The sequence below is a fragment of the Ranitomeya imitator genome, chromosome 1 (genome assembly GCF_032444005.1).
Source record: "Ranitomeya imitator isolate aRanImi1 chromosome 1, aRanImi1.pri, whole genome shotgun sequence".
Classification (NCBI taxonomy): Eukaryota; Metazoa; Chordata; class Amphibia; order Anura; family Dendrobatidae; genus Ranitomeya; species Ranitomeya imitator.
Window position 1 is genome coordinate 16,038,688 of NC_091282.1, and position 144,179 is coordinate 16,182,866.

The 144,179-nt window shown below is 47.1% G+C and overlaps 1 protein-coding gene and 1 long non-coding RNA gene across 2 annotated transcripts; one reads left to right on the forward strand and one right to left on the reverse strand.

Moving 5' to 3' along the window:
• Positions 1–4,671: 4,671 nt before the first annotated feature.
• LOC138657477 (uncharacterized) lies at positions 4,672–9,121 on the reverse strand. Its single transcript, XR_011317050.1, has 2 exons — positions 9,083–9,121; positions 4,672–5,849 (listed from the first exon to the last, which is right to left on the reverse strand). It is a non-coding gene; the product is annotated as an uncharacterized lncRNA (long non-coding RNA).
• An 8,734-nt stretch (positions 9,122–17,855) lies between these two features.
• Positions 17,856–106,305, forward strand: LOC138657425 (zinc finger protein 665-like). Its single transcript, XM_069745207.1, has 7 exons — positions 17,856–17,990; positions 37,203–37,352; positions 37,482–37,661; positions 37,744–37,867; positions 37,947–38,044; positions 38,244–38,334; positions 101,774–106,305. The coding sequence occupies exons 2-7, from the start codon at positions 37,275–37,277 to the stop codon at positions 103,465–103,467; spliced, it is 2,265 nt and encodes a 754-aa protein (XP_069601308.1). The 5' UTR covers positions 17,856–17,990; positions 37,203–37,274; the 3' UTR covers positions 103,468–106,305.
• Positions 106,306–144,179: the final 37,874 nt, after the last annotated feature.

A 144,179-nucleotide genomic window follows, 5' to 3' on the forward strand; every position in this document is an offset into this window, starting at 1 on the left:
ATTCCAGAGTTATTACTACATAAAGTGACACTGGTCAGATTTAAAAAAAATTGGCCCCGTCACTGAGGGGTTAAATGCTTGTACAAGTGAACATTGTTTCAAAAGTGGTTTACCTGTCTAAGACTGGTTTCACACCAGCGTTCGGCAGCCTTCTTCCTCCGTTAAGCCCCACCCACTGCTATACCTCTTCTTTCAGCTCCGCCTACGTCTGCATGCATCCCCTATCTTTAACATTGGGTACACAGGCACGTGTTGTTTTGACGATACGCTGAACTGCGTCGAACGCAACATGTTGCATTTTGTTGCGGTCGGTGCAGCGTTAAAACAACGCATGCAGAGGCATCCGCTTGGCCTGCGTACCCAATGTTAAAGATAGGGTTTGCAGGACGCATGCAGATGCAGGACGCATGCAGACGTAGGTGGAACTGAAGGAAGAGGTGCGGCATTGGGCGGGGCTTAACGGAGGAAGAAGGCTGCCATCCGCAGCCCTGCCGAATGCTGGTGTGAAACCAGCCCAAGGCTGTTATTATAGCACCTTACGTCTTACGCTAGGTTCACATTGCGTTAGTGCAATCCGTTAAGCGCATAGTGCTAACGCAATGTTTCTAGAGGGTCGGCGTTCACCCTCCCCGCTAGCGCAGATCCCCGATCTGCGGTAGCGAGGAACGGGCCTCGGACGCACCTAGGACGCTGCTTGCAGCGTCCGAGGTCCGTCACAAAAGAACGGCACATGCGCTTCAGCTAAAAGTAACATTGCTGTCAATGGGTGCGCTAACGGACCCGTTGCACGGCATTAATTTCGACATTTTCGCCGTGCAACGCAGTCCGTTAGCGTTAACCCATTAACGCAATGTGAACCTAGCTTTACACAGATACATCATGGGCTTGTCCTGCCCTACGCATGAAATGAAAGACAAATACAACGTGGAGACTTAACCCCTTAGCGACCGCCGATACGCCTTTTAACGGCGGCCGCTAAGGGTACTTAAACCACAGCGCCGTTAATTAACGGCGCTGTGGAAAAAGTCAATAGCGCCCCCCAGAGGCCGTTTATCTCCGGGGTCTCGGCTGCCGAGGGTAGCCGAGACCCCAGAGAACATGATTCGGGGGGGTTTTAACCCACCCCGCATTTGCGATCGCCGGTAATTAACCGTTTACCGGCGATCGCAAAAAAAAAAAAAGCGATCTCTTTTTAATTTCTCTGTCCTCCGATGTGATCGCACATCGGAGGACAGAGAAAAGGGGTCCCAGGTGGCCCCCCAATACTCACCTAGCTCCCCCGATGCTCCTCGTGTCTCCCGGTGGGCGCCGCCATCTTCAAAATGGCGGGTGCATGCGCAGTGCACCCGCCGGCCGGCACCGGGAGAATCTTTGGGGTCTCGGCTGCCGGGGGTAGCCGAGACCCCAAAGAGCATGATCGGGGTCGGTTTTACCGACCCCTGTTTTGCGATCGCCGGTAATTAACTGTTTACCGGCGACCGCAAAAAAAAAAAAAAAAAAGTAAAGTGTAATTCTCTGTCCTCTGATGTGATCGCACATCAGAGGACAGAGAAATAGGGGGATTCGGGGACCCTACAATACTCACCTTTGTCCCTGGATCCTCTTGCTGCTCCTCCTGGCCGCCGGCAGAAGAACATGGCGGACGCATGCCCAGTGCGCCCGCCATCTGTCTCCATCTGCCGGCCGGCAGGAGAACAGCAGTTGGGGCTAAAATTAGGGTTAGGGTTAAGGGTAGGGTTAGGGGTAGGGTTAGGTTAGGGGTAGGGGTAGGGTTAGGGATAGGTTAGGGGTAGGGTTAGGTTAGGGGTAGGGTTAGGGTTAAATTTAGGGTTAGGGTTGGGGCTAAATTTAGGGTTAGGCTTCTTTCACACTTACGTCGGTACGGGGCCGTCGCAATGCGTCGGCCCGACATACCGACGCACGTTGTGAAAATTGTGCACAACGTGGGCAGCAGCTGTAGTTTTTCAACGCATCCGCTGCCCAATCTATGTCCTGGGGGGGAGGGGGCGGAGTTACGGCCACGCATGCGCGGTCAGAAATGGCGGATGCGACGTACAAAAAAACGTTTCATTGAACGTTTTTTTGTGCCGACGGTCTGCCAAAACACAACTGATCCAGTGCACGACGGACGCGACGTGTGGCCATCCGTCACGATCCGTCGGCAATACAAGTCTATGGGCAAAAAACGCATCCTGCGGGCACATTTGCAGGATCCGTTTCTTGTCCAAAACTACGGATTGCGACGGAATGCCAAACGACGCAAGTGTGAAAGTAGCCTTAGGGCTAGGGTTAGGGCTAAAGTTAGGGCTAGGGTTGGGGCTAAAGTTAGGGTTAGAGCTGGGATTAGGGTTAGGGTTTGGATTAGGGTTGGTATTAGGGTTAGGGTTGGCATTAGGGTTACGCTTGGGATTAGGGTTAGGTTTGGGATTAGGGTTAAGGTTAGTGTTGTAATTAGGGGTGTATTGGGATTAGGGTTAGGTTTGAGGTTAGGGTTGAGATTAGGATATGGGGTGTGTTGGATTTAGGGTTTTGATTAGGGTTATGGTTAGGGTTGAGATTAGGGTTGTTTTGGGGTTAGGGTTGTGATTATGGTTAGGGTTAGTGATTAGGATTATGGATCAGGTTGGGATTAGGGTTAGGGGTGTGTTGGGGTTAGGGTTGGAGCTAGAATTGGGGGGTTTCCACTGTTTAGGTACATCAGGGGGTCTCCAAACACGACAGCCAATTTTGCGCTCAAAAAGTTAAATGGTGCTCCCTCCCTTCTGAGCTCTGCCGTGCGCCCAAACAGTGGGTTACCCCCACATATGGGGCATCAGCGTACTCGGGATAAATTGGACAACAACTTCTGGGGTCCAATTTCTCTTGTTACCCTTGTGAAAATAAAAACTTGGGGGCTACAATATCTTTTTTGTGAAAAAAAAATATTTTTTATTTTCACGACTCTGCATTCTAAACTTCTGTGAAGCACTTGGGCATTCAAAGTTCTCACCACACATCTAGATAAGTTCCTTGGGGGGTCTAGTTTCCAAAATGGGGTCACTTGTGGGGGGTTACTACAGTTTAGGTACATCAGGGGCTCTGCAATCGCAACATAATGCCCACAGACCATTCTATCAAAGTCTGCATTCCAAAAAGGCGCTCCTTCCCTTCCGAGCTCTGCCGTGCGCCCAAACAGTGGTTTACCCCTACATATGGGGTACCAGCATACTCAGGACAAATTGGACAACAACTTTTGGGGTCCAATTTCTCTTGTTACCCTTGTGAAAATAAAAACTTGGGGGCTAAAAAATCTTTTTTGTGGAAAAAAAAATATTTTTTATTTTCACGGCTCTACGTTATAAACTTCTGTGAAGCACATGGGGGTTCAAAGTGCTCGCCACACATCTAGATAAGTTCCTTAAGGGGTCTAGTTTCCAAAATGGTGTCACTTGTGGGGGGTTTCCACTGTTTAGGCACATCAGGGGCTCTCCAAACGCGACATGGCGTCCGATCTCAATTCCAGCCAATTCTACATTGAAAAAGTAAAACGGCGCTCCTTCACTTCTAAGTTCTGCGGTGCGCCCTAACAGTGGTTTACCCCTACATATTGGGTATCAGCGTACTCAGGAGAAATTGCACAACAACTTTTGTGGTCTAATTTCTCCTGTTACCCTTGTGAAAATAAAAATTTGTGGGCGAAAAGATCATTTTTGTGTAAACAAAAGCGATTTTTTATTTTTGTGGCTCTACGTTATAAACTTCTGTGAAGCACTTGGGGGTACAAAGTGCTCTCCACACATCTAGATAAGTTCCTTAAGGGGTCTAGTTTCCAAAATGGTGTCACTTGTGGGGGGTTTCTACTGTTTAGGCACATCAGGGGCTCTCTAAACGTGACATGGCGTCCGATCTCAATTCCAGCCAATTCTGCATTGAAAAAGTCAAACGGCGCTCCTTCACTTCTAAGTTCTGCGATGCGCCCAAACAGTGGTTTACCCCCACATATGGGGTATTGGCGTATTCAGGAGAAATTGCATAACAAAATTTATGGTTACATTTCTGTTTTTACACTTGTGAAAATAAAAAAAATGGTTCTGAATTAAGATGTTTGCAAAAAAAAGTTAAATGTTCATTTTTTCCTTCCACATTGTTTCAGTTCCTCTGAAGCACGTAAAGGGTTAATAAACTTCTTGAATGTGGTTTTGAGAACCTTGAGGGGTGTCGTTTTTAGAATGGTGTCACACTTGGGTATTTTCTATCATATAGACCCCTCAAAATGACTTCAAATGTGATGTGGTCCCTAAAAAAAAAATGGTGTTGTAAAAATGAGAAATTGCTGGTCAACTTTTAACCCTTATAACTCCCTAACAAAAAAAAATTTTGTTTCCAAAATCGTGCTGATGTAAAGTAGACATGTGGAAAATGTTATTTATTAACTATTTTTCATGACATATCTCTCTGATTTAAGGGCATAAAAATACAAAGTTTGAAAATTGCAAAATTTTAAAAATTTTCGCCATATTTCCGTTTTTTTCATAAATAATCGCAAGTAATATCGAAGAAATGTTACCACTAACATGAAGTACAATATGTCACGAAAAAACAATCTCAGAATCAGCGGGATCCGTTGAAGCGTTCCAGAGTTATAACCTCATGAAGTGACAGTGGTCAGAATTGCAAAAATTGGCTCGGCCATTAAGTACCAAATTGGCTCTGTCACTAAGGGGTTAATCAGAGCAATGTTTTATTTACATTCAGAACTGGTTTAAGAGGTAAACAATTACCATTTCTCACAGAAATCTCAGACCTTTACTTATAGAAATACTGGATAAATATCATTTTAACATTAGATATAGAAATATTTCTAATTTTATAAAACTGCCTTTTTTTGCATTGAAAAACTTTATGCCTTTCCTTGTTTCATTTTATGCATTTCTAAAGTATTGTAAAAATGTAATATGCTGTTGGTGCATGCGGGCAGGACTGTCGGTAGGGTATGCGGCTCTGAAGCCCCCCCCCCCCCCCAGGCCTGCCTCCGGTGTCTGAGGTTTCGGTGTCCCGGACCAGAGATCATAATACCGGCCTTGAATTGTGAAGGACACCGCAGCCGACCCTGAGAAACATCCAAGGTGGGAACGCCCCATCATGTCGAAGAGAGTCTGCTAGATCCAGGCCTAGCAGACCAGTGCTGGTGGGTTCATGGATGCCAGGAGGGAGCTGGCCTAAAGGAAGGTCTCGTCTTTTCCTGGCGGGTCAGAGAGTTGTCCCGTTTTTTTTTTTGGACAGAACATTTCCAAAACAACCAAATTTGAACAGATCTCTTGGGAGGCAGACTTTAGTCCTCTGTTGCAGAAGCGAAGTACTCTTAAACTGATAGGCGCAGAGTAGGACGCACTAGAAAGTTGGCGTGCATGATTGTTCAGGGCGCTGGCGGTGTGGACCGGCCACCAAAGAAGGCCTAGACCAAAGCCTGGATAGAGCAGAGTCACAGGAGCCTCTGGAAAACGTGGAGGCTGCATGAATAGAAAGGTTTCCTCAGGAGACGTCCACATTGCTCAGGGGAAAACTAGGACATATTTGTCCTGTTTTTTTTTTTTTTTTTAAAAGTAGCCCCCTTACTGCCTCGTAGGATATACCAGTCCTTATGATCACAAATCCTTTTTCGCAGAGCGATGATGAAGATGGGCATGGAATAACCTGGACGCAGAGAGGCAAGAGGGTAGGGCGATTCGTGGCATGAACGGTCCTCCGGGGAACCCCAAACACTCTTGATGTGTTAGGGCCTTGCCTCGTAGACCACAGATGATTTGGTAGTGACAATTCTAGGTGGGAGATTAGAGTGACAATTCCACTGTCGCCCTCAAAAGCCATATCTGGGAAGAAAAAAAAAAAATTAAAAAGAAAAATCGTTAATAAAAAAACCTCCCAAAACCTAAGGCCTAAACTGGGCTGGGCGGTCCAGACCCATGTCTTCCTCCTACTGACATTAAGTTAAAACGGATTAGCTTCGTGCTATTTGGTGGTGTACCATCCTCTACAGGAAATACCTAAAAAAATTTTTTGCATAGCATAAGCAGCATACACCCATTTTTTTGTGTGTACCCCAATGAAGCATTAGCTCCCCCACATCAACCAGAAGGCCACACAGCATAACCTCGCTCCCCCAGTCAGAAACCTCCACCTCACATTAACCAGCGGACCCCACAGGATAAACCCAAAGCCCACCAGACATTCCCTCCCACAAGCGTAAATCCCCATATGACGCCCCCTGCCCCCAACCATAAATCCCATCAGACCCCCCCCCTCCCATCTGATGCCACCCCAGCTTAACCCCCCAGCATAAACCCCCATCGGACGTCCACCCCTCCTCCAAGCATTACTCCCATTGTACACCACGCCCACCCAATAATAAACCCCCACCGGACGGCCAAACCCCCACAGGACGTGGACCCCCCATCCAGCACACACCCCCATCAGACGCGGACACCCCACCCAGCACAAACCCCCCATCGGACGTCCACCCCCGACCCAGCCTAAACTCTTATCGGACGTCCACTCCACCCAGCCTAAGCCCTCATCAGCCCCCCCAAACCCAACCGATAAGCAGGTCGCCCCCCAATAAAGGGGATCCCTCCGTAAGCAGCAGGTCGCCTCCCCACGTCCCACCACAGGCAGGTCGCCTCCCCACGTCCCACCACAGGCAGGTCGCCTCCACACGTCCCACCACAGGCAGGTCGCCTCCACACGTCCCACCACAGGTAGGTCGCCTCCACACGTCCCACCACAGGCAGGTCGCCTCCACACGTCCCACCACAGGCAGGTCGCCTCCACACGTCCCACCACAGGCAGGTCGCCTCCACACGTCCCACCACAGGCAGGTCGCCTCCACACGTCCCACCACAGGCAGGTCGCCTCCACACGTCCCACCACAGGCAGGTCGCCTCAACACGTCCCACCACAGGCAGGTCGCCTCAACACGTCCCACCACAGGCAGGTCGCCTCAACACGTCCCACCACAGGCAGGTCGCCTCAACACGTCCCACCACAGGCAGGTCGCCTCCCCACATCCCACCACAGGCAGGTCGCCTCCCCACGTCCCACCACAGGCAGGTCACCACCACATCCCACCACAAGGGTCCCCCAATAGCCTGCAGCAGGTCTCCCCCCCACATCCCACAAGCAGATAGCCCTCAAATCCCACCACAGGGGTCCCCCCCAATAGACAGGTCACGCCCCCCCAAACCAAACCACAAGCATGTCACCCTCAAACCCCACCACAGGTCTCCCCCACTAAAAGGGGTCCACCCCGTAAGCAGCAGGTCACCTCCAAACCCCACCACAGGGGTCCCCCCCAACAGCCAGCAGGTGCCCCCCAAAATCCAACCACAGGGGTCCCCCACAATAGTCAGCAGCAGGTGCCCCCCAAAATCCCACCACAGGGGTCCCACCACAATAGCAAGCAGCAGCAGGTGCCCCCCACAACAGCCCACCACGGGGGTCACCCACAGCAGCAGCAGCGGTGCCCCCCCCACAAAGCCCACCACGGGGGTCCCCCACAGCAGCAGCGGTGCCCCCCCACAAAGCCCACAACGGGGGTCCCCCACAGCAGCAGCGGTGCCCCCCCCACAAAGCCCACCACGGGGGTCCCCCACAGCAGCAGCGGTGCCCCCCCCCAAAGCCCACCACGGGGGTCCCCCACAGCAGCAGCGGTGCCCCCCCACAAAGCCCACCACAGGGGTCCACCACAGCAGCAGCGGTGCCCCCCCACAAAGCCCACCACGGGGGGCCCCCACAACAGCCGGCAGCAGCGGTGCCCCCCCCACAAAGCCCACCACAGGGGTCCCCCACAGCAGCAGCGGTGCCCCCCCACAAAGCCCACCATGGGGGTCCCCCACAGCTGCAGCGGTGCCCCCCCACAAAGCCCACCACGGGGGTCCCCCACAGCAGCGGTGCCCCCCCACTAAGCCCACCACGGGGATCCCCAACAGCCGGCAGCAGCGGTGCCCCCCCACAAAGCCCACCACAGGGGTCCCCCACTGCAGCAGCGGTGCCCCCCCAAAAAAAGCCCACCACAGGGGTCCCTCACAGCAGCAGCAGTGCCCCCCCACAAAGCCCACCACGGGGGTCCCCCACAACAGCCAGCAGCAGCGGTGCCCCCCCACAAAGCCCACCACGGGGGTCCCCCACAGGAGCAGCAGTGCCCCCCCCACAAAGCCCACCACGGGGGTCCCCCACTGCAGCAGCGGTGCCCCCCCAGAAAGCCCACCAAAGGGGTCCCCCACAGCAGCAGCGGTGCCCCCCCACAAAGCCCACCACGGGGGTCCACCACAGCAGCAGCGGTGCCCCCCCCACAAAGCCCACAACGGGGGTCCCCCACAGCCGCAGCGGTGCCCCCCCCACAAAGCCCACCACAGGGGTCCCCCACAGCAGCAGCGGTGCCCCCCCCACAAAGCCCACCACGGGGGTCCCCCACAGCAGCAGCGGTGCTCCCCCCACAAAGCCCACCACAGGGGTCCCCCACAGCAGCAGCAGTGCCCCCCCACAAAGCCCACCACGGGGGTCCCCCACAGCAGCAGCGGCACCCCCCCCACAAAGCCCACCACGGGGGTCCCCCACAGCAGCAGCGGTACCCCCCCACAAAGCCCACCACGGGGGTCCCTCACAGCAGCAGCAGTGCCCCCCCACAAAGCCCACTACAGGGGTCCCCCACAGCCGCAGCAGTGCCCCCCTCCAAAAAGCCCACCACAGGGGTCCCCCACAGCCGCAGCAGTGCCCCCCTCACAAAGCCCACCACGGGGGTCCCCCACAGCCGCAGCGGTGCCCCCCCCCCAAAGCTCACCACGGGGGTCCCCCACAGCCGCAGCAGTACCCCCCCCACAAAGCCCACCACGGGGGTCCCTCACAGCAGCAGCGGTGCCCCCACCACACAAAGCCCACCACAGGGGTCCCCCACAGCAGCAGCGGTGCCCCCACCACACAAAGCCCACCACGGGGGTCCCCCACAGCAGCAGCGGTGCCCCCCCACACAGACAAGCAGGTCGCCCACCACAGAGCCTCCCCCAATAGCGAGCAGCAAGTAGCATTTTTTCACCCTGAAACCACCAACCTCCATGTGCCATGGCGTCCACAAGCTATAATCATACAAGGCATTGTGGGCAGTATTATATGATAATTGCGCATGCGCCACATGCACGCGCGGCACTCGCGTCCGCACGGCCACGCGCACCTGGCGCTTGCGCAGTAGCTAGGGCTACTGCGCGCCGCACGAGGCTGCACGGCCGCGTGCACCTAGCCCATGCGCAGTGGCTGCGCGCCGCCCGAGGCTGTAATAGCAATGCCTTGTGGTGGGCGGGTGGTCTCCTGGTCGGGTTCTCTCCCAGCGAAACACGCCCCAACCCCCTTCTCCCACAGCGGACAGTGACACTGCTACCGGTATTAACCCTTTAGGGGGGTGCCAACACTTCTACCGGTATTAACCCTTTAGGGGGGTGCCAACACTTCTACCGGTATTAACCCTTTAGGGGGGTGCCAACACTGCTACCGGTATTAACCCTTTGGGGCTGAGAGGGTGCGGGGGGGCTCAGAGAGGGGGGGGAGGGCCCGGGGGGGGAGCACGGATAGATAGGGGGGTCCGTTATGGCGGGGGTCAGTGTATGGATGGATAGGGGGTCCCTTACTGGGGGGGGGGAGGGTGAGTACGGATAGATAGGGGGTCCCTTACTGGGGTGGGGGGGTGAGTATGGATAGATAAGGGGGTCTGTTATGGCGGGAGTCAGTGTATGGATGGATAGGGGGTTCCTTACTGGGGGGGAGTACGGATAGATAGGGGGTCCCTTACTGGGGTGGGGGGGGGGTGAGTATGGATAGATAAGGGGGTCCGTTATGGCGGGGGTCAGTGTATGGATGGATAGGGGGTCCCTTATGACGGGGCCCGTGTATGGATAGATAGGGGGTCCCTTACTGCGGGGGGGGGATGAGTACGGATAGATAGGGGGTCCCTTACTGGGGGGAGGGATGAGTACGGATAGATAAGGGGGTCCGTTATGGTGGGGGCCTGTGTATGGATGGATAGGGGGTCTCTTAAGGCGGGGGCCTGTGTATGGATGGATAGGGAGTCCCTTACTGGGGGGGTGAGTACGGATAGATAGGGGGGTCCGTTATGGCGGGGATCGGATCACTGAGCGCATCGGATCACTGAGCGCACTGGATCACTGAGAGCATTGAATCGCTGAGCGCACTGGATCACTGAGTGCAGCAGATCAATGAGCGCACTGGACCACTGAGCGCACTGGACCACTGAGCGCACTGCATCACTGAGCGCAGCAGATCACTGAGCGCACTGGATCACTGAGCGCAGCAGATCACTGAGCGCACTGGATCACTGAGTGCAGCGGATCACTGAGCGCAGCAGATCACTGAGCGCACTGGATCACTGAATGCACTGGATCACTGAGCGCACTGGATCACTGAGCGCAGCAGATCACTGAGCGCACTGGATCACTGAGCGCAGCAGATCACTGAGCAGTGCGGATCACTGAGCGCACTGGATCACTGAGTGCAGCGGATCACTGAGAGCATCGGATCACTGAGCGCACTGGATCACTGAGCGCATCGCTGAGCGCAGCAGATCACTGAGTGCACTGGATCACTGAGTGCAGCGGATCACTGAGCGCAGCAGATCACTGAGCGCACTGGATCACTGAGCGCAGCAGATCACTGAGCGCACTGGATCACTGAGTGCACTGGATCACTGAGCGCACTGGACCACTGAGCGCACTGGACCACTGCATCACTGAGCGCACCGGATCACTGAGCGCACTGGACCACTGAGCGCACTGGACCACTGCATCACTGAGCGCACCGGATCACTGAGCACCTGCGGATTTACCTGCGTGATCAGAACGCCGCGTCGAAGACGCTATTATTCCTGATCGTTGAGAACGTGGCCAATATGGTTATATTTTCTTTTTGTTTTCTTACAGGAGATGAGGGCTTCGGTGGAATTAGGTGTTAGGTGAGTAATACTGTGTTTAGTCTGATTTCTAATAAAGGACTTTATTCTGTCTGTGTCTTTATTTACCATATAACTATAGGATTAGTAATGGAGAGGTGTCTTATAGACGCTTCTCCATTACTAACCAGTGGGCTTGATGTCACTGGACAATACAGAGGTGACATCAACCCCACAAATACGAACCCCACGTGCCACCGCTACAGGGCAACTGAGAAGAGTCGGGCAAAGCGCCAGAATTGGAGCATCTAATAAATGTGCCTTTTCTGGGTAGCTGAGGGCTGCTATTTGTAGGCTGGAGGGGGTCAACCAGCCCCCAGCTGTCTGCTTTAGCGATCATGGTTGTCAAAAAAGGGGGTGACTCCTCTATTCTTGATAACCAGCCATGATAGACCTGAGGGTTGCTGCCCCAGTTTTGCCTGGTTGGTTATCAAAAATACAGGGGAACCCATGGCATTTTTTAACATTTATTTATAGTGCAGGAGCCGGCTGATGAATACTGTTAGGAGCGGCAGCAGGCATAGGCTGATGGGAGTAGTAGTCCCATCAGCCTACTCCTGTAACCAGAGGTAACATTTCAACTTCGAACAGGGGAGGGATATATATGAACATATATTCCTGCCCACAATGCCTTGTACTTCATATACTCTGGACACAGGAAACCATAACGCCATGCAAATAGACGTATGAGCATGCGCGCCACTGACTGGCGGTCTCTGATCACGTGACAGTACGTCAAGACTTGCCATTCGGTGTAGACTATCTTAGCAACGTTACGCCACGCTGTGGTTTACCTGGTGAAGGGGACAGCAGACAAGGCATTGTGGGCAGGAATATATGTTCATTGCGCATGCGCCACATGCACGCGCGGCACTCGCGTCTGCACGGCCGCGCGCACCTGGCGCATGCGCAGTAGCTAGGGCTACTGCGCGCCGCCCGAGGCTGCACGGCCGCACGCACCTGGCGCATGCGCAGTAGCTGCGCGCCGCCCGAGGCTGTAATAGCAGGTGGGCGGGTGTTCTCCCAGCGAAACACGCCCAACCCCCTTCTCCCGCCTTCTCGTTTTGGCGGCATGCCAAAACAGCGGACAGCCGGACACTGTTACCGGTATTAACCCCCGGGGGGGGAGAGGGTGGGGGTATTAACCCTTTAGGGGGGGGTGCCAACACTGCTACCTGTATTAACCCTTTGGGGGGGGAGAGGGCGCAGGGGGCGAGTACTGATAGATAGGGTGTGTATGGATGGATAGGGGGTCTCTTATGGCGGGGGCCTGTGTATGGATGGATAGGGGGTCCCTTACTGGGGGGGGTGAGTACGGATAGATAAGGGGGTCCGTTATGGCGGCAACCATCTTCTGTAATGGTGGCATTTTGGAGGCTGCAATTTCATCGGCCATGGCTGGAAACACTAATGTGACCCCACCCCACCGATCGCCCCCCCCCAGCCCTCCGATCTGTCCAGTACACTGCTCCGGCTCACCTCCGTCCTGTGCTCCGCTCCCCCCGTGCTCTTGTCTGCTCCCCCCGTGCTCCAATCACCCCCCCCCCCCGTGCTCTGATCCAACTCCCCTGCACTCCCATCCACCCCCCGTGCTCCGTTCCACCCCCCCGCGCTCCGTTCCACCCCCCCGTGCTCCGATCCACCCCTCCATGCTCCCCCCCCACCCCATCATACTTACCGATCCTGCCGGGGTCCGTCCGTCTTCTCCCTGGGCGCCGCCATCTTCCAAAATGGCGGGCGCATGCGCAGTGCGCCCGCCGAATCTGCCGGCCGGCAGATTCGTTCCAAAGTGCATTTTGATCACTGAGATATAATCTATCACAGTGATCAAAATAAAAAAAATAATAAATGACCCCCCCCCCCTTTGTCACCCCCATAGGTAGGGACGATAAAAAAATAAAGAATTTTTTTTTCCACTAATGTTAGAATAGGGTTAGGGCTAGGGGTAGGGGTAGAGTTTCGGTATGTGCACACGTATTCTGGTCCTCTGCAGATTTTTCCGCTGCGGATTTACCGCGTTTTTTCTGCACATTTCACTGCGGTTTTACAACTGCGATTTTCTATTGGAGCAGTTGTAAAACCGCTGCGGAATCCGCACAAAGAAGTGACATGCTGCAGAATGTAAACCGCTGCATTTCCGTGCAGTTTTTCTGCAGCATGTGTACAGCGATTTTTGTTTCCCATAGGTTTACATTGAACTGTAAACTCATGGGAAACTGCTGCGGATCCGCAGCGTTTTCCGCAGCGTGTGCACATACCTTTAGAATTAGGGTATGTGCACACGGTGTGGATTTGGCTGCGGATCCGCAGCCGATTGGCCGCTGCGGATTTGCAGCAGTGTTCCAGCAGGTTTACAGTACCATGTAGTTAAGTAAATAGGGCAGCACACTGCAGCGCCAAAACATGCAAACTTGAAAACACGAAATTTGAACTGCATTACTGCACTAGAAATATGAAAAATGAGAGCTTTTAGCGCATAAAAATGGCCAATTTTATGTGTACCTCGTAGCCACTTTACGGCATCTCTCTTATACGAGGTCCTACGCTTGACCTACCTCGCTGAGAATAAACGTCTCCATCTGAATGGGTACATGTGAAACCTCTTCTTGGACTCAAATTCTCTCTCTATGTGGAGGGGTATTGGACCTGCTGTAATTAAAACACCTGAAACTAGGAGGCGGGGAGTGCACGATCAGAAGGCTAGAGAATACATTTCAAAAACCTGACCTGCACATCCAAACATAGACTGAGTGTGAACAGGTGCTGAACCCAGAGTCGCCAACTCGTATATAGTTTCACATGTACCCATTCATACGAGTTGGCGACTCTGGGTTCAGCACCTGTTCACACTCAGTCTATGTTTGGATGTGCAGGTCAGGTTTTTGAAATGTACAGTACCATGTAAACCTATGGAAAACCAAATCCGCTGTGCCCATGGTGCGGAAAATACAGCGCGGAAACGCTGCGTTGTATTTTCCGCAGCATGTCAATTCTTTGTGCGGATTCCGCAGCGTTTTACACCTGTTCCTCAATAGGAATCCACTGGTGAAATCCGCACAAAAAACACTGGAAATCCGCGGAAAATCCGCAGGTAAAATGCAATGCCTTTTACCCGCGGATTTTTCAAAAATGATGCTGAAAAATCTCACACGAATCCGCAACGTGGGCACATAGCCTTAGGGTTAGAATTAGGGTTGTGATTAGGGTTATGGCTACAGTTGGGATTAGAGTTAGGGGTGTGTTGGGGTTAGTGTTGGAGGTAGAATTGAGGGGTTTCCACTGTTTAGGCACATCAGGGGTCTCCAAACGCAACATGGCGCCACCATTGATTCCAGCCAATCTTGTATTCAAAAAGTCAAATGGTGCTCCCTCACTTCCGAGCCCCGACGTGTGCCCAAACAGTGGTTTACCCCCACATATGGGGTACCAGCATACTCAGGACAAACTGCGCAACAATTACTGGGGTCCAATTTCTCCTGTTACCCTTGTGAAAATAAAGAAATGCTTGCTAAAACATTTTTGAGGAAAGAAAAATTATTTTTTATTTTCACAGCTCTGTGTTGTAAACGTCTGTGAAGCACTTGGGGGTTCAAAGTGCTCACCACATATCTAGATAAGTTCCTTTCGGGGTCTAGTTTCCAAAATGGGGTCACTTGTGGGGGGTTTCTACTGTTTAGCCACATCAGGGGCTCTGCAAACACAGCGTGACGCCCGCAGAGCATTCCATAAAAGTCTGCATTTCAAAACGTCACTACTTCCCTTCTGAGCCCCGACGTGTGCCCAAACAGTGGTTTACCCCCACACATGGGGTATCAGCATACTCAGGAGAAACTGGACAACAACTTTTGGGGTCCAATTTCTCCTGTAACCCTTGTGAAAAAAAAAATTCTGGGCTAAATAATTATTTTTGAGGAAAGAAAACGTATTTATTATTTTCACGGCTCTGCATTATAAACTTCTATGAAGCACTTGGGGGTTCAAAGTGCTCACCACATATCTAGAAAAGTTCCTTTCGGGGTCTAGTTTCCAAAATGGGGTCACTTGTGGGGGGGTTTCTACTGTTTAGCCACATCAGGGGCTCTGCAAACGCAACGTGACGCCCGCAGAGCATTCCATAAAAGTCTGCTTTTCAAAACGTCACTACTTCAATTCCGAGCCCCGGCATGTACCCAAACAGTAGTTTACCCCCACATATGGGGTATCAGCGTACTCAGGAGAAACTGGACAACAAATATTGGGGTCACATTTCTCCTGTTACCCTTGGGAAAATAAAAAATTGCAGGCTAAAAGATCATTTTTGAGAAAATATATATATTTTTTTATTTTCATGGCTCTGCGTTATAAAATTCTGTGAAGCACTTGGGGGTTCAAAGTCCTCACCACACATCTAGATTAGTTCCTTTGGGGGTCTTACTAATCCTATAGTTATATGGTAAATAAAGACACAGACAGAATAAAGTCCTTTATTAGAAATCAGACTAAACACAGTATTACTCACCTAACACCTAATTCCACCGAAGCCCTCATCTCCTGTAAGAAAACAAAAAGAAAATATAACCATATTGGCCACGTTCTCAACGATCAGGAATAATAGCGTCTTCGACGCGGCGTTCTGATCACGCAGGTAAATCCGCAGGTGCTCAGTGATCCGGTGCGCTCAGTGATGCAGTGCGCTCAGTGAACTGCTGCACTCAGTGATCCAGTGCGCTCAGTGATCTGCTGCGCTCAGTGATCCGCTGCACTCAGTGGTCCAGTGCGCTCAGTGGTCCAGTGCGCTCAGTGAACTGCTGCGCTCAGTGATCCAGTGCGCTCAGTGATCTGCTGCGCTCAGTGATCCGCTGCACTCAGTGATCCGCTGCACTCAGTGATCCAGTGCGCTCAGTGATCTGCTGCGCTCAGTGATGCAGTGCGCTCAGTGGTCCAGTGCGCTCAGCGATCCAGTGCGCTCAGTGATCCAGTGCACTCAGTGATGCAGTGCGCTCAGTGGTCCAGTGCGCTCAGTGATCCAGTGCATTCAGTGATCCAGTGCGCTCAGTGATGCAGTGCGCTCAGTGGTCCAGTGCGCTCAGTGATCCAGTGCGCTCAGTGATCTGCTGCGCTCAGTGATGCAGTGCGCTCAGTGGTCCAGTGCATTCAGTGATCCAGTGTGCTCAGTGATCTGCTGCGCTCAGTGATCCAGTGCGCTCAGTGATCTGCTGCGCTCAGTGATGCGCTCAGTGATCCGCTGCACTCAGTGATCCAGTGCGCTCAGTGGTCCAGTGCGCTCAGTGCGCTCATTGATCCGCTGTACTCAGTGATCCAGTGCGCTCAGCGATTCAATGCTCTCAGTGATCCGATGCTCTCAGTGATCCGCTGCACTCAGTGGTCCAGTGCGCTCAGTGATCCAGTGCACTCAGTGATCTGCTGCGCTCAGTGATCCGCTGCAGTGATCCAGTGCGCTCAGTGATCTGCTGCGCTCAGTGATCCAGTGCACTCAGTGATCTGCTGCGCTGTGATGCGCTCAGTGGTCCAGTGCGCTCAGTGATCCAGTGCATTCAGTGCGCTCAGTGATCCGATGCTCTCAGTGATCCGCTGCACTCAGTGATCCAGTGCGCTCAGTGATCTGCTGCGCTCAGTGATGCAGTGCGCTCAGTGATCCGATGCGCTCAGTGATCCGCTGCACTCAGTGATCCAGTGCGCTCAGCGATTCAATGCTCTCAGTGATCCGATGCTCTCAGTGATCCAGTGCGCTCAGTGATCCGATGCGCTTAGTGATCCGATCCCCGCCATAACGGACCCCCCTATCTATCCGTACTCACCTCCCCAGTAAGGCTACGTTCACACTAGCGTTCGACTAGTGTGCGTCGTGCTAGCGTCGGGCGACGCAGCGGCGACGCACGCGTCATGCGCCCCTATGTTTAACATGGGGGACGCATGCGTTTTTGCTTGTTGCGTTTTCAGACACGTGCGTCTTTTTTTACGCTAGCGTCGGACCAAGAAAACGCAACAAGTTGCATTTTTCTTGCGTCCGATTTTCGTAAAAAAACGCGTTTTTGCGTGCGTTTTTCTGTGCGTCGCCGACGCAGCGGCGCACAACGCTAGTGTGAACGTAGCCTTAGGGACTCCCTATCCATCCATACACAGGCCCCCGCCTTAAGAGACCCCCTATCCATCCATACACAGGCCCCCACCATAACGGACCCCCTTATCTATCTGTACTCACCCCCCCAGGAAGGGACCCCCTATCTATCCATACACGGGCCCCAGTCATAAGGGACCCCCTATCCATCCATACACTGATCCCCGCCATAACGGACCCCCTATCTATCCGTACTCCCCCCTCAGTAAGGGACCCCCTATCCATCCATACACGGGCCCCCGCCATAACGGACCCCCCTATCTATCCGTGCTCACCCCCCCGCGCCCTCTCTGAGCCCCCCCCCCGCACCCTCTCACCCCCAAAGGGTTAATAACGGTAGCAGTGTTGGCACCCCCCTAAAGGGTTAATACCGGTAGAAGTGTTGGCACCCCCCTAAAGGGTTAATACCGGTAGCAGTGTCACTGTCCGCTGTCTGGCATGCCGCCAAAACGAGAAGGCGGGAGAAGGGGGTTGGGGCGTGTTTCGCTGGGAGAGAACCCGACCAGGAGACCACCCGCCCACCACAAGGCATTGCTATTACAGCCTCGGGCGGCGCGCAGTAGCCCTAGCTACTGCTCAAGCGCCAGGTGCGCGCGGCCGTGCGGACGCGAGTGCCGCGCGTGCATGTGGCGCATGCGCAATTATCATATAATACTGCCCACAATGCCTTGTATAATCATGCTGCTTTGCTTTGCCGCCTTCATGAAGTTCATGATGTGAATGAAAACACGCCCCCTCCCGATAGGACACGCCCCCGGAAATGACGTCACACCTGGAAGGAGCCCATACACTCTAGCATTTACCCTTCTGGTGGCGGAGCAGCGGCCATGCCCCCGGTAAAGAGACCCGAGATGGAGCACGAACGTCTCCTGCAGGCCTTCTAGAGTGAGTGCGGCCGCGTGTGCGAGAGCGGCTCGTGTGTGACCAGCGCCCAAGAGCCGCAGCGAGAGATCTGTGTTTATAACGCGCGTGTACCTCATATTACCGCTCATATTGCCTCGCCGGCACCTCATATTACCGCATGTACCTCATATTACCGCATGTACCTCATATTACCGCATGTACCTCATTACCTCATATTACCGCTCATATTACCACCTCATATTACCGCATGTACCTCATTACCTCATATTACCGCCCATACTGCCTCGCCGGCACCTCATATTACCGCGTGTACCTCATTACCTCATATTACCGCTCATATTACCACCTCATATTACCGCGTGTACCTCATTACCTCATATTACCGCTCATACTGCCTCGCCGCCACCTCATATTACCACATGTACCATATTACCGCTCATACTGCCTCGCCGGCACCTCGTATTACCACGTGTACCTCATATTACCGATCATACTGCCTCGCCGGCACCTCATATTACCGCGTGTACCTCATATTACCGCTCATACTGCCTCGCTGACACCTCATATTACCGCGTGTACCTCATTACCTCATATTACCGCTCATACTGCCTCGCCGCCACCTCATATTACCGCGTGTACCTCATTACCTCATATTACCGCTCATACTGCCTCGCTGACACCTCATATTACCGCGTGTACCTCATTACCTCATATTACCGCTCATACTGCCTCGCCGCCACCTCATATTACCGCGTGTACCTCATTACCTCATATTACCGCTCATACTGTCTCGCCTGCAGCTCATATTAACGCGTGTACGTCATTACCTCATATTAGCCTCCATACTGCCTCGCTGACACCTCATATTACCGCGTGTACCTCATTACCTCATATTACCGCTCATACTGCCTCGCCGGCACCTCATATTACCGCATGTACCTCATATTACCGATCATACTGCCTCGCCGGCACCTCATATTACCGCTCATTACCTCATATTACCGCTCATACTGCCTCGCCGTCACCTCATATTACCGCATGTACCTCATTACCTCATATTACCGATCATACTGCCTCGCCGGGACCTCATATTACCGCATGTACCTCATATTACCGCTCATACTGCCTCGCCGGGACCTCATATTACCGCATGTACCTCATTACCTCTTATTACCGCTCATACTGCCTCGCCGGCACCTCATATTATCGCATGTACCTCATTACCTCATATTACCGCTCATACTGCCTCGCCGGCACCTCATATTACCGCATGTACCTCATTACCTCATATTACCGCTCATACTGCCTCGCCGGCACCTCATATTACCGCATGTACTTCATTGCCTCTTATTACCGATCATACTGCCTCGCCGGCACCTCATATTACCGCATGTACCTCATATTACCGCTCATACTGCCTCGCCGGCACCTCATATTACCGCATGTACCTCATTACCTCATATTACCGATCATACTGCCTCGCCGGCACCTCATATTACCGCGTGTACCTCATTACATCATATTACCGATCATACTGTCTCGCCGACACCTCATATTACCGCATGTACCTCATTACCTCATATTACCGCTCATACTGCCTCGCCGGCACCTCATATTACCGCGTGTACCTCATATTACCGATCATACTGCCTCGCCGGCACCTCATATTACCGCATGTACCTCATTACCTCATATTACCGCTCATACTGCCTCGCCCGTACCTCATATTACCGATCATACTGCCTCGCTGGCACCTCATATTACTGCGTGTACCTCATTACCTCATATTACCGCTCATACTGCCTCGCCGGCACCTCATATTACCGCATGTACCTCATTACCTCATATTACCGCTCATACTGCCTCGCCGACACCTCATATTACCGCATGTACCTCATTACCTCATATTACCGCTCATACTGCCTCGCCGGCACCTCATATTACCGCATGTACCTCATTACCTCATATTACCGCTCATACTGCCTCGCCGGCACCTCATATTACCGCGTGTACCTCATATTACCGATCATACTGCCTCGCCGGCACCTCATATTACCGCATGTACTTCATTGCCTCTTATTACCGATCATACTGCCTCGCTGGCACCTCATATTACTGCGTGTACCTCATTACCTCATATTACCGATCATACTGCCTCGCCGGCACCTCATATTACCGCGTGTACCTCATTACCGATCATACTGCCTCGCCGGCACCTCATATTACCGCATGTACCTCATTACCTCATATTACCGCTCATACTGCCTCGCCGGCACCTCATATTACCGCGTGTACCTCATATTACCGATCATACTGCCTCGCCGGCACCTCATATTACCGCTTGTACCTCATTACCGATCCTCCTTTGGCATCAAAGACCTCGCCCTATCCTGGATCGCCTCGTACCTTTCCAACCGCACATTCAGCGTTTCCCACTCCCATACTACCTCCTCATCCCACCCTCTCTCTGTTGGAGTCCCCCAAGGCTCTGTTCTAGGACCCCTACTCTTCTCAATCTATACACTTGGCTTGGGACAACTCATAAAGTCCCATGGCTTCCAGTACCACCTCTATGCTGACGACACTCAGATCTACCTCTCTGGCCCAGACGTCACCGCTCTGCTGTCCAGAATCCCAGAGTGCCTATCAGCCATATCCTCCTTCTTCTCCTCTCGCTTCCTCAAACTCAATGTGGACAAATCTGAACTTATCATCTTTCCTCCATCCCACAAATCTTCCTTACTTGACCTATCTATCGCAGTCAATGACATCATGCTTTCCCCTGTACCCGTAGTCCGCTGCCTCGGAGTAACCTTCGACTCTGCCCTGTCCTTCAAACCACACATCCAAGCTCTTTCCACCTCCTGTCGCCTCCAGCTCAAAAATATCTCCAGGATCCGTCCTTTCCTCAACCCCCAATCTACTAAAATGCTTGTGCACGCCCTCATCATTTCCCGCCTTGACTACTGCAACATCCTTTTCTGTGGCCTCCCTGATAACACCCTTGCACCTCTCCAGTCCATCCTTAACTCTGCTGCGCGACTAATTCCTCTCTCTCCTCGCTACTCCTCCGCTTCCCCCCTCTGCAAATCTCTTCACTGGCTCCCATTCCCTCAGCGTATCCAGTTCAAATTGCTAATACTGACCTACAAAGCCATCCACAACCTGTCTCCTCCATATATCTCTGAACTAATCTCTTGATATCTTCCCTCACGTGACCTCCGGTCCTCCCAAGACCTCCTTCTCTCCTCCACACTTATTCGCTCCTCATCCAATCGCCTCCAAGACTTCTCCCGAATATCCCCCATCCTCTGGAACTCTCTGCCCCAACACGTCCGACTATCAACCACAGTCGGATCCTTCAGACGGAACCTGAAAACTCATCTCTTCAGGAGAGCCTACAGCCTGCACTGACACCGCTGCTGCCTCATCACCAACGAAGCTACCGCCTCACCAACACCGGAGCTCCTGCAACCCTCAACCTACTGTCTCCTTCCCCATAATCCTGTAGAATGTAAGCCCGCAAGGGCAGGGTCCTCGCCCCTCTGTATCAGTCTGTCATTGTTTGTTTACTGTAAGTGATATCTGTAACTTGTATGTAACCCCTTCTCATGTACAGCACCATGGAATCAATGGTGTTATATAAATAAATAATAATAATACTGCCTCGCCGGCACTTCATATTACCGCATGTACCTCATTACCTCATATTACCGATCATACTGCCTCGCCGGCACCTCATATTACCGCATGTACCTCATTACCTCATATTACCGCTCATACTGCCTCGCCGACACCTCATATTACCGCATGTACCTCATTACCTCATATTACCGCTCATACTGCCTCGCCGGCACCTCATATTACCGCATGTACCTCATTACCTCATATTACCGCTCATACTGCCTCGCCGGCACCTCATATTACCGCGTGTACCTCATATTACCGATCATACTGCCTCGCCGGCACCTCATATTACCGCATGTACTTCATTGCCTCTTATTACCGATCATACTGCCTCGCTGGCACCTCATATTACTGCGTGTACCTCATTACCTCATTACCGATCATACTGCCTCGCCGGCACCTCATATTACCGCGTGTACCTCATTACCGATCATACTGCCTCGCCGGCACCTCATATTACCGCATGTACCTCATTACCTCATATTACCGCTCATACTGCCTCGCCGGCACCTCATATTACCGCGTGTACCTCATATTACCGATCATACTGCCTCGCCGGCACCTCATATTACCGCTTGTACCTCATTACCGATCCTCCTTTGGCATCAAAGACCTCGCCCTATCCTGGATCGCCTCGTACCTTTCCAACCGCACATTCAGCGTTTCCCACTCCCATACTACCTCCTCATCCCACCCTCTCTCTGTTGGAGTCCCCCAAGGCTCTGTTCTAGGACCCCTACTCTTCTCAATCTATACACTTGGCTTGGGACAACTCATAAAGTCCCATGGCTTCCAGTACCACCTCTATGCTGACGACACTCAGATCTACCTCTCTGGCCCAGACGTCACCGCTCTGCTGTCCAGAATCCCAGAGTGCCTATCAGCCATATCCTCCTTCTTCTCCTCTCGCTTCCTCAAACTCAATGTGGACAAATCTGAACTTATCATCTTTCCTCCATCCCACAAATCTTCCTTACTTGACCTATCTATCGCAGTCAATGACATCATGCTTTCCCCTGTACCCGTAGTCCGCTGCCTCGGAGTAACCTTCGACTCTGCCCTGTCCTTCAAACCACACATCCAAGCTCTTTCCACCTCCTGTCGCCTCCAGCTCAAAAATATCTCCAGGATCCGTCCTTTCCTCAACCCCCAATCTACTAAAATGCTTGTGCACGCCCTCATCATTTCCCGCCTTGACTACTGCAACATCCTTTTCTGTGGCCTCCCTGATAACACCCTTGCACCTCTCCAGTCCATCCTTAACTCTGCTGCGCGACTAATTCCTCTCTCTCCTCGCTACTCCTCCGCTTCCCCCCTCTGCAAATCTCTTCACTGGCTCCCATTCCCTCAGCGTATCCAGTTCAAATTGCTAATACTGACCTACAAAGCCATCCACAACCTGTCTCCTCCATATATCTCTGAACTAATCTCTTGATATCTTCCCTCACGTGACCTCCGGTCCTCCCAAGACCTCCTTCTCTCCTCCACACTTATTCGCTCCTCATCCAATCGCCTCCAAGACTTCTCCCGAATATCCCCCATCCTCTGGAACTCTCTGCCCCAACACGTCCGACTATCAACCACAGTCGGATCCTTCAGACGGAACCTGAAAACTCATCTCTTCAGGAGAGCCTACAGCCTGCACTGACACCGCTGCTGCCTCATCACCAACGAAGCTACCGCCTCACCAACACCGGAGCTCCTGCAACCCTCAACCTACTGTCTCCTTCCCCATAATCCTGTAGAATGTAAGCCCGCAAGGGCAGGGTCCTCGCCCCTCTGTATCAGTCTGTCATTGTTTGTTTACTGTAAGTGATATCTGTAACTTGTATGTAACCCCTTCTCATGTACAGCACCATGGAATCAATGGTGTTATATAAATAAATAATAATAATACTGCCTCGCCGGCACTTCATATTACCGCATGTACCTCATTACCTCATATTACCGATCATACTGCCTCGCCGGCACCTCATATTACCGCATGTACCTCATTACCTCTTATTACCGCTCATACGGCCTCGCTGGCACCTCATATTACCGCGTGTACCTCATTACCTCATATTACCGATCATACTGCCTCGCCGGCACCTCATATTACCGCGTGTACCTCATTACCGATCATACTGCCTCGCCGGCACCTCATATTACCGCATGTACCTCATTACCTCATATTACCGATCATACTGCCTCTCCTGGACCTCATATTACCGATCATACTGCCTCGCCGGCACCTCATATTACCGCATGTACCTCATTACCTCATATTACTGCTCATACTGCCTCGCCGGCACCTCATATTACTGCATGTACCTCATTGCCTCATATTACCGATCATACTGCCTCGCCGGCACCTCCTATTACCACGTGTACCTCATTACCTCATATTACCGATCATACTGCCTCGCCTGTACCTCATTATCTCTTATTACCGATCATACTGCCTCGCCAGCACCTCATATTACCACATGTACCTCATTACCTCATATTAGCGCTCATACTGCCTCGCCAGCACCTCATATTACCACATGTACCTCATTACCTCATATTAGCGCTCATACTGCCTCGCCCGCACCTCATATTACCGCATGTACCTCATTACCTCATATTACCGATCATACTGCCTCGCCAGCACCTCATATTACCGCATGTACCTCATTACCTCATATTACCGCTCATACTGCCTCGCCGGCACCTCATATTACCGCATGTACCTCATTACCTCATGTTACCGATCATACTGCCGATCATACTGTCTCGCCTGCACCTCATATTACCGCATGTACCACATTACCGATCATACTGCCTCGCCGGCACCTCATATTACCGCATGTACCTCATTACCGATCATACTGCCTCGCCTGCACTTCATATTACCGCATGTACCTCATTCCCTCATGTTACCGATCATACTGCCTCGCCTGCACCTCATATTACCGCATGTACCACATTACCGATCATACTGCCTCGCCAGCACCTCATATTACCGCATGTACCTCATTACCTCATATTACCGATCATACTGCCTCGCCTGCACCTCATGTTACCGCATGTACCTCATACTACCGATCATACTGCCTCGCTGGCACCTCATATTACCGCATGTACCTCATTACCGATCACACTGCCTCGCCTGCACCTCATATTACCGCATGTACCTCATATTACCGATCATACTGCCTCGCCGGCACCTCATATTACCGCGTGTACCTCATTACCTCATATTACCGATCATACTGCCTCGCCGACACCTCATATTACCGCGTGTACCTCATATTACCGATCATACTGCTTCGCCTGCACCTCATATTACCGCATGTACCTCATTACCTCTTATTACCGATCATACTGCCTCGCCGGCACCTCATATTACCGCGTGTACCTCATATTACCGATCATACTGCCTCGCCGACACCTCATATTACCGCGTGTACCTCATATTACCGATCATACTGCCTCGCCTGCACCTCATATTACCGCATGTACCTCATTACCTCTTATTACCGATCATACTGCCTCGCCGGCACCTCATATTACCGCGTGTACCTCATATTACCGATCATACTGCCTCGCCGGGACCTCATATTACCGATCATACTGCCTCGCCGGCACCTCATATTACCGCATGTACCTCATTGCCTCATATTACCGCTCATACTGTCTCGCCGCCACCTCATATTACCGTGTGTACCTCATTACTAGTGATCAGCGAGTATACTCGTTGCTCGGTTTTCCCAAGCATGCTTGGATGGTCTCAGAGTACGGTATTTGTGACTGCTCGGACATTTAGTTTTCGTCGCCTCAGTTGCATGATTTGCGGGTGCTAGACAGGCTGACTACATGAGAATTACCTGTTAGAGAATTCCGTCGTGTATTCAGCCTGTCTAGCAGCCACAAATCATGCAGCTGAGGCGACGAAAACTAAATGTCCGAGCACTAACAGATACTCGGAGATCACCCGATATTGCTCGAGAAACCCCAGTAATGAGTATACTCGCTCATCACTACTCATTGCCGCCTCACCGGTGCCTCAATGCCGCCTCACGGGCATACCTCCCAACCGTCCTGGAACCAGCGGGACAGTCCCAATTTTGAGCTTTTTACTTTTCCCGCACTGTCAGGGCCACCATCGGCATTACTGCCCTGATTGTCGTATGGGGCCCGATGACGAGAGGGCCCACATCGGGCCCCGTCTCTTCTGGTCATATGGCCCCAGTGGCAGGATCTTGACTGTTCGGTACCTGAACCTGTATCTGAGATTCCGGTTTGGTTAAGCTCTAATTCTGTGCGGGCCCGGACCGCCATGGCAATAATTAAAAGAAATCCAGCCATATAATCTCATAGTACCGCCATACCCCCACACACAGTATAATTAATGTTCCTACAATACCGCCATACCCCCACACAGTATAATCTTCTCATAGTACCGCCATACCCCCACACACAGTATAATCTTCTCATAGTACCGCCATACCCCCACACACAGTATAATCTTCTCATAGTACCGCCATACCCCCACACACAGTATAATCTTCTCATAGTACCGCCATACCCCCACACACAGTATAATCTTCTCATAGTACCGCCATACCCCCACACACAGTATAATCTTCTCATAGTACCGCCATACCCCCACACACAGTATAATCTTCTCATAGTACCGCCATACCCCCACACACAGCATAAAGCTCCCTCAGTACCATCATCCCACCAAACTTAGTATTTTGTTCCCACAATAGTGGCTAACCACAGGGCAGCAGGATACTCTGCACCGGGTCCAGTCGCTGTTAAAGGGGATGTCATGGTGGATGCGACCCGGTCCGTTGCCCTGGGACTCGCTGTAAAAGGGGAACCTGCTTTAAAGAGGAATTGTGATAGTCTGTCGTGACACCACCTGTGGTTTTCGGTCAGGGGGACCGACGCTGCTTTAAAGGGGTCTTCTGGTGGATGTTGTTGCAGCAATGATGGTGACACTTCCCACAGGTGAAGCGGGGTCCACAGGGCTCCCAAGGTGTGTGGCAAAGATGGTGTATGCCAACGAATAAGTAGAGGACACAAGTTGTAAAATCTTTACCTGGTTTACTGTTATTAGCAGGCCACAGTCCAGGATAGCAGGCACGGGTGATGATGTGGTCCGGCCGGCTTGGAGGCAAAGGTGATCCCTCTCCCAGGGGAGGTCCGTAAGCCTTTCCTACTTGTGCTTAGTTGGCGAGGACCCTGCTGCTTGTAGCTTGCTGGCAAGGAATCCTCTCTCTCCCGTGCTGGAACAGATGCCTGAACGGTAGGCAGTTTGAGCCTTTTTATAGGGTCTCTACCACGATTCCGGCTCTTAGAGTACTGCTGTACCTCATGCTTGGTTGGTGTAGGCAGTTAACGTGTAGTCTAGTGCCCTCCTGTTCTGCTTTGTGTCTTAAAGTCCAATAAAAGCCTCGGGCTCCCGGTACCCGTTTTCTGTGCTTTGGCTCTGAGAGTGCCCGGTCTAGTTCCCCTCTGAGCCCTGTTCCACTCCTGTGCTCCTTTCCTCAATGCTCCACTGCATGCAACAACCTTTCAGGTTCTCTCTTCCCTGGAGCCGCAGCACAATCCTGGCTGCCAGCTCCAATGTCTGCTGTCTCAGACTTCCTTCTCCTTTTGTGTCTCTTTCAGACTGCCTAACTCCTCCTCCAGACCAGGATATATATATCGATATATGAGGGAAGCTCCCCTGAATCCGGGTCCTGAGCTCCCTCTCCTGGCCTGGATTCAGAATGTGTTGAATGCGTGTGCTTATCTGGTAAAGAGAATCCTCCTTGCCTCCACGCATGACATCGCCCACCCCAAAAGGAAGGCAACATCACTGCAACAACCTGTTACCTGGGGTGTTGCATTTCCACAGGACTGGCATCCCCCTCACACACAGTGTGTCCCCACAGTACTGCCATCCCCCACTTTCTAATGTCCCCACAGTACTGCCCCCTACATGCACAATATGGTACCATCCACCTCACTGACTACCTCCGACCACCGACAATTAATAAATACTCACTTAGCCTCATTCTTGGTGCAGATACTAATGAACCCAGGATCTATGAGATATTTACCATACAATAGTTGGATAGGCAGGAGTGTATCATCCATAAAGGTAGCCCACTCTGTTGCTATGATGCCTATGAATTGACAGGGCTCGGTGGGGTGCGGTATTGGTCACCCTCTCCTTCCCATCATCACAATGTCAGCGATATCCACATTCCCATGACGGTGATACCGCTGAATAGATTAGTGGATCAGGGAGTGGAAAGCTCCTGATCCACCATTCAGCCTTCACTTCTGAGTCTGAGACTCCGTGCACTGCAGGCCCAATGACGTCACTACATCACACCTGTAGTACGGAGCCTCAGTACTCACACCGCACAGACCAGAGCAGCGCTCCACAGGAACCGGGTTGGGTGAGTAGTGTGTGTTTATATCAAACTAGCTATTGAACCCGTTCTACGCCCGGGTGGCGAGCATTTATATTGGTATATGGTCTCCATCCTGGTATGTGCTGCTCCATCCTGCGTCCCCATCCTGTCATGTGCTGCTCCATCCTGCGTCCCCATTCTGTCATGTGCTGCTCCCATCCTGCGCCCCCGTTCTGTCATGTGCTGCTCCCATCCTGCGCCCCCGTTCTGTCATGTGCTGCTCCCATCCTGCGCCCCCGTTCTGTCATGTGCTGCTCCCATCCTGCGCCCCCGTTCTGTCATGTGCTGCTCCCATCCTGCGCCCCCGTTCTGTCATGTGCTGCTCCCATCCTGCGCCCCCGTTCTGTCATGTGCTGCTCCCATCCTGCGCCCCCGTTCTGTCATGTGCTGCTCCCATCCTGCGCCCCCGTTCTGTCATGTGCTGCTCCCATCCTGCGCCCCCGTTCTGTCATGTGCTGCTCCCATCCTGCGCCCGTTCTGTCATGTGCTGCTGCCATCCTGCGCCCGTTCTGTCATGTGCTGCTGCCATCCTGCGCCCATTCTGTCATGTGCTGCTGCCATCCTGTGCCCGTTCTGTCATGTACTGCTGCCATCCTGCGCCTGTTCTGTCATGTGCTGCTCCCATCCTGTGCCACCATTGTATTATATGCCCCCCATAAGACGCTCCAGTGTGTATGCCCCCGTATGCTGCTGCCATATAAAAAAAATATATATACCATACTCGCCTATCGTCCGGCTCCACTGCAGGTGTGTCTTCAAGAAAATGGCGCCGGAAAGCGCGGACTGCGCAGGCGCCGATTCCGGCAGCAGGAATCGGCGCCTGCGCATTCCGCGCTTTCCGGCGCCATTTTCTTGAAGACACACTCCGGCTCCTCTGCCTGTGACTGGTAAGTCAGAGGGCGGCGCCGGCGCGCATTAAGCGCGTCATCGCGCCCTCTGAACTGTCACAGCAGAGGAGCCGGGAGACGGAGCCGCACGCAGCGCTGGAACGGGGAAAGGTGAATATACTTACCCTCCTGGCGGTCCCTGACTTTCCGGTGGAGATCGCGGTATGCGTTCAGTGCTTACGCATACCGCAATCTCCTGGGAGCGTCACTCTGTGGGGGCCAGACTGCGCCGGCGCTTGCGCCTGCGCAGTCTATAAAGGCTTCGGACAGAGTGACGCTCCCAGCGTTATATTATAGATATCAGGAATTGTGGGGGCATCATATTAAGAGAAGAGCTATTGGGACTCTCATACTGACTGTGTGGCTGGTAGGGGCCATTATACTGGGGTTGTGGTGGACTGTAAATGCCTCCATACTGAGTGGGGTTTTATTTTGTGTAGCACCTTGTGGTGGCCATAATTAGAGATGAGCGAATATGTTCGATAAATGATCGCCAAACATAAATCGGGCACGAATATGGTACATTCGGATTCATTCTCGGTAAGACGAGCATTTTCCTTAAGATCTGAAAAAGTCCGTAACATTAGGTAAAAGACATAATAGAGGCCGGTAATACATGTGCCGTGTTTAGTAAAATCACAGCCACCAATGTGGGAGACTGGGGTTCAAATCCTGGCTCTGCCCTGTTGGACATAATATACCAGTAGTGGTCCATAACACTATTATTATTTATTTATATAGCACCATTAATTCCATGGTGCTGTACATGAGAAAGGGGTTACATATAGTTATAGATATCGTTTACAGTAAACAGGTTTACAATGACAGACTGGTGCAGAGGGGAGAGGACCCTGTCCTTGTGGACTTACATTCTATGGGATAATGGAGAAGAGACAGAAGGTAGGGGCGAGGCGGCAGAATGGTTATTGCAGGCTGTAGGCTTTCTTGAAAAGATGGGTTTTCTGGTTCCGTCTGAGGGTGGTGGATAGTTGGATGTGTTGAGGCGTGGAATTCAAGAGGATGGGGGATATTCGGGAGAAATCTTGGAGGCGGTTGTGTGAAGAACGAGTAAGTGTGGAGGAGAGTAGGAGGTCTTGGGAGGATCGGAGATTACGTGAGGGAAGATATTGGGTGCCTACCTCAGTAAACATGATGTCACAAGCAAAGAGAGTCATGCCGGCTCAGACGTCGCCTGGATTAACAAGGTCCGCGTCAGATGTCGCGGAACCAGGACAATCTGATGATAAATGGTCTACTGGACCAAAACCATACATGGACAAGGCAAGAGGGAATGGGAGCCAGTGAAGAGATTTGTAGAGGGGAGAAGCAGAGGAGTAGCAAGGAGAGAGAGGAATTAGTCGGGCAGCGGAGTTAAGGATGGACTGGAGAGGTGCAAGGGTTTTAGCAGGGAGGCCACAGAAAAGGATGTTGAAGTAGTCGAAGCAGGAGATCATCACACATCCTGAATCCCATAGTCCAGTACCCATATGCATATCATACATTTTCCTATCGCCACGACAGCACCCACAACGAGAGAGGGGATCCGCCCACCTTCCGGACAGGAACCTACAGGTTAAAAAGGGGCGGTCCCCCTCGCCCTCCAGTTTGGGTTCCTGTCCGGAGCCTACAGGTCGTTTTCTCTTACCCGGGTCCGCCAAGCCTCTGTGCGGTGTCCGGGGAGAACGGCAGAGTCGGGGGCCCGGAAGCAGCGTCGGGGGAAGTCCTGTGTCCAGCTTCCCCCCTCGTCTGGCAAGGAGCGGTGACGTTCCCGGGGGAAGGCACGCCGCCCTGGGTCGTCCACACGCGCGCGATGCTGCAGGAGCAGGTCGGCGCTTATGACCCGGAAGTAGAGTGAACGACTTCCGGAGGAGACCGGGAGGAGGAGCGCGGGACTTTTGAAAAGGAGCAGCGCTCAGGTGAGATGTGTGTGCGGCAACATGTCTTCGGCAGGAGACGCCGAACACCGACAGGCAGGAGAGCACAGGTCTCATAGCGGCGAACGTGGGCAGCAGGACCCTGGCAAGCCAGCGTCATGTCGCACCTCACCCCCTCAAAAACCGGTACTCTACATTTTCCAGCAATGGTGAGTGTAATATGTAAACCATTGCCTGATACAGCTGTTTTTCTACACTATGCTTTATTATAGGGGAAAAAGGTCTCCAAATCTAAGCATAAGCAGTGTGCTGTATGCACAGAGCCTCTACCTGACGCCTATGTAAAGAGATTATGCCAATCATGCATATGTCGTATGTTAGAAGAAGAGGCCCCTCTCCGGGTATCGGATTTGAGGGAGGTAATTAGGGAAGAAATAAAATCATCCCTTAAAACCAGACGGCATGAAAAAAGCAGTGTGGAGTTGGTGTCCGATTCCAGCCCTTCGGTACAAGAGGGCGAATGTTCTGAAAGTTCTTCGGCATCCTCTTCAGATGAAGAGGGAAGACCTTGCTTTTCCACGGATGGTATGGAAACCTTAATTAAGGCAGTCCGGACAACTATGGGGGTTGCAGAGAGTACAGAACCAAAAACAACCCAGGAGATCATGTTCGCAGGGCTGAGCCAGAGAAGTCGGAAAGCTTTCCCAGTGGTGGATTCCGTTAAAGATCTGGTCAAACGGGAGTGGGACAAGCTGGATAAAGGGTTTTTACCTTCAGCTGCTAAAAGAAGGTACCCCTTTGAAGATGAGACTTTATCCCAGTGGATGAAGGTTCCGAAAATAGATGCGGCAGTAGCCTCGACTTCGAAAACAGCCTCACTTCCGTTAGAAGATGTAGGGCTCCTCAAGGATCCTTCAGACAGAAAGGCTGACATGCTCCTTAAAAAAACTATGGGAGTCATCATCTGGGGCCTTTAAGCCTGCTATCGCAGGCACCTGTACGGCCAGATCAATCATGGTCTGGGTGACTCAGTTAGAGGAGCAGCTTAAAGCGAAGGTACCCAGGGATAAGTTGTTGAATTCCCTGTCTCAGGTCAGAGAAGGAGCAGCTTATCTAGCGGATGCCTCAATTGATTCTCTGAAATTGGCCGCAAGATCGGCAGGTCTTTCGAATGCAGCCAGACGGGCACTATGGCTTAAGACCTGGAAGGGGGATGCTCAGGCTAAAGCTAAACTCTGCTCCATTCCATGTAGGGGTGAGTACCTATTCGGCCCGGTGCTGGATGACATCCTTGCAAAGGCAGAAGATAGGAAGAAGGGATTTCCTAAAACCTTTAATCCCACTTTTAGGAACGCCTTCCGAAGACACATGCCCTTCAGGAGATTCCAGGCAGACCAGCAGGGATATAATCGCGACTGGGAAACATCAGATCAAAAGAAGAAAGGTGGATACTATAAGAACCCTTCATCTTTCTCAAGGCGTAGGCGTAATTACAGATAAAACAGATCTACCAGTAGGGGGGAAGACTAAAGTTCTTCTCAGATAAATGGAGAAAGATTACTTCTAGTGCCTGTATAATGGGGGTGGTTGAGTCCGGATTAAAATTAGAATTTTTGAGAACTCCCCCGGATCAGTTTGTGATAACATCACTGGACACTCCGGCCCAACAACAGGCCTTAGAATTAGAGATTCAACAATTGCTTACAAAGCGAGTTATTGAAGAAGTACCAAAACATCAGGAGAAGACGGGTTTTTATTCTCCGCTATTCTTAATCGCTAAACCTGATGGGTCCTTTAGGACTATCATAAATTTACGTAAATTGAATAAATATCTTCAGTACCACGCTTTTAAGATGGAATCCATTAAATCAACAACTAAGCTTTTGTTTCCTAGGTGCTACATGTCGGTCTTGGATCTAAAAGATGCATACTACCATCTTCCAGTTCACAGAAATCACCAGCAATTCCTCAGGATGGCAGTATGGGTAAACCATCAGATTAATCATTTTCAATTTTTGGCAATGCCCTGTGGCCTGTCCATGGCACCTAGAGTTTTTACTAAGGTTGTTTCGGAAGTAATGGCCCATATCAGAGAGAGAGATACCCTTGTGGTGCCCTATCTAGATGATTTTTTGATAGTAGGAAATTCAATTGATCAGTGTGCGTCTAGGGTAAATGCCATAATATCATCCCTACAGGAGCTCGGATGGATTATCAACTGGGAAAAATCAAAACTGGAACCCACAAGACGTCAAATGTTCCTAGGAGTTCTTTTAGACTCAGAAGATCAGTCATCCTTCCTACCACAAGAGAAGAAGCGGAAGATCATTCAAAGGATCACGACTGTAAGGAAAGCTCCAAACTTAAGTCTAAGGGACGCAATGTCTCTACTAGGATCTTTGACTGCGTGTATATCGGCGGTAAGATGGGCTCAAGCTCATACCCGAATGCTTCAATACGAATTTCTTCAAGCAGAAAAAGATCTTCACGGTGCTCTGAGCAGAAGGTTCGAATTATCACCCGCCACTCTTCACGATCTGAGATGGTGGCTCAATCCAGCACATTTGTCAGAAGGAGTTCTCTGGACCATCACTCCGGACAACATAATTACAACAGACGCCAGTCCGTTTGGTTGGGGAGCCCATATGGGAGACATTCTAACCCAGGGGCGATGGTCGATTCAAGAGTCCCAGAATTCCTCAAATCTAAGAGAGCTTACGGCAGTCAGTCAGGCTCTTCTTTCCTTACTACCATCGCTGAGGAATATGCATGTACAGATACAAACAGACAATATGACTGTGGTAGCCTACATCAATCATCAGGGGGGGACAAGGTCTCGATCCCTGATGACCACTACAGCACAAATATTGTCTCTGGCCGAGAAACACTTACAATCCCTGTCGGCAGTTCATATAAAAGGGGAACTCAATATAGAGGCGGACTACCTCAGTCGCCATTCCCTTCGTCAGGGAGAGTGGTCCCTAAACCAACAGATATTCGATCAGATAATCAATCTGTGGGGGTTGCCGACAATAGATCTGTTTGCTACGAGGAAGAACAGGAAGGTCAGAAGGTTCGCGTCTTTACAGATAGCAGACCAACCATTTATAGTGGATTCCCTTCGTGTCCGTTGGGACTTCCAGCTAGCATATGCCTTTCCCCCTATGTGTCTGATTCCGATAGTTCTCAGAAAGATCAGGGAGGAAAAAGCCAGAGTGATCTTAATCGCCCCCTTCTGGCCCAGGAGGCCTTGGTTCTCTCTCCTCAGGACAATGTCTGTGACGGATCCCTGGGTGTTGCCAGTGGTTCCGGAACTCCTCTCTCAAGGACCATTTCGTCATCCAAATTTGGAGACTCTTCACTTAACGGCTTGGAACTTGAGAGGGAGCTTCTGAAGGAGAGGGGGTTCTCTAATGCTTTAATAGATACCTTATTGAAGAGTAGAAAGGAGGTCACTACAAAGATCTACACAAAAATTTGGAAAAAATTCCTTTTGTTTTATCAGCAACCATTAGGAGATAAGTAGCAGTCAACACTCTAAGAGTTCATGTTTCAGCCTTGGGAGCTCTATATAACAGTGATATAGCTGGTAATAGATGGGTTGCTAGGTTTATTAAGGCATGTCAGCGTTCTAACCCAATCCATATTGTAAGAATACCCCCTTGGGATCTAAATTTGGTGCTTGAGGCGTTGACTGAACCTCCGTTCGAGCCATTAGACTCTATTTCAATAAAAAATTTAACCTTAAAAACAGTTCTACTCTTAGCATTAACATCTGCCAGGAGGGTCAGTGATATACATGCGTTGTCAGTAGATCCTCCCTATCTGATAATTCTCCAGGATAAGATTGTCTTAAAACCTGATCCCGCATACTTACCGAAAGTAGCAACTAAATTTCATAGAAGTCAGGAGATTTATTTACCATCTTTCTATGAAAATCCAGGTTCAGAAGAGGAGAAAAAATATCATACCCTAGATGTAAAGAGGGCGATATTAGAATACCTGGATAGGACACAGAGCTGGAGACAGAGTAGGGCTCTGTTTGTTTCTTTCCAGAATCGGAAAAAGGGTTCTGGTGTCACGAAGAACTCTATCGCTAGATGGATTAGAGAAGCGATATGTCTTGCCTATTCTGCCAGGGGAGTAACACCACCAGAAGGCATCAGAGCGCACTCCACTCGGGCCATGGCATCATCCTGGGCGGAGAAGGCAGATGTCCCCATTGAAATGATATGTAAGGCGGCAACTTGGTCATCACCTTCCACCTTTTATAAGCACTATCGCCTTGATCTATCTGCTAATTCCAGCTTACAGTTTGGCCGTTCAGTACTTAGTGCTGTGGTCCCTCCCAGTTAAATAGTCTTTGAAAGTCTCTCGTTGTGGGTGCTGTCGTGGCGATAGGAAAACCGGTTTTTACGTACCGGTAATAGGATTTTACAGAGTCCACGACAGCACCCATACATTCCCCCCCGTATTTAGTTACTTATTCCTGCACTCTGTTGGAAGGTGTGCCTTAGAGATAGTGGTGGTATTTAGTAGTGTTTAACATAATATTGTCATGTACTGATTCATTGGCGGTATCCCTTGTACTCTGGAACACAAACTGGAGGGCGAGGGGGACCGCCCCTTTTTAACCTGTAGGTTCCTGTCTGGAAGGTGGGCGGATCCCCTCTCTCGTTGTGGGTGCTGTCGTGGACTCTGTAAAATCCTATTACCGGTACGTAAAAACCGGTATCCTCCATCCCATAGCCCAGTGCCCATATACCCATCACACATCCTCCATCCCACAGTCCAGTTCCCATATACCCATCACACATCCTCCATCCCATAGTCCAGTGCCCATATACCCATCACACATCCTCCATCTCATAGTCCCGTGCCCATATACCCATCACACATCCTCCATCCCATAGTCCCGTGCCCATATACCCAACATACATCCTCCATCCCATAGTCCCGTGCCATGTACCCATCACACATCCTCCATCCCATAGTCCAGGGCCCATTTACCCATCACACATCCTCCATCCTATAATCCCGTGTCCATATACCCATCACACATCCTCCATCCTATAGTCCAGTGCCCATATACCCATCATGCATATCCTCCATCCTATAGTCCAGTGCCCATATACCCATCACACATCCTCTATCCCATAGTCTAGTGCCCGTATACCATCACACATATCCTCCATCCCATAGCCCAGTGCCCATATACCGAACATACATCCATCCCATAGTCCCGAGCTGGGAGGCCCCCAAATACATTATATAGTCGCCCAAACCCCCGAAATCAGTGATTTCCTGTAACTTTAGTCTAATGTGTATGGGGGCGGTAAAAGGTAACTTATTGGACGCCGCCTCTGGCCTAATAGACCTTCATACATTGCAGCCCAGACCCCATTATTAGGCATGAAAGTATCGTAATAACTAGGCCGCCCCATACTATCCAGTACTTGGGGGCATTCAGCCAAACTCTGTCACCTTCTTAGACGCCATGTTTGCTTTTCACAGCAGCAAGTGGTTAAACTGCCAGGGTTTTTGTTGAAGCCTCATCTGTGCCGTCCCTGCGGCGCACATTTATGTTCTGGGGCACAAAAAGATTAATTTCTTTTTAATAAATGTTTAACATGTTAAAAATTATAAAATGTGTCTTGTGATTTTTCCATGTTTTTTTTTGTTTTTACATGAATTGTTGGAGCCAATTTTCTTTAGAAACATTTTAATATCGTTTTTTTTTTGTAATATAGGAAAGCCTAAGGCCAGAAATAATACCCATAAATCTCTGTACATGGAGACTTTGGGATCAGATCATTTCTGTCCGCGTTGATTGTGGAAACAAAAAATCTTTTGTAAAAGCCTCAAACTTGTGTGTGTGAATCAGAGCTGAGATCTAACGTGATAGAAGATTCCAGTGCGGGGAAGACGGGAAACCTTCATATAGAGGCCGGTGGTGATGGAGTCAGTGACCGACTCTGGCCAAATCTGTCTCTAGAGCCGTAGTAGAAGATGATGTCGTCCTCACCATAAAGTAGTTATTTCTCATGTCGCGGGTAATGAATATCTCCTGCAGTATTGCTAATGCCGATTCCAGGGTCGGTAAATGAGACGAGAATTAGCGTTATGGAAGATGAGTCTATGAGGAACGTATTCAGCTGCCGACTCCGAGGAGGAAACTGCTTGTTGTCTGTGGCCTAAATATATAGGATTTATTAGTGGATGTAAAGAAGGAAACTAAATACTGTAAAATAATAAATCTCCTCATATGTTTCCCTTATTATCTCCAGTAATTGTATTATTACACAGGATTCTTATGATGTTACATCGGCTCATCTTCTCATTCAGGTCTCTAAAATATCGTATCCTCTCAGTGAAGATCTTCCACAAAAGAGAATTTTCCTGATTTACCCATCAAAGATGGATATGGACAGAGACAAGATGGCGGAGAGGATATTACACCTCACCCTAGAGATCCTCTTCCGGCTTACTGGAGAGGTGAGAGATTCTGATGACGTCACATTACATCATTCTTATCTATGGGAATAACAGATGGACAGAACTGGAGAGGTGAGGACTCTGGAAATGTCTGTAGTGAGATTTATTAATGTGTCTCTCCATTACCAGGATTACACAGTGGTGAAGAAGACGTCTAGTGATCACTGTCAGGACCCTGTGTCTGAGGGATGGGGAAGACCCCTGAGCCCAATCGCGGGGCCTCCACCTCACCCCCTGATCCATGAGGACATCAATGACCAGAAGATCCTAGAACTCGCCTACAAGATGATTGAGCTGCTGACTGGAGAGGTGACACTGCTGGGAATGCTGGGACATTATACAGTAACACTATGAAGGGATCGGGGGATGACGGTGTCATTGTATGTGTCAGGTTCCTATAAGGTGTCAGGATGTCGCCGTCTATTTCTCCATGGAGGAGTGGGAGTATTTAGAAGGACACAGAGATCTGTACAAGGACGTCATAATGGAGGTTCCCCAGCCCCTCACATCTCCAGGTAATAGGACTAAATACACACGGCCTATAATTATCTGTATGTAAAGAATGAATTCACTCCCTGTATGTGTTTCCTCCAGATCTATCCAGTAAGAGGACAACACCAGAGAGATGTCCCCGTCCTCTTCTTCCACAGGACTGTAAACAAGAAGATCCCAATGCTCCTCAGGATTATCAGGTAGATGGAGAGAAGGTGTCAGGAGATCTCCCCTATGATGTATAGACGCCGGTGAAGGTCTTGTGCTCAGTCTTGTTTTATCCACCAGTATTATATGTTTTATACTTGTGTAATGAGAACGTTTGGAGATGGCATGATTAGAGCTGATCATAGATGTGACTTCTCCATCTGTCGGTGACTTTTAAAATATTTGTTTCAGGGTGAAGATCTGACCCATATTAATACTACAGAGACCTATGTGAGGGGGGATGAGTGGTGTAAAGAGGAGATTCCTACATATGACTACCCAGGTGAGTAGTAACCACTAAATGCAGATAAGTCACAGATTCTTCTCAGTCACCGGCTGTGGCTGGTTTATCGGTGGTGTAGTCCGGCCGTATTACCATGATTGCCATTTTGCCTCTAGACCACAACATTCTCCTTCTATACACTGACCTGAGAGGCTTCCTGATCATCACTGCGCATGAGAGGAAGCCTCTCAGGTCTGGAGACCCGGATGTCGTCATGACTACATGGGGTCTCCATGGCAGTGATCGAGACCACTCATCATGCCACAGGGTCTAGGATCCAAAGGCAGAGGGGCTGTCGGCCCATGTAGTGAGGGACCAGCGACCTGTCATAAGCCAATACAGATGCATATACACCACATAAAGCCCTGCCCACAGCCCCATCTCAAGACTATCAAGGGATTCTAGAGAGAAATGTGCTGCCCAGTGTCAGAAAGTTTGGTCTCAGTCACAGGTCATGGGTCTTGCAACAGAATAATGACCCAAAACACACAGCTAAAAGCACCCAAGAATGGCTAAGAGGAAAACATTGTACTATTCTGAAGTGGCCTTCTATGAGCCCTGACCTAAATCCTATTGAGCATCTTTGGAAAGAGCTGATACATGCCGTCTGGAAAAGGCAACCTTCAAACACGAGACAGCTGGAGCAGTTTACTCTTGAGCAGTGGCCAAAATACCCGTCTAGAGGTGCAGAAGTCTCACTGACAGTTACAGGAATCGTTTGATTGCAGTGATTGCCTCAAAAGATTGTGCAGCAAGAGGGAGCGTGGCCAGCAGCCAAAGGAGCAGGACGTGCCTCTCTGAGCTCCCTAAGCTGCGGGGACAATCCGCCGGTTTTTCGGCACTTTAGAGGCCCATCCAAGCTGCAAAAAGCAGCAGCATATAGCCCCTAGGCCACAGAAGTAAAACCGGGCCGCGGTGGTGAGGCAGACTGGAGTTGCGGCGCCGGTTTGGGGCCTACTGTCAGGCCTGAAGCCTGAGAGACGCTGGCGCAGCCCATCTCTGGCTGGGAGGCTTTTGGCCGCCGTCTTGGAGCAGCCCATACTGTGCCTCCCCGGGAAGCCTGTACCAGCCGCCCCGGAGCGGAGGGAACCGGAGGCCGCCGCACAGTAAGTCACGGCAGCGCCGCGAGACCGCGCCCTGCTCCGCCTCCTCCCGCTCCTTGGGGGTGACGTCGCGGACCCCGGCTCGCGCCGCTGGAGCATCGACGGTGCTTACCTGCCGGCGGCGGTCCCGGAACCTCTGCTGGACTGTACCGCCCGCTCCCCCACGCGCTCTCCTCTGAAGTGCGGGCCCTGCGGAGATCGCTGCTGCCGCTGGGAGGCGGGTAGCCCACGCTGGAAGCCGACTGCCCAGGAGACACACAGCCACTAGCTACGGACTGGCAGGCGCAGCACACCGAATCCCTGGGGCTGCTGCCCTGACAGCTCTGCCATAGGAGACCCAGCACCCCCCGGTGGACGGCAGGCCTATCAGCACCCAATAGCAAAGGTGAGAGACTTTTGCTACACCCCCCCCCCCCCCCTGCTTGAACTACCTGTGAGGAGAGTGGGATCTACAGGGGACTATTCTCTAATGCAACACCTGCCAAGTAAGACCCAGCCTACAAAATACCCCGAAATCGCTGCAATGCCCTAACCTCATACACCTGCTAGGGGATACAGCGCAATATGCCATATCCTAGACTTCATTCTCTTTAACCCCTTCATGACCTTGGGATTTTTCGTTTTTCCGTGTTCGTTTTTCACTCCCCTCCTTCCCAGAGCCATAACTTTTTTTATTTTTCCGTCAATTTGGCCATGTGAGGGCTTATTTTTTGCGGGACGAGTTGTACTTTTGAACGACATCATTGGTTTTTAGCATGTCGTGTACTAGAAAAGGGAAAAAACTTCCAAGTGCGGTGAAATTGCAAAAAAAGTGCAATCCCACACTTGTTTTTTGTTTGGCTTTTTTGCTAGGTTCACTAAATGCTAAAACTGACCTGCCATTATGATTCTCCAGGTCAGTACGAGTTCATAGACACTTAACATGACTAGGTTATTTTTTACCTAAGTGGTGAAAAAATAGTAGTGTCTCCATTTTTCATGATCTGGGGTCGGTTGAGGGCTTATCTTTTGCGTGCCGAGATGACATTTTTAATGATGGCATTTTGGTGCAGATACGTTCTTTTGATCGCCCGTTATTGCATTTTAATGCAATGTCGCGGCGACCAAAAAACCGTAATTCTGGCGTTTCGCATTTTTTTCTCGCTACCCCGTTTAGTGATCAGGTTAATGCTTTTTTTTAATTGATAGATCGGGCGATTCGGAGTGCGGCGATACCAAATATGTGTAGATTTGATTTTTTTTTTTATTCATTTATTTTGATTGGGGCGAAAGGGGGGTGATTTAAACTTTTATATTTTTTTTTTCCTACCGCCACGACAGCACCCCTACGAGAGACGGGATCCGCCCACCTTCCGGACAGGAACCTACAGGATTTAAAGGGGCGGTCCCCCTCACCACTCCAGTTTTGGGTTCCTGTCCGGACGGCGGGAGCCTGCAGACAGCAGCTTACCCGGGCCTCCATGCCTCTGCGCGGTATCTTCTAAGAACGGCAGAATCGGGGGCTCGGAAGCAGCGTCGGGGGTGTCCTGCGTGCAGACCCCCCCTCGTCTAGCCATGTGGAGCGCGTCCCAGGAGTCGGGCAGTGCCGTCCTGGTCCGCGGTGGAGCGCGGTGTGCAGCGTCCACACCGGCGCTGGTGAACCCGGAAGTAGTTGGTACACTTCCGGGGTAAGCCGGGGGAGGAGCGCTGCAGTGCTGTAAAAGAGCAGCGCCTATGGAATGATGCGCGCAGCCATGTCCTCAGTAGGGGACGCCGAGCACCCTCATGGAGAGGGAACGGAACAGCGCAGTAAGAGCGGTAGCGGCCGCTCAAGGAGAAGCAGCAGCAGCGTGGTACGGGGGCAGCAGCGTGCGAGCGCGACCCAGCGTCACATTTGGATCCTACTCCTCCAGAACCGGTATTCACAGAATCAGCCTTACGGTGAGTGTTAAATCAGACACCTGGTGCTGATATGGTCTGTTATTTGTGCTTTGTTGTAGGGGAAAAAAAACGCTAAATCTAAACATAAGCAATGTGCTCTATGCATGACTCCAATGCCTGACAGTTATACCAAAAGGCTGAGTCAGGCTTGCATCTCTCAGACCTTAGAAGAGGAAGCTCCCTTTCGGTCATCAGACCTTAGAGCGGTCATCAGGGAGGAAATTAGCTATTCCCTTAGAAGCAGCCGCCAGGAAAGGTCGGGCAGGGACATATCGCCAGGATCCAGCCTATCCCTGCAAAAAGGTGAATGTTCCCGCTCCTCATCTCCATCCTCCTCAGATGAAGAGGGAAGGCCTTGTTTCTCGGTGGATAACATGGACATGTTAAAGGAGTCCGGGCTACTATGGGTGTTGCAGAGAGCAAGGAACCAAGGTCCGCACAGGACATAATGTTTGCGGGCTTGTGCCAGAGGAGTCGTAAGGCGTTCCCGGTTGTGGATACGGTTAAGACTCTTATAAAGAGAGAATGGGATAAACAGGATAAAGGCTTCCTCCCGTCATCAGCCAAAAGAAGGTATCCCTTTGAAGACAATGATCTGGCAGAGTGGATGAAAGTCCCGAAAGTGGATGCAGCGGTGGCTTCTACGTCTAAAGCCGGTACTTTGCCGCTGGAGGACGTGGGCCTTCTGAAAGATCCGTCAGATAGGAAGGCGGACATGTTTTTGAGAAAAGTATGGGAGTCCACTGCAGGGGCGTTCAAGCCTGCAATCTCTAGCACGTGTACGGCTAGATCCGTCATGGTGTGGATATCCCAGCTGGAGGAACAGCTGAAGTCCAAGGTGCCCAGAGACAAGATGCTGAACTCCCTTTCGCAAATACGTGAAGGGGTAGCGTATTTAGCGGATGCATCAGTGGATTCTTTAAAATTGGCGGCAAGATCAGCAGGTCTCTCAAACGCTGCTCGTCGTGCCTTATGGCTTAAGACCTGGAAAGGGGATGCCCAGGCGAAAGCTAAACTGTGTACAATACCGTGTAGGGGTGAGTACCTGTTTGGCCCGGTATTGGATGACATCCTAGCTAAGGCTGAGGATAGGGAGAAAGGTTTTTCTAAAGCTTTCAATCCTACCTTTAGGAATACCTTCAGGAGACGCTTCCAATACAGAAGACCTTACCACAACCGAGACTGGGAACCATCAGACCCGAAAAAGAAAGGTTCGGACTTTAATGCTTCAACATCTTCCTCAAGAAGAAGAAGGAATTATCGTTAATAAAGATCTTCCAGTAGGGGGCAGGTTAAAATACTTCTATGCTCAGTGGGCCAAAATAACTTTGAGCAATTGGGTTCTGGGTATAATTAATTCAGGGTTAACATTAGAGTTCCGGGAAAGACCTTCTGAATTTTATATCTTGACTGCCCCTGATTCCTTAGACCAACAAAAGGCCCTTGAAAAAGAGGTCCAAATGTTAAGACGGAAGAAAGTCATAGTGGAGGTTCCAAAACATCAGCGGGGGAAAGGGTTTTATTCCCCTTTATTTTTAATCTCCAAGCCAGATGGATCCTTTCGAACCATCATAAACTTACGGAGATTGAACAAACATCTAGAGTATCATGCCTTTAAGATGGAATCTATTAAAACGGCGACTAAACTTCTTTTTCCCAGATGTTATATGACAGTCCTGGATTTAAAAGATGCGTATTACCATCTGCCCATTCACCAGGATCATCAACAATTCCTCAGAATGGCGGTGCGCTTAAACGACCAGGTCAGACATTTTCAGTTTGCTGCAATGCCCTTTGGTCTATCTATGGCACCGAGGGTGTTTACTAAAGTCATGGCAGAAGTAATGGCCTATGTCAGAGAACAGGATACGTTAATTATACCCTACTTAGATGATTTCCTGGTAGTGGGGAATTCCTTTTGCCAGTGTAGTACTCGCCTAAATCATGTAATATCTTCCTTACAGGACTTGGGTTGGATAGTCAATATGGAGAAGTCAAGACTCGAACCATCAACAACTCAGACTTTCCTAGGTATTCTGCTAGATTTGGAAGAGCAACAATGTTTCCTTCCGGAAGAAAAAAAGCAGAGGATTGTACACAAAGTCAGTACGGTAACAAGGAAGCCAGATCTGACTTTAAGAGACGCTATGTCCCTTCTGGGATCCCTAACGTATTGCATACCAGCCGTCCAGTGGGCTCAATTCCACACTCGAGTGTTGCAGGCCCAAGTCTTGGATACAGAGAGGAGTCTTCAAAGGCAATTAGGCGGAAGACTCAGGCTGTCTACCGCCACTCTACACAGTCTGAGATGGTGGTTAAACAGGAGACATTTAGAAAAAGGAGTACGCTGGAGTGTAGTGCCAGACAACACGGTCACAACCGATGCCAGTCCAATAGGTTGGGGAGCTCATATAGGAGATGTTTGGACTCAAGGGCAATGGTCTCTCTTAGAGGCTCAAGAGTCCTCAAATTGGAAAGAGCTCACGGCAGTAAAGAAGGCCTTACTCAGGTTGCTTCCATCTCTGCAGGATTCACATGTAAGAGTCCAGACAGACAACACAACAGTAGTGGCGTATCTCAACCATCAAGGGGGTACAAGGTCAAGATCCCTAATGAACACTGCCACAGACATACTCAATGTAGCCGAAGCCCACTTTCGCTCTCTATCAGCTGTTCACATTCGGGGAGAGCTCAACACGGAGGCAGATTACCTCAGCCGTCATTCTCTACGTCAGGGAGAATGGGTTCTAAATCGACGGGTGTTCAGACAGATAGTAGACCTGTGGGGATTGCCCGTTATCGATCTATTTGCAACAAGAGAGAGCAGGCAGACCAGGAAGTTCGCTTCTCTTCGGGTGGCGGACAAGCCCTGTATAATAGACTCCCTTCAAATACACTGGGATTTCCCTCTGGCTTATGCGTTTCCCCCAATGTGTCTGATCCCTATAGTACTCGGGAAGATCAGGGAAGAGGGGGCGACAGTGATCCTGATTGCCCCCTTCTGGCCCAGGAGGGCATGGTTCTCGCTACTCAGGGCAATATCTGTGTCCGACCCCTGGGTACTGCCGACCAACCCGGAGCTTCTTTCTCAGGGTCCGTTCAGCCACCCCAATGTGGAATCCCTGCATCTGATGGCGTGGAATTTGAGAGGGAGTTATTGAGGAGAATACCAGGGATTCAAGCTTCAGGAGGCTAATTTGCATATTCCAGGTGCCTTCTGGGAGAAGCGAAGTCTCCCTAAGCTAGAAGATCGTTGGATACAGCCGGGACCAGCTGCTTCGAAAGCATCACCAAACCGCGCGCCGTAATTTTGCCTGTAGGACATTATTGCAAGAGAGCTTGGCTGAGTAGATTACACAAGAAGGAAAACACACAGCAAGTCAGCAGGATCTAGGAGCAACATGGCAGATGTGACAACCTACATGGTGAGCTGCAGCATGTGCTACATGTTCACAGATCGACCAGAAGAAGAATCCAATTTCACCTGTCAGAAGTGTAGACTAGTGGCCCTTTTAGAAGAAAAGGTGCGGGGTCTGGAAGAAAGAATAGCAACTTTGAAACTCATCAAAGAGAATGAAGACTTTCTAGACAGAACAGAAGCATCTCTACTGGTCACAGAAGGTGCAAAAAGTGTCAGAGAACCTCCAAAAGCAGATGAGTGGAAGCATGTGACCAAAAGAAGCAAGAAGACCATGGAGAAATCACCAACCACACAACTAAAGAACCGATATCAAATCTTTGTAGAGGATGAAGATGGCACACCTAAGGATGAAGCAATACCAGCAAGCAAAAAAGAAAAGGGCACACAGCAACAAGTGACAGCAAAAAGTACAGCCAAGAAGCAACGAAGAGTGGTGGTGGTGGGAGACTCACTACTGAGAGGCACCGAAGCAGCCATCTGCAGACCGGACATAACTGCAAGAGAAGTATGCTGCCTTCCAGGTGCGATGATCAAGGATGTGACCGATAGGATACCAAAGCTCTTCAGCTCCAAGGACGTCCACCCATTTCTTCTGATACATGTTGGCACCAATGACACGGCAAGGAAGGACCTACCGACAATCTGCAAGGACTTTGAAGAGTTGGGGAAGAAAGTAAAGGAACTGGATGCACAGGTAGTTTTTTCTTCTATCCTTCCAGTAGACGGGCATGACACCAGGAGATGGAACAGGATCCTTGATGCAAACAACTGGCTAAGACGATGGTGCAGACAACAAGGATTTGGATTCCTGGACCACGGTGTGAATTACTGGTATGATGGACTCCTCGCCAGAGACGGACTACACCTCAACAAACCTGGGAAACACACATTCGCCAGAAGACTCGCTACACTCATCAGGAGGGCGTTAAACTAGAAGAAGAGGGGACGGGAAGAAAAACATTAGACTCGAACAAAGACGACCCAGGAAAACATACTCAGAAGGGAGGTAAGAACATTTCTAAAACAATCCACAGTGAGGAGATTGGAACAAAACAAAATCCTCTAAACTGCATGCTCGCAAACGCCAGAAGCCTGACAAACAAGATGGAAGAACTAGAAGCAGAAATATCTACAGGTAACTTTGACATAGTGGGAATAACCGAGACATGGTTAGATGAAAGCTATGACTGGGCAGTTAACTTACAGGGTTACAGTCTGTTTAGAAAGGATCGTAAAAATCGGAGAGGAGGAGGGGTTTGTCTCTATGTAAAGTCTTGTCTAAAGTCCACTTTAAGGGAGGATATTAGCGAAGGGAATGAGGATGTCGAGTCCATATGGGTTGAAATTCATGGAGGGAAAAATGGTAACAAAATTCTCATTGGGGTCTGTTACAAACCCCCAAATATAACAGAAAGCATGGAAAGTCTACTTCTAAAGCAGATAGATGAAGCTGCAACCCATAATGAGGTCCTGGTTATGGGGGACTTTAACTACCCGGATATTAACTGGGAAACAGAAACCTGTGAAACCCATAAAGGCAACAGGTTTCTGCTAATAACCAAGAAAAATTATCTTTCACAATTGGTGCAGAATCCAACCAGAGGAGCAGCACTTTTAGACCTAATACTATCTAATAGACCTGACAGAATAACAAATCTGCAGGTGGTTGGGCATTTAGGAAATAGCGACCACAATATTGTGCAGTTTCACCTGTCTTTCACTAGGGGGACTTGTCAGGGAGTCACAAAAACATTGAACTTTAGGAAGGCAAAGTTTGAACAGCTTAGAGATGCCCTTAATCTGGTAGACTGGGACAATATCCTCAGAAATGAGAATACAGATAATAAATGGGAAATGTTTAAGAACATCCTAAATAGGCAGTGTAAGCGGTTTATACCTTGTGGGAATAAAAGGACTAGAAATAGGAAAAACCCAATGTGGCTAAACAAAGAAGTAAGACAGGCAATTAACAGTAAAAAGAAAGCATTTGCACTACTAAAGCAGGATGGCACCATTGAAGCTCTAAAAAACTATAGGGAGAAAAATACTTTATCTAAAAAACTAATTAAAGCTGCCAAAAAGGAAACAGAGAAGCACATTGCTAAGGAGAGTAAAACTAATCCCAAACTGTTCTTCAACTATATCAATAGTAAAAGAATAAAAACTGAAAATGTAGGCCCCTTAAAAAATAGTGAGGAAAGAATGGTTGTAGATGACGAGGAAAAAGCTAACATATTAAACACCTTCTTCTCCACGGTATTCACGGTGGAAAATGAAATGCTAGGTGAAATCCCAAGAAACAATGAAAACCCTATATTAAGGGTCACCAATCTAACCCAAGAAGAGGTGCGAAACCGGCTAAATAAGATTAAAATAGATAAATCTCCGGGTCCGGATGGCATACACCCACGAGTACTAAGGGAACTAAGTAATGTAATAGATAAACCATTATTTCTTATTTTTAGGGACTCTATAGCGACAGGGTCTGTTCCGCAGGACTGGCGCATAGCAAATGTGGTGCCAATATTCAAAAAGGGCTCTAAAAGTGAACCTGGAAATTATAGGCCAGTAAGTCTAACCTCTATTGTTGGTAAAATATTTGAAGGGTTTCTGAGGGATGTTATTCTGGATTATCTCAATGAGAATAACTGTTTAACTCCATATCAGCATGGGTTTATGAGAAATCGCTCCTGTCAAACCAATCTAATCAGTTTTTATGAAGAGGTAAGCTATAGACTGGACCACGGTGAGTCATTGGACGTGGTATATCTCGATTTTTCCAAAGCGTTTGATACCGTGCCGCACAAGAGGTTGGTACACAAAATGAGAATGCTTGGTCTGGGGGAAAATGTGTGTAAATGGGTTAGTAACTGGCTTAGTGATAGAAAGCAGAGGGTGGTTATAAATGGTATAGTCTCTAACTGGGTCGCTGTGACCAGTGGGGTACCGCAGGGGTCAGTATTGGGACCTGTTCTCTTCAACATATTCATTAATGATCTGGTAGAAGGTTTACACAGTAAAATATCGATATTTGCAGATGATACAAAACTATGTAAAGCAGTTAATACAAGAGAAGATAGTATTCTGCTACAGATGGATCTGGATAAGTTGGAAACTTGGGCTGAAAGGTGGCAGATGAGGTTTAACAATGATAAATGTAAGGTTATACACATGGGAAGAGGGAATCAATATCACCATTACACACTGAACGGGAAACCACTGGGTAAATCTGACAGGGAGAAGGACTTGGGGATCCTAGTTAATGATAAACTTACCTGGAGCAGCCAGTGCCAGGCAGCAGCTGCCAAGGCAAACAGGATCATGGGGTGCATTAAAAGAGGTCTGGATACACATGATGAGAGCATTATACTGCCTCTGTACAAATCCCTAGTTAGACCGCACATGGAGTACTGTGTCCAGTTTTGGGCACCGGTGCTCAGGAAGGATATAATGGAACTAGAGAGAGTACAAAGGAGGGCAACAAAATTAATAAAGGGGATGGGAGAACTACAATACCCAGATAGATTAGCGAAATTAGGATTATTTAGTCTAGAAAAAAGACGACTGAGGGGCGATCTAATAACCATGTATAAGTATATAAGGGGACAATACAAATATCTCGCTGAGGATCTGTTTATACCAAGGAAGGTGACGGGCACAAGGGGGCATTCTTTGCGTCTGGAGGAGAGAAGGTTTTTCCACCAACATAGAAAAGGATTCTTTACTGTTAGGGCAGTGAGAATCTGGAATTGCTTGCCTGAGGAGGTGGTGATGGCGAACTCAGTCGAGGGGTTCAAGAGAGGCCTGGATGTCTTCCTGGAGCAGAACAATATTGTATCATACAATTATTAGGTTCTGTAGAAGGACGTAGATCTGGGTACTTATTATGATGGAATATAGGCTGAACTGGATGGACAAATGTCTTTTTTCGGCCTTACTAACTATGTTACTATGTTACTATGAGAAGAGGGTTTTCAGAGGCTCTCATATCTAAGCTTACGAGCAGGGCCCTCACTCCTCTTGGTATCTGTTTTGAACTGTATTTCTGTTATGCTGTAATGTCTATTGTATGTACAAGTCCCCTCTATAATTTGTAAAGCGCTGCGGAATATGTTGGCGCTATATAAATAAAAATTATTATTATTATTATTATTATATCTACCCTTTTAAATAACCGGAAAGAAGTTACCACTAAAATGTATGCTAAAACTTGGAAAAAGTTCCTTGCCTTCTACCAAAATCCCTTTTCTGGCAAGGTCCCAATTCCGGCTATTCTGGAGTTTTTACAGAAAGACCGAGAATTGGGCTTGGCGGTAAATACCCTTAGAGTCCAAGTATCAGCTTTGGGAGCGTTATATAACAGCGATGTGGCGGGAAATAGATGGGTTTCCCGATTTATTAGGGCCACTGAACGTAGTAACCCAGTGTATATTCCTAGATTACCGCCATGGGATTTAAATTTGGTTTTAGACGCCTTAACAGAACCCCCCTTTGAGCCATTAGATTCTGTCTCCATAAAAAATTTAACCTTAAAAACAGCCTTCCTAGTAGCCCTGACCTCTGCTAGGAGAGTGAGTGACTTACAAGCTTTGTCGATAGACCCTCCTTATTTAATGGTCTTTCAGGACAGGGTAGTGTTAAAACCTGATCCAGCATACCTACCAAAAGTAGCTTCCAAATTTCATAGAAGTCAGGAAATAATTTTACCATCTTTCTGTGACAATCCGAATTCAGCTGACGAGCAGAAATATCACAAGTTAGATGTCAGAAGAACTCTATTAGAATACCTACACAAGACAGAACCATGGAGGCAGAGTAGGGCTCTGTTTGTTTCCTTTCAGAATCCAAGGAAAGGGGCGAGTGTAACTAAAGCGTCTATCGCCAGATGGATAAGAGATGCCATATGTCTTGCTTATACTGCTAAAGGCAAGACACCACCAGATGGCATCAGGGCCCACTCCACTCGAGCCATGGCCTCCTCCTGGGCGGAAAGAGCGGACGTCTCCATAGACGTAATATGTAAGGCGGCAACGTGGTCATCTCCTTCCACCTTTTATAGACATTATCGTCTTGATTTATCTTCAGAGGCCAATTTAGTTTTTGGCCGTACAGTACTTAGTGCTGTAGTCCCTCCCAGGTGATTGATCTTTGAAAATCTCTCGTAGGGGTGCTGTCGTGGCGATAGGAAAACCGTTTTTTACGTACCGGTAATAGGATTTTACGGAGCCACGACAGCACCCGCACATTTCCCCCCGTAGTTGATCACTGGTTTCTGCACCTCTTTGGGAAAGTGTGCTTTTAAAAAATCACTCTTTAGAAGGTGATGGTATTTAGTAATGTTTAAGTGTATATGTTTATGTCCCTTATACTCTGAAACACAAACTGGAGTGGTGAGGGGGACCGCCCCTTTAAATCCTGTAGGTTCCTGTCCGGAAGGTGGGCAGATCCCCTCTCTCGTAGGGGTGCTGTCGTGGCTCCGTAAAATCCTATTACCGGTACGTAAAAACAGGTATTTTTTTTCACATTTTTTTTTTTTACTTTTGCCATGCTTCAATAGCCTCCATGGGAGGCTAGAAGCAGGCATAGCACGATCGGCTCTGCTACATAGCAGCGATCATCAGATCGCTGCTATGTAGCAGAATTGCAGGTGTGCTTTGAGTGCCGACCACAAGGTGGCGCTCCCAGCTGCCGGGGATCAGTAACCATAGAGGTCTCAAGGACCTCTATGGTTACTATTCTGAAGCATCGCCGACCCCCGATCATGTGACGGGGGTCAGCGATGCGATCATTTCCGGCCGCCCATCCGGAAGCGGTAGTTAAATGCCGCTGTCTGCGTTTGACAGCGGCATTTAACTAGTTAATAAGTGCGGGCAGATCGCGATTCTGCCTGCGCCTATTACGGGCACATGTCAGCTGTTCAAAACAGCTGACATGTCTCGACTTTGATGCGGGCTCACCGCGGAGCCCTGCATCAAAGCAGGGGATCTGACCTCGGATGTACTATCCCGTCCGAGGTCAGAAGGGGGTTAATATGGAATATACATCACGGGGATCTACTTCCACCCATATTCTAATCGCCCTCATGCCTAAAGCGCGTAGAGCCAATTCAAAACAACCTAGTAACAGGTTTGCCGCATTAACAGACTTGGACGCCGACATGTCTTGTGGACCATTTTCCCAGTCGGAGTCCTCCAACTCTTCCATGCCTGACTGAGCAGACTCTGAGATGATTCCGGCTTCTACCACCAAAACCCCAAACACCCCTACTCCGGACCAAACTGTTCTTTCGCAGTTCCAATCTATTTTACATTCTGAATTGCTCAAGATGTCGGACAAGTTGACTAAGGACATAACCAAAGAGATCAGAGATCTTGGTTCCCGTACTTCCGACCTTGAAGATAAAATGGAGTCGACCCTTGTAAATCTAGCAACCCATGAAAAAGATATTGAAATGTTACAGGACGAGATCCTCACCCTAAACAGCAAGCTAGAAGACTTTGAAAACCGAGACCGTAGGAGCAATATTAGGATTATGGGAATACCAGAAACAGTCACCGACCTCCAGTCCACTGCGACAGCTCTGTTTCAAGAACTACTACCGGGGATCTCCATCGAGCGCTTAGAAATGGACCGCATCCACAGAGCCTTAAGTAGATGTAAGACAAATGGTCCGCCGCGAGACATCATCCTTAAAATGCACTTTGACAAAACTAAGGAACAGCTCCTACAAGCGGCAAGAAAATCTGCACCGCTATCATTCCAAGGCCACCCATACGAGCTGCTCTCAGACCTGGCCCCTACCACCATCGCCAAGCGACGAGCTATGAAGCCATACCTGGAGATTCTACGATCCAATAACCTCAAATATCGCTGGGGATTCCCCTTTAGACTGATATTCTCCCACCTTTATATGACCCACACAGTTTTCTCTGCCGAAGTAGCGAGCCGTTGCTTGGCTAAACTACAAATCATGGATCCCTCTTTGACCCCCCCCCCTCCCCCCTGCTTGCTTCCGCTCAGCCTCGGCCAGAGAGTTGCCGATCATATATATATATATTCTATTCTACCGCAATGTTTCAAATACAACACAAAGTTTTATAACGGCTTCAGTTAGTTATGCTATTGGGCGTAGTTGTTATCTTTTGTAACCTGACCTATGCCCTCTATTTACTAGCCGCTACAATAGGTTGATAAGATAGAACATCATTGAACACCCCCTAGAAGGTTGAATCAGGCCCCCAGTTCGACTTTATCACGTACTTGATTACATTTCCGTATTCCGTTACGATCACAAAGTTTTTTTCTTGCGCTGCCCCTAGCAGACCTTTATGACCCCACAGTGTCCTCACACACTGCCGCTCAGCACATAGTGCTTAGCCAACACTACAGTTACCCCTTCCCCCTTAACAGACTTTCTCACCCTACCCAAACTACAGACACCTTTTAATCTACCCTATTCCCCAACCCAACCACTTACCCGGGCCCAAACTACCTGCTTAGTTCATTCTGCAATGCCTCCTCTGCTCCTACTGATAAACCACAATCAACGATAACCACAAGCAAATCACACAACCTTCTAAAATGCCACTCAAAATCATATCGCACAATGTGAGGGGACTTAACTCCCCACATAAACGCACCAAGGCCTTCCCCTACTATAGATCCCAGCAGGCAGATGTTGTATGTCTTCAAGAAACGCACTTTTCAACTAAATCTTGCCCTAGATTTTTGGCCGCTTCTTACCTGCTTTTCTATACAGCAAACGCCCCAAACAAAACTAAAGGCGTAGCTATCTGTTTTAAGAAATCTGTCCCGTTTGTTTTAAAATCTTCAGTAGCTGATAAAGGAAGGTCGCTATATCATGGTGACGGGCACAATAACTGACGAACTGGTGACCTTTGTTTCCTACTATGCCCCTAATACCCACCAAGCCGCCTTCTTTTCTCAACTACTAGAATTGATTTCAGAGCATGCCCAAGGCACCACAATGTTATGCGGAGACTCCAATTGTGTACTTAAAGCTAGCCTAGACAAGTCCTTAAGCCGCCACTCATCTACTCCTCCGCCACCATACCCTTCTGCAGACTCAGCCGCCCTCAACAAACTCCTTTCCCAATACCACTGGATAGACCTATGAAGGGAACTTCACCCCACCAAAAAAGACTTCACCTTTTTCTCCGCACGCCACCTAGTGTACACTAGAATTGATCATATTCTGGTTCATCCTTCCTTTATCCCAAATGTATCAAATATCTCAATCCAATCTACTCCCTGGTCGGACCATTCCCCAAATCTAATCACATGCTCAACACTCCACCCACGGCCCCGCTCATTCAATTGGACCCTTAATGATTCACTGCTCTCCTATCCTGAAATCGCCCAAAAATTGAAAAATCATATCGATGAATATTTCTCTTTGAACAAACAATCAGCCTCTTCGCCGATTTCCTTATGGAAGGCACACAAAGCAGTACTTAGAGGTCTCTGCATCCAAGAAGCCTCTCGCAAGAAAAAAGATAGAAATGCGAAAATAGACGATTTGGAGAGCAGGGTGTCAGCTTTGGAGTCCCAGATGAAAACCACACCTTCACCCACCACATATCGAGACCTCCTCCACGCTCGGACAGAACTAGACCTTCACCTCTCCAAGAACGCCGACCGTGCTATACGTTGGTCACAGCAACGCTTCTACGCCATTAATAATAAAAATAATTCTAACCTCGCCCGCCGCTTAAAATTCAATTTTCTACCTAGACCCCCATACGCTTGCCCACATCCACAGGTGTTACAACTAACCCACAGCAAATTTTTCATGTTTTCCAGCAAAAACTAAAACAGCTGTATAATATAACGCCCCATCTACCACAAATATAGATACCGTGGAGAACTTTTTAGACTCTGTCCCCCTCCCGGCCCTTAGTTCTGATATGGTCGAACTTCTTGACCAAGCCATAACCTCTAATGAAATCGAGATAGTTTTCAAATTTTCAATGGCTAACAAAAAACCAGGCCCTGACGGGTTTACGGCCCTTCATTATAAAAAATATGCCCCGGCACTGACCCCGCACCTCACTAATTATTTCAACTCCCTGAGAGATGGTAATAAACCAGGCACAGCCTCATTAATGGCTGCAATATCCATGATACCTAAGCCCAACTCAGATCACTTATTTTGGTCCAATTATAGACCAATATCTTTAGTTAACATAGATCTTAAAATACTGGCTAAAATCCTATCCCAAAGGTTGAATTCAGGCTTAGGTGCATTAATACAGAAAGACCAAGTAGGCTTCGTCCCGCACCGACAAGCCTTAGACAACATACGGAGGGTCTCCCACTTACTACATCTCTGTAAGCATCGCAGCATATCAAGCATGTTACTGTCTAGACATCAAAAAAGCCTTCGACTCTGTATCGTGGCCTTACCTGTTTGCGGAGATGGAAGTTTCCGGACCACTTCCTTTCCTGGATCTATGCTCTCTATAGTTCCCCTTCTGCCTACGTGCGCTACAGCGGCTTCTCCTCTACACTAAGCAGAGGTACCCGACAGGGTTGTCCCCTCTCACCCCTATTATTTCTCCTAGCGCTCGAACCACTGGCTATCCAGCTGCGACTCAACTCCAAAATACAGGGCGTAGAAGTGGCAACAGTCCCACACTAGCTATTCATGTTTGCAGAAGATATTCTTCTCCTTCTATCGTCCCTTCAGACGTCCTTACCGGCCCTTCTCCAAACCTTACAAGATTTTGACTCTATATCCGGTCTGCAAATAAATACCGCCAAATCTTACGCAATGAATATATCCCTCCCGCAATCCACTATAACACATCTCCAAAAAGATTTTCCGTTCCAGTGGGTTACTAAACATTTAGATTATTTAGGAGTAAAACTGACGACTAATTTAGACTCCCTCTACACAGCCAATTATCCACCCATGCTCCGAAAACTTCGCCTTTTGCTCCAATCCTGGGAGAAGCTGCACCTCTCATGGCTAGGCCGAGTGCGTGCCTTGAAGATGTCGATTCTTCCTAAGCTACTTTATCTATTCCGTGTCCTGCCAATCCCTATCCCTTTACACTTCCTTAAAATGGCCCAAAGATTAAGGGTATGTGCACACGTTCAGGATTGCATCAGGATTTGGTCAGGATTTTTCATCAGTATTTGTAGCCAAAACCAGGAGTGGGTGATAAATGCAGAAGTGGTGCATATGTTTCTATTATACTTTTCCTCTAATTGTTCCACTCCTGGTTTTGGCTACAAATACTGATGAAAAATCCTGACCAAATCCTGATGCAATCCTGAACGTGTGCACATACCCTAATAGATACTTTTGTTAGGAGGGGAGGTCTCCCCAGAGTAAATAAAGCCACCCTCTCCCGTCACCGCCTGAATGGGGGCTTGGGTGTTCCCAACCTTTCTGAGTATTACCACGCCGCCCAGTTGGGCCAACTGACCCTATACCACGCCTACACTGAACCTCCATTATGGCTATCCATAATCCACAACCCGACACCATAAATACAATATTATGGATTCTCCCAACCCAACGCAAACATATCTCGAACCCCATTATAAAACTCTCTTGCAATCTGGGACTCACATAAATATTCTTCAAAGCTAATTTCACCCTTTTTGCCCCTCGCTCCACTATGGGACAACATCCTATTCCCCCCAGGCATGAGATCCCTTAAATACTTCCATAAGTGGATTGAAGCTGGGATAACTAGAGTTTACCATCTCTTCAATGTGGACGGGATTATCCCATTCCCGGCTCTTAAAGAAAAACACGGTTCCCCCCTGGAGAGATATTTAGATACTTACAACTAAAGAACTTTGTCTGCTCTTTATTAAAAAATTCTACCCCTCCATACTCCTTTACCTCATTTGAACAAAGGTGTCGTCAAAGCCCCCACGCCTCAGGTACTATATCTCTCCTCTACTCACAAATAAACTCCCCCTCACATAGAAGCTGCTTGAAATACACCTCTCGCTGGGAGTCCGATATTGGGTCTACCATGTCTGACTCAGAGTGGTCCCAAATCTGGTCCTCCTCCACTGGAGGAATACTAAATACCCTCATGCTGGAAACCAACTATAAAGTTCTGACCCGTTGGTATCTGACCCCAGCTAGAGTGGCCAAGGCAGTTGCCAACTACTCCCCAAACTGCTTTAGAGGTTGTAACTCTAATGGAGACATGTTCCATATCTGGTGGCTATGCCCAACTGTTATGAGACTATGGATCAGAATCTACCATTTAGTGTTCTCTGTCACAAATATAAATCTCAGAAAAAACCCTTGGGAGGCCCTACTCAACAAACGCATCTCCAACATTCCCAAACACACCCAGGCTCTTATATCATTCATATTTTTAGCAACTAAGCAAACTATAGCTTTGGCTTGGAAATAATCAACCATAGACTTCTCCGCAGTTAAAACACGCCTCTCTTGGTACATGGTCAATGAAAAACGGTCAGCTATTCTTATGGACAAAGTGGGTAAATTTGAGAAAGTATGGCTACCTTGGGCGGAATATAGTAATCACACTGCCTTTGCCGTACCTACGTTTTACTTAACTAACCCTGAACCATCTGACTCAGAATGACTTTCCGCAATTATCGCTCACAAAGTGATTTTATCCCCGGGCCCCCCTTTCCCCCTTCCTCCCCTCCCCCACTTTTTTCTCCCCCCCCTCCCTCTTTCCTTACCCCCTCCTCCCTTTACCCCCCATTGTTGTTAGTATATAGGATTGCGTACTACTCGTTTACATGCATTTCTGCACATATTGTATTTACAGCTTTGTAACGATACTTTATTACTGCACCATATGTAAATTGCAAATTTTCAATAAAAATTTATTGTTGGAAAAAAAAGATTGTGCAGCAAAATATTAACCCTTTTGCGCCAATTTTTTCAGTTCTGACCAGTGTCACTTTATGAGGTCATAACTCTAAAACTCTTCAACGAATCCTGGTGATTCTGAGATTTTCTTGGGACAATCCACGCAAAGAAAAGATAAAAGTGGCACTCACCCTGGTGTTGCTGAAAAATAGTGTCCTTTTTTCAGAAAACAAATGAACAGACATAAAATGGAGAGGCGGCTGGTAGAAGTTTAGGGTGCGGGAGGGAAGAAAAGGTCAACGGCCGTTTCGCGCTTATGCGCATAAGCGCGAAACGGCCGTCGTCCTTTTCTTCCCTCCCGCACCCTAAACTAATACCAGCCGCCTCTCCATTTTATGTCTGTTCATTCGTTTTCTGAAAAAAGGACACTATTTTTCAGCAACACCAGGGTGAGTGCCACTTTTATCTTTTCTTTGCGTGGATTGTTACAATACCTTGTGGTTGAGCACCGCCCATAAGTTGCTGCTTTAGCTTTTTTGTGCCATATATGTCTTTAATAGAATCCTACGCTTAAGAGTGAATTGTCTGCTTTAAAGCCGCCTTAGTGCCTTCCTACTTTCAGTTTTCTTGGGACATATTGTACTTTATGATAGTGGTAAAATTTATCTGATAGAACTTGCGTTTATTTGTTAAAAAAAATGGAAATCTAGCAAAAAATTTGAAAATTTTCATTTTTATGCCCTTAAATCAGTCATATCACACAAAATAGTTAATAAATAATATTTCCCTCATGTCTACTTTAAATCAGCACAATTTTTGGAAAAAAAAATTTTTGTTAGGAAGTTATAAGGGTTAAAAATTTACCAGCAATTTCTCATTTTTACAAAAAAATTTACAAAACAATTTTTTTAGGGACCACCTCACATTTGATGTGACTTTGGGGGGGTCAATATAACAGAAAATACCCAAAAGTGAAACCATTCTAAAAACTGCACCCCTCAAGGTGCTCAAAACCACATTCAAGAAGTTTATTAACCCTTCAGGTGCTTCACAGGAATGAATGGAATGTGGAAGGAAAAAATAAACATTTCTTTCACACAAATTTTCTTTTAGACCTAATTTTTTTTACTATCGCAAGAGTAACATGACACAATTTTGGAAACTAGACCCCTTACTTAGGGAACTTATCTGGATGTGTATTGAGCACCTTGAACCCAGAGGAGCGTCACAGAAGCTTATAATGTAGAGCTGTGGAAAGAAGAAAAAAATAACATTTTTCACAAATCTTTTTAGCTCGATATTTTGCATTTTCATTAGGGTAACAGGAGAAATTGCTCCATACAATTTGTTGTGCAATTTCTCCTGAGCACGCCGATACCCCATATGTGGGGGAATACTACTGTTTGGGCGCATGGCAGAGCTCAGAATGGAAGGAGCACCATATTGGATAGCAGATTTTGCTGGAATTTGTGGGTGACATGTCACATTGTCAGAGCCCATGAGGTGTCTAAACAGTGGAAACCCCCAACAAGTGACCCCATTTTGGATACTAAACCCCCCCAAGGAACTTATCTAGATGTGTAGTGGGCACTTTGAACCCTCAGGTGCTTCACAGAAGTTAATTATGTAGAGCCGTGAAAGTAAAAAATATTTTTTTGAGGAAAAAATATGATCTTTTCGCCCTCAATTTTTTTTTCAAAAGGGTAACAGGAGAAATTGGACCCACAAAAGTTGTTGTTCAATTTCTTCTGAGTATGCTGACATCCCATATGTGGGGGTAAACCACTGTTTTGGCACATGGCAGAGCTCAGAAGGGAAGGAGGGCCATATTGGAGAGCAGATTTTATGGATTTGTTTGTGGGTGACCTGTCACATTGTCAGTGCCCCTGAGGTGCCAGAACAGCATAAGCCCCCAAAAGTGACTGCATTTTACAAAATACTTCCCTGAATGAATTCTTCTAGTGGTGCAGTGAGCAAACTGACACCACAGCTGTTCCATAGAAAATTGTACCATTGGGCAGTGAAGAAAAAAAAAAACATTTTACCACTAAAATGTTGTTTTAACCCCAGATTTTACATTGGAAAATAGGTAGATAGGTAAATGGTCACTATACCCATAGATGAATTCTCAGAGGGGTGTCATTTCCAAAATGGGGTCACTTCAGGGGGGATTTTGCTGTTACGGCACTTTGGAGAGCCGCTAAGTAACAGAATCCCCCCTGAAGTGACCCCATTTTGGAAATGACACCCCTCTGGGAATTCATCTATGGATATAGTGACCATTTTCTCTACATGGTTGATTTCCAGAAACACGTAGTGGAAGTTTTAGAGCAAAAATTGCAAAAATGTCATTGTAGTGCCCAATATATTGTGCCCAGCTTGTGTCTCTGGAGACATCCCCCCACCTACCCCTGGAAATTATGTCAGCTCTACTCAGATGTGTCTGTCACTAAATAAACCAAATGCTTGAATGTCAAAACAGTGTAAAACCGTGGTTCTGTGTGGAAGATTGTAAATCAGTCATGGAGGCATAAGGCCGGCAATGATGGGCATTGTGGGCAATAATAGCGGGTATCATGCCTCATTCCTCTCTTGGAACATACACGACATCTTCTCTGGGGGCTCTTTCTTGTTTCAGTTGCTGGGATAAGTGCAATAAAAAGTCGCTCAATGAGTCTTCTGACATCTTCAGATTCTAAAGGATTGGCGGGGATAATATTTTCAAAAACAAGAATTTCAATGAGGTACCAAGAGGTTGCAGTCCAATAAGCTTTATTGCAAAATCTTCATTAAAAGCATGGACAACCGAGAATAGAAAAATGGCATAAATAGCAGGGGTCCCAGACACAGGTTTACGCGTTTCAGGACCAAATATGCCCCTTAGTCATAACCTAGTGTTATACCATTGAGTCAGGGTTTATATAAAACTCCCCATCACATGGTTCAGTTATTTCACATCCACAACATTAAAACTCTTTTACCAGTACAAAAATACAAACTTAAAACCAACAATATGCTGCTGTGATTATACAGTCAAGAGGTTGGTGAACAATATTAACCCCTTTCTGACCTCGGACGGGATAGTACGTCTGAGGTCAGAACCCCCACTTTGATGCGGGCTTCGGCGGTGAGACATTCCGTCACTAAGACCACAGGAGCACCACCTCCCTCCTGTGACCTCACTGGAACGCTGCACGCCCACCCACTGGAACGCAGGACTCACTTCCGGAACGTCACATCCGATCTAGCGAACACAGGATTACCGCACTATTTCACAGGCGGTTGCACGGAGCAGGACACACATCCCTCACTCCTTTGACAAGCGGTGGACACCGCGTCAGGCCGAGGACACACAGCCAGCAAGGTTCCGGAACGTCACATCCGGTCTAGCGAACACAGGATTACCGCACTATTTCACTGGCGGTTGCACGGAGCAGGACACACATCCCTCACTCCTTTGACAAGCGGTGGACACCGCGTCAGGCCCGAGGACACACAGCCAGCAAGGTAATGGACACCCGGACTCTCTCCCACAGCTATGTGATGTCTATATACAGGCACGATCTGAGGGGAATTTTCATGCTTTATTTTACAGCATCTTGCGATATTTCACCCCTCTCCACCTGACCGGAGGGTCATACTTACCATAACCACCTAAGGTAATCCTACCTAGTAGTGAGCACTACTCACCACCACCGACCTCTGAATAACAGCACGTGCACATATATACTTTATTATATCTACAGAGTAGGTGGCTCACGTTAGACTCTGACCAAGCTGCGGCATTCTCACTCCTAAAATTGCAGTCGGTATGCTACCCATTTACTTATGAATGTGCTATATATGCTATATACATGTGATTACAGAATATTTCATGGCTCCCTATCGCGGAGTTGAGATTTCCATATATAACAGGACCGCATTACTATTTGTGTATATACTTTTGTTCGGTTTTTCTCTGGTTTTCCTGCTTTTCTATTTTCTCCTTCGCCTCATTGGGGGACACAGGACTATGGGTGTATGCTTCTGCCGCCAGGAGGCTGACACTGAGTAAACATAAAAAAAAAAAAAAGTTTAGAGCCTCCTCCATCGTATACACCCTGACACTGGCTACCAGAGAATCCAGTTCATGCTTAGTGTCTGAAGGAGGCACACTTCTGGGTCCCGGATCCTTTGGACCCTTTTTTCATCTCTACATCATATGGATTGAGAGGGGCGACGGACCCTTTTTTGAGGGGGTCCGTTCTCCCCAAACCAGCAACGGGCAAGCACGTGCAAGTATCCTCCACGTATCCTTTCCCAAGACGTGGGATTGCAAACCGGACTTGGCCCTGACCACCCTGAGATATTTAAGACCATAGGCTGTACAGGTGCCCACAGATGTCCGTGTGACCCCCCTGCTTTTTACACCTATGTTTCGGCAGCGGTGATAGCGGGGTGGTGGACGGTCCCTCTCCTTATCCCAAGGGCAGAAAATGGAGCTAAAGTTCCTGCACCGTCATGTATTCTGCTCTCCCCCCGCTAGATTTTTAAAACCCACGCTGGTCCTCTTTTCACAGAGGGTTCAGCTTGCAAAAGAGGGGCTCCTGATGCAGCACAGATTACCTTTTAGGCAGGTTCGAGCATCCCTGCGCCGGTCTGGCGCCGGGTTAATATGCGGCGCCGCTGTCCTCCAAAGCTCCGGTCGGCGCTGCTGTTCGTCCGATGCTTGTCAGCGCTGCAGCTGTCCAGTGCGGCTTTCCAGAGGCTCCAGGCTCTGGCCTAGCATCCCGGATACACTTCCGGGTCAATCAGGCCCGCCTTCCGTCCTGGACAGACGGCGCTGTGAGGCTCCGCCCCCTCCGGCGCATCTTCCGGTCCTCCCCCTCCTCTCCTCGCTGGGGCAAATCGAGGCCCCGGCTTCGGCCCCCTGAGGTCAAGTGAAGATAAAGGTGGCACATTTGTTCATCTTTATGTGTTCGGACTGTATGCGGGGGACACAGGACTGGGGTAAGTGCTTCTCCTGACAGCAGAAGCATTATTTTTTCCCAGTCTAAGGCCATGGGTAGAGCATTTACAGATCACTATGTCTAGAGGGATCAAGTCTCACACGGTCCTGTATACCGTTTGTGTAGCCTGTCGTTCTGCCTTCCCGCATGCCCAGAGCAATTCTCTGTGAGGCCTGTGACTCCGAACGCGCTCAGGAGCCCCCCTCTGCTAGTTCCCCCTGCAATCTCCCCGGTGGGTACTCCTGCCTTTCTGGCAGAGACTGGGGTGGTTCCACCGGCATGAGTCACGTCATTATCGCAATCTATGGCGTCCCTAACTAAAGCGATCGAGTCCCTTCAGTCCCCGGCTGGAGTCAGGGACAGCAGTTCATCTGTCTTAGAGAGAGCCTCGGATTCTCAGGGGCCTCTGGCCTGCAGGGGCCGCGCTCACACTAGGCAGACGCAGGGGAAGCGAAATCTCACAGCGTCTCCCGGGCCATCAGGTGCATCAGCATCCTGGAGTTCAGGAGATGGTGAATGGGCTACGCACACACAAACATAAAATGACTTTGATTATTGAATGTGATAGGCCGCTCTGAACAAATGTGTTTTGAGCGAGCGCCTAAAACTATGCAAATTGTGGATGGTCCTAATATCTTGGGGTAGAGCATTCCAGAGGATTGGCGCAGCGTGGGAGAAATCTTGGAGTCGGGAGTGGGAGGTACGGATTAGTGCAGAGGTTAGTCGAAGTAATTTGCAGAGCGCAGCGGTCAGTTAGGCCGATAGACAGAAATGAGGGAGGAGAGAGATGTAAGGGGGTGTCGCACTGTGGAGAGCTTTGTGGGTGAGAAAAAGTACTTTGAATTGTATCCTGTAATGCAGTGGTCCCCAACTCCAGGCCTCGAGGGCCGCCAACAGTGCAGGATTTCAGGATTTCCTTAGTATTGCACAGGGGTTGGATTCCAACCCCTGTGCAATACTAAGGAAATCCTGAAAACCTGCACTGTTGCCGGCCCTCGAGGCCTGGAGTTGGGGACCACTGCTGTAATGAATGGGCAGCCAGTGTAACGACTGGCGAAGAGCGGACACGTCCAAGTAATGATTAGCCAGATGGACGACCCTGGCTGCTGCATTAAGGATGGACTGGAGAGGAGAAAGTCGAGTGAGGGGGAGGCCAATTAATAGAGCGTTACAGTAGTCCAGGCGGGAGTGGATCAGGGCGACAGTGAGGGTTTTTGTTGTTTCCATGGTGAGAAAAGGGCGAATTCTAGAGATGTTCTTTAGGTGTAAGCGGCACGAGCGGGCAAGAGATTGTATATGGGAGATGAAGGAGAGATCGGAGTCAAACATAACACCCAGACAGCGCGCCTGATATCGGGGTGTTATTATGGTGCCACCCACGGAGAGGGAAATGTCAGATTTAGGGAGGATAGTAGATGGCGGGAGCAGAAGAAGTTCAGTTTTGGAGAGGTTGAGTTTCAGATAGAGAGCAGACATGATGTTGGAGACTGCAGACAGACAGTGGCATTCTGTAGTACAGCGGGGGTAAGGTCAGGAGATGATGTGTATAGTTGTGTGTCATCAGCATAAAGATGGTACTGAAAGCCAAATCTGCGGAATGGTCTGTCCAATTGGGGCCGCGTGGCGGAATCTCCTTCGGTAGATCCACCTGTGTCCCGCTTAGCCTCTAACACTCTGTTATCCCTTCCAAACGGCTGTTCTATTAAGGATCCCACGGATCGTCTTAGAGAAAGTTTGGCCCGTTTTGTTTTTGCATCTTCAAGTTCAGCCCTGTTTCCCTCTTTTGCGGCAACTTGGGATGCTAAGGCTATGATGTCTTGGTCAGAATTTTTGACAAAGGCTCTTCAAGAGAGAGAATTGCCAGCGGAATTGACAGAAATGTCAAGTCAGATAACCCTTGCTGGGAGCTATCTGATTAATGCATTGTTAGATGCAGCAGACTGTGCTGCTTCTGCAACAGCAAATGCAATTGCCATTAGAAGGGCTCTCTGGTTAAGAACTTCACGGGAAGACTCTACCTCTAAAAAATCTCTTACAACCCTCCCGTATCAGGTGGGTCGCTTATTCGGAGAGAAGCTGGATCAGCTTATCTCTGATACCACAGGGGGGAAATGCAATTCTCTCCCACAGCAGACGACTAGACAGCCTTTTCATCGCCAATTTCATGCTCGTTTCAAACCCTTTCGCAATACCAGATGGACCCCAGCATCATGTTCCGCTACGCAGGTTTGACCCAATCTGGACCGAGACAATTGGATCTCCTATAGAGCCAACCCGGGGGATCAATACGTTCCCAGCCGCCTAGATCCAGGGGGTCCATGTTTTAAAGGTTTTCAGCTAAGTGACTGGAGGCATCCTCGGATTGCTGCCAACAGAGTAGGCGGGCGCCTACTTTTGTTTCACCAGGCCTGGCTCCATTCAATTCACGACATGTGGGTAGGAGAGCTCGTGTCCTCAGGGTACAAGATAGAGCTGGTTTGTCAACCCCCACACCGGTTCTTCCCATCCCGTCTTCCCAGGTTCGAGTCCCAGCGTCAAGCCCTTTTTGATTCTATAGAGTCCCTTCGTCTCCACGGGGTCATCAGTCCTGTTCCAAGGGAGGAGAGATTTCAGGGGTTCTATTCCAACCTATTTGTAGTACCCAAAAAGGACGGATCAGTAAGGCCCATTCTGGATCTAAAAAGCTTAAACAAGTTTGTCAAGATTCGTCACTTTCGGATGGAATCTCTCCGGTCAGTCATTGCGTCGATGGAAAAGGGGGAGTTCTTGGCTTCGATAGACATTCAGGATGCCTACCTGCATATTCCCATTTTTCCTTCCCATCAAAGATTTCTACGGTTTGCCATAAACAACTTACACTTCCAGTTCACGGCTTTACCCTTCGGGCTGGCCTCCGCCCCCAGGGTGTTCACAAAGGTCATATCAACTGTGGTGTCCATTCTGCACTCCCGAGGCATAGTAGTCTTGCCATATTTAGATGACCTTCTCATCAAAGGGCTGTCCTTTTGTGCCTGCGAGGAGAATGTCAGCATTTCTCTAGACACACTTTTCGTCTGGGTTGGCTAGTGAATTTAAAGAAATCATCCCTGGTACCATCCCGGAGAATCTCATTTCTAGGGATAATTTTCGACACCTCTCAAACCCTCTCGATCCTGCCCCAGGACAAGGTCCTAGCCCTTCGGCGAGAGGTGAGGATCCTTCGACAACCATACTTTCATACAATCCGGTCATGCATGAAGGTCTTAGGAAGGATGGTTGCAGCCATCCGTCCTGCATGAAGGTCTTAGGAAGGATGGTTGCAACAATAGAGGCAGTACCATTTGCACAGCTTCATCTTCAGCCTCTCCAGCATGCACTTTTAGCAACATGGGACAAGAATCCATTCTCCCTCAAACTCAGGTTCCGGTTGTCTCCCCAGGTGAGGCAAGCTCTTTCATGGTGGTTAAACAGCTCATCCCTACGAAATGGGAAACCCTTTCCTTCAACTAATTGGCTAGTGGTTACAACGGTTGCCAGTCTCCTAGGTTGGGGAGAGTTGTTCTTTCACCACACTGCTCAGGGGAGTTGGTCCCCCCGGGAGTCAGCTCTTCCTATCAATCTCTTGGAGATTCGGGCAGTTCGACTGGCTCTACAGTGTTTCCATCATCTTCTGGCGGGTCGCCCTGTCCAGATTCAATCGGACAATGCCACAGCTGTGGAATACATAAATCATCAGGGGGGCACCCGCAGCAGGGCGGCCATGCAGGAAGTAAAGCAAATTCTGTACTGGGCCGAGAGGAATCACTCAGTGATTTCGTCAGTCCACATTCCGGGCGAGGAGAACTGGGCGGCGGACTTCCTCAGTCGGCAGGGCCTGGCTTCTGGGGAGTGGTCCCTCCATCACGAGGTATTTCAGCAAATATGCCATCAATGGGGGACTTCGGACGTGGATCTAATGGCGTCCGGGAGGAATGCCAAGGTACCCAGATTCGTCGCCCGGTATCGAGATCCACAGACAATCGCCGTGGATGCGCTAGTTCTGACCTGGAACCAGTTTCATCTCCCCTATCTGTTTCCCCCTCTGGCACTATTCCCGAAAGTAATCAAGAAAATCAAGTCCGAGAGAGTGCCTGCTATTCTGGTCGCCCCGGATTGGCCGCGGCGGTCATGGTACGCAGACCTAGTACAGCTTCTCTCCGGAGCTCCGTGGTGGCTCCCCGACCGTCCAGATCTTTTATCTCAAGGGCCGATTTACCACCAGAACTCAGGAGTCCTGCGTTTGACGGCCTAGCTGTTGAATCTTGGGTGTTAACTCAGGCCGGGTTCTCCCAAGAGGTGGCTGATACCATGATCAGTGCCCGAAAGACCGTTTTGGCTCGGATTTATTATCATACTTGGAAGGTTTTTATTTTGTGGTGCAGAGAGCGCGGGCTGCCTCCTCTGCGTTTTTCCGTTCCAAATATTCTTGCTTTTCTCCAGGCAGGCCTGGATTCAGGACTGGCTCCAAGTACTCTTAAAAGGCAGATTTCAGCCTTTTCGGTCCTTTTTCAGCACAGGATTGCTACTAACCTGCAAGTAAGGACATTTTTTTTAGGGAGTTGCTCATAAGGTCCCTCCTTATAACATGAACCCAGAAAAAATAGGAGTACTCAGTCCAGATATTTCATATAAACGTATATAGTACTTTATTACATCAATTATAGAAACATGTATGACAACATTACATAATTAGAGGGTTAGGGTAGTCACAGTTACACCGGCACAATCATGTATCATAACGTAAAGTGCATAGTGCTCTAAGTTTTTAGATGGGAAGCTTCCCCAGTAGCGTATACCCACTAGCGTCAGGGATTGGAAGTTGCTACACACTTGTAGCCCAATAGAGTGATAGTACTCTTTAAGGGAGCTTACCCATCGTGTAGTAAAAGACCGGGTCTGTGTTGCACCGCCACCGACGCGCGTTTCGCAGTTCTTCTTCAAGGTGCGGTGGTATTGTGATAGGGCCGGGGTTAAATAGCAATCAGCGCCGGAAGTTGTATAGTCGGCGCATGTCCTCTGACCTGCACGCCGTGATACGCATCACTTCCGGCGGGAGGGGCAACACTGCGTGTCAGCGTCCATGACGATGTGACGTCATTGGAACGCATGTGTCATCCCCATTCGCCCTCGGCAATGCTCCAGGCCATGTCACATCAGACATGCGCACTACAGGATCCGGTGCGGCAATAGAAGGTGTCAGATCAGAAGTGGAAATTCGGAGGATAGGCTTGTCGGGGTCGTCACGACAATACCCTTCATCCACCAGTCATTCCAAATCAGATTAAAGCATGTTGGTACCGGATAAGAATGAGTCAGACACAATGCTGGTTCAAACTCATAGCATGCTCGTGTGTCCACACATAGTGGGAACGTCACAGCAACTGAACACTTTATTTCATATACATAACATTATATAGTCCATTGGGGGAAGGTGTGCAGAGGGCAGGGTTAGGCGGGGGTTAAGCAATGTATCTAGTATTCAGTCCTTCTGATTGGCTCTGACATCATCTGATGAATCTTCCTTTGTCCACATCTTAAGTTTCCATTTCTCCAGAAACGATACTTTAGCTTCAGAAACAAAAGTAGATTCTTGGCAAGTACAAAAACTAAGGCAAAAGTGAATACTGGCAGCCATCTTAAATACAGTTATATATGCATGAACAAGCACAACGGGAAAAACTTATTGTTTCACAGCATAAGTATATATAAAAGTACAAAAGTGTATAAAGACATATATTTTTACCTTGACAATCCCCCCTAAACACTAAGTTTTTCCCTAAAAAGAAAGATCCTTCGAGACTGTCCATGTGATGGGGAAAGGGGAGGTGGATTTCTTCATCCAGACACCTCAGAAGCTCTCCCCTTGTGAGAGGCCTCCAGGCAGCTGAACCCTTCACTAGTCTCACATGGAGTTCTCCTGCTGTCCCTAAACTAAATCTTTTAGCATCATCTGAGAGTAAAGGGTTTTGTCTATCTTCTTGAGGGGGACATACTTAGGGATTTCCCCTGGATCAGTGCCATTGTACTCTGGTGAGTCTACTTCTTGGTTAAGGAAGGTGCCAGTCGGAGTTGCCTCAGTGATAACCTTTTTATACAGGGGAATAACACAACAGAAGACTATCGATCCAACTACAAGAAGGGCAATCAGTACCAGACAAGCTTGTTGAAGGAATCCTTTGAGCCCACCCAGCCAACCGGAAAAGAAAGATGTCTACTCCTGCATTAGTTTTTAATTCTGCTGCTAACCCATTTATCTTTCTAAGGGCTATCATGGTCTTTCCATTTACCCCAGAGTTCTGAGGGATATAGGTACAACATTCCTCTCCCACCATCCCACAGACTCCTCCTTTCTCAGCTAAGATCATATCAAGGGCTAGTCGGTTTTGGAGGGTCATTCTAGTGTTAGGGCCTAATTCCTCAACCATACCTTGGAAGGTATCACAGGTAAAATTGACAAACCTTTGTTCACTGTAATATATATATCAACATTTTTATTAATCTGCACCTGCGGGATTATGGAAGCAAAGGCAGCATAAATCTGATTCTGGGCCTTAAATTAGTCAGGCACCCCCCTTGGCACTTCAATGCCATCGACATATACCAATGGATCTTCTTCATAACTCATGTGGAGCTGATCGAGACTTCTCCTCTTTCTGGTACATTCATCAGGTATCTCTGGATCCCAAGGTAAAATCTTGAACTGCATAGCTAGTTTAACAAGGGTGCATTGACCTGTCCAGGCATTAGGCAACCTAGGACGGAGCTTACCATCTCCACATAACCAATAAATGTCGTACATGTACTGTGTATGATTAGTTAGCAAGTCAGTATCTAGGGAACTGTTCTCTTTGCAGAACCCTGTCTCGAAGACCCCTACTGGTGTACCTGTAGTGTCGTGGGAATTTATGTAGGCAATCCAGTGACACAGTGTGCCAGCAATCAGAGCACATACAGTGATCTGACAATAACCCAAAAACAATAGAACGAGCTCTGAGACGTGGAATCTCTGTAGACTGCAAGCCTGAACCTATCCTAAACACAACTAAAAGTGGCTGTGGATTGCGCCTGACACTACCTAGGCAACTCGGCACAACCTGAGAAACTGACTAGCCTGAAGATAGAAAAACAAGCCTGGCTTGCCTCAGAGAAATACCCCAAAGGAAAAGGCAGCCCCCCACATATAATGACTGTTAGCAAGATGAAAAGACAAACGTAGGGATGAAATAGATTCAGCAAAGTGAGGCCCGATATTCTAGATAGAGCGAGGATAGCAAAGAGAACTTTGCAGTCTACAAAAAAACCCTAAAGCAAAAAACCACGCAAAGGGGGCAAAAAGACCCACTGTGCCGAACTAACGGCACGGCGGTACACCCTTTGCGTCTCAGAGCTACCAGCAAAACGAATGGACAAGCTGGACAGAAAAAGTAGCAACAAAAACAAAGCAGCACTTATCTAAGCAGAGCAGCAGGCCACAGGAAAGATCCAGAAGCTCAGATCCAACACTGGAACATTGACTAGGAGCAAGGAAGACAGAATCAGGCGGAGTTAAATAACAAAGCAGCCAACGAGCTCACCAGAACACCTGAGGGAGGAAGCTCAGAATCTGCAGTACCACTTGTGACCACAGGAGTGAATTCAGCCACAGAATTCACAACAGGAATTATAGCAGGTATAATTATCAGCTACTACGGTTATCCCTCCTGGGACCATTAGTGTGGGTTCTTCATGAATTAGTGGGACATAATCTGAGCAATCAGTGGGCTTTAAATCCTTCAACAGATTCATAACACAGGCAGTAGTATTGTCATCAGGAAAAGACAATGCATATGTGTATAGATATATATTCGCTGCAGCACAAGCAATACATCCTACAGAAATATTCTGAACTCTTACATTGTATCTTACCCATTCTAACCATAAATTTATCCTTGGGGCTGTTTGTGTTTCTATGGAGAAGACTTCTTGCCAACTGAGACCTGGAATGGGGATTAATTCATTAACTATATTTTGCAAACGTTCACCTGGGCCTGTTTTAGCTGTACTGGTAACGGGGGCCTTGGTTGGTCTGAAGCTAATATCCTGGAGCTGTATATGGCCTAAATTCCCATAGTATCCACTATTAAACACATTATGAAAATATCTTCCCAGCACAATTGTTATCTCTGGTAACACATATATATATATACTGGATAATTCCCTCTACCACCCGCTGAGTCTCGGGGCACTTGACTACATCGCAGAAATCAAATCACCAGATATTTACCGGGGCCGTTAGGTTTACCCAGAGAATAGTAGCACCGGGATTCTTATTTACAATAGGGGCCGGGGAGGTAGGGGCGAGGATGACCCCTGGCCCCAGGACCAAAAACAACAACAACCTTTTCCTTCGATCATCACTATGAGTAAGCGCTGGTCCGGTCTCTTTTGCAGTGTGAAGCGTAGATTCAGGTGCTCTTTCCTTCAAGTTTCACTGACATAGCTTTTCACGACCATAAAACCACCAGGCTTCAAATTGTGACCAATATCGGTTTCTGCTGAATCTGGAATGGAAGAAAAAACTAAAACATGGGTGTTAGCAACATTTCTACTAAACTGAATAACATATTGAACAGCACGGTCAGTTTCTTCTGACTACTACTGAGACTGAAAATTTGCAACTGAGAACCTAGCACCAAACAATATCTCATATGGGGACAGGCCATATTTTGCAATAGGGGTAGTACGAATGTGTAAGAGCCCTGGCCATGGAGCCGTAGTCTCCTGCATCATTTTGGTCAATTGTCCCTTCAGTGTACCGTTCAGCCTCTTAACTTTCCCACTAGATCGTGGAGAGTATGGAGGGCTACAGTGGATCCAAGCATTGTCAGAACCTCCTGACACACATGAGAAGAAAAATCCGGGCCTTGGTCACTTTCAGCAACTTCTGGAACACCATATCTGCATATAAGTTCCATCACCAGTTTCTTTGCTGTGATCTTTGCAGTCACGTTGGTAACGGGGAATACTTCTGGCCAACTGGAGAACATGTCGACAACCACCAGACAATATTCATACCTTCCAGACTTCGGCAACGTGATGAGGTCCACCTGGAGCCTTTGGAAAGGATAGTCGGGCTTAGCAAGGTGTTTCGGGGGTACACGTTGAAGTTGACCGGGTTTGCAGGTCTGACAGATACCTCGATATGTGGGCCCATGCACCCACGTGGCAATAGCAGGGTACATCTGCTTAGGGAGACACACAAGTTGGTTCTTTTTTCCAGCGACCATTGTCCATACGTGCTCCATCAGCTTCCACTGCTTCACTTCTTCCTTTGGAGACATTCTCTGCATCGTCATTAAGCGGTCTTGCGGGGTCCGGCAGAAAACCTCAGTCTGTCGTAGATCATCAGGTTCCTGTAGAGTCAGTGTTTCTTGTAACTGTTTACGCTGAGAGCGTGTGGTCACCATAGTTGGTATGGTCAGTTCAACGGGTAGGAGAGCAGCGGCTTTTGCTTGCATATCTGCAAAGGTGTTACCAACAGTCTGTGGTCTGTTCCATGATACCGTGCTCCTTAACTTTGATAATGGCCACCTGAGTAGGTAATTTGATTGAGTCCATGAGGGCTTTAACAGCTTCAACATTCTTCACTGGAGTCCCGGCAGTAGTAACAAATCCTCGATTGGTCCATAGAGCTCCGAAATCATGAGCAATACCAAATGCATACTGTGAGTCCGTGTATATTAGCCCGCCTGTCCTTGGCCAAAGTACATGCAGTAGACAGAGCCTGACATTCTGCTTCTTGTGCTGACAGTGAGGGAGGGAGGGAGTGCAGCTCCGTGCACTACAGTATCTTCCATAGTAACAGCATATCCTGTGTGGAGTCTGCCAAAATCATCACCACATCTTGAACAGTCTTTCAGGGCATTGTAGAGAGGTTGCATTATGCGGGATGCGTCCGGTATCCACTGACAACAATAAGTACATAGTCCAAGAAAACGCTGGAGTTCAGTCTCATCCTTTGTAGCTGACGGCTATTTTTCTTTCTTCTGTGAGGTGTCTGGCACCCTGAAGGAGACAGTGACCCAAAAATATCACTTGACCAAGGCAGAACCGAAGTTTCAAGGCTGAAACCCGACAGTTCAGATCTGCCGGATACTTGCGAAAACTAACAGTGGCAACAATGGCTTCCTGCTCTGTCTGTGCACACAACAAAAAACAAAAAAATTACCCACATACTGAAGCAGCATAACATAGGGATATTCTAACTGACAGGGTTAACAACACTATCCCCCCTATTTTTTTATTTATTTTTTTTTTCTGGTTGGGAAAGGACATGTGAGATACACATCTCATTATACTCTTCTACATAGGGGTTATATAACATAAATACCATCTGACCATCATCTTGGCTCACCAACTCTCTAGGTCTGCTCAGGTGCACTTATACATCCATCATATTATCTTTGTAAAATGGGAAAGGTTTGTTCTCAGGGTCAGCCAATTATTTTAGCGTAGCTAGCTAGTCAGAGGGCTTCCAGGGATAATACTCCTGTATCTGTCTTACACTACCTGATGTGGTTGGTTCTCTGGTGGTGGGAGTGACTAGATGACCGGTTGGGGGTGACATGACATGCTGGTCTACAGCTCCTTCCCAAAAGGATTACTGTCAGCCTACTCCCAAAGTTAATGTCCCCACTACCCACTATCCTGTGTCAGCTTCTTATGTAATTCACTTAGGTTGGGTTGCAACACAGTTTATACAAGCATTTCTCCAGTCTGGGTTTGTCTGACCGCAAAATTTACAAATCCATCTGTCCTGTCTTGGTCTGAGAATTAACATGGCGAGAGAGATTTCCAGACACAGGGTTAAAATGAATATTGGAATATGAGACTAGATTTGTGTAAGGGAGGGGGAGCTGGAGCTGAAGTCTTCTGCTTCTTGGGCCACTGATAAGGAACTGGGAGCTGCCAGCCATGTCCTTGAAGCTGCGCGGCGGGGGCTAGAGAGCGGTGGGGGCCAAGAGCGCAGCTGCTGATACAGAATAGGTTAAATTCTTCTGGACTCAGCGCGTACTGAACCAAGGACAGAATATACACAACTCCATATTCTTCAGCGCAGCTAGCCCCCCTTTCTCTGGCCCGCAGCACAAAGAGGAAAAATCACAAACAATTCACGCAGGGGTTCACCCCTCCCATTGGGTGTCTCGGAAAACCACACAGAGTGACGAAATACAGCAGTTCTCAGACTCAATTAATTTCTACAAAACCTTCACACAACTCATTTGCCAGAACACCCTAGAAAAACTAATGATTGAGGTATTTTATAGCCAAACACGGGCTCTGCATCCTTTCATCTTTCCTCTCCATCAACCTTTTTGCTCGTTCTTTATGAGATGGTGCCATGTAGACGGCTGCAATCTCCCTGTCGATGGCAATCCTACATGTTCGTACACCCTCTCGACATTCTTGACTGCCTTCTTGCCCTCCCGTGACTCTACTATTGTCTTGACTTCCACAGCATCCTCATCTAACCTGTGGGGCACGGACTTCTTCTTCCATAAGAGACGCAACATGACTCACAGAATACTACGCCCTTCTGCAGTAGGCCGCTGACAGCGACAGCAACACTTGTGTCCTTAGCACGGAGCCTCACGTTCGACGTGCTATGAATAAAGAGCCTCGCGCTCAATATTTTTCCCTAACCTGAACACCAGTGATTACAGTCTGCCCTGTCACGATATTCTAAACATTGGGAGGCGGTCTCCTAGTGAGACCCCTCCACTGAGATTCTGGTGGTCCCCCCACTCGGGACGTCTTAATTACCAATGTGATTCTGGTGGTCCCCCCACTCGGGATGTCTTAATTACCAATGTGTGCAAGTGAGTGATTCTGGTGGTCCCCCCACATGGGACGTCTTAATTACCAATGTGATTCTGGTGGTCCCCCCACTCGGGACGTCTTAATTACCAATGTGATTCTGGTGGTCCCCCCACTCGGGACGTCTTAATTACCAATGTGTGCAAGTAAGTGATTCTGGTGGTCCCCCCACTCGGGACGTCTTAATTACCAATGTGATTCTGGTGGTCCCCCCACTCGGGACGTCTTAATTACCAACGTGTACAGTATCACAGAGGCTGCGTCTCCTATCCCTTTCTCTCAGCCGCCCCCAATCCACAACTTCTTCAATCTTTCACTCTATCACTACTAGGCAACAGTCACGGGTAGGGTGGTTGAATGGAGTACAATGACCGGTGGAGGAGGTGTGGTGTACACGAGGACGCGCAGAGTGCGACGTCTCTCAGTTGCTGGTTCGAAGCGTGGCACGGGATCGCGCTCGGTCTCACCACTCGACCGGTCACTCCCCAGACCCAAGGAGACCACAGACTAACCAATAACGGCTGAAACACTAGCAAGTGTGACACATACATAGTATGTGATCTCCACTTACCGTGTTTGGAGGGTGATCAGTCCTCGAGGTCAGCCACTACGGGTGTCGTCCACGGACGTTCAGGCATGGGTCCAGGGGGTCTCGGATCGCGGGCCACGCCCCACGTTGGTTACGCCAAATTGTCGGGGTCGTCACGACAATACCCTTCATTCACCAGTCATTCCAAATCAGATTAAAGCATGTTGGTACCGGATAAGAATGAGTCAGACACAATGCTGGTTCAAACTCATAGCATGCTCGTGTGTCCACACAGTGGGAACGTCACAGCAACTGAACACTTTATTTCATATACATAACATTATATAGTCCATTGGGGGAAGGTGTGCAGAGGGCAGGGTTAGGCGGGGGTTAAGCAATGTATCTAGTATTCAGTCCTTCTGATTGGCTCTGACATCATCTGATGAATCTTCCTTTGTCCACATCTTAAGTTTCCATTTCTCCAGAAACGATACTTTAGCTTCAGAAACAAAAGTAGATTCTTGGCAAGTACAAAAACTAAGGCAAAAGTGAATACTGGCAGCCATCTTAAATACAGTTATATATGCATGAACAAGCACAACGGGAAAAACTTATTGTTTCACAGCATAAGTATATATAAAAGTACAAAAGTGTATAAAGACATATATTTTTACCTTGACAGGCTGAATTGTATCACGTTATAATTGATTACTTTAGTAATATCACTGATTATGCTATATGTATATTTATTTTGATTTAAATTTATTTATTTATTTATTTTTTATTATTTATTTTTTGTTAATTAATATTTATGTATTGTATGATTAGGCACATACACAGCTGCTGAATATAATTATTAGTATATATGTAATTCACTGTACTTACTGTAAAATTGTATATATTTTTACATATGTTACACTTAATAGTTTGTTTGACCCGACCTCTGATCTGACACCTTCTATTGCCGCACCGGATCCTGTAGTGCGCATGTCTGATGTGACACGGCCTGGAGCATTACCGAGGGCGAATTGGGATGACACATGCGTTCCAATGACGTTACATCGTCATGGACGCTGACACGCAGTGTTACCCCTCCCGCCGGAAGTGATGCGTACCATGTCGTGTAGGTCAGAAGACATGCGCCGACTATACAGTTTCCGGTGCTGACTGTTATTTAGTGCGCATGTCTGATGTGGCACGGCCTGGAGCATTGCCAAGGGCGAATGGGGATGACACATGCGTTCCAATGATGTCACATCGTCATGGACGCTGACACGCAGTGTTGCCCCTCCCGCCGGAAGTGATGCGTATCACGGCGTGCAGGTCAGAGGACATGCGCCGAATATACAACTTCCGGCGCTGATTGCTATTTAACCCCGGCCCTATCACACAATACCACCGCACCTTGAAGAAGAACTGAGAAACGCGCGTCGGTGGCGGTGCAACACAGACCCGGTCTTTTACTACACGATGGGTAAGCTCCCTTAAAGAGTACTATCACTCTATTGGGCTACAAGTGTGTAGCAACTTCCAATCCCTGACGCTAGTGGGTATACGCTACTGGGGAAGCTTCCCATCTAAAAACTTAGAGCACTATGCACTTTACGTTATGATACATGATTGTGCCGGTGTAACTGTGACTACCCTAACCCTCTAATTATGTAATGTTGTCATACATGTTTCTATAATTGATGTAATAAAGTACTATATACGTTTATATGAAATATCTGGACTGAGTACTACTATTTTTTCTGGGTTCATGCAATTGGTTGGAGTGTCCTTTTGATGTTATATGGCCTGTGATACGTGGTTCGTATTTACGGATCCTATGGGCTGTGGTAGAAGTAGAGTGTTCTATCTGGTTTGGCTTTATACCCTCCTTATAACACTCCGTTGGAAGCTTGGGACCTTAATTTGATCTTAAGGGCTATACAGGAAGTTCCTTTCGAACCTCTTCAGGATATTTCCTTAACTTTCCTTTCCTGGAAGGTCGTTTTCTTAGTGGCCATAACTTCCATGAGGCGGGTATCAGAGCTGGCAGCCCTTTCCTGTCGTGCTCCTTTTTTACGGTTTCATCAGGCTAAGGTGGTGGTCAGACCGGCGCCCTCCTTTTTGCCGAAGGTTGTTTCCTCATTCCACATTAACGAGGATATAGTTCTTCCTTCTTTTTGTCCGCCACCGACGCACCGTGTGGAAAAAGCTCTCCATACGTTGGACCTAGTGAGAGCGCTGAGGAGGTACATTTCTCGAACAGCTCCTTTTCGACAGATGCTTTGTTCTCCCAGAAGGTCGCAGGAAGGGATTCGCAGCCTCGAAATCTACCTTGGCCAGGTGGATACGTTCAGCTATTCAGGAGGCCTACTGCGCCAAGGGCATGACGGTCCCGGCTGGAATCAAAGCTCATTCACTAGAGCTGTGGGGGCTTCCTGGGCGATTCGGCACCAGGCCTCAACAGAACAGGTTTGCAGAGCTGCGACTTGGTCTAGTCTGCATACCTTTGCCAAGCATTACAATGTCCACTCCCAGATCTCTGCAGATGCAAGTCTGGGCAGAAGGATTCTTCAGGCAGCAGTAACGCACTTATAACGACAGCTGCTTGGATAATTATAACGGTGAGTTAATTCCCCACCCAGGGACTGCTTTAGGACATCCCACTGTCCTGTGTCCCCCAATGAGATGAAGGAGAAATAGGGATTTTTGTGTTACCGTAAAATCCTTTTCTCCAAGACGCTCATTGGGGGACACAGCTCCCTCCCTGGTAGCCTGATGGCTGCTTTTGTTGTTCCTGAATTTATCAGTCAGTAGGTCTTTTCTAGACATAAGTTTTCTGTATTTATGCTGTTACATTTCAAGTTTTTTGTTCTCCTACTGCTTTTGCATCAAACTGGATTCTCTGGTAGCCAGTGTCAGGGTGTATATGATGGAGGAGGAGCTAAACTTTTTTTTTTTTTTTAGGTTTACTTAGTGTCAGCCTCCTGGCGGCAGAAGCATACACCCACTGTCCTGTGTCCCCCAATGAGCGTCTCGGAAAAAGGATTTTATGGTGAATAATGCAAAAATCCCTATTTTTTTCCCTCTCCCGTCCCCCTCCCCCCAATCCTTTTCAGTTTTTCTTATTTTTCATGTTAAGACAGCTTAGTCTGTACACCATGTCTGTAACATTTTGTGAACTGTGGTATGTCACGTTATCTGTACCTCTGAATTACTGTTCTCTTGATTATTGTAGCAAATGAGGAAGGTCTCCTAGACCAAAACTTTTTATTGGTACTACAATAAAAATACGGAGTTACTCACACTTAAGTTGAGTGCCAGGTTCTTTTGTGTATCTGTGAACTCGTAATGACCTGGAGAATTATAATAGCAGGTCAGTTTTAGCATTTAGTGAACCTAGCAAAAAAGCCAAACGAAAAACCAGTGTGGGATTGCAATTTTTTTGCAACTTCACCGCACTTGAAATTTTTTTTCCCCGTTTTCTAGTACATGATATGGTAAAACCAATGATGTCATTCAAAAGTACAACTTGTCCCGCAAAAAATAAGCCCTCACATGGCCAAATTGATGGAAAGATTAAAAAGTTATGACTCTGAGTGAGGGGAGCGAAAATCCGAGAAGCTGGAGTCATGAAGGGGTTAACAAAACAATATTCTATCTTTGCGCTGATTTGCATCGGTGTGACGTGCGGTCTATCATTAGGATAAAGTGGTTTCTTGGCTAAGAAGTTTTTGTTGCCGAGTTCCGCTCCTTCTGGGCTTGCTGACCCATTCCATTCTGAAAAACTGGAAACCGCTCAAATCGCTACCGTGCACCTGATAAAATGTCTGGAAACATTAGAGGGATTAGGTCTCTGGTCACTGAATCCCTGAGATGTTCACTGAGGCTGCCGGAGTTCTCGTGTTGTGCGGCCGATATAGGAGAGATCAGATACTGCAGGTAACCATGTACAGCGCCTTGCGAAAGTATTTGCCCCCCCCTGGTACTTTTCAACCTTTTCCCACATATCATGCTACAAACATAAAGATACCAAATGTAAATTTTTGGTGAAGAATCAACAAGTGGAACACAATTGTGAAGTTGAAAAATGTATTGGTTATTTTAAATTTTTTTTGTAAATACAACAACTGAAAAGTGGGGCGTGCAATATTATTCGGGCGGAGTCCTGGGTTAAAACCCCACCAAGGACAACATCTGCAAAGAGTTTGTATGTTCTCTCCGTGTTTGCGTGGGTTTCCTCCGGGCACTCCGGTTTCCTCCCACATTCCAAAGACATACTGATAGGGAATTTAGATTGTGAGCCCCATCGGGGACAGTGATGATAATGTGTGCAAACTGTAAAGTGCTGCGGAATATGTTAGCGGTATCTAAAAATAAAGATTAAAGATTATTATTATTCAGCCCGTTTACTTTCAATGCAGTAAACTCACTCCAGAAGTTCATTGTGGATCTCTGAATGATCCAATGTTGTCCTAAATGCCTAATGATGATAAATAGAATCCACCTGTGTGTAATAAAGTCTCTGTATAAATGCACCTGCTCTGTGATAGTCTCAGGGTTCTGTTTGAAGCACAGAGAGCATTATGAAGACCAAGGAACACAACAGGCAGGTCCGTGATACTGTTGTGGAGAAGTTTAAAGCCGGATTTGGATGCAAAATGATTTCCAAAACTTTAAACATCCCAAGGAGCACTGTGCAAGCGATCATATTGAAATGGAAGGAGTGTCATACCACTGCAGATCTACAAAGACCTGGTCGTCCCTCTAAACTTTCATCTCAAACAAGGAGAAGACTGATCAGAGATGCAGCCAAGAGGCCCATGATCACTCTGGATGAACTGCAGAGATCTACAGCTGAGGTGGGACAGTCTGTCCATAGGACAACAATCAGTTGTACACTGCACAAATCTGGCCTTTATGGAGGAGTGGCAAGAAGAAAGCCATTTCTCAAAGATATCCATAAAAAGTGACATTTAAAGTTTGCAACAAGCCACCTGGGAGACACCAAACATGTGGAAGAAGGTGCTCTGGTCATATGAAACCAAAATGAAACTTTTTGTCAACAATGCTAAACGATATGTTTGACGTTAAGGCAACACAGCTCATCGTCCTGAACACTCCATCCCCACTGTCAAACATGGTGGTGGCAGATTAGGAAGGGTGGGAGCTCTCCTTGTGGAGAATAAATCCCCTCCTGAAGAATACTCTCCAGAGCAGGATCGCTTCTGAGCATTGGTGAGTATTTATTGAGAATCATCTTTGGGTGTATTCTCTGCTATAGGTGGTGACAAATGTGGGTTTTTGATCCTCTTGTTTCTTTGTTCTTTTATGCAATTTTACCAGGTCAGTTCTGGGTATTTTTTCACCAGTTTTTTTTTTTTTTGCTTTTTCCAAAGCCCAATTCTGATGACCTCTTTCTCCATCGCCACATTGGGGGACACAGGACCGGGAGTGTATGCTGCTGCCACTAGGAGGCTGACACCAAGCAAATACAAAACGGGTTAGCTCCTCCTCTGCAGTATACACCGCCCACTGGCTCCAGATAATACCAGTTCTTGCTTAGTGTCCGTAGGAGGCACACGGTGTCTGGATTTTTTTCCAGACGTTTTATTTTTTCATTTTTATTTTTATCTTTGCGCAAGAGGACGAAAGGGGCGAAAGAAACCTTTTAACCCCTTCCCGACCTTTGACGCACCGTATGCGTCATGAAAACCTGTGCCATTCCGACCTGTGACGCAGCATATGCGTCATGGCCGGATTGGGCTCCTGCAGGCCGGGTGAAAGGGTTAACTGTAATTTCACCCGGCCTGCAGGGACAGGAGGAGTTGTACTTTAGCCCAGGGGGGGTGGCTTCACCCCCCGTGGCTACGATCGCTCTGATTGGCTGTTGAAAGTGAAACTGCCAATCAGAGCGATTTGTAATATTTCACCTAAAAAACTGGTGAAATATTACAATCCAGCCATGGCCGAAGCTGCAATATCATCGGCCATGGCTGGAAACACTGATGTGCACCCACCCCACCGATCGCCCCCCCAGCCCTCCGATCTGTGGTCCGCTCCCCTCCGTCCTGTGCTCCGCTCCCCCGTGCTCCAGTCCCACCCCCCTGCACTCCAATCCCACCCCCTGCACTCCGAACCACCCCCCCGCACTGCGATCCACTCCCCCATGCTCCGATCCACCTCCCCGTGCTCCCCCCACCACCCCATCATACATACCGAGCCTCCAGGGGTCCGTCGTCTTCTTTCCTGGGCGCCGCCATTTTCCAAAATGGCATGCGCAGTGCGCCCGCCGAATCTGCCGGCCGGCAGATTCGTTTCAAGTGCATTTTGATCACTGTGATAAAACCTCACAGTGATCAAAATAAAAAAAATTCTAATTGACTCCCCCCCCCCTTTGTCACCCCCATAGGTAGGGACAATAATAAAATAAAGAAAAAAAAATTTTTTCTTCCACTAAGGTTGGGATTAGAACTAGGGTTAGGGTTTCGGTTTGTGCACACGTATTCTGGTCCCCTGCGGATTTTTCCGCAGCGGATTTGATAAATCCGCAGTGCTAAACCGCTGCGGATTTACCGCGGTTTTTCTGCGCATTTCACTGCGGTTTTACAACTGCGGTTTACTATTGGAGCAGTTGTAAAACCGCTGCGGAATCCGCAGAAAGAAGTGACATGCTGCGGAATGTAAACCCCTGCGTTTCCGTGCAGTTTTTCCGCAGCATGTGTACAGCGATTTTTGTTTCCGATAGGTTTACATTGAACTGTAAACTCATGGGAAACTGCTGCGGATTCGCAGCGTTTTCCGCAGTGTGTGCACATACCTTTAGAATTAGGCTATGTGCACACGGTGCGGATTTGGCTGCGGATTCGCAGCAGAGTTCCATCAGGTTTACAGTACCATGTAAACCTATGGAAAACCAAATCCGCTGTGCCCATGGTGCGGAAAATACCGCGCGGAAACGCTGCGTTGTATTTTCCGCAGCATGTCAATTCTTTGTGCGGATTCCGCAGCGTTTTACACCTGTTCCTCAATAGGAATCCGCAGGTGAAATCCGCACAAAAAACACTGGAAATCCGCGGTAAATCCACAGGTAAAACGCAGTGCTTTTTACCCACGGATTTTTCAAAAATGGTGCGGAAAAATCTCACACCAATCCGCAACGTGGGCACATAGCCTTAGGGTTAGGGTTGGAATTAGGGTTGTGGTTAGGGTTGTGATTAGGGTTATGGCTACAGTTGGGATTAGGGTTAGGGGTGTGGGGGGGTTAGTGTTGGAGGTAGAATTGAGGGGTTTCCACTGTTTAGGCACATCAGGGGTCTCCAAACGCAACATGGCGCCACCATTGATTCCAGCCAATCTTGTATTCAAAAAGTCTGAGGAAAGAAAAATGATTTTTTATTTTCACGGCTCTGCGTTGTAAACATCCATGAAGCACTTGGGGGTTCAAAGTGCTCACCACATATCTAGATAAGTTCCTTGGGGGGTCTAGTTTCCAAAATGGGGTCACTTGTGGGGGGTTTCTACTGTTTAGGCACACCAGGGGCTCTGCAAACGCAACGTGACGCCCGCAGACCATTCCATCAAAGTCTGCATTTCAAAAGTCACTACTTCCCTTCTGAGCCCCGACGTGTGCCCAAACAGTGGTTTACCCCCACACATGGGGTATCAGCGTACTCAGGAGAAACTGGACAACAACTTTTGGGGTCAAATTTCTCCTGTTACCCTTGGGAAAATAAAAAATTGCGGGCTAAAAAACAATTTTTGAGAAAAGAATTTTTTTTATTTTCATGGTTCTGCGTTATAAACTTCTGTGAAGCACTTGGGGGTTCAAAGTGCTCACCACACATCTAGATTAGTTCCTTTGGGGGTCTAGTTTCCAAAATGGGGTCATTTGTGGGGGATCTGCAATGTTTAGGCACACAGGGGCTCTCCAAACGCGACATGGTGTCCGCTAATGATTGGAGCTAATTTTCCATTTAAAAAGCCAAATGGCGTGCCTTCCCTTCCGAGCCCTGCCGTTCGCCAAAACAGTGGTTTACCCCCACATATGGGGGTATCTGCGTACTCAGGACAAACTGGACAACAACATTTGGGGTCCAATTTCTCCTATTACCCTTGGCAAAATAGGAAATTCCAGGCTAAAAAATAATTTTTGAGGAAAGAAAAATTATTTTTTATTTTCATGGCTCTGCGTTATAAACTTCTGTGAAACACCTGGGGGTTTAAAGTGCTCAATATGCATCTAGATAAGTTCCTTGGGGGGTCTAGTTTCCAAAATGGGGTCACTTGTGGGGGGCACCAATGTTTAGGCACACAGGGGCTCTCCAAACGCGACATGGTGTCCACTAACAATTGGAGCTAATTTTCCATTCAAAAAGTCAAATGGCGCTCCTTCCCTTCCGAACCTTACCATGTGCCCAAACAGTGGTTTACCCCCACATATGAGGTATCGGCGTACTCGGGAGAAATTGCCCAACAAATTTTAGGATCCATTTTATCCTGTTGCCCATGTGAAAATGAAAAACTTGAGGCTAAAAGAATTTTTTTGTGAAAAAAAAGTACTTTTTCATTTTTACAGATCAATTTGTGAAGCACCTGAGGGTTTAAAGTGCTCACTATGCATCTACATAAGTTCCTTGTTGCATCTAGTTTCCAAAATGGGGTCACTTGTGGGGGAGCTCCAATTTTTAGGCACACGGGGGCTCTCCAAACACGACATGGTGCATAAAGAGTGCAGCCAATTTTTCATTCAAAAAGTCAAATGGCGCTCCTTCCCTTCCAAGCCCTGCCGTGCGCCCAAACAGTGGTTTACCCCCACATATGAGGTATCGGCGTACTCAGGACAAATTGGACAACAACTTTTGAGGTTCAGTTTCTCCTTTTACCATTGGGAAAATAAAAAAATTGTTGCTAAAAGATCATTTTTGTGACTAAAAAGTTAAATGTTCATTTTTTCCTTCCATGTTGCTTCTGCTGCTGTGAAGCACCTGAAGGGTTAATAAACTTCTTGAATGTGGTTTTGTGCACCTTGAGGGGTGCAGTTTTTAGAATGGTGTCACTTTTGGGTATTTTCAGCCATATAGACCCCTCAAACTGACTTCAAATGTGAGGTGGTCCCTAAAAAAAATGGTTTTGTAAATTTCGCTGTAAAAATGAGAAATCGCTGGTCAAATTTTAACCCTTATAACTTCCTAGCAAAAAAAATTTTTGTTTCCAAAATTGTGCTGATGTAAAGTAGACATGTGGGAAATGTTATTTATTAACTATTTTGTGTCACATAACTCTCTGGTTTAACAGAATAAAAATTCAAAATGTGAAAATTGTGAAATTTTAAAAATTTTCGCCAAATTTCCATTTTTATCACAAATAAACGCAGAATTTATTGACCTAAATTTACCACTAACATGAAGCCCAATATGTCACGAAAAAACAATCTCAGAACCGCTAGGATCAGTTGAAGCGTTCCTGAGTTATTACCTCATAAAGGGACACTGGTCAGAATTGCAAAAAACGGCCAGGTCATTAAGGTCAAAATAGGCTGGGTCATGAAGGGGTTAAGGGGGCCGATCTCCCCCGAAACACCAACAGGCGAGCATGGCGAGTTTACTCCCCATACCCTTTCCTGCGACGGATGTTCGGCCCTGAACTGGCCCTGTGAAATCCTAGGGGAGTGAACCCTTAGGATACACAGAGGCACTTTCCCTGAGCAGTCCGGCCGCCCTCCCTCTGCACCACCACTGTGGAACAGCGGTGCTGCATGGAGCTCCTCAGTCCCTCTCCACCCCCTCATCAAGAGGGGGGTGGATTGAGGTTGACTGCACCTTCCCTCGTACCTCACCTGAAAAGGACCACAAGCGGTGAGTCTGATAGGGTGGGGGGGCTCCCAAGCCCACCGCGGGCTCGGCCGCATTTCGCGGCCGGGCATCGCTAATTTAGTCCCCGGCTTCAGCCTCAGCTAGGCCGCGTTCCGCTCATAGCCGCGTCACTCGCGAGGCCCCGCCCACCGCTTCAGCGCTTCTCAACTCTCGGTGGCCATCTTGGACAGAAGATAGAGCTCCCGGTGTCTCTCTGGAGCCTCAGAACGCCACCAAATCAAGGAGTACGTCCCTCTCCGGTCTCAGTGCGGCATCCGGACACAGGACCTAGGAAGGTGCGCTGCACACTTAACACAGGCCCTTCTACTCCTGCAAACAGTGCTCCGCTCACTAGCTGCACAGGTGCCCCACAGCCCTGCACGGAGGTTAACTGACAACATGTCTCTGCATAAACCCAAAAAGTCTGCAAAAAGTGTTCTTCACTTCTTGCACCTCCTGTCAGGCTGCGCTACCAAGCGGGCATACTGCTCCGCTCTGTAATGCTTGTGACCCTAAATGAGCTCAGGAGCCCCCCGCCGCAAACGAGCTTGCGGTGACCAGTCCCCCTGAGTGGGCTTTGTCACTTTCGCAATCTATGGCTTCTTTGACCAAAGCTATCGAGTCCCTCCAGGATCCAACCTGGAGCCGGACCACTAATCCGCATATTCAGGATGTTTCCCCTACGGCTGCGGAATCTTCAGCCTGCAGGGGCCGCTCTCATTCTAAGCACAAGCGGTCATCTATGAAGCGCGTCCGTAGCTCGTCCCCCAGGCCCTCTGGTGCCTCGGCGTCCGTTAGCTCTGCTTCCCGCTCCCCAAGCACCTCTTCCGACCAGAACTCTGATCCTGAGTCTGACGGGCCTCTAGATCTGGAGTTGCCAGGTTATCAGAGCACTATAGATAGTCTCATCGAGGCTGTCAACCAGTCCCTTCAGGTTGATGAGGAACCGGCGACCATCAGTACGGATAATTCGGTGTCTTTTAAAAGGACCTAACGTACTCACAGGGTGTTCGCCAATCACCCAGACATAGTCCAGGGACATAGGGAGCGTCCAGACAAACGCTTTCAGAGCCAGAAATCTCTGGAGTCCAAATACCCCTTTTCTCCTGATCTCCGCAAACAATGGACAGAATCCCCTCCTGTGGATGCTACTGTGTCATGTTTGTCCTCTAAAAACTGTCCTATCCGTGCCGGACGGATCTTTGATCAAAGATCCCACAGATCTCCTAGTTGACAGTCTCACTCGCTCAGCTTTCGAGGCTTCAGGCTCGGCACTCTTTCCCTCCTTCGCTGCTACCTGGGTAGCCAAAGCTGTGACTTCTTGGGCACACTCCCTGCACCAGGCCTTACAAAGCAGTGATCTTCCTTCTGACTTAGCGGAGCTAGCAAATCAAATTTCCCTGGTGGGCAATTACTTATTAAACGCTTCCTTGGACGCGGCGAACTGCTCTGCACTTACGGCTTCAAACGCTGTGGCGATTAGGAGAGCGCTATGCCTGTGAAATTGCCGAGCGGACTCCGTCTCTAAAAAGTCCCTCACGTCTCTGCCATATCTCGGTGGCCTTCTATTTGGTGAAAAGCTGGACAAACTGATTTCAGACACCACCTTGAGGAAGTAGTTCCCTTCCCCATCAGAGGTTCAGACAACCGTTCCGACTTTCGTGGATCTTACGTATGACATTCCTCAGCCAATTCCCCTGGCTCGGGGCGCCGCGCCGGCAGAGACAAAAGCCCTCAGGCTCCATACAGGACCAACCATAATAATAATAATTTTTATTTATATAGCGCCAACATATTCCGCAGCGCTTTACAAATTATAGAGGGGACTTGCACAGACAATAGACATTACAGCATAACAGAAATACAGTTCAAAACACATACCAGGAGGAATGAGGGCCCTGCTCGCAAGCTTACAAACTATGAGGAAAAGGGGAGACACAACCATTCCTGGAGGGGCTGGTCCACACAGTCTAGGTCCAGGGGATCCAGACCCCAACCGTCTTCCTCTAAATGACTCGCAATCTCTTCCGGACGACACTAGCAAAGTATGCGGACGCCTTCTGTTGTTTCGTCATGTCTGGCTCGCAGTCGTTCACGACGAGTGCGTCAGGGATCTGGTGTCCTCCGGTTACAAAATCGATTTTTTCCTTCAGCCCCCCCCCCCTCCAACCTGGTTTTTCGCTACCCGCCCTCCCAAAGCAGGAATGCGCGCTCGGGCTTTTTCCAAGGCCACTCAGTCGCTCAGACAAGACGGAATGATTGTCCCTGTCCCAGAGGACGAAAAGTTCCACAGTTTTTATTCAAATCTGTTTATGGTCCCCAAAAAGGATGGAACAGTAGGGCCCATCCTGGACCTAAAGCTCTTGAACAGATTAGTCAAAGTCCGTCATTTCAGGATGGAATCTCTCTGTTCCGTCATTGCCTCGATGGAAGAAGGTGAATTCTTAGCATCCATCGACATCTGGGATGCGTACCTCCACATCCCAATCTTCCCACCTCATCAAAGGTTCCTTCGCTTCGCCGTCGGCGAAGAACATTTTCAGTTCACGGCCTTGCCTTTCGGCCTCGCCACCGCCCCCAGAGTTTTCACAAAGGTCATGGCGGCTGTCAGGGCCATTCTGCATTCTCGAGGTCTAGTCGTGCTTCCCTACCTAGACGACTTACTGGTCAAAGGCCCATCTTTCCGATCCTGCAAGGAGTGCATCCGCATTTCCTTGGATACTCTTCTCGGTTGGACTGGTTGATCAATCTAAAAAAGTCATCTCTTGTTCCAGCTCAACGGATCTCCTTCCTGGGCATGACCCTGGATACCTCCCTAGGGTTGGTGTTTCTTCCTCAGGACGAGGTCCTGGTTCTTCAACAGGGGGTCTGGAAGCTTCTTCAGCCGTCCCCTTGTTCCATCCGTTTCGGCATGAGGATTCTCGGGAAGATGTTGGCTGCAATGGAGGCAATTCCATTTGCACAACTGCACCTCCATCCCCTACAGCATGCTCTGCTGGACGCATGGGACGGGAGTCCCTTTTCCTTCGACCGTGTCCTCTCTCTCCTCGGGTCAAGCAGTCACTCCAATGGTGGATGCTCCGTTCCTCTCTCCTCCAAGGGAGGTCCTTCTTCCCAGTCCATTGGCTGGTATTCACTACCGACGCCAGCCTCCTAGGCTGGGGTGCGGTCTTTCGCCATCACACTGCGCAGGGAACCTGGACTCATCACGAGTCTCGTCTTCCCATCAATATCCTGGAGATACGTGCGATTCGGCTATCCCTAAAGCGGTTCCATCATCTCCTAGCAGGTCGCCCCATCTGTATCCAGTCGGACAATGCCACGGCTGTGGCTTATATCACCATCAAGGGGGAACCCGCAGAAGAGCTGCAATGGGCGAGGTAGAGCACATCCTTCGCTGGGCCGAAAACAACCACTCGGTCATATCGGCCGTTCACATTCCAGGAGTGGAGAATTGAGCCGTGGATTTCCTCAGCAGGCAAGGTCTTGCCTCAGGAGAGTGGTCTCTCCATCAGGACATATTCCAACAGATTTGCCTTCGTTGGGGTACTCCGGACGTAGACTTGATGGCTTCCTGGTTCAATGCCAAGGTACCTCAGTTTTTAGCCCTGTACCCCAGAGCAATTGGGGCGGATGTGCTAGTCCTTCCATGGAGTCAGTTTTGCCTCCCTTACTTATTTCCCCCACTGTCCCTGCTTTCCAGAGTAATCAGGAAGATCAGGACAGAGGATGTCCCTGTGATTCTCATTGCCCCGGATTGGCCTCGCAGGGCGTAGTATGCAGAGCTGGTCCAGCTCCTCGCAGACGTTCCTTGGCGCCTACCAGATCATCCAGATCTATTTTCTCAGGGCCAGATTTACCACCAGAACTCAGGGGCCCTGTGTTTGACCGCATGGCTATTGAATCCTGGATTCTGACTCAAGCAGGTTTTTCCCATGAGGTAGTTTCCACCTTGATCAATGCCCGAAAGCCAAGTCATCGCGCATCTATCATCGGATCTGGAGGATCTTCTTCGATTGGTGCAGAAGCAGAGGTCGCCCTCTGATGGTTTTCAACATCCCAGTATTATACTATCCGCACTGAAATATTGATTTTGGGCTTTTTTGGTCTATGGGGATTAACCCTGTGTGTGTGGAGTAGATATGAGGAAGGGAGCACGGCTCCTATGTGCAATATGATTGGTTCCTAGTATTATACCTTCTGCTCCGAGATAGTGATCTCGGGCTTCTCTGTCTATGAGGATTAACCATTTGTGTGAAGAGCAACTATAATTGGTATGGTCAAATGGGAGGGACATTTCCTTACTGTAGTGTAGCCTCAATTATAAAATATATTTAAAGAGTACTTACCTGTAAATCGTGCCGCTCACCTTGATTGAGTATTTCATCTGATTGTGAGGCACTATTATATATTTGTATGTTTTAGGTATGTTAATAAAGATTGTGTTTTAAAATATACACTTCGTGACGAAGGTTTTCTATCCGGTAGTCAATATGTTTTTATTGTATTTGGAGTGTGGCCCATTGTTGACTTGAGGAAATGGGCTGGTGCGTTTTGTTCATCCTCAGATGCAAGCCTGGTTAGGCGTATTCTGCAGGCAGCGGTTGCGCACCTGTAGACAGCAGGTGCCATAAGTTTACAGTTGAGTTGTTATTCCCCACCAAGGGACTGCTTTTGGACGTCCCACGGTCCTGTGTTCCCCAATGTGGCGATGGAGAAATGGGGATTTTTGTGTACTCACCATAAAATCCTTTTCTCCGAGACGCTCATTATGATGAGTGTTTTAGTCTTCGACATGTTGTTACTACGGTTAAATCTTGTTAATCTCCTACTGCTTGGCTACGAACTGGTATTATCCGGAGCCAGTGGGCGGTGTATACTGCAGAGGAGGAGCTAACCCTTTTTGTATTTATTAGTGTCAGTCTCCTAGTGGCAGCAGCATACACCCACGGTCCTGTGTCCCCCAATGAGTGGCTCGGAGAAAAAGATTTTCCGGTGAGTACACAAAAATCCCTATTTCCCTCCAGCATTCACAAATTTCTCCTCTCTTGAATATAGAATTCATGGTCACTGCGGATTCTTTAGATCTTTGTAATTCTCCCCTAGGTATATTAACCCTCACATGTCTGGGATGACAGGAATCAGCTCTCAGAATGATGTTGCCCATAGTTTCCTTGCGGAAAGAAGTAGTTTTTACCTTATTCCTGTCATCCACAGAGATCAGTAATTCCAAAAAACTGATGCTAGTTTTATTATGGGTGTGGGTAAAAAAAAAAAGGTTAGTTATTATTGTTCAGATAACTCATAAGTTTAGGAATCTCAGAAATGTCAGTGCCAATGCTCAGAAACGATCCTGCTCTGGAGAGTATTCTTCAGGAGGGGGTTTATTCTCCACAAGGAGAGCTCCCACCCTTCGTAATCTGTTAACCCCTAGTCTGGTAATGGATGGTCCTAGTAGAGCGTCCTGGCTGTCTACTAAAGGTTTCATCAGCTGCGGAGGCAAATGTGGAGCATGTAAATATGCAGGAAATTCCAAGCAATGTGTTAAGTGAGGCCTGAAACAATAGTTATTGGTGACTTTATGACTTGCAGCAATACATGTCATATACATGGTTACCTGCAGTATCTGTGATCTCTCCTATATCGGCTGCACAACGAGATCTCCGGCAGCCTCAGTGAGCCCTTCAGGGATCAGTGACCAGAGATTCACCTAATGTATCCAAACATTTTATCAGGTGCACGGTGGCGATTTGAGCTGGTTCCAGTTTTTCGGAATGGAAAAGGGTCAGTAATCCCAGAATGGGTGGAGCTTGGTGACAAACTTCATAGCCGAGAAACCCATTGGATCCTGATGATGGAGACCGCCCATCCCACCGGTGTAAATAAGAGCACAGATAGAATATTGTGTTATTAATATTGTTCACCGCATGATATTGTTGGGTTTAAGTTTGTATTTTCGTACTGGTAAGAGTTTTAATGTTGTGGGTGTGAAATAACTGAACCATGTGATGGGGCGTCTTATATTATTTATTTATAGAGCACCATTGAATCCATGGTGCTGTACATGAGAATGGGTTACATACAAATTATAGATATCACTTACAGTAAGCAAACTAACAATTACAGACTGATACAGAGAGGTGAGGACCCTGCCCTTGCGGGCTTACATTCTACAGGATGGTGGGGATGGAGACAATAGGTTGAGGGTTGCAGCAGCTCCGGTGTTGGTGAGGCGGTATCTCCGGTAGTGGTGAGGAGGCAGCTGGGTCAGTGCAGGCTGTAGGCTTTCCTGAAGAGGTGGGTTTTCAGGTTCCGTCTGAAGGATCCGAATGTGGTTGATAGACTTGTTGGGACACAGAATTCCAGAGGATGAAGGATATTCGCGAGAAGTCTTTGGAGGTGGTTATATAAACCCTGACTCACTGGTATAACGCTAGGTTATGACTAAGGGGCATATTTGGCCCTGAAACTCGTAAACCGGTGTCTCAGACCCCTGCTATTTATGCCATTTTTCTATTCTCGGTTGTCCATGCTTTTAATGAAGATTTTTGCAATAAAGTTTATTGGACTGCAACCTCTTGGTGCTGGATTTTTTACTACTTGTTGGATTTTCCTGGGATGGCAGCCATGCACAGAGTGGACAGATGAGCTGAAAAAACTTTTTTTATTTACTTAAGAACTTCAATGACCGTTTCCTGATAATCAAGGAAAGTATCTGCATTTCTGGCTTTTTTGTATAACACAAAATAATTATATGTGGCCACCTGAAACAAATAAATGACTAACTTATACTAGATATATGATTTTCTTGATACCTGGTATGGCTTGCAGAACCTGATCTAGAAGGTCCGCACCCCCCATATACTTGTTGTAGTCAATGACAGACACAGGTTTTGAAGTAGTGGATCCCTGTTGGTCTGCAGTGGCCCTTGTGGTATCTGTGTGGATCGAGCTCAGGATAAAAATAACTTTTTTATCCTTGTGCTTGGGGGCAAGCATCTCTCCATTGCGTAAAGCCCCTGACTGGCCCTTTTGGAACTTTTCATTGACCAATGATTGTGGAAACCCCTGACTGTTTTTGCAAATGGTCCCACAAGCCCCCATGTTATGTTCAACCAGACTTTTAAAATAGGCGTATGCTGGTGTAGTAGTTGTCAACATACAGATCGTAGCCTTTATGCAATAATGGAGTTATCAGCTGCCCAAAATTTTTTCCAGATGTCCCCAGATGAGGAGGGCATCCTGGTGGGTTTAGTTGGCTATCTTTCCCCTCATAAATGCAAAAAGCTGATGTGTATCCGGTTGAAGTCTCGCACATTTTATAGAGCTTTATTCCGAAACTTGCCCTCTTAGAAGGAATAAATTGCTTGAGCTGCAGTCTTCCTTTGAATTTTACAAGGGACTCATCAATGGAAATGTTTTCTGTTGGGGTGTAAAGCTTGAAAGGGAACCTGTCACCCCGTTTTTTGAAGATGAGATAAAAATAGCGTTAAATAGGGGCAGAGCTGTGCTTTACATTAGTGTATATTTTGTGCCTTTATTACCCCCTATGCTGCCGAAATACCTTTGTAAAGTCGCCGTTTTGGGCTGTCACTCACGCTGGTCTGGTCATATGGGCGTGGTGACATCCCTGTTTGTCCCCCAGTTCTTGCTCATCTTTCCGTTGGTGGCGTAGTGGTTTGCGCATGCCCAGCTGCACAATCCACTGGGCAGCTGAAGAAAAAGAGCGCGATCTGCGCTATAGTATGGATTAGCGCTGGCGGTGGCCATCTTCCGGAGGCCGCGCCTGCGCAGATGGTAGTGCTCGGCTTCCCGGGCTTCCGGTAAAATGGCCGCGGGATGCTGCACGTGCGCAGATGGAGATCGTGGCGGCCGTTTTCCTGAAGCCAGTTAGGGATTTCCCCGGAATGATTTCTTCAAGGGCTGCCAGTTCGGGTCGGATGAGGGTTCGTTCAGCCCCGGTGTCCTTGAGGCGTGTAGCAACATGGCCTCCCACCGTGACGTGCTGTACGTTGTCACACACCCTCCCAACCACACCACCCACCAAAAGAACTGCATTAGGCCCTGGAGCCTTGGCTGGGAGGTTCTTCTGCTTGTCTGGACAGTAGGTACTGATATGACCAGGCCGCTTGTAGTGGTAACACTGGCGAGGCTCGGTGGTAGGTCTGGTGTGTTGGCTGGCAGGGGTACTGGCGTTGGTTGCAGGCTTACCCCCTCTCCAGCTGGTGGTGACTGGCTTCCGCACTTCCGATCTACGGTTGGCCTCATAGGCATCGGCAATCTGTGCTGCTTTCGTCACGTCTTTGGGTTCTCTGTCCATCACGAACTGTCGCACCTCAGCTGGGCAAAGATGGAAGAACTGGTCTTTGATCATCAGGTCTCGCAGCTGTGCAAAGGTGGTCACTGACAGTCCTTGGTCCACTGGTCAAAGTGGGTCCCCAGTCCATGCACCACATCACTGTAACTGTCGTGTGGGCCACGTTGGGGGGTCCGGAACTTTCTACGGTACACCTCGGGTGTAAGCTGGTACTTGGCTATCAGAGCCTGCTTGATGGCCTCATAGTCACCATCTTGTTCTTGAGGGAGGGCAGCAAACGCCTCCAGAGCTTTGCCTCTCAGCCCTGGTGTCAGGTATCGGGCCCATTCATCTGTAGGCAGCCGGTACTGTCTGCAGGCTTTCTCAAAGGCCCGCAGAAATGTGTCCAAGTCCCCGTCCTTCTCCATAACAGGGAAGTGATCGGGCCGGGGCTTAGGTATCTGAGCGCTGCTGGGCTCACGGCTCTGGGCGGTGGAGGGCATCCCCCCCCCCCTGCCGGAGCATCTCCAGTTCATGTTCTTCTGGGCTTGGCGCTCGGCTCTCTCAGCCTCCCGCTCGGCTCGCTGGGCCTGGCCCTCTTGCTCGGCTCGGGCCTCGGCCTCCTGCCGGTATTGCTGGATCAGCTGCCGACGTCCCTCATGGTCGTCAGTAGGGAATTCTTTCAAGGCCGCCTGCAGGTGGGGGTCCAATTCGCCCTGGTTGCTAGTCGGGCCCATATTCAGTAGTTGGACCTCTGCTGCATCACCTCTGCTCGTGCTGGCTTCTGCGGCCACTGGGCTCTGAGAGTGGTCTAGAGCGGCTTCCCATTGCACCAGATCTGTGACCAGTTGGGCTTTGTTTTTGCCTGCAAAGTCCATGTGCTGTGACTTGCATAAGGCAATAAGGGTGTCTCTGGTCTGCTGCTCATAAAAGGTTTCTCCCAGCACAACCATGGTTGCCAAATAAAAGATAGGACAGAAAAAAAAAAAAAAAAAAAGAAAGGGAGGGGATAATTACCAGTACACAATTGTCTCAAGACTAATAAACACTGAGTTCATTCTCCAAACTTATTTGCGCAGAATCCTCGCAAGAACTTTCTGCAAGTTGTTAGTGAGAGGAATGAATGAATGAATGCTCAAACCAAAACACTAATGCTCTAATATCCCACCGCTGCCACTAATTTGTCACGATTCACACCGTGACCGTCACCCCTACGTCACGGATCGAGGTGACTTTAGGCCAACAGACGGCTATCACATGTGCAGGGGGGCTTATCTTAGTTATCCCTCCACTCCACAATGTGATGAAAAATCACACAAGGCTATTGACCTCTTAGTTTACAGCAGGGGCTTATTTTAGGTATCCCACTGCTCTTCAATATACCACGAACTGCAGGGATTTATGTATATCCCGCTTACAGTTCCCCTTGAAACTTGCAGATCTCTGGCGCCCCCCCTTACTCTCAGGTCAGATTAGGTACTGCACCTTGGGTAATTAGTCGCTAGAAAGGCTGCCTGCTATGTACTGGCTATTGGGCACGCTGCAGCGACGCGATTAACTACTCCCACTCAAGCAGGAACAATAATTATCAACGCCGCAGTCGCTACGACAACACCCAAAAGCCTGCACACGGTAAGCTGCCACCAGCTTCGATTAAACGAAGCTAACCCAAAACAGTAGCGTAATTCCCTTCAGGAGACAGGGTACGTTTTAGAACAGGAGAACGAATCTAGTATATTAAATATTATACTCCATAAATGATTTTTTTTTTAAATTCGTTTATTGATTACAGGATAGATCATACACACATTTGCTTGTATTCATCATTATCCATTAATTACAGAAAATTATCATACATAGCCATGTATAAAATATTATAAAGATAATAAACTGTGCATGTTGATCATTAACGTCTTATTTTGAACCTTAACTACACTAACTTCTAATAAAGCCTCTAAGACTAACATAGTGCCTCTTGCAGGAGAGTTCTAAATAGATTCCGCCCTGTGAGTAAATAATGTCCAAATCGTACACCCTTTTCTTATGCGTATACTGAGTTATTTTGACCTAAACAGTATGACAGGATGAGTTCCATCTTCCCCATATCTTCTCAAATTTGGTTGGACAACCCCTATTTTGATACAGCGTCCGCTCATACGGAATAATTGAGTTCACTAAGTCAATCCATGCTCTAAGAGATGGACAAGAACCTCCCATCCAACGCATTGCCAACACCTTTCGCGCCATAAACAGCGATTCCCTCAAAAAAATTCCCGTGTGGTGGTCCCAAGCCTCCGCCTCCCATACTCCAAACAAACATACCAGTGGCTCAAGTGGAACAGGGATCGACACCAAGGATGTCAATAGTACCGTCACCTCTCTCCAATATTGAAAAACAACAGGACATTTCCATATCATATGGATAAAATCTGCGTCACTGGAGTGACATCTCAAGCAGTCTGATGAATGAAGACGGCCCATTTTAAAATGACGAGTCGGGGTCAAGTAGGATTGATATGATATACAGTAGGATCATCCTATTATTGATTGATGGGGAGACCTTAGTTGGAGATTCCAAGATTTCATCCCATTCTTCTCCCAGAGCATCTGGAAGTAGCCTCCCCCATTTTCCCTTAATTGAATCTATGGTAGATTCTCCGCCTATGGATAACAGGTATATAAAGAGGAAATAAGTCCCTGAGGACCCTGTGAATTGAGAATTCCTATTAACGGTAGAGTTGAAATAGCTCGACTTGCACTTGTATTCCGTACTTATGATTGGAAAGCAGATCTTAATTGTAAGTACCGGAAAATTGAGATCTCGGGATATTATGAGTATTTTGTAATTGTTCAAAGGACACAAAAATCCCCAGGCTATGTATATCACTCACTGTGAGGACACCATACGATATCCAAAATTCAGTAGACGGGTGGCCTAATAATCCCGGAAAATAGCCATTGTTCCATAGCGGCATTTCGGCTGCTATATCGACAAATTTTGTTACTTTTTTAATTTGCCTCCATATCGATCATGCCAATCGGAGCAAAGGAAGCAAACGAGGGACGGCAATTTTCTCCATCTCTAAAAAACCCAGCGGGCAATCAATTTTAGCTGAATGTAATATATGGCTTTCAGAGTTAGGAAGAGATTTCCCGGGCATCCACTTATTTATCATTTTAGCCTGCCCAGCAAGGTAATACAGATAGAAGTCCGGCAAGGCCGCCCCGCCCCCCTGTTTGGGTCTCTGCAGGGTGGATAATTTAAGTTTAGGCCTAGCCTTCCCCCATATGAAAGATGTAGTAAGGGAATTCAGGGTTGCAAAAAAAGATTTAGGTATTAAGACGGCACTATGTTGAAAACAGTAGCTCAATTTTGGGAGCAATATCATTTTGATCAGGTTGATACGACCAGCCATAGATAGCGGGAGCTTGTCCCAGGTAGCAAATTTAGATTTAACCACGTCCAGTAGTGGATATATATTGAGATGAAGATCTAGGTGACTGCGCTGAGACATATGTATTCCAAGGTACTTAAAATTGGAGACAAGGGGCAGCAGCTAGAGGGTTTCAAGACATGGCATTGGGGTATGGGAGAGAGGCATCAGAGCAGACTTATCCCAATTTATATATAGGCCAGAAAACTTACTAAATTTAACAAACATTGTTATTACTTTTGGTAATGTATCTTCTGTCTGGTCCATAAACACCACCATATCGTCAGCATAAAGACCAATAATGTCCACTCGATCAGCAATATGTATCCCTTTAATGTCTACAGAGGACCTCATCCGTATTGCCAAGGCTTCTATAGCCAAGGCAAATAGAGCTGGGGAGAGAGGGCATCCCTGGCGAGTTCCCCTATGCAAGGAAAATGGTGCAGATATAGAGCCGTTTACCACCATATGTGCCCCAGGCTTCGCATATAGTGTACCTATCCCTCTCAGAAATTTATTCCCGAACCCATATTTCCGTAGATATGCAACTAAAAAGGACCACTCAAGGGAGTGAAAAGCCTTGGCTGCGTCCAGCGACGCCAATGCCCACTTGTTATCCGGTTCTAGTGAACTATATTGAATGACCGATTGCACCCGTCTGATATTAATAGAAGTATTTTTCCCGGGCATAAAACCGGTTTGATCTGGGTGTATGAGATCTAATATGATCGCATTCAATCTAGTAGCTAGAATTTTAGTAAAAATTTTATAGTCCACATTCACCAAAGAAATTGGTCTATAGGATCCACAATCCAGAGGATCCTTCCCTTCCTTCCTGAGCACGATAATATTAGCATCATAAAACGTTTCGGGCACAGATTCTCCCTCCCATATTCCCCTAAGTACCTTCAGCAACATAGGTGCCAATTTATCACGGTATTTCCTATAAAATTCAATGGGAAACCCATCAGGTCCCGGGGCCTTCCCAGTAGCCATATCTGCTATAGCATGTTCTACCTCTTCCAGAGTAAATTCAGCCTCCATAAGGGCTCGTTGGGATGGGCTTAGCGAGGGGAATGTTATATCCGATAAATAATCCAAGCATTCATCAACATCAAAACCACTATTAGACTTGTACAGCGAAGTATAATAATCATAAAAGCCCTGAAATTTTCCATCAGTAGAGGACACCAATGAGCCATCGGACCCCCGGATCTGCAATATTGTGTTGGAGGTGCTATGCTGACGCACCAAGAAGGCCAGGAGTGTGCTGGCCTGATTCCCCAGCTCAAAATAGGACTGACGAGTGAAAAATAATTTGCGTTTTGAATTAGCGTCTGCATGTTGGGTATATAGTCTCTGGGAAGTAAGCCACTCCATTCTATTACTGCTGGACTGATTGGCTATATAAGTGGCCTCCGAGTCTTTTAATCTTTGCTCTATCTCCTTGTCCTCCCTCGCCGTCACCCTCTTGATATAGGAAATAGTAGAAGACAAGCATCCTCTCAAGTATGCCTTCAGGGTATCCCAGAATAAACCCAAGGTTTTGGAGTTCCGAATGTGTTAGCATAAAACCATTCAACTGATCAACTGTCCTATCACTAGAGTCTATCAATTTTAACCAGAAGTGATTCAATTTCCAGGACCTATTGTTGTTATCGGATTGCCCATATTTAAGTTTAAGAATAATTGGGCTATGGTCTGAGATCCCCCGATTACCATGTTCAATGCTATCCACCCGTAATGCCAAACCACCCGACCCAAATATATAGTCTATTCGAGATAGAGACTGCCTAGTAGACGAGTGGCAGGTGTACCCTTTAACTTTTGGATGATTTATTCTCCATAAATCTAGCCACCCGCTCCCTTCCATAAACAATGCTAATTGAAAGGGGTGTTGAGGTAGAGCTTCCCCTGATGCTACGTCGTCCAATCTCAATCTATCCATGGATTGATTCATAATTAAATTAAAGTCTCCCATACAAATAACATTGGCTTCCGGATATTTTAAGGAGAAACCCAGAGCCATACGTAGGATTGACATGTTAGCAGGAGGGGGGTTATAGATACATAACAACACATACTCTCTTGAGTTAATAAATGCATGCACAAACATGAAACGACCCTCTGGATCACGTCTCGCCTCCTTGGCCTCCCATCTGTGTATCAGCAGAGAGACCCCTCTTGAATAGCTAGTGTGGAATGCGTGTAGGGACCATTGTACCCATGGCTTTTGCATACATCGAGCCGTGTCTCTTGTTAAATGTGTCTCTATTAGTGCTACAACATGAGGGTGATATCTTTTTATCTGCGAAAATACCTTCATTTTCTTTCGAGGGGTTTTTATACCTCGTATGTTCCAGGTCATACATATAAGTTCAACCCCCATGTTTACTCTTAAAGGGGGAATTAATGCATATCATTATTGTTCGGGTGCAGTTCAGCGGCATCACACAGAGCAAAGAGTTAGTATTAGAGGCAACCATATTTAGTAAACAACCAAACTATTACATAAAACCGAACTAAACAAAACTTGAACAGTAGGGGAGTATATTTCCATACACCCACAGTCAAATTGAAAAGGGGATACCCTCACTGGATTCAGTGTCCGGTATTGTTGACATTTTCCGCACCCAGACAGAAAGCTCTATCTGTATTGCCATTAATCAGGGAACCCAGGCTAGGAGTCTTCTGCATTCGACCCACCGCGAGACCGCAGCCACTCGGTCGCCTCCGCTGGGTCCGTGAAGAATAAGGAGGAGCCCTTATGGACGATACGAAGCCGGGCTGGATAAAGCATGGAGTAGACGATGTTCTTATCTCTAAGTTGTTTCTTGACATCCATAAATCGTGCCCGCTGCTTTTGAAGTTCCATGGAAAAATCTGGAAAGATCGATATGGTAGCATTATCGAATTTAATGAGGCCCTTGTGTCGCGCCAAGCGAAGGATGGCATCTCTGTCTCTACAATTATGGAGACGTGCCAGGAAAGGCCGTGGTGGAGCTCCAGGAGGAAGAGGTCTCGTCGGGACCCTATGGGCCCCCTCCACCGAGAATGTCGAGGAGAATCCATCTCCCAATGACGACTTAACCCCTTAATGACCGCCAATACGTCTTTTAACTGACCTGAGATATAAGAGAATAGCCTCCCCATACAGGTGACAATCCAGCAGCTGTCGGCTGTGCACTATAGCTGACAACTTGCTGTATCAGCCACGATCAGTGTTTGCACTGTACATATCTGTTTAACCCCTGAGATGCTGCTGTCAATAGTGACTACATCATTATAAATGGTTAACAGAGTGTGGGGGCTTCCTCTTTATCCTAATTGGTGCCCTCAGATCATGATTGTGGGGTCCTGATGTTTGCCATTGCAATTCACGACCAAATAGCGGCCTTAGAGTCTGTCGGCTGTTGTAACCTGTTCAGAAGTTACCGGCATTTAGGTGGTAAAAATGCACATTTTCATTTCTGTCATACCACTTTGCATTAATTCCTGTAGAGCACCTGAAGGGTTAATAAACTACCTGACTGCAGTTTTCAATATGTCAGGGGGTGCTGTTTTTAAAATGGTATCACGTTTGGGGGTTTCCCAATATTTGAGACCCCTAAAGTCAATTCAAACATGGATAGTTCCCTAAAAAAATAAATGTTGTAAATTTCCTTGAAAAAATGAAAAATTACTGCTACATTATTAAACCTCTTAAAATGCTAAGAAAATAAAACAACATTTTACAAATGGTGCTGATGTAAAGCAGCCATGTGGGAAATATTATTTATTAATGGTTTGCTGTGGTCTGACCATCTGTATTAAAGGAATAATCATTCAAACTTTGAAAATTGCTAATTTTTTAACATATTTCTCAAATTTTTGATATTTTCTATAAATAAACACAAAACATATTGACCTAAATTTACCATTATCATAAAGTATAATGTGTCACGAAAAAACAATCTCAAAATCACTGGGATATGTTGAAGCATTGCAGAGTTATTACCACATAAAGTGGCACTGGTCAGATTTCAAAAATTTGGCTCCGTCACTAAGGGGTTAAGCCATTCCTCCAGAAACTGCTCAGGCTCCTGACCCTCCGACCGCTCCGGGAGACCTATAATTCGGATATTATTGCGGCGCAGTCTATTTTCCAAGTCGTCTGCCTTTTGCTTCCAGGCATTTACGGATCCAGCAGCTTTAGTCAGTTTAGCTTCCATAGGGGTGATAGTGTCTTCTATATGAGACACCCTTGTTTCAACCTCTGAGATGCGCCCTCTCATAGCTTGCATGTCATGTCGCAGGCGTCCCACCTCAGTATGCACATCTTCTATTTTCTCCGTAAGAGATGATCTAGTGAGGGAGATAGCCTGCATCAACTGCTCTGATGCCTGTTTAAAAGTCAGTTCATCCTCTCCTCCCTCCTCATTACTATCAGAGGGGCGACCATTACGCTGGGATGGTGCAGGATTATTTCTAAGATTGCACACATTATCATGAGGATCGTCTTTGGCATATTTTTTTATTTTTCTACAGCCGTTGCTCCACTAGAGTGCTGCATGGTGGGTACTCACAAGGGGATCTCACAAAGTGACCTCAGGGGTAGTTATGGATAAGTTATATTCCGATTTCTAGTTTTGTACTATGAAGCCCAAAGTTATAAGACAAGAGTCCGCTGGGAAGGCAGCTTAGGGTATCCGGTATATAAAGATAGCCGCTGTAACACACAAGCCGTGCAGTTCCACAGTTACCATAAGGGGAGCGCAGGTCCCACTTTCTCAGGGCACACGCTGCACCACCCTTCTTCAGGCACACACTCACCGCCCAGCGCCGCTGATAAGATTAAAAGTGCAACTTCCCTATCTGTCAGGGTGTGCACGAAGTTGATGGCCGCTGCCCCAGGCACGTACCGCCACTTGTCAGTCCTCACAGCTCTTGCGTGCAGGCACCCCGCCGCGCTCACCAGCACCATCCACCGCCGCAGATTCTGAGATGAAAGGAACCCGGCTCCAGCAGAGAGCAGCGCCGCGTCCCGTATGCCTTCCCAGCTTCCACGTGTCCATAAATTATTTTAAGGCAGTGTTTATCGAAAAATATTACAAGGATGTTACAAAAGAGACAATTGCAAATATGTACAAGGTAATTATAAAATATACAGGTGTTAAATGAGAAGTAACACTTACATGTGCTCAGTTCATATCAGTTCAGGCAACCAGGCTAGTGGGCTTCCATCTGTCCCAATGAATTAGGACTGGTTAGGTACAGCCCTTCAGGTCAAACTCACATGGCTTCCAGCAGACAGACTCACTGCTGGAATCTGGCCAGAAATCTTATAGCTGCAGCCTGTGACATCACAGAAAGGGGTTGGAGTACTCCGTCCCTCCTACCTCCTCAGTCTTAGTAATTCAACCTTAAATTTGTCTAATTTCTATAACTCTGCTCCAGAACATGTCATAGTCATAACAAACCCAGCATTCATCTCGTATTAACGTTGGCATTCTAATGAGATCAAATATGTCCTATGTGTCATGTGTCATTACAGAGAAATCCCTACTTTATTCCCTGATGGAGTTAGAAGCTCATGTTTACCGTGATGGATAGATGCTCCGATGGACTTTACCAATATCTATCTAAGATTCTCTTGGCCCCAGTCATTGGCCCAATATCTTACAATAATGGAACAAAGGACTCTCATGGATTCTAGAAACTTCTAATCCAGTTTCTGCTAGAGGAAGATTCCAGCCTGGTCATAAATTCCTTTGCTCTCAGAGCTAGAGGCAATAAAATCTCCCCCACACGCATTGAAAAGGAAAGCTAAACACAGAGTGAAGGGGGGGTCACCGCCCACACTATGTGCTGGCAGGGAAACAAACTTATATGATATTTCATACAATATCGTGACAATGGACCTGAGTGGGGACTTGTTTTTTGTGAGAAGAGAATTGGTATTATTTTCGCCTACATAACATTGATTGGTTTCTTTTTATTCGATATTTGGGAGGCAGAATGAACAAACGGTTGATCACTACACACTACTTGTTCATCCAACAAGGTTTTCTATTAGACTGTGAACTGTCATTGTCTTGGTAAATAAAGTATTTTTAACATGGCTTGCCATTTTATGGACTGTTTAAGTAGAAATGTTCAAAAATATAAAATTCAAGAATATTTTTATAAAAAAAATAATTGTTTTTTATCTTAGATGACTGTACCAGGAGATCAGAGGGACAGCTGACCTCTTCAATTTTTAAATCTGATGATCTTGAAATCCTACAAGATACAACTGAAGTGATTGCTTTTACTCCAGATATACCATCATCCATTCACAGCAAAGATTTGTCATCTGATCCTATGAAACAGGTCCCATCTTCTGATTCATTACTGACTACTAAGGAAAGTCAAAGTAAAAAAAAAGGCATTAAAAAACTAACTGCTCCTAAAGCAAAGAAGTCATTTTCATGTCCAGAATGTGGCAAATGTTTTAGCAAGAAATCAGAATTGGTTTATCACCATAGAACTCACACAGGAGAGAAGCCTTTTTCCTGTTCAGAATGTGGGAAATGTTTTGTGCGTAAATCAAAGCTTGTTAGTCACCAGAGAACTCACACAGGGGAGAAGCCATATTCATGTTCAGAATGTGGGAAATGTTATAAATTCAAAGAAACTCGTGATGGCCATCAAAGAACCCACACAGGGGAGAAGCTTTTTTCCTGTTCAGAATGTGGGAAATGTTTTATCCAGAACTCATATCTTGTTATTCATCAAAAAACCCACACAGGGGAGAAGCCTTTTTCCTGTTCAGAATGTGGGAAATGTTTTATCCAGAAATCACAGCTTGCTAGCCATCAAAGAACCCACACAGGGGAGAAGCTTTTTTCCTGTTCAGAATGTGGAAAATGTTTTAACCATAAAAGTAGTCTTGTTACACACAAAATAACTCACACGGGGGAGAAGCCTTTTTCTTGTTCAGAATGTGGAAAATGTTTTGCACATAAAAAAGCGCTTGTTAATCACCAGATAACTCACACTGGGGAGAAGCCATATTCATGTTCAGAATGTGGGAAATGTTTTAGCAATAAATCAGAATTGGTTTATCACCATAGAACTCACACAGGAGAGAAGCCTTTTTCCTGTTCAGAATGTGGGAAATGTTTTGTGCGTAAATCACTGCTTGTTATTCACCAGAGAACTCACACAGGGGAGAAGCCATATTCATGTTCAGAATGTGGGAAATGTTTTAAATTCAAAAACACTCGTGATGGCCATCAAAGAACCCATACAGGGGAGAAGCCTTTTTCCTGTTCAGAATGTGGGAAATGCTTTATCCAGAACTCACATCTTGTTAGCCATCAAAAAACCCACACAGGGGAGAAGCCTTTTTCCTGTTCAGAATGTGGGAAATGTTTTATCCGGAAATCACATCTTGCTAGCCATCAAAGAACCCACACAGGGGAGAAGCTTTTTTCCTGTTCAGAATGTGGAAAATGTTTTAACCATAAATGTAGTCTTGTTACACACAAAATAACTCACACGGGGGAGAAGCCTTTTTCTTGTTCAGAATGTGGAAAATGTTTTGCACATAAATCAGTGCTTGTTAATCACCAGATAACTCACACGGGGGAGAAGCCTTTTTCCTGTTCAGAATGTGGGAAATGTTTTAACTATAAAAGTAATCTTGTTACACACACAATAACTCACACGGGGGAGAAGCCTTTTTCTTGTTCAGAATGTGGAAAATGTTTTGCACATAAATCAGTGCTTCTTACTCACCAGATAACTCACACGGGGGAAAAGCCTTTTTCTTGTTCAGAATGTGGGAAATGTTTTAAATGGAAAGCGCTTCTTGTTAGACATCAGAGCAGTCACTCGGAAGAGAAGCCTTTTTCATTTTCTTAATGTGGGAAATATTTTACTTGGAAATCAACTGTTAATAAACATCAGAGACATCACATAGGGGAATGTTGGAATAGTTTTAACCAGTGATGCGCGAGCACTAAAATGCTCGGTTGCTCGGGTCGAGCAAATTGGAATTCTCGGGTACTCGACCAGAGCAACCAGCCCAATGTAAGTCTATGGGAAACCTGAATAATTTTACCTTGACCCCCTCGGGGGTCTTTTTAAGGTCTAAAAGTGTCTGAAAATGAAAACTCTGCTCAAGTGACCCAGGAACATCATGGGGAATCGCCCCTGGAAGCATTTCTGACTCCTAGGTCACAGCTGTAAGCAATGTTGTCAGAGTTTCACGCCATTTTTACAGGTGCACAAAAAAACATACGAAAACTAAACCAAAATGGATTTTGCTGGGAAATATGTTAAAGTACATCCTGCCAGGGTAATGAGTTGAATAAAAGGCAAAATTTTTAACTCCAGACCAAAATAGTCCAAGTGATGGAGGAACATGTTCACACGCAGAGTTTTTGATGCGTTTTTCAACTGTAACATTGCTTTCAACCAATACAAATGCATTCACTGGGAAATGTCATTGTAAGATTTAACAACCCTAGCTGGCCATGTGGTGTATGACACATAAGGAGACATCTTGTTTCATTTATGAAGGAGGGACTCTTAGTCACAAAGCCTATTTTTAGAGGGGCATCAGGCGGCATTAATATTCTTAAAGGGCCATTATTAAACAGTGAGTCTCCTATGCTGTTACTGCCTATGAAGTGAGTGACTGGGCTGCCAAGAATTACAACGCACCCCAATACCCCTTTCACGAGAGGTACAGGAGGGCTTCCTTAAAAAATGTTGAATTGAAAGCAAGGCCTGCCCTGCTTTCAAGTCATATGCATCCCAATAAGTCTATGCACCCAGGTACTGGATGGCCACAGGAAAGCCCACTTCACATTATTCGGTTGGTCCTGCCATACTGTTTTCTTATGCATTGAATGCAAGAGCCGCCTTGACCCAAATTTGCACGCACCCCAATCCCCCTTTGGAAGAAACATGGAGGAGTGCCTCATAAAAAAAAAAGTCCCATTACAAAGGAGTGGGTCTCCTAGACTCGTAATACCCATACACTAAGTGTATGGGCTGACAACCATTTCACCATGGGGGTACATTTTTAAACACAATTTTTTATGGGGATCATAGACACCCTTGCCAAAAAATTGACTGGCTGTAGCAGCACGGAACACGTTAACCCTGGTGATCTAGTGGCAGTGGATGATGAGATGTGGAGGAAGGCCCTTACACTGAGGCTATGTTCACACGTTGCAGATTTTGCTGCGGATCTGCAGCGGATTGGCCGCTGTGGATTCGCAGCAGTTTTCCATGAGTTTACAGTACCATGTAAACCTATGGAAAACAAAATCTGCAGTGCACATGCTGCTGAAAAAAACGCGTGGAAACGCTGCATTGTTTATTCCACGGCATGTCAATTCTTTGTGCGGATTCCGCAGCAGTTTACACCTGCTCCATAATAGGAATCCCCACAAAAACTGTCAAAATTCCACAGTAAATCCGCAGTGCGAATTTCCTGCAGATTTACCAAAATCATTGCGGAAAAATCCGCACTTCTTTCCGCAACGTGTGCACATACCCTAAGTGTATGGGCTGACAAACATTTTCCCATGGGGTAATTTTTTTTTTTTTTTTTTTTACATTCAGCCCAAAATAGTGTTTACTGTTTAGAGCTAGGGTAACACACAGCAAAAAAGGTGAATGGGAGCCTGAAAGACACTTTGTAGACCAAAGATACATGAGGCGTGTCACGGAGATACCACACTGTAAAATATGTGGCTTGTGTTTTTATTTTAGCCCCAAAATAGTGTATAGAAATCAGGTCAAAGGCAGCAAACACAGTGGAATGTAGCTCTGAAATGCCACAATTTGTAGGCCACAGATTCATCTGGCGTTTGAGATACCAGATTCTTTAATATGTGGCCTATATATTTTTTACTGCTAAATAGTTTTTATAGCTAGGGTAACACACCACAGAAAAAGTAGAATGGAAGCCTCAAAAGCACACTTTGTAGCCCACCGATAGATGAGGCGTGTCACGGAACTACTGTACCACACTGTAATATATGTTGTTTTTTACCAAAATAGTGTATAGACCTAGGGTATTAGACAGACCAAAAATTGGAATGTATGCATGAAAAACAACTATTTTTAGACCACACATAGAACGGGCATCGGACGTAGGTAAGACTGTTTCAATATGTGGCCTGTATATTTTTAAAACCACAAAATACTGTATACACCAAGGGTAGCAGACCAAAAACTGGAATGTATGCCTGAAAAGCCAAGATTTGCAGACCACAGATAGACTAGACGTGTGACTGAGATAAACAGAGTGTTTCAATACGTGGCCTGCATTTTTCACAATTTTAAAAAACAACAAAATACTGTATACACCAAGAGTAGACTAAAAACTGGAATGTGTGCCTGAAAAGCCAAGATTTGAAGACCATAGATAGACCAGACTTATGACTGAGATAAGACTGTTTCAATATGTGGGCTGTATTTTTTTACAATTTTAAAAACAAGAAAATACTGTATACATCAAGGGTAGCAGTCTAGCAGACCAAAAACTGGAATGTATGCCTGAAAAGCCAATATTTGAATACCACAGATAGACCAGGTGTCTGACTGAGGTAACAGACTTTCAATGGCCTGTATTTTGTAAAAAATTTAAAAACAAAATTCTGTATACAGCAAGGGTAGTGGACCAAAAAATGCAATGTATGCCTGCAAAGACACAAAAGAGCACAGTGAGGCCAAAAATACTCTGTTGTAAAAAAAAAAATCACAGTAATAAGCAAGTGCTAGTTAAAAGATGGAAAAAAACAGGGTATTTAATTGATACTTTTTTTGTATACAAAGCTGCTCCACCAATCGTCAAGGTATACCCAAATAGAGCAGTCCTAACTAATGTATATAGTCCCTATCTGATGTATTTAAAAACCTGATCATCTGTATAGTGCCTGTATAAGCAGGGTTTAGAGAGGGAATATCCATGTGGACATGCTGGATGGAACAGCTTTAGTGCAAATGACCCATAAGGAGTGGTGGACTCCCCAGTCTTGTAGAAACAAGAGAACAATTATCGAACCAGAAACACAGACTGCTCTATATGGGTATACCTTGACGATTGGTGGAGCAGCTTAGTATACATTTTATTGCAAAAAAAAGTATCAACTAAATACCGTTTTTTTTCCATCTTTTGACTAGCACTTGCTTATTACTGTGATTTTTTTTTTACAACAGAGTATTTTTGGCCTCACTGCTCTTTTGTGTCTTCAAGTTTCTTGGTGGTGTGTGAACATGTTCCTACAGACTTGTTCAATGTGCAAGTAGACCATGTGTTTCTGGTCCGTATGTCTGCAAAGCAAGGATTTGGACACCACAGATACACCGTGCAATCAGGGCATTACTGCCCTGACTGGCGTATGGGGCCCGGTGGGCAGAGGGGGCCCTGTCTCATCTGCTCACCAGGCCCCTACCCGCAGCTGCAGGCTAAACCGGGCCCTTAGGTTACTGGCTGAGCACGGAACCCAAGCCCACTTATCATTTATGAGTGGGAAAAAAAGACTCGAGGTGAAAGGTTTCCGCCCATCCTGACATCACTGCCGCTTATTGGGTGCCTGTACTTGACTCTGGCAGCAAAAGAGAGCGCAGTCTTCCTGTTTATGTGGCTGCTGTGAGGAAAGAACGGGACGCAGAGACGAAGGACGGGTCCATGCACAGTGGGGCGGATGCGGGATGTGGGAAATGCAGGATGGGGGGAGCCGCTAGTGTGGACGGCTGATAGAGCAGGGCCGTGCCTACCGCAGAATATACAAGTTCGGTCACCAGGTCGGAAGTGGCCTGTGTCAGAGTGCATGTCTCATTTCCGCTGGGCATGCTGCCTCTGTGTTATTACTCCCTGGTCCCAAAGACATGGGCCTCTGTAGATAGTGCTGATGGTCATCATGGTCTTACAAGGGGGTGTGTCCAAGTAATATTCTGAGGGTGTGCCTTTTGACTGCCGCATTATTACAATGTGAGCCACGCCCTTTTGTATTTTTAGCTCTATATAAAAAGTCCTTGTGTGGGAAAAGGGCAGAACGCTGGACACACTGGGGCAGAACGCTGAACACATTGGGGCAGAATGGAGACGGGGCAGGATGGAAGACATGGGGGCATGACTGGAGAAACTGGGGGCATGACTGGAGACAGATGGGGCAGAATGGAGACACGAGGCAGGATTGCAGACATGGCATGATTGGAGACGGGGCAGAATGGAGATACGGGCATGATTGGAGACACTGGGGGCAGGATTGGAGACAGATGGGGCAGGATGGGGAGATCATATGGGGCAGAATGGATACTCATGAGGGCAGGATGGGAGAACACATGGCTGACGCCAGGAATGAGACACACGGGGGCCAGGATGGGGAATATTATTACCATAGGGGCTAAATAAAGGATATTATTACTGCAGTGACGTATATATTTTATTTTTTTAGTATACTATTTTAAATAGGGGGGCAGGCCTGTTACTGTGTAAAGCAGTGTTCCCCAACTCCGGTCCTCAAGAGCCACCAACAGGTCATGTTTTCAGGATTTCCTTAGTATTGCACAGGTGATTGAATGCTTGCCTGTCCAGGTGATGCAATTATCACTTGTGCAATAAGTAGGAAATCCTGAAAACATGACCTGATGGTGGCTCTTGAGGACCGGAGTTGGGGAAGACTGGTGTAAAGTGATACTATGTCGCCTTTTTTTCTTCATGTGGTGTAATGTAGAAGTTGGGAAAAATAAGTAATGTGTTCTGCAAGCGGAGCTCGAGATAACTGTTATTTCCTGCAGAGATGAGCCCTGGCTGGAAGAAGTGATGGCGGTCTGTGCTGGATGAAAGATGAAAAACAAAGATGAAGGACTTCACCTAGAGACGTCACTGGTGAGTCAGTGTGTTACCTATACACTGACACTATACACTGTATACTATATACAGCGCTCCTGTGTATAATATCTCCAGTGATCACTGGATTACCTATACACTATATACAGAGCTCCTGTGTATAATGTCACCAGTGATCACTGGATTACCTGTACACAGACACTGCATACTAAGTACAGATCTGTGTATAATGGTACTGATGGTGATAGTAGTGTTTTTGTTTTTTTATTACTGATCAGTATTGGAGTATTCAGTATTTTCCTCATAGTTTGTAGCTTGCGAGCAGGGCCCTCATTCCTCTTTGTATCTATTTTGAACTGTGATTTCTGTTATGCTGTAATGTATATTGTCTGTACAAGTCCCCTCTATAATTTGTAAAGCGCTGCGGAATATGTTGGCGCTATATAAATAATTATAATTCAGTCAATATGTGGTGGTAATATGTGGTCTGGTCATGGTGTTGTATTTGTTCCTTGTATTTGATATTATTTGATCACTGTGGTAATATGTGGTCTGGACATGGTGTGGTGGCATTTGTCCCTTTGGATGTGATATTGGTCATTTTAAAGATTGAAAAATAAATCAAAATATACCTAAATTGTATTGCATATTTTAACAAATATTTAATAGGTTAGCGTAGAGTAGGACCCGGCCAAAAGTGTCTACCGTGTCAATATTGGCGGCTTGAAAAAATCTTTTGGCCATAACAAAAGCTGCCGGCTATATGTGTGATCTGGTGATGGGAACTGTTAATGTGTGATAGGTGAGAAGTGGAGTTTTTCCAAGAGAGAGCGGTGGGACTGTGGACAGTTCGAGGGGTGGAGCCTGGGCGAAGTCTCAAGGGGTCCCAAAAATTTTGCCAGTATGGGGCCCCAAAAATTTCTAGTGGCAGCCCTGCGTGCATATGACGGAGATGATAGATTGATTAAAATCTGGCCTTGATTTTTTGGGGGATGACCCAAATTGTGTCAAGAAGTAGGCTATGACACTAAAATAAAAAATTTGGAGTAATAAAATTGTACAATAATTAGCGCAATGATATGCGATGCGTGTGGTGTACAAATCACAGTGCTAAATATAAGAACTAGCTAAAGATTTTTTTGCCAGCTAAAGATTTTTTGGTCACCAAAATGTTGCCAAAAATGTTGTAAGACACTCCCAAAAAACTATAGTAAGGCCAGAATTTTATGCCCACTCACATCTGATGCCTGGGACAAAAACAACCTTTTTAAATTGTTCAATTTTAATGCTCTTGTATTAAAACTTCCTGACTGTATCCTGCAGTGTGACCAAGCAAATAAATGTAGGGTTGAACGACTTCTACTTTTTTAGGATCGAGTCGGGTTTCGCGAAACCCGACTATCTCAAAAGTCGAGTCGAGTGAAATCGGCCGATCATCGCGAAAAGTCGGGGATCGACCGAAACACGAAACTCAATGCAAGTCAATGGGGAAGCATAGTCTGCAGTGAGTGGAGGCCAGGAAACCACCTACAGTGCCCATTTTAATGGCACAAACATCCATTCTTGTTACTGAAGCTTGTCAATCTTAATTTACCTTATAATAATAGTTAGGCATTGGAAATTGGGGGTCATTTGGTTAAAGTTGTAGGGGGTAAGGCTGGTTCAAGTATTTAGTGGGCCCAGGAAATCTGGACCACGTCACGGCAGTGGAGCAGGGAGAGGTAAGTATTACAACTTTGCAAGTGCTGTGATCCTGAGCAAGCAGGGGGGGCCCACTCGTTCACATTGGCACTGGCACAGGGCCCCTCAAAGTACGGCGTTGTGTTTGCACGGTGGGGGCGCCTCCAACCGGCAGCGACACTTTTACGTACTATGAGGGGCCCTGTGCCAGTGACGTCGCCAACGAGTATTGCCGCCTCCCCCCCCCCCCACACCTGATGAAGGAACCTGCACTTTCATCTGCACCTTCCTCTTTGTCCCCGTGTAAGGTGGTATGGTATGCGGGAAGGGGAACCTCACTTTCAGCAGGGTCACATTCTGGCTGTGTAGCGTGCAAGGGGAATGTAGTGGTCTGGGTCAATGTACCAGCAGACTCATCTAGCACTGGCTGGGCAATGGGCAGGATGAGGAGGAACCACAGATATAGGCCCAAATAATAAAGTGGGCTAAAAGCATTTCAAAATTGGTAACAGGACTAACCAGGCAGCATTCCTTTGTTCAGTGGAGGACAACTGTAATGAGAGGCTGACACAATGAGTGGGCCCAAATCAGTAAGTAGGCTAAATGCAGTTCAAAATTGGTAACAGTAGTAAACAGGCGGCACTGCTTTGTTCAGTGGAGAACAGCAACGCGCGGCAGACACCGATAGTAGGGCCAACAAAACTAGTAGGCCAAATGCAGTGTTATATTAAAAACTATTTAACGAGAGCCTGAAGATTGAAGCTCAGGAAAGGCAACCTGGAAAACACCTTGGAGCGGCAGACACCGTTGGTAGAACCCAACCAAACTTGTAGCCCCAATGCAGTTGTTAGATTAAAATTGGCTGAAAACCTGACAATTGCAGCTCAGCTTTTTTAAGAGGAGGACAGCTGTATTGAGTGGCACACACAGACACTGGTAGTAGGCCTTACACCACAAAGTTGGCTCAATGCAGTTTAAAAAAGGTTACAGGGGTACACGGGCAGCATTGGTGTGGTCACCGGAGGACAATTGGAAGGAGGGACCGCAGACAGACTAGGCCTAAAATAAGAAAAGTAGGCTCTATGCAGGTTTAAATAGGTTCCAGGGGTACACAGGCAGCATTGGTGTGGTCAGCGGAGGATTATTGGAAGGAGGGACCGCAGAGCAAATAGGCCTAAAATAAGAAAAGAAGTCTCTATGCAGGTTTAAAGGGCCACTGTCACCCCCCTGCAGCCGTTATAAACTAAAAAAGCCACCTTGTGCAGCAGTAATGCTGCATTCTAACAAGGTGGCTCTTTTAGTTTTGTGTTCAGGTATTATTAAAATAAAGCGTTTTGAAACTGCAGAAATACCTGTCTTTGTCCACGGAGGCGGGTCTGAAGCCGCCTCTGTGAAGTGCCCAACAGCCGTCACTCACATCTTCTGGGGCGATGGTTGCCGCCCCCTGCACGCTGTTTTCTTTTCAAATCCGGCGCCGGCGCTGTGTAAATACTTGCGGGGCAGGCGCAGTAAGCTCTGGCTGTCAGACTGCGCCTGTGCTGGCAGTGCGGCCACCCACCTCGGGACTCCCTGCCCCGCACTGTTATGCATTATGCACAGTGTGTGACTGGGATTTCTGGGCATGCGCAGACTGCGCACCCACGTCCCCCGCCTTCCAGCCTCCGGATATTCAGCTGAGCTCATCCTGCCGCCTCCTCCTGCTCATCGCAGGGAAAGAAACAACCTAGGAATCTTTCCTGCTAGCTGCTGTGTGTTGTCTAGCTGTGTTCTGTAGGTCTATGGATTGGATATGTTACTAAATAGGGGGTGATCTTTACCCAGCGATAAGTAAAGATATATACTGATCTGGCCATACATTATACCGCACTATGGATATATATTGGATGTTGGGGGAGCATTATACCGCACTATGGATATATATTAGATGTTGTGGGAGCATTATACCGCACTATGGATATATATTGGATGTTGTGGGAGCATTACACCGCACTATGAATATATATTGGATGTTGGGGGAGCATTACACCGCACTATGGATATATATTGGATGTTGGGGGAGCATTATACCGCACTATGGATATATATTGGATGTTGTGGGAGCATTACACCGCACTATGGATATATATTGGATGTTGGGGGAGCATTATACTGCACTATGGATATATATTGGATGTTGGGGGAGCATTATACCGCACTATGGCTATATATTGGATGTTGGAGGAGCATTATACCGCACTATGGATATATATTGGATGTTGGGGGAGCATTATACCGCACTATGGCTATATATTGGATGTTGGGGGAGCATTATACCGCACTATGGATATATATTGGATGTTGGGGGAGCATTACACCGCACTATGGATATATATTGGATGTTGGGGGAGCATTATACCGCACTATGGATATATATTGGATGTTGGGGGAGCATTACACCGCACTATGGATATATATTGGATGTTGGGGGAGCATTACACCGCACTATGGATATATATTGGATGTTGGGGGGGCATTACACCGCACTATGGATATATATTGGATGTTGGGGGAGCATTATACCGCACTATGGATATATATTGGATGTTGGGGGAGCATTATACCGCACTATGGATATATATTGGATGTTGGGGGAGCATTATACCACACTATGGATATATATTGGATGTTGGGGGAGCATTATACCGCACTATGGCTATATATTGGATGTTGGGGGAGCATTATACCGCACTATGGATATATATTGGATGTTGGGGGAGCATTATACCGCACTATGGATATATATTGGATGTTGGGGGAGCATTATACCGCACTATGGATATATATTGGATGTTGGGGAGCATTACACCGCACTATGGATATATATTGGATGTTGGGGGAGCATTATACCGCACTATGGATATATATTGGATGTTGGGGGAGCATTATACCGCACTATGGATATATATTGGATGTTGGGGGAGCATTACACCGCACTATGGATATATATTGGATGTTGGGGAGCATTACACCGCACTATGGATATATATTGGATGTTGTGGGAGCATTATACCGCACTATGGCTATATATTGGATGTTGGGGGAGCATTACACCGCACTATGGATATATATTGGATGTTGGGGGAGCATTACACCGCACTATGGATATATATATTGGATGTTGGGGGAGCATTACACCGCACTATGGATATATATTGGATGTTGGGGGAGCATTACACCGCACTATGGATATATATTGGATGTTGGGGGAGCATTACACCGCACTATGGCTATATATTGGATGTTGGGGGAGCATTATACCGCACTATGGCTATATATTGGATGTTGGGGGAGCATTATACCGCACTATGGATATATATTGGATGTTGGGGGAGCATTACACCGCACTATGGATATATATTGGATGTTGGGGGAGCATTACACCGCACTATGGATATATATTGGATGTTGTGGGAGCATTATACCGCACTATGGATATATATTAGATGTTGGGGGAGCATTATACCGCACTATGGATATATATTGGATGTTGTGGGAGCATTACACCGCACTATGGATATATATTGGATGTTGTGGGAGCATTATACCGCACTATGGATATATATTGGATGTTGGGGGAGCATTATACCGCACTATGGATATATATTGGATGTTGGGGTGTTGAGGAGAGCCATAAGATCAAATACTTAATTAACCCCAAGACATAAGAGGTTGAGACAAGTGACCCATAACGTGTATTGTTTGATCTTACATAAGTTTTTTTAGATGAAAGTAAGACACTAAAGATGGCTGCCATTTCCTGTATCAGAGAGCCATGTGGCTGCCTGGCTGGTATCCAAGATGACGCCCACCCTGATGACCTCATGGATCCACCCACAGTGACGCCCACCTTGATGACCTCATGGACCAACCCACCCTGATGACCTCATGGATCCTCCCATGGACTTGCTCATTGCCCAACCTACTAACCAATGGAATGCATCCGATCACTCCCATTTTAGAGCTAACCGGGCCCCCTTACAGGGGATATGTAACCATGTGTTCTGACTGAATAAAGTCTCTTTTCCCTTGCAGCTGGGCCATAGATTGATCATGGAGAGTTTACATATGACTGTGTGTTGTTATATGTTTATTTCTTTGGTGCGCACCTGATCAATATCCATTAGGCCAGGAGTAGGCAACTTAAGTGAAGTGAACATTTTATTATTAAATTGTTCAACCTAACAATTTGGCGCCCAACGTGGGGCCAGCAGAGGAAGAGCCCTGAACCCTGAGGACCGGCGAGTGGAACGGCACGACGCGCTGAATACCCCGAATGTGGAGACTGATCACCTCCTTATCAGAACACGGTAAGTCTGCTGATTTTTATAATCTGTAGTCTTTACCTGTGTCCTTCTGGGTATCCTGTGCAGATTGCCTGACCGTGTCCGGTCTTCGTGGTATCTGTAAGACGGCAGAAGGGTCTCTCCGCTGCTGGTCATTTAATTGCAAGAACCGTCACATGTTTTAGTTGCCTACTGCCTGTTATGTGTTGTGAGGAGGGGAGATGACTGGTAGTTAGAACAGGAAAAGCAAGTTTTTTTTGTTTTTTTTTAGAGAAGGAAAAGCAAGTGTTAGAACAGGAAAAGCAGGTTTTTAGAAAAGAAAAGCAAGCAAGTGTAAGAAAAAAAAAATAATAATTTTTGTTTGTGGTACAGTACATGGTTGTCGCCTGTGATAAGATTTTCAGTTCTGTATAAGAGAGACTAGGACCTTGAGTGATTGACTCGGCCTAGGGGGGCCCGGTAAAACTTGGAGTGAGATGACTCAGTTCGGCGCCTAATAAATTGTGTAGCGGCTCATTAAAACTTGGAGTGAGATGACTCAGTTCGAGCCAAATAAATAAATTTATAGTTTTGCCCCGTGGCATCGAGTGAGTTGACTCTGCACGGGGACTGGTAAGTTAGGGAGCAATTTTTTTGCCCCGTGGCATCGAGTGAGTTGACTCTGCACGGGGACTAGTAAGTTAGGGAGCAATTTGACTAAGTAGGGAATAATTGGTTTGTAAAGTACGGAACATGGAAGTCAGACAGGGACCACGTGACAAGAGGGAGTAGGAACTGAGTACTGCAGACTCAGTTCTCTTTAGAATATCAGGTTTGAGTCATCTCCCCCGTCTTATTGTTTGTTTGGTGTTTGTTATCTTGATAGAGATATAGATATCTATAGAAAGATGGAGAAATTAATGCAGTTCTGCCGTATTGGCACTAAGCCAAATTCAGATGGCAAGATAGACTCGTGCACATTAGTAGCGACTCGTGAAGGGAAGAGTCATGTTAAACAATGTAAAAAGCTCATGAAGTTGTGTGGAATGCCAGAAGGGGAAGGTTACAGCCCCTGGAGTGGAAGATTGTCTTGAATGAAAGAAAAGGTATCCTAGAAGATAATGGATTTTTGTCTACTGCTAGGGCATGGGAGAGAATCTCTGAAAGTCTGTATAGAGAAAATTGGGTAGAAGAGGAAAGGAATAAAAAGGGCAGAGTTTTGAATTATGTGTATTACAAAAATATATCCTGTGAGCGGCCACCACCTTATAATGGTGGCCCAGAGCCATGTGCTAACCCTGGCAGCGGCCATTTTGTGAATGGTAAATTTGTTAATGCTGGTAGCATCCATTTTGTGGATGGTAAATTTGTTAATGCTGGTGGCAGCCATTTTTATGGATGGCAAATGTGTTCATGCTGGCGGCGGCCATTCTGTGGATGGCAAATGTAATTCTGACGGCGGCCATTCTGTGGATGGCAAATGTGTTAATTCTAATGGTGGCCATTTTGTGGATAACATGTAATTCTGACGGTAGCCATTTTCTGGATGGCAAATGTGCTGCTCCTGGTGGTGAACATCTTAGACTAAGGCTACACACCACATCACCAAATCCTTGTTACCCAGTAATGACCACTAACGGCCAATACTATTTTCCTTTGGGAAGTGAACAAACTTTACCCATGTATCCTGTCTCAGTGGTTTCCAATGGGGCACCGAACCTTTCCCCTATCTAGCAATCCTCCCGCCTGGATCGTCCTCGGCACCGACCCTTTCTACTGTCACTTCCACTGCCAATTTAGCCGCACACCCACACAAGATGCTCCAAGCAATGGCCTCTCTGTTGTGAATTCCGTTCTTGGTTGTAAGTAGTATTTTTGTGAGTTCTGCTCTTGGGCTCCTCCTTTGGTTTTTAGTGGTATGGCTGCTTCTTGGATTTAGCTTCTCAGCTGTTTCCTTTGATTGTCTTTTGGGCTCGGCTATATTAGTCTGGCCTTAGCCCTCAATCAATGCCAGTTGTCAATTGTCTCTGCCTGGAGTCATTGCTCTTTGGACTTTCCTGACACTCAGACCAAGTTCTGCTAAGCTAAGTCCTTCCATGTCCTTTGCAGTTCACTTATTGTGGACTTGTTGTTTTGTACTGTCTTGTTTTTGCTCTTTTGGTCCAGTTTATCAGTATGGATCTATTTAGCTAAACTGGAAGCTCTGGGCAGCAGGGTTTGCCCTCCACACCTTTAGTTAGGTGTGGAGATTTTTGCATTTCTCTGCGGTGGACTTTTTCTAGTGTTTTTCTACTGACCGCACAGAGCTCTTTTCTGTACTTTCCTTTCTAGCTAGAAGTGGCCTCCTGTGCTCAATCTTGTTTCATAGTACGTATGTCATTTCCTTCTCCTCTCACAGTCATTACATGTGGGGGGCTGTCTTTCTTTTGGGGATTTTCTCTGAGGCAAGATAGTTTTCCTGCTTCTATCTTTAGGGGTAGTTAGCTCTTAGGCTGTGACGAGTTGCATAGGGAGCGTTAGGAGCAATCCACGGCTGCTTCTAGTTGTGTGTTGAGCTTAGGGTCTGCGGTCAGTATAGATACCACCTGCTCAGAGCTAGTCTCATGTCGCTCCATAATCACCAGACCATAACACCTCTCCTCCCAACGCTTCCACTACAATAGCACTCTCACACAGTCTACCTAACCCTATACCCGCTACCTCACAGGCTCTCTTGCAGCCAAGTGCACACATGTATGGGATGGTGGCAACTGTATCAAGGGGGGGCTCAATCTGGGAGGGGGATGTCAATAGCACAGGAAGCACAAAGGGGAGGAAATGTTGGCAACCTGTTTTCGAAAAAGAACTTCCTGAGGGACCCTTGTTAGTGGTGGGAAAGGGTGACATAACGACAATGGAAACAGACGCTATTGTTAAAGCTGCCAATTCTCGGTTAGAGCATAATGGAGGTGTAGCTAGAGCTATAGTGTAAGCAGGAGGGGCGACTATTCAAGCTGACAGTCAAATCATTGTTGAGTCACGTGGTCAGATAGCTGTTGGGGACATAGTGGTGACTAAAGCTGGCAATCTTCCATGTAGAATGATCATACATGCTGTGACCCCTACGTTTGACCCTATTCATCCAGACGTTAGTGCTCAACAACTTCATGCAGCAATAACTCGCATTTTAGAGTATGCGAATATTAGTGAGCAAATTGAGACCTTGACAATTCCGGTGCCATCTCTACTCCCGCCTCAGGTGTCACCACCAACAGTGCCAATGCTCATGTCTGAGGAGCCCACCCTCTACGTCAAGTTTACACCCCTGCAAGCTGCTACTCTTGTACCAAGCTCCAGATCCAGAAAAACAGCCGATGCCTTTCTACAGAAGCATGCTTCAAATCCAAAGTACTTACCCAGCTACGTAGCAAGATCTAATTTCCCTGGCAATTCTTAAAGCAGTTGATGCATATTGGCCTGTTATGGATATCGTGTTCAATGATGACTCACTTGCCAGTGACAAAACATGGGACTCTGGTGTTGAGTTCTGCCAAGACCCCAAGACATGGGCCTCGGATGAGCTGGCTGACCTATCACTTATTGTCGCCAAAGGATTCCAGATGCCTCAAAGCTGATGCAGCCATTGTACGAAGACCTCAAATCCGTGGAAGCTTTCTACGCTCTTAAACAGGCCATACAGTCTGCACCAGCTTTTGGAATCCCAAATTCTGATATCATTTGAGGACATCCAGTTCTCTTAATGGCTCCACACGACATAATCGCTATTCCTGCAACCCTAAACATCTGTTGGTGCAGCGTCATATGAGACTACAATATTCGCTGTTGGTTCCGGATAATGTCACTCTTGTCCGCTGCAGCGTCCTCAAACTGTCCATGCTGCTTCCTCTTTCCAGGGGGGATGTGGATGATGATGCTGATGCTCTCGGAGAAGATGCCTCTACACACTCAAAGGAGGATCATGACTGTCTTGAACAAATGCAGGAAGAAGTAGCCTCCAAGAAAAACGTGTCTGAAGACCCATTCCCACATGCTGACCTGACGTTCCTCACTGATGGTTCCAGATTTGCAGATCAAACGGGAAGGTTCCATATGGGATATGCCGTGGTTACACATGACCAGGTCATCTCAGCTGGATCACTACCACCGCACATGTCTGCACAAGAAGCGGAACTTAAAGCTTTGACGTTGGCTTGTCAGGAAGCAACGGAGAAGGTGGTCAACCTCTACACGGATTCAAGATATGCTTTCGGAGTGGCTCATGACTTCGGCAGTATCTGGGCAGCCAGAGGATACCTAACGTCTAGTGGAAATCCTGTAAAACATGCTGCTACCATACAAGAACTTGTGGCCGCTCTTGATCTACTTTCGGAGGTTGCAGTGATCAAGATCAAAGCTCACGGAAGATTGAATTCTCCAGAAGCAAGGAGGAACTTCTTTGCTGACAAAACAGTAAAAACCTATGCTGCGGATCCATTTGGGAAAGAGAAAGCAGCAGTGTACGTGTCACAAAACACTGAAGAAGGGACTAAAGGCTTTTTATGAGGATTATCCATCTACATCAAGACTTCGGATGATGAAAAGAAGCCATGGCAAGAAGGAGGAGCTAAAAAAGGATGAAGATGGAGTCTGGAGGGTGAACAAAAAGTTCTGTCTACCCCGTAATCTGTACTCCTCGGAGACAGAATGGGCACACAGTATCGGCCAGAGGCAGGAATCAGATGATTGACCTGATTTGGAAGACTTACATGGCACTTGGGATCTCTACTGTCACCCCAAAAAAAATACTGCAATTCCTGCCTTGTGTGTGCAACATGCAATCCAGCACTGCCCCAGAAAGTTACTCAGAAACATTGGCTAAACCACTCTATCCCTTTCGGAGGATTCAGATTGATCACATTCAAATGCCAAAAGTAGGGAAGTACGAGTATGTACTGGTAGTGACTGACATGTTCTCAGGATGGCCCGAAGCCTATCCAGTAACCAACATGACTGCCAGAGTGACTGTTAAGAGACTGATGACTGAAGTAGTATGCAGATATGGGGTCCCAGAGGTAATTGAGAGTGACCAAGTACCCGCATTCACTGCAGCACTGACTAAGGAACTATGGACATTGGTGGGAGCTGATTTGGGTTTACATACTCCATATCACCCACAGAGCAGTGGGAAAGTAGAAACACTGAATGGCACCTTGAAAAATAAAATACTGAAAGCCAGTTAGGAGGTCAGACTTGGACAGACATTTTGCCCATTGCCTTATACTCAGTCAGGAACACTCCAAGGGGTCCCACCAAACACACCACACGAGATTCTTTTTGGGGGGAGCCTCCAAGGTTGGGCCAATATTTTCCACAACTAGCTTTAGGAAGTGATACTCTTGTAAATTATGTAATTTAGCTTTAGGAAGTGATACTCTTGTAAATTATGTAATTGTCCTTACTAAAAGAACTGTCAGTAACACATGTACAAGTTTTATCATCCATTCCAGATCCAGATTCCAGTGAAGGTACCCATGATTTCCAACCTGGTGACTGCATGCTGGTAAAGAAGTTCATCAGAAAGACATCCCTGCAGTCGAGATTTGAGGGTTCCTACCAAGTGCTCCTGACTACTCCTACTTCAGTCAGGATTGCTGAGCGTCTCCTGGATCCATATTATTATTATTATTATTGTTTATTGTTGTAGCGCCATTTAATCCATCTCTCACATTATAAACTTGTTAGACAGTTAGGGACAGAGTAGGATCTGACCTGCTTGTCAAAGTCCAGCTACAAAGGGAGGTTTTCCACAAGAGAAAACTTGTCTCAAACTGGTGAAAACTCCAATTCCCCCCCTCCCGGGCGAGACGGTCAGATCTAGGATGTGTTACATCAGGGTGAGTGACATATGTATTTTATGTAACCATGGAGATGGGAGATTGGAGAGTAATAGATCCAGCAGGTAGAAAAGTCCCGAGGACGCTGGTAGCGCACTCCGAGATACCTCCTGATATATCCATGATTGGTCACACATTCTCTGGTGTCTATAGCATCTGTATTGTCATGAAGCCTCTGATGTCATAGTGACACTTAACACAGGTGGGTTAGGGAACCACGGTGGGATCAAGATAAAAAAAAAGGTTAATAAAGTATTTAGGGGGGACTGTTGAGGAGAGCCATAAGATCAAATACTTAATTAACCCCAAGACATAAGAGGTTGAGACAAGTGACCCATAACGTGTATTGTTTGATCTTACATAAGTTTTTTTAGATGAAAGTAAGACACTAAAGATGGCTGCCATTTCCTGTATCAGAGAGCCATGTGGCTGCCTGGCTGGTATCCAAGATGACGCCCACCCTGATGACCTCATGGATCCACCCACAGTGACGCCCACCTTGATGACCTCATGGACCAACCCACCCTGATGACCTCATGGATCCTCCCATGGACTTGCTCATTGCCCAACCTACTAACCAATGGAATGCATCCGATCACTCCCATTTTAGAGCTAACCGAGCCCCCCTTACAGGGGATATATAACCATGTGTTCTGACTGAATAAAGTCTCTTTTCCCCTTGCAGCTGGGCATAGATTGATCATGGAGAGTTTACATATGACTGTGTGTTGTTATATGTTTATTTCTTTGGTGCGCACCTGATCAATATCCATCCAATAGGCCAGGAGTAGGCAACTTAAGTGAAGTGAACATTTTATTATTAAATTGTTCAACCTAACAGGGGGGGCATTACACCGCACTATGGATATATATTGGATGTTGGGGGAGCATTATACCGCACTATGGATATATATTGGATGTTGGGGGAGCATTATACCGCACTATGGATATATATTGGATGTTGTGGGAGCATTACACCGCACTATGGATATATATTGGATGTTGGGGGAGCATTACACCGCACTATGGATATATATTGGATGTTGGGGGAGCATTATACCGCACTATGGATATATATTGGATGTTGTGGGAGCATTATACCGCACTATGGATATATATTGGATGTTGGGGGAGCATTATACCGCACTATGGATATATATTGGATGTTGTGGGAGCATTACACCGCACTATGGATATATATTGGATGTTGGGGGAGCATTACACCGCACTATGGCTATATATTGGATGTTAGGGGAGCATTATACCGCACTGCGGATGAATATACGGAACTGTTGGGGGAGCATTATACCGCACTGCTGATGAATATACGGACCTGTTGGGGGAGCATTATACCGCACTGCTGATCAATATACAGACCTGTTGGGGGAGCATTATACCGCACTGCTGATGAATATACGGAACTGTCGGGGGAGCATTACACCGCACTGCTGATCAATATACAGACCTGTTGGGGGAGCATTATACCGCACTGCTGATGAATATACAGACCTGTCGGGGGAGCATTATACCGCACTGCTGATCAATAAACAGACCTGTTGGGGGAGCATTATACCGCACTGCTGATGAATATACGGACCTGTCGGGGGAGCATTATACCGCACTGCTGATCAATATACAGACCTGTTGGGGGAGCATTATACCGCACTGCTGATCAATATACAGACCTGTTGGGGGAGCATTATACCGCACTGCTGATGAATATACGGACCTGTCGGGGGAGCATTATACCGCACTGCTGATCAATAAACGGAGATGTTGGGGGAGCATTATACCGCACTGCAGATGAATATACGGACCTGTTGGGGGAGCATTATACCGCACTGCTGATCAATATACAGACCTGTTGGGGGAGCACTATACCGCACTGCTGATGAATATACGGACCTGTTGGGGGAGCATTATACCGCACTGCTGATCAATATACGGACCAGTTGTGGGAGCATTATACCGCACTGCTGATGAATATACGGACCTGTTGGGGGAGCATTATACCGCACTGCTGATGAATATACGGACCTGTCGGGGGAGCATTATACCGCACTGCTGATGAATATACAGACCTGTTGGGGGAGCATTATACCGCACTGCAGATGAATTTACGGACCTGTTGGGGGAGCATTATACCGCACTGCTGATCAATAAACAGACCTGTTGGGGGAGCATTATACCGCACTGCAGATGAATATACGGACCTGTTGTGGGAGCATTATACCGCACTGCTGATCAATAAATGGACCTGTTGGTGGAGCATTATACTGCACTGCTGATGAATATACGGACCTGTTGTGGGAGCATTATACCGCACTGCTGATCAATAAATGGACCTGTTGGTGGAGCATTATACCGCACTGCAGATGAATATACGGACCTGTTGTGGGAGCATTATACCGCACTGCTGATCAATAAATGGACCTGTTGGTGGAGCATTATACTGCACTGCTGATCAATATACAGACCTGTTGGGGGAGCATTATACCGCACTGCTGATCAATAAACGTAGATGTTGGGGGAGCATTATACCGCACTGCGGATGAATATACGGACCTATCGGGGGAGCATTACACCGCACTGCTGATCAATAAATGGACCTGTTGTTGGAGCATTATACCGCACTGCGGATGAATATACGGACCTGTCGGGGGAGCATTACACCGCACTGCTGATCAATATACGGACCTGTTGGGGGAGCATTATACCGCACTGCTGATGAATATACGGACCTATCGGGGGAGCATTATACCGCACTGCTGATCAATATACGGACCTGTCGGGGGAGCATTATACCGCCCTGCTGATCAATATACAGACCTGTTGGGGGGGCATTATACCGCACTGCTGATCAATATACGGACCTGTCGGGGGAGCATTTTATCTGAAGCATTATATTCATCTGCAGTGCGGTATAATGCTCCCCCAACAGGTCTGTTTATTGATCAGCAGTGCGGTATAATGCTCCCCCGACAGGTCCGTATATTCATCAGCAGTGCGGTATAATGCTGCCCCAACAGGTCTGTATATTGATCAGCAGTGCGGTATAATGCTCCCCCGACAGGTCCGTATATTCATCAGCAGTGCGGTATAATGCTCCCCCAACAGGTCCGTATATTGATCAGCAGTGCGGTATAATGCTCCCCCAACAGGTCCGTATATTGATCAGCAGTGCGGTATAATGCTCCTGCAACAGGTCTGTATATTCATCAGCAGTGCGGTATAATGCTCCCCCAACAGTTCCGTATATTGATCAGCAGTGCGGTATAATGCTCCCCCAACAGTTCCGTATATTGATCAGCAGTGCGGTATAATGCTCCCCCAACAGTTCCGTATATTGATCAGCTGTGCGGTATAATGCTCCCCCAACAGTTCCGTATATTGATCCGTAGTGCGGTATAATGCTCCCCCAACAGTTCCGTATATTCATCTGCAGTGCGGTATAATGCTCCCCCAACAGGTCTGTATATTGATCAGCAGTGCGGTATAATGCTCCTGCAACAGGTCTGTATATTCATCAGCAGTGCGGTATAATGCTCCCCCAACAGTTCCGTATATTGATCAGCAGTGCGGTATAATGCTCCCCCAACAGTTCCGTATATTGATCAGCAGTGCGGTATAATGCTCCCCCAACAGTTCCGTATATTGATCCGCAGTGCGGTATAATGCTCCCCCAACAGTTCCGTATATTCATCTGCAGTGCGGTATAATGCTCCCCCAACTGGTCCGTATATTGATCAGCAGTGCGGTATAATGCTCACACAACAGGTCTGTATATTGATTAGCAGTGCGGTATAATGCTCCCCCAACAGGTCCGTATATTGATCAGCAGTGCGGTATAATGCTCCCCCAACAGGTCCGTATATTGATCAGCAGTGCGGTATAATGCTCCCCCAACAGGTCTGTATATTGATCATCAGTGCGGTATAATGCTCCTGCAACAGGTCTGTATATTCATCAGCAGTGCGGTATAATGCTCCCCCAACAGTTCCGTATATTGATCAGCAGTGCGGTATAATGCTCCCCCAACAGTTCCGTATATTGATCAGCAGTGCGGTATAATGCTCCCCCAACAGTTCCGTATATTGATCCGCAGTGCGGTATAATGCTCCCCCAACAGTTCCGTATATTCATCTGCAGTGCGGTATAATGCTCCCCCAACTGGTCCGTATATTGATCAGCAGTGCGGTATAATGCTCACACAACAGGTCTGTATATTGATCAGCAGTGCGGTATAATGCTCCCCCAACAGGTCCGTATATTGATCAGCAGTGCGGTATAATGCTCCCCCAACAGGTCTGTATATTGATCAGCAGTGCGGTATAATGCTCCTGCAACAGGTCTGTATATTCATCAGCAGTGCGGTATAATGCTCCCCCAACAGTTCCGTATATTGATCAGCAGTGCGGTATAATGCTCCCCCAACAGTTCCGTATATTGATCAGCAGTGCGGTATAATGCTCCCCCAACAGTTCCGTATATTGATCAGCAGTGCGGTATAATGCTCCCCCAACAGTTCCGTATATTGATCCGCAGTGCGGTATAATGCTCCCCCAACAGGTCCGTATATTGATCAGCAGTGCGGTATAATGCTCCCCCAACAGGTCCGTATATTGATCAGCAGTGCGGTGTAATGCTCACACAACAGTTCTGTATATTGATCAGCAGTGCGGTATAATGCTCCCCCAACAGTTCCGTATACTGATCGGCAGTGTGGTATAATGCTCCCCCAACAGGTCCGTATATTCATCAGCAGTGCGGTATAATGCTCCCCCAACAGTTCCGTATATTCATCCGCAGTGCGGTATAATGCTCCCCCAACATCCAATATATATCCATAGTGCGGTGTAATGCTCCCCCAACATCCAATATATATCCATAGTGCGGTATAATGCTCCCACAACATCCAATATATATCCATAGTGCGGTATAATGCTCCCCCAACATCCAATATATATCCATAGTGCGGTATAATACTCCCACAGCATCCAATATATATCCATAGTGCGGTATAATGCTCCCCCAACATCCAATATATATCCATAGTTCGGTATAATGCTCCCCAACATCCAATATATATCCATAGTGCGGTGTAATGCTCCCCCAACATCCAATATATATCCATAGTGCGGTATAAAGCTCCCCCAACATCCAATATATATCCATAGTGCTCTATAATGCTCCCCCAACATCCAATATATATCCATAGTGCGGTATAATGCTCCCCCAACATCCAATATATATCCATAGTGCGGTGTAATGCTCCCCCAACATCCAATATATATCCATAGTGCGGTATAATGCTCCCCCAACATCCAATATATATCCATAGTGCGGTATAATGCTCCCCCAACATCCAATATATATCCATAGTGCGGTATAATGCTCCCCCAACATCCAATATATATCCATAGTGCGGTGTAATGCTCCCCCAACATCCAATATATATCCATAGTGCGGTATAATGCTCCCACAACATCCAATATATAGCCATAGTGCGGTTTAATGCTCCCCCAACATCCAATATATATCCATAGTGCGGTATAATGCTCCCACAACATCCAATATATATCCATAGTGCGGTGTAATGCTCCCCCAACATCCAATATATATCCATAGTGCGGTGTAATGCTCCCCCAACATCCAATATATATCCATAGTGCGGTGTAATGCTCCCCCAACATCCAATATATATCCATAGTGCGGTGTAATGCTCCCCCAACATCCAATATATAGCCATAGTGCGGTATAATGCTCCCACAACATCAATATATATCCATAGTGCGGTGTAATGCTCCCCCCAACATCCAATATATATCCATAGTGCGGTATAATGCTCCCCCAACATCCAATATATATCCATAGTGCGGTGTAATGCTCCCCCAACATCCAATATATATCCATAGTGCGGTATAATGCTCCCACAACATCCAATATATATCCATAGTGCGGTATAATGCTCCCCCAACATCCAATATATATCCATAGTGCGGTATAATGCTCCCACAACATCCAATATATATCCATAGTCCGGTATAATGCTCCCCCAACATCCAATATATATCCATAGTGCGGTGTAATGCTCCCCCAACATCCAATATATATCCATAGTGCGGTGTAATGCTCCCCCAACATCCAATATATATCCATAGTGCGGTATAATGCTCCCACAACATCCAATATATATCCATAGTGTGGTATAATGCTCCCACAGCATCCAATATATAGCCATAGTGCGGTATAATACTCTCACAGCATCCAATATATAGCCATAGTGCGGTATAATGCTCCCCCAACATCCAATATATATCCATAGTGCGGTATAATGCTCCCGCAACATCCAATATATATCCATAGTGCGGTATAATGCTCCCCCAACATCCAATATATATCCATAGTGCGGTATAATGCTCCCGCAACATCCAATATATATCCATAGTGCTGTATAATGCTCCCCCAACATCCAATATATATCCATAGTGCTGTATAATGCTCCCCCAACATCCAATATATATCCATAGTGCGGTATAATGCTCCCCCAACATCCAATATATATCCATAGTGCGGTATAATGCTCCCACAACATCCAATATATATCCATAGTGCGGTATAATGCTCCCCCAACATCCAATATATATCCATAGTGCGGTATAATGCTCCCGCAACATCCAATATATATCCATAGTGCGGTATAATGCTCCCCCAACATCCAATATATATCCATAGTGCGGTATAATGCTCCCCCAACATCCAATATATATCCATAGTGCGGTGTAATGCTCCCCCAACATCCAATATATATCCATAGTGCGGTGTAATGCTCCCCCAACATCCAATATATATCCATAGTGCGGTATAATGCTCCCCCAACATCCAATATATATCCATAGTGCTGTATAATGCTCCCACAACATCCAATATATATCCATAGTGCGGTATAATGCTCCCACAACATCCAATATATATCCATAGTGCGGTATAATGCTCCCCCAACATCCAATATATATCCATAGTGCGGTGTAATGCTCCCCCAACATCCAATATATATCCATAGTGCGGTATAATGCTCCCCCAACATCCAATATATATCCATAGTGCGGTATAATGCTCCCCCAACATCCAATATATATCCATAGTGCGGTATAATGCTCCCACAACATCCAATATATATCCATAGTGCGGTATAATGCTCCCCCAACATCCAATATATATCCATAGTGCGGTATAATGCTCCCACAACATCCAATATATATCCATAGTGCGGTATAATGCTCCCCCAACATCCAATATATATCCATAGTGCGGTATAATGCTCCCCCAACATCCAATATATATCCATAGTGCGGTATAATGCTCCCACAACATCCAATATATATCCATAGTGCGGTATAATGCTCCCCCAACATCCAATATATATCCATAGTGCGGTATAATGCTCCCACAACATCCAATATATATCCATAGTGCGGTATAATGCTCCCCCAACATCCAATATATATCCATAGTGCGGTGTAATGCTCCCCCAACATCCAATATATATCCATAGTGCGGTGTAATGCTCCCCCAACATCCAATATATATCCATAGTGCTGTATAATGCTCCCCCAACATCCAATATATATCCATAGTGCGGTGTAATGCTCCCCCAACATCCAATATATATTCATAGTGCGGTATAATGCTCCCACAACATCCAATATATATCCATAGTGCGGTGTAATGCTCCCCCAACATCCAATATATAGCCATAGTGCAGTGTAATGCTCCCACAACATCCAATATATAGCCATAGTGCGGTATAATGCTCCCCCAACATCCAATATATATCCATAGTGCGGTATAATGCTCCCACAACATCCAATATATATCCATAGTGCGGTGTAATGCTCCCCCAACATCCAATATATATCCATAGTGCGGTATAATGCTCCCCCAACATCCAATATATAGCCATAGTGCGGTGTAATGCTCCCCCAACATCCAATATATATCCATAGTGCGGTATAATGCTCCCACAACATCCAATATATATCCATAGTGCGGTATAATGCTCCCCCAACATCCAATATATATCCATAGTGCGGTATAATGCTCCCACAACATCCAATATATATCCATAGTGCGGTGTAATGCTCCCCCAACATCCAATATATATCCATAGTGCGGTGTAATGCTCCCCCAACATCCAATATATATATATAGTGCGGTATAATGCTCCCCCAACATCCAATATATATCCATAGTGCGGTATAATGCTCCCCCAACATCCAATATATATCCATAGTGCGGTGTAATGCTCCCCCAACATCCAATATATATCCATAGTGCGGTATAATGCTCCCCCAACATCCAATATATATCCATAGTGCGGTATAATGCTCCCCCAACATCCAATATATATCCATAGTGCGGTATAATGCTCCCCCAACATCCAATATATATCCATAGTGCGGTGTAATGCTCCCACAACATCCAATATATATCCATAGTGCGGTGTAATGCTCCTCCAACATCCAATATATATCCATAGTGCGGTATAATGCTCCCCCAACATCCAATATATATCCATAGTGCGGTATAATGCTCCCCCAACATCCAATATATATCCATAGTGCGGTATAATGCTCCCCCAACATCCAATATATATCCATAGTGCGGTGTAATGCTCCCCCAACATCCAATATATATCCATAGTGCGGTATAATGCTCCCCCAACATCCAATATATATCCATAGTGCGGTATAATGCGCCCCCAACATCCAATATATATCCATAGTGCGGTGTAATGCTCCCCCAACATCCAATATATATCCATAGTGCGGTGTAATGCTCCCACAACATCCAATATATATCCATAGTGCGGTATAATGCTCCCCCAACATCCAATATACAGTGGGGCAAAAAAGTATTTAGTCAGTCAGCAATAGTGCAAGTTCCACCACTTAAAAAGATGAGAGGCGTCTGTAATTTACATCATAGGTAGACCTCAACTATGGGAGACAAACTGAGAAAAAAAAATCCAGAAAATCACATTGTCTGTTTTTTTATCATTTTATTTGCATATTATGGTGGAAAATAAGTATTTGGTCAGAAACAAACAATCAAGATTTCTGGCTCTCACAGACCTGTAACTTCTTCTTTAAGAGTCTCCTCTTTCCTCCACTCATTACCTGTAGTAATGGCACCTGTTTAAACTTGTTATCAGTATAAAAAGACACCTGTGCACACCCTCAAACAGTCTGACTCCAAACTCCACTATGGTGAAGACCAAAGAGCTGTCAAGGGACACCAGAAACAAAATTGTAGCCCTGCACCAGGCTGGGAAGACTGAATCTGCAATAGCCAACCAGCTTGGAGTGAAGAAATCAACAGTGGGAGCAATAATTAGAAAATGGAAGACATACAAGACCACTGATAATCTCCCTCGATCTGGGGCTCCACGCAAAATCCCACCCCGTGGGGTCAGAATGATCACAAGAACGGTGAGCAAAAATCCCAGAACCACGCGGGGGGACCTAGTGAATGAACTGCAGAGAGCTGGGACCAATGTAACAAGGCCTACCATAAGTAACACACTATGCCACCATGGACTCAGATCCTGCAGTGCCAGACGTGTCCCACTGCTTAAGCCAGTACATGTCCGGGCCCGTCTGAAGTTTGCTAGAGAGCATTTGGATGATCCAGAGGAGTTTTGGGAGAATGTCCTATGGTCTGATGAAACCAAACTGGAACTGTTTGGTAGAAACACAACTTGTCGTGTTTGGAGGAAAAAGAATACTGAGTTGCATCCATCAAACACCATAACTACTGTAAAGCATGGTGGTGGAAACATCATGCTTTGGGGCTGTTTCTCTGCAAAGGGGCCAGGACGACTGATCCGGGTACATGAAAGAATGAATGGGGCCATGTATCGTGAGATTTTGAGTGCAAACCTCCTTCCATCAGTAAGGGCATTGAAGATGAAACGTGGATGGGTCTTTCAACATGACAATGATCCAAAGCACACCTCCAGGGCAACGAAGGAGTGGCTTCGTAAGAAGCATTTCAAGGTCCTGGAGTGGCCTAGCCAGTCTCCAGATCTCAACCCTATAGAAAACCTTTGGAGGGAGTTGAAAGTCCGTGCTGCCAAGCGAAAAGCCAAAAACATCACTGCTCTAGAGGAGATCTGCATGGAGGAATGGGCCAACATACCAACAACAGTGTGTGGCAACCTTGTGAAGACTTACAGAAAACGTTTGACCTCTGTCATTGCCAACAAAGGATATATTACAAAGTATTGAGATGAAATTTTGTTTCTGACCAAATACTTATTTTCCACCATAATATGCAAATAAATTGTTAAAAAAACAGACAATGTGATTTTCTGGATTTTTTTTCTCAGTTTGTCTCCCATAGTTGAGGTCTACCTATGATGTAAATTACAGACGCCTCTCATCTTTTTAAGTGGTGGAACTTGCACTATTGCTGACTGACTAAATACTTTTTTGCCCCACTGTATAGCCATAGTGCGGTATAATGCTCCCCCAACATCCAATATATATCCATAGTGCGGTGTAATGCTCCCCCAACATCCAATATATATCCATAGTGCGGTGTAATGCTCCCCCAACATCCAATATATATCCATAGTGCGGTATAATGCTCCCCCAACATCCAATATATAGCCATAGTGCGGTATAATGCTCCCACAACATCCAATATATATCCATATTGCGGTATAATGCTCCCCCAACATCCAATATATATCCATAGTGCGGTATAATGCTCCCCCAACATCCAATATATATCCATAGTGCGGTATAATGCTCCCCCAACATCCAATATATATCCATAGTGCGGTGTAATGCTCCCCCAACATCCAATATATATCCATAGTGCGGTATAAAGCTCCCCCAACATCCAATATATATCCATAGTGCTCTATAATGCTCCCCCAACATCCAATATATATCCATAGTGCGGTGTAATGCTCCCCCAACATCCAATATATATCCATAGTGCGGTATAATGCTCCCACAACATCCAATATATATCCATAGTGCGGTGTAATGCTCCCCCAACATCCAATATATATCCATAGTGCGGTGTAATGCTCCCCCAACATCCAATATATAGCCATAGTGCGGTATAATGCTCCCCCAACATCCAATATATATCCATAGTGCGGTATAATGCTCCCACAACATCCAATATATATATCCATAGTGCGGTATAATGCTCCCCCAACATCCAATATATATCCATAGTGCGGTATAATGCTCCCCAAACATCCAATATATATCCATAGTGCGGTATAATGCTCCCCCAACATCCAATATATATCCATAGTGCGGTGTAATGCTCCCCCAACATCCAATATATATCCATAGTGCGGTATAATGCTCCCCCAACATCCAATATATATCCATAGTGCGGTATAAAGCTCCCCCAACATCCAATATATATCCATAGTGCGGTATAATGCTCCCACAACATCCAATATATATCCATAGTGCGGTGTAATGCTCCCCCAACATCCAATATATATCCATAGTGCGGTGTAATGCTCCTCCAACATCCAATATATATCCATAGTGCGGTATAATGCTCCCCCAACATCCAATACATATCCATAGTGCGGTATAATGCTCCCCCAACATCCAATATATAGCCATAGTGCGGTATAATGCTCCCCCAACATCCAATATATATCCATAGTTCCTCAGGAGGAAGAAGCAGAGTTACATCTCTACGAAGCTCAATCAACTCCAAGACGCCCTCCAAGACCACTCCTTCTGGGAACTATGGAACCACATGGACACCAAAGACAAGAAAAACAACAACCATATCCAAAATGGCAACCTCTGGCTCCAATACTTCAGAGACCTCTATAAAGACATTCCAAAGGAAGGACTAAGCCAAGAACAGGAAAACATAATGGCGAAACTAAAAGCAATGGAGGAAAAAATCAAAAACTTCCAAAACCCGGTGGATACACCTATAACACTACAGGAAGTAACCGAGAGACTCTCCTCCATAAGAAGTAGAAAAGCCGGTGGCCTGGATGGAATCCTACCAGAAATGCTGAAGTACAGCCCACCAGAAATACAGGCTGCAATGGTTAAACTCTTCAATATTGTACTGAGTGCCGGCTACTTCCCTCGTACCTGGAACCAAGGCCTCATCACACCCATCCACAAGAGTGGGGACAGGTATGACCCAGCCAACTACAGAGGCATATGCGTCAGCAGCAACCTGGGAAAACTGTTCAACAGTATCCTGAACAAGAGGATCCTCACCTTCCTCACCGAGCACAACGTCCTCAACAAGAGCCAAGCAGGGTTCATGCCGAACCACCGCACCACTGACCACATCTATACTCTGCACAGCCTCATTCAGAGACACGTCTACAATACAAAGAATGGGAAGATATACGCCTGCTTTGTGGACTTTAAAAAGGCTTTTGATTCAGTGTGGCACCCGGGCTTATTCCTGAAACTGCTGGAGAGTGGAATAGGAGGAAAGACCTACGATGTCATCAAAAGCTCCTACACCGAGAGCAGCTGCAGCGTGAGTGTGAGCGGCAAAAGAACGGCTTTTTTCCAGCAGAGCCGCGGAGTAAGACAAGGCTGCAGCCTAAGCCCAACGCTCTTCAACATCTACATCAACGAGCTGGCTACCGCCCTGGAATCCTCCTCAGCACCAGGTCTCACCCTCCACGACGCTCAGGTGAAATTCCTGCTGTATGCAGATGACCTGCTGCTGCTGTCACCAACCGAGAAAGGCCTCCAGGACAACCTGAAAATCCTAGAGAAATTCAGCTCCACCTGGGCCCTACCGGTCAACCTAAAGAAAACCAACACCATGGTGTTCCAGAGGAGAAAGAGAAGATCAGACCAACACCCATCATTTATCCTCAACAACTGCGACCTCACAGGAACGGACAAATATACCTACCTGGGCCTAGAGATTCACCGGTCAGGGAACTTCAAACAAGCCATAGAGACCCTGAAAGACAAGGCCTGCAAAACCTTCTATGCCATCCGAAGGACACTCTACCATCTGAAGCCACCAGTGAGGGTCTGGCTAAAAATCTTCGACTCCATCATCGCCCCAATCCTCCTGTATGGCAGCGAAGTCTGGGGTCCTCACACCTACCCAGACTGGTCAAAGTGGGACTCCAGTCCAACAGAAATATTCCACCTGGAATTCTGCAAGCACCTTCTCCAGGTCCATCGGAGCACCTCCAACAGTGCTTGTCGGGCCGAGCTGGGCAGATTCCCTCTACACCTGACAGTTCTAAAGAGGGCGCTGTCATTCCGGGCTCACCTGCATAGGAGCAATCCAAGCTCCCATCACCATAAAGCCCTGATACATGAAGGTGAAACAGAAAAACCAGAACCCCCGGAACAGCCCAGCCAAACCCAACCGGAGCAGAACACCAATCACAACAACCTGACAAAAGCCGGAATTAGGAAGATGGCAGATGAAGGCCAGGAGAGGTATGTCAGTGACTGGAAGAATGATATCATCAGCTCACAGAAACTGACCATGTACCGGAGCCTACAGAGAGACTACAGACTGGCGCCATATCTGGAGAAACTCCCGGACCCCAGAGACCGCCAGATCCTGAGCCGATATAGACTCAGCGCCCACAGTCTGGCCATCGAATGTGGCTGACACAGGCAGAGCTACAAGCCCAGGGAGGAAAGACTGTGCCAACACTGTGACCAGGAGGCCATAGAGGACGAAACCCACTTCCTGCTACACTGCTCCAAATACTCAGCAGTGAGGGACACTCACTTCAGGAGACTCTCACATCTCTTCCCAGACTTCATCACCATGAAGGAGGAAGAGAAAACATATATCCTGCTGGGAGAAGAAGAGAAAGCAGTGGAGATAGCAGCGCGGTATGTGAGCGAATGCCATAGACTGCGAGAAAGAGAACTATGATGCCATGGACTATAGCCCCCAACCTGGACCTGCCCCATCCACCTCCCCTATGCCATGGACTATAGCCCCCAACCTGGATCTGCCCCATCCACCTCCCCTATGCCATGGACTATAGCCCCCACAATGGATCTGCCCCATCCACCTCCCCTATGCCATGGACTATAGCCCCCAACCTGAACCTGCCCCATCCACCTCCCCTATGCCATGGACTATAGCCCCCAACCTGGATCTGCCCCATCCACCTCCCCTATGCCATGGACTATAGCCCCCAACCTGGATCTGCCCCATCCACCTCCCCCCACAGCTCCAACCCAACATCCCCACAGTCCCTATCCCTATTGCCTCTATACACTTGCTTTGGCAAAACTGATGTGTATTTGGTCCTGCCAATAAAGCTTCTTTGAATCTTGAATCTTGTGCGGTGTAATGCTCCCCCAACATCCAATATATAGCCATAGTGCGGTATAATGCTCCCCCAACATCCAATATATATCCATAGTGCGGTATAATGCTCCCACAACATCCAATATATATATCCATAGTGCGGTATAATGCTCCCCCAACATCCAATATATATCCATAGTGCGGTATAATGCTCCCCCAACATCCAATATATAGCCATAGTGCGGTATAATGCTCCCCCAACATCCAATATATAGCCATAGTGCGGTATAATGCTCCCCCAACATCCAATATATATCCATAGTGCGGTATAATGCTCCCACAACATCCAATATATATATCCATAGTGCGGTATAATGCTCCCCCAACATCCAATATATATCCATAGTGCGGTATAATGCTCCCCAAACATCCAATATATATCCATAGTGCGGTATAATGCTCCCCCAACATCCAATATATATCCATAGTGCGGTGTAATGCTCCCCCAACATCCAATATATATCCATAGTGCGGTATAAAGCTCCCCCAACATCCAATATATATCCATAGTGCGGTATAATGCTCCCCCAACATCCAATATATATCCATAGTGCGGTATAATGCTCCCCCAAGATCCAATATATATCCATAGTGCGGTGTAATGCTCCCCCAACATCCAATATATATCCATAGTGCGGTATAATGCTCCCCCAACATCCAATATATATCCATAGTACGGTATAATGCTCCCCCAACATCCAATATATATCCATAGTGCGGTATAATGCTCCTCCAACATCCAATATATATCCATAGTGCGGTGTAATGCTCCCACAACATCCAATATATATCCATAGTGCGGTATAATGCTCCCCCAAGATCCAATGTATATCCATAGTGCGGTGTAATGCTCCCCCAACATCCAATATATATCCATAGTGCGGTATAATGCTCCCCCAACATCCAATATATATCCATAGTGCGGTATAATGCTCCCCCAACATCCAATATATATCCATAGTGCGGTGTAATGCTCCCCCAACATCCAATATATATCCATAGTGCGGTATAATGCTCCCCCAACATCCAATATATATCCATAGTGCGGTATAATGCTCCCCCAACATCCAATATATATCCATAGTGCGGTGTAATGCTCCCCCAACATCCAATATATATCCATAGTGCGGTATAATGCTCCCCCAACATCCAATATATATCCATAGTGCGGTGTAATGCTCCCCCAACATCCAATATATATCCATAGTGCGGTGTAATGCTCCCCCAACATCCAATATATATCCATAGTGCGGTATAATGCTCCCCCAACATCCAATATATATCCATAGTGCGGTATAATGCTCCCCCAACATCCAATATATATCCATAGTGCGGTATAATGCTCCCCCAACATCCAATATATATCCATAGTGTGGTATAATGCTCCCCCAACATCCAATATATAGCCATAGTGCGGTGTAATGCTCCCACAACATCCAATATATAGTCATAGTGCGGTATAATGCTCCCACAACATCCAATATATATCCATAGTGCGGTATAATGCTCCCCCAACATCCAATATATATCCATAGTGCGGTGTAATGCTCCCCCAACATCCAATATATATCCATAGTGCGGTGTAATGCTCCCCCAACATCCAATATATATCCATAGTGCGGTGTAATGCTCCCCCAACATCCAATATATATCCATAGTGCGGTGTAATGCTCCCCCAACATCCAATATATATCCATAGTGCGGTATAATGCTCCCCCAACATCCAATATATATCCATAGTGCGGTGTAATGCTCCCCCAACATCCAATATATATCCATAGTGCGGTGTAATGCTCCCCCAACATCCAATATATATCCATAGTGCGGTATAATGCTCCCCCAACATCCAATATATATCCATAGTGCGGTATAATGCTCCCCCAACATCCAATATATATCCATAGTGCGGTATAATGCTCCCCCAACATCCAATATATATCCATAGTGCGGTATAATGCTCCCCCAACATCCAATGTATATCCATAGTGCGGTATAATGCTCCCCCAACATCTAATATATATCCATAGTGCGGTATAATGCTCCCCCAACATCCAATATATATCCATAGTGCGGTATAATGCTCCCCCAACATCCAATATATATCCATAGTACGGTGTAATGCTCCCCCAACATCCAATATATATCCATAGTGCGGTATAATGCTCCCCCAACATCCAATATATATCCATAGTGCGGTGTAATGCTCCCCCAACATCCAATATATATCCATAGTGCGGTGTAATGCTCCCCCAACATCCAATATATATCCATAGTGCGGTGTAATGCTCCCCCAACATCCAATATATATCCATAGTGCTGTATAATGCTCCCCCAACATCCAGTATATATCCATAGTGCGGTATAATGCTCCCACAACATCCAATATATATCCATAGTGCGGTATAATGCTCCCCCAACATCCAATATATATCCATAGTGCGGTATAATGCTCCCACAACATCCAATATATAGCCATAGTGCGGTATAATGCTCCCCCAACATCCAATATATATCCATAGTGCGGTGTAATGCTCCCCCAACATCCAATATATAGCCATAGTGCGGTGTAATGCTCCCCCAACATCCAATATATATCCATAGTGCGGTGTAATGCTCCCCCAACATCCAATATATATCCATAGTGCGGTGTAATGCTCCCCCAACATCCAATATATATCCATAGAGCGGTATAATGCTCCCCCAACATCCAATATATATCCATAGTGCGGTATAATGCTCCCCCAACATCCAATATATATCCATAGTGCGGTATAATGCTCCCCCAACATCCAATATATATCCATAGTGCGGTGTAATGCTCCCCCAACATCCAATATATATCCATAGTGCGGTATAATGCTCCCCCAACATCCAATATATATCCATAGTGCGGTGTAATGCTCCCACAACATCCAATATATATCCATAGTGCGGTATAATGCTCCCCCAACATCCAATATATATCCATAGTGCGGTGTAATGCTCCCCCAACATCCAATATATATCCATAGTGCGGTATAATGCTCCCCCAACATCCAATATATATCCATAGTGCGGTGTAATGCTCCCCCAACATCCAATATATATCCATAGTGCGGTATAATGCTCCCCCAACATCCAATATATATCCATAGTGCGGTGTAATGCTCCCACAACATCCAATATATATCCATAGTGCGGTATAATGCTCCCCCAACATCCAATATATATCCATAGTGCGGTGTAATGCTCCCCCAACATCCAATATATATCCATAGTGCGGTATAATGCTCCCCCAACATCCAATATATATCCATAGTGCGGTGTAATGCTCCCCCAACATCCAATATATATCCATAGTGCGGTATAATGCTCCCCCAACATCCAATATATATCCATAGTGCGGTATAATGCTCCCCCAACATCCAATATATATCCATAGTGCGGTGTAATGCTCCCACAACATCCAATATATATCCATAGTGCGGTATAATGCTCCCCCAACATCCAATATATATCCATAGTGCGGTATAATGCTCCCCCAACATCCAATATATAGTCATAGTGCGGTATAATGCTCCCACAACATCCAATATATATCCATAGTGCGGTATAATGCTCCCACAACATCCAATATATATCCATAGTGCGGTATAATGCTCCCCCAACATCCAATATATATCCATAGTGCGGTATAATGCTCCCCCAACATCCAATATATATCCATAGTGCGGTGTAATGCTCCCCCAACATCCAATATATATCCATAGTGCGGTATAATGCTCCCCTAACATCCAATATATAGCCATAGTGCGGTATAATGCTCCCCCAACATCCAATATATATCCATAGTGCGGTGTAATGCTCCCCCAACATCCAATATATATCCATAGTGCGGTGTAATGCTCCCCCAACATCCAATATATATCCATAGTGCGGTATAATGCTCCCCCAACATCCAATATATATCCATAGTGCGGTATAATGCTCCCCCAACATCCAATATAGGATTCAAGGATTCAAAGAAGCTTTATTGGCAGGACCAAATACACATCAGTTTTGCCAAAGCAAGTGTATAGAGGCAATAGGGATAGGGACTGAGGGGATGTTGGGTAGGAGCTGTGGGGGGAGGTGGATGGGGCAGATCCAGGTTGGGGGCTATAGTCCATGGCATAGGGGAGGTGGATGGGGCAGATCCAGGTTGGGGGCTATAGTCCATGGCATAGGGGAGGTGGATGGGGCAGGTTCAGGTTGGGGGCTATAGTCCATGGCATAGGGGAGGTGGATGGGGCAGGTCCAGGTTGGGGGCTATAGTCCATGGCATAGGGGAGGTGGATGGGGCAGATCCAGGTTGGGGGCTATAGTCCATGGCATCATAGTTCTCTTTCTCGCAGTCTATGGCATTCGCTCACATACCGCGCTGCTATCTCCACCGCTCTCTCTTCTTCTCCCAGCAAGATATATGTTTTCTCTTCCTCCTTCATGGTGATGAAGTCTGGGAAGAGATGTGAGAGTCTCCTGAAGTGAGTGTCCCTCACTGCTGAGTATTTGGAGCAGTGTAGCAGGAAGTGGGTTTCGTCCTCTATGGCCTCCTGGTCACAGTGTTGGCACAGTCTTTCCTCCCTGGGCTTGTAGCTCTGCCTGTGTCGGCCACATTCGATGGCCAGACTGTGGGCGCTGAGTCTATATCGGCTCAGGATCTGGCGGTCTCTGGGGTTCGGGAGTTTCTCCAGATATGGGGCCAGTCTGTAGTCTCTCTGTAGGCTCCGGTACATGGTCAGTTTCTGTGAGCTGATGATATCATTCTTCCAGTCACTGACATACCTCTCCTGGCCTTCATCTGCCATCTTCCTAATTCCGGCTTTTGTCAGGTTGTTGTGATTGGTGTTCTGCTCCGGTTGGGTTTGGCTGGGCTGTTCCGGGGGTTCTGGTTTTTCTGTTTCACCTTCATGTATCAGGGCTTTATGGTGATGGGAGCTTGGATTGCTCCTATGCAGGTGAGCCCGGAATGACAGCGCCCTCTTTAGAACTGTCAGGTGTAGAGGGAATCTGCCCAGCTCGGCCCGACAAGCACTGTTGGAGGTGCTCCGATGGACCTGGAGAAGGTGCTTGCAGAATTCCAGGTGGAATATTTCTGTTGGACTGGAGTCCCACTTTGACCAGTCTGGGTAGGTGTGAGGACCCCAGACTTCGCTGCCATACAGGAGGATTGGGGCGATGATGGAGTCGAAGATTTTTAGCCAGACCCTCACTGGTGGCTTCAGATGGTAGAGTGTCCTTCGGATGGCATAGAAGGTTTTGCAGGCCTTGTCTTTCAGGGTCTCTATGGCTTGTTTGAAGTTCCCTGACCGGTGAATCTCTAGGCCCAGGTAGGTATATTTGTCCGTTCCTGTGAGGTCGCAGTTGTTGAGGATAAATGATGGGTGTTGGTCTGATCTTCTCTTTCTCCTCTGGAACACCATGGTGTTGGTTTTCTTTAGGTTGACCGGTAGGGCCCAGGTGGAGCTGAATTTCTCTAGGATTTTCAGGTTGTCCTGGAGGCCTTTCTCGGTTGGTGACAGCAGCAGCAGGTCATCTGCATACAGCAGGAATTTCACCTGAGCGTCGTGGAGGGTGAGTCCTGGTGCTGAGGAGGATTCCAGGGCGGTAGCCAGCTCGTTGATGTAGATGTTGAAGAGCGTTGGGCTTAGGCTGCAGCCTTGTCTTACTCCGCGGCTCTGCTGGAAAAAAGCCGTTCTTTTGCCGCTCACACTCACGCTGCAGCTGCTCTCGGTGTAGGAGCTTTTGATGACATCGTAGGTCTTTCCTCCTATTCCACTCTCCAGCAGTTTCAGGAATAAGCCCGGGTGCCACACTGAATCAAAGGCCTTTTTAAAGTCCACAAAGCAGGCGTATATCTTCCCATTCTTTGTATTGTAGATGTGTCTCTGAATGAGGCTGTGCAGAGTATAGATGTGGTCAGTGGTGCGGTGGTTCGGCATGAACCCTGCTTGGCTCTTGTTGAGGACGTTGTGCTCGGTGAGGAAGGTGAGGATCCTCTTGTTCAGGATACTGTTGAACAGTTTTCCCAGGTTGCTGCTGACGCATATGCCTCTGTAGTTGGCTGGGTCATACCTGTCCCCACTCTTGTGGATGGGTGTGATGAGGCCTTGGTTCCAGGTACGAGGGAAGTAGCCGGCACTCAGTACAATATTGAAGAGTTTAACCATTGCAGCCTGTATTTCTGGTGGGCTGTACTTCAGCATTTCTGGTAGGATTCCATCTAGGCCACCGGCTTTTCTACTTCTTATGGAGGAGAGTCTCTCGGTTACTTCCTGTAGTGTTATAGGTGTATCCACCGGGTTTTGGAAGTTTTTGATTTTTTCCTCCATTGCTTTTAGTTTCGCCATTATGTTTTCCTGTTCTTGGCTTAGTCCTTCCTTTGGAATGTCTTTATAGAGGTCTCTGAAGTATTGGAGCCAGAGGTTGCCATTTTGGATATGGTTGTTGTTTTTCTTGTCTTTGGTGTCCATGTGGTTCCATAGTTCCCAGAAGGAGTGGTCTTGGAGGGCGTCTTGAAGTTGATTGAGCTTCGTAGAGATGTAACTCTGCTTCTTCCTCCTGAGGATGGTTTTGTACTGCTTTTGTATGGAGTCATAGGCTTCCCTCAGACCCAGGTGGTTGGGGTCTCTGTGTTTCTTGTTGGAGGCTGTTCTCAGGGTCTTCCGTACAGCTTTACATTCTCTGTCAAACCAGCCATTGACCTGTGTTTCTTTTGGTCTCTTGTAGTCGACTTTTTTAAGGTCGGACAGTCTGGCCATTGCGTAGAATATATTGTTGAGGTCCTTTGCTGCTTGGTTCACTCCCTCTGGGTTTGGCATGTACTCAAGGTTGTAGAAGTGGTGGAGCATCCGCTGTATTTCAGGTCTTCTGGAAGCTTCTTTATATCTTAGTGCCGATATTTTGGACCATTTATAGGATGGAGGCCGGGTGAAGAGGCCGCTCTGCTGTGGCTTCTGAGTGGATGGTTTCTCTGTAGATTTCATGTACAGAAGAAGTTGGCTGTGGTCTGACAGGTGCGTTTGTGGGGTGACTATGAAGGCGCTGACATCTGCCAGGTTCATGTCTGTAATGGCGTAATCAACTACACTCCTCCCTACATGGGAGTTTAGTGTATACCTTCCTAAGGAGTCACCCTTGCATCGTCCATTAAGGATATGAAGTCCTAAACTTTTACATACGTTCAGGAGCTTTCTGCCACTTTTGTTGACTGTACTGTCATAGCTGTTTCTCTCAGTGTGTACAGGGTCTTGGCCGTCATTCTCTGCTCCAAGTATGTAGATGTTTCCATCCGTGGTCAGGAAGTCTCTCTCTCTCCCTGTTCTTGCATTGAGGTCTCCAAAGATGAGAACTTTGCCCAGGGCCTGATAATGGGCGGCTTCTCTTTGTAAGATTTCGAAGCAGTCTGGATTGAAGTAGGGGGACTCTGGCGGTGGTATATAGGTGGCACAGAGGTGGACATCAGACTGACAGGTGAGGATGGAGCTGCTGATTCTGATCCATATGTGGCTGCCTCCTTTCTTCACCGGTTTGATGTACTGGTGGAGCTCCTCTTTATACCAGATCGCTACTCCTCCTGAGCCCCGGCCCTGTTTGATGTTTTTATTTTTCTGGGCATGGACCAAGAATTCCTTGTATCCAATAGGCACCAGGGATTCGTTTTCGGCTCTGGTCCATGTTTCCAGGAGGATCTGAATGTCTATATTTTTCATACTTTGTATAAAATCAGGGTCCTTTGTTTTAGATCCAAAGGTTGAGGCGTTGAGACCCTGGATATTCCAGCTGCTGATTGTAAGTGAAGACATTCTTCTGTGTGGTTTGTGTGTATATACCTTGTAATGAGTATGGCTGTGTGGGACAAACTGGATTTCTGATAGTTTTATAGTGGTGCTTGGTTCCATCCGGTCACATTATTATTCTGCGCAGTGCATTGAGCAGGTTTATTATCTCATCCCTATCTCTGCTCTGCATGTATCTGTGTGGGCTTGGTGGTGTCCTCGGTGGAGGTCTCCACCTCCGATGGTCTGACACTGGGTGAAGAGCTTTGTTTCCAGCTCCAGGAGGTAGCCTTGGGGTTTTCTGCTTTATCGTTCTCGGGGGTCTTTCAGTGTGATTATGGCCACTGTTGAATCCAGGCCCGGGGTCTCTGTTTAGCACGATGTCCTTCAGCTCTTTGGCCAGGAGGCTGACCCCTTGTTTGTTGAGGTGTTTATCATCGTGCAGGTGACTGTTGTTTATGGAGAGGTGTTGTGCCAATATATATCCATAGTGCGGTGTAATGCTCCCCCAACATCCAATATATATCCATAGTGCGGTGTAATGCTCCCCCAACATCCAATATATATCCATAGTGCGGTGTAATGCTCCCCCAACATCCAATATATATCCATAGTGCGGTATAATGCTCCCCCAACATCCAATATATATCCATAGTGCGGTATAATGCTCCCACAACATCAATATATATCCATAGTGCGGTGTAATGCTCCCCCAACATCCAATATATATCCATAGTGCGGTGTAATGCTCCCCCAACATCCAATATATATCCATAGTGCGGTATAATGCTCCCCCAACATCCAATATATATCCATAGTGCGGTGTAATGCTCCCCCAACATCCAATATATATCCATAGTGCGGTGTAATGCTCCCCCAACATCCAATATATATCCATAGTGCGGTGTAATGCTCCCCCAACATCCAATATATATCCATAGTGCTGTATAATGCTCCCCCAACATCCAGTATATATCCATAGTGCGGTATAATGCTCCCCCAACATCCAATATATATCCATAGTGCGGTGTAATGCTCCCCCAACATCCAATATATATCCATAGTGCGGTATAATGCTCCCACAACATCCAATATATATCCATAGTGCGGTATAATGCTCCCCCAACATCCAATATATATCCATAGTGTGGTATAATGCTCCCACAACATCCAATATATATCCATAGTGTGGTGTAATGCTCCCCCAACATCCAATATATATCCATAGTGCGGTGTAATGCTCCCCCAACATCCAATATATATCCATAGTGCGGTATAATGCTCCCCCAACATCCAATATATAGCCATAGTGCGGTATAATGCTCCCACAACATCCAATATATATCCATAGTGCGGTGTAATGCTCCCCCAACATCCAATATATATCCATAGTGCGGTGTAATGCTCCCACAACATCCAATATATATCCATAGTGCGGTATAATGCTCCCACAACATCCAATATATATCCATAGTGCGGTATAATGCTCCCCCAACATCCAATATATATCCATAGTGCGGTATAATGCTCCCCCAACATCCAATATATATCCATAGTGCGGTGTAATGCTCCCCCAACATCCAATATATATCCATAGTGCGGTGTAATGCTCCCCCAACATCCAATATATATCCATAGTGCGGTATAATGCTCCCCCAACATCCAATATATATCCATAGTGCGGTGTAATGCTCCCCCAACATCCAATATATAGCCATAGTGCGGT

Excerpts from the sequence above, each read along its gene's own strand:
- LOC138657425 (XM_069745207.1), top strand. The coding sequence starts at position 37,275 with ATGGATATGGACAGAGACAAGATGGCGGAGAGGATATTACACCTCACC. Across the intron at positions 37,353-37,481 it reads TCTTCCGGCTTACTGGAGAG|GATTACACAGTGGTGAAGAA; the intron begins GTGAGAGATTCT and ends CTCCATTACCAG. Across the intron at positions 38,335-101,773 it reads TCCTACATATGACTACCCAG|ATGACTGTACCAGGAGATCA; the intron begins GTGAGTAGTAAC and ends TTTTTATCTTAG.